Source organism: Akebia trifoliata, chromosome 4, assembly GCF_017979445.1.
Source record: "Akebia trifoliata isolate Shusen 1 chromosome 4, ASM1797944v1, whole genome shotgun sequence".
Lineage (NCBI taxonomy): Eukaryota > Viridiplantae > Streptophyta > Magnoliopsida > Ranunculales > Lardizabalaceae > Akebia > Akebia trifoliata.
Window position 1 is genome coordinate 8932380 of NC_141378.1, and position 144179 is coordinate 9076558.

The following is a 144179-nucleotide window of genomic DNA, read 5'->3' on the forward strand; positions in this document are numbered from 1 at the left end:
AACTCTTTGAGCCAGAACAAATGAGTTATACTATTGCGTCAACTCAAAATTCAATTTTTTGAAGTTGATGATTAATCATTGTTTAATTCAACGGCTAGGAATAAGCATTGATTTTGGATGTGGGAATGATAGGTCATTCGTAGACTCTGAAGTGATGGAAACAGAGAAAAAGTAGATGTGGTGGAATAGAGCATTTTTAGTATAATTTTTTTAGGGAGTTAAAGAATCTCTGCTTTCGTATACAACACTGCACCCCTACTTACAGTAAATTTTACATTCTGGTCTCTGCAGATTTAATTATCGGCCTCTGTACTTTTACCCACTGCCGAAGCAACCTTTTTAAATGGACTATCAGTTCAGTTCTCTCTGATAAAAAAAAAAATTAAAAATTAAAAAAGTCCAAATATGACAAAAGGTTATTTGGTCCTAAGATGTACTGACCCAAATATATCTGATTGGCGGGTCTCGTATTTATCAAGTAGTTCTTTGACATTTGATCAGTTTAAGAGTGTATGATCTTCGTAATATTTTTCTCTTTGTACTGTATATTCTTAATGTGATTTTTGACGATATTAATTAGATATTATAAATAAAAATGTGACGATAGAAGAACATTTGAATTAATCAATTTAAACCCAAAACGATGGTAGGGATAAGTTATTAGGTGCCTTAATTATTAAGTAGATAGATCATCCTGGTTATTTACTAAAAAGGTCAAGAGTCTTACAACTACTTAACAACTAAATCACACTCTTCAGATGAAGGGAAAAATCTCAAAATAAGCAGTCGATTTCAAAATATCGATAGAATCCTCTTCTTTGAATTACCTGTGGCATATCGAAAGAACTATTCCTAAATTTTGATGAAAAGGTAAAGGTCTGAAATAAATATAAAAAATCATGTGTCATGTTCTAAAGACGGTTCTATTGAAATTTTGAAGCAAATTGCCCGCTTTAAAGTTGGACTCTCAAATGTGAGCGAGAAAAAGTATTCATCAAGGCATATTTTCTTGATATGGCCCAAAAATTAACCAATTGTCACGGCATGATTCATAGCATTATGTATTAAAGTCTTGTTGGGAAGCACCTCGTCAGAATTCAGAGAAGTTTAGGAGTATTATATGTCTTGAACTGTTTATCTCAAGGTGATTCCTCACAATCAAATATAATTCTTGAAGGCTTTTGATGGTAATAAAAACACTGAGAACAACAGAAGTGTATTGTCCTCTATAAACCTATTGTTGAGAAAATGAAGAAGAGAAAATACCACGGAATTGAGAATTATTGAAGGGTACAACGAGTAATAATCTGTATGATCTTCGAGAAGAAAAACACCTTCGCTCCACTTAAAAAGATGTAGGTGTTATTGTCTTTCTAATGAATCTTTCTTCAAGTAACAATAGATCAATTTGTCCAACATTGTATGTTCTCTTAAAATCAGCATTCTCTATAAAAAGAACTTATTTTCTATAAGTTTTCTAATACATATTACCTTCTAAATTTAAGTTAGAGGAATGACATTAAAATTAGGGAGTTATTTTATTTGATTAATAATAAATTCACGCAGTAAAACATACACAGTATGTATGTAGCTGACATGAAAAGGTCACATAACCATTGATCTTTTTTCCTTGTGTATCAAAAAAAAAAAAAAAACAAGATCTATGGTTTTGTGACTTTGTTACGTTAGTCGCATATAGACCGCTTATGTTTTGTCGCGTTAATTTGTCACGACTTATTTTATTTTTGTTTGATACTTATTTTTCTTTGAACTAGTTGTTAATCAACCAACTACTCTAAAAGACCGATTTGTTAGAGTAGGGGAGAATTATGAATATAAGAGGGTCGCTAGGTTTAAATGGGGTATGACTCACCCGACAGTGGAAGAAAATATACACTCAACACTCCACCTTACCCATAAGGGTGAAAGATTCGAACCCGTGACCTATACAAACCAACACTCTGATACCATGTTAATCAATATTAATTAGGATATTCTACATTAAAAATATTAATAAAGTGAAATATTTATATATTATACTAGTTTTTATATCTTAGTTGATGTAATATCTATAAATACCCTATTAGGATTCATGTAATATTCATCCAAAAATTCTCAAAAAAATAAAAATAAATAAATAAAATCAGAATTATGTAGGGTATCAGAGCTCAAGCTCCTCTGAGCACATCGATTTTGGAGCGTAGTTCTTCGCGATGGCGCCACCGCCATAGCCGGACCTAAATAATTTTGTTTCTGTTATTAGTATTTAATTTTTTTTTCAATAAAAATATCGCATTTCTCTATATTTCTACAAACTCTATACTTGACAAGTTAAGGCCTCACGATCTCGATTTTCATTTTATTTTAAATATCTTCAGTGGGAGTTCTTGTATTTAAATAACATGATCCTTATTTGTATGCTTATGAGAGAGATCATGACAGACCTGATTTAGTGGGTCATTGATTCTGACAAGCTAAAAAATGAGCAAGATGCGATAGTGATGAACTTTATATACAAACAATGACCATCATCAAGTTTGATCGAACGTTTGTGACTATCCACCATTAAGTATTTCATGAAATTAAGAGAGATTATTCAATTAAACTAGTTACATATTATTTCTTCAAAAAATCATGCAATTGCGGGAGAGTGCAAGAGAATATAATGCATGAGATACATTATATCATTATCAATGTATCTTATCCCAAAAGGAAGGTGGTAATGAAAAATAATTAATGTAACAATATTAATTAAGATATTCTACATTAAGAATATTAATAAAGTAGAATATTATATAGGAAAATGTTCAGCACCCAACAATTTGCCCAACATGTTTTTGTCCTACATGGGTTAGAAGTTTTGGAATGGACTGATTTTTGGTGAAGATGATCTCTATGGTGAGGAGATCATCCTCACAAAAAATCAGCCCATTCCAAAACTTCTAACCCCTTGTTTGCAAGTTAAAAAATCGTGGACCGTCCATTTCTTATAAACCATTTGTGATGGGGTTAGAAGTTTTGGAATGGGCTGATTTTTGATAAGGATGATCTCCTCATCAAAAATCAGCCCATTCCAAAACTTCTAACCCATGGAGGACAAAACATGTTGGGTAAATTGTTGGGCAAAATATTGGGTGTCGAACGGGACCCATTTATATATTATGCTAGTTTTCATATCTTGATTTATATAATTTCTATAAATATTCTATCAGAGTTCATGTAATATTCATCCAAGAATTATCAAAAAAAAAAAACATTCAGAATTCCATTTTAAAATGATTTTGGTAACCAATAATAGCACGAAATCCATTGGAAATATCCTACAAATTAAAATATCCTAATCTATCCGAGTGGGCACCCAAAATCAACCATTTCATATATATATATATATATATATATATACGGCTAAAAGATCACTCAGAATCTAAAGACCTGAAAAAACGAGGACAGCGAAGATTTTGAAAAAACTCTGCAATGATCTGATCGCTCGAAAAAAGAAAAAAAGAAAAAAATAAAAAAGAATCGAAATGACAAAAGTACCCATACTTTTAGAATGTGATATCTTCTCATGCCTATAATCTCTTATGTTAAAGTACGCACATACTCACTCAATCAGCACGCCAGAAGGTACACTATATATAATGCAGTCTAAATGTTTGAAGATTTCTCATGATTCAAGGATCCCTCATCCCAACAATATGCCACGTGCTGCTTATCCCGTGATCTCTAACATAAAAAAAAATGTTCAACTCCTTTTCTTATAAAGTAAAATAAAAATTCTATTGGCATGCCAATTTTTACTCTCAATACACCAATCCTTTTAAAATTGGGTGAATTTCTATTACGTTAGAGCATGAAATTCCAAGTTCCGCATAGTGTTCATTTTAATTCTTAAAACATGTCTTCGTTATTTTTATTACCTACGAATTTGTGAGTTTATCACTTTTAATATTTATAAATTCGTACGTATATCAATAAATTCATTTGAAATACATGTTTTGAGAATTAAAATGAATAATGTACCAAAATCAAAATTTGGATATAAGCTGTGCATGTTTTGAGAAAAATCCCTTTAAAATTAGAGAGATTTTACTGTCACACCAAATTTTGATTATACCATACCAATGCATATGTAAATCACAAAACAATTAACACATATTTGGGGTGGCGTTAGTAAAAGTTGGCCTGGTAATAGAAATTCTCTAAAATGTAAACACTACATATAAATTGGTATGTTGATTGGGAATTCCATGAGGATAGCAGCTCTCTCTCTCTCTTTTTTTTTTTAATAATATATATATATATATATAATAATTAATGTAATCATATGATACATTTTGAAAATTCTTTGATGCTTAAGTGGGCATTATTATATATAAAGAATTAAAATCTAATGAATAAAATATGAAAATATTTCCTCTATTTATGAATGTAATTCTCATCTTATTATTAAGGTCTTTATTATTATTATTTTCCTATTATAATCACGTTAGTCATGATTTTACTTATCTCGCTTTCATTAATTCCAAAAGTATAGTGAGAGATCCATCTCAAAATTACATTACTCAAGACATAGATCAATCTACTATGAGATCAGTATCCTTAAGACATATCCCATGAAGAATGACCCACGAACTAAATAATGTCACTAACTAACCCTTTTAATTGGGTCTATGAGATCTTATTGGGGAGATGAACTTCATCGTAATCCTATTTTATTCAAGATTCTAACTAGAGGTGAAAATTCTTAATATGACTCGAGATAAATCCTAATTCTAATATTGCCAATTTCACATTGTTAAGTTTTCTTTTAAAATAGGTTATGTTTTCTCTAGAAATGACATAAAGATCTTAATAATGTAAAGATAAAAAAAAAAAATAATTTTTTGTCAATCGACATATTCCCCCATACTCTCCTAACGTGACATGTGCATAGAATCATAGATTTTTTTTCTCGTGATACATAATTGTATATATTTATGGGGTTGTGCAATTGTGTATCTCAAGGAAATATCTATGGTTCTATGGGGGAGTAAGTTAGGAGGGGGAGGGGGGGGGGGTCCGATTATAGTGACTAATATTATCTAGTTGTTGAAAAGTATCCTTTATATAAGTATCACCGGGATATGTATAGTTGTGATCTGCATAAAATTTTCTTCTATCATTTCTCGACTCGAGTCAGGGCTGAGCCAGTAAAGAGCTGGTGGGGGCAATTGCCCCCCACAAAACTTTGAGATACCCCTATATTTTCAATTAAATACATGCCCCATTTGTCCCAACTCCCTCACCTCTCTCCCCATTTGCCCTCATAACCCTCATCTTCCTCTAATTTTTGCCCTCACACCCTCACCTCCCTCCATTCAAGTTCTTCAACTATACATCTAATGATAGTTTGCCCCCATTACAAGAAAATCCTCCCTCCATTCAAGTTCTTCAACTATACAGCTAATGATAGTTTACCCCCATTACAAGAAAATCCTGGCTCCGCCCCTGTCTTCAGCTATTTGCAATATAAAGTCGTAAACTCTCTTGAGTTGTTTTGTAGGTCCAAATTAACTCTATAATTTTTTTTTTAATTTCAAGTCCATCTTCAAAATATTGACACTTTACTTGTTAACTTGGATAAGAAATTATAAAAGTCTAAAGGTCAGGGATGCTACTCTAATTTTCTGTTAAATCAAAGGAGGCGTACCTAAAAATAAGTAACATTTATGATCCCTTTGTAAACCAAGAAAACTCAATACTTAAGAACCCATTAATTTCCATATAAAATTATAAATTGAAATAAAATAAAAAACATATTTTCCATTTTCTTCTCTTCATCTTCTTCGAAGATCTTCATCTCAAACAAGTCGATTCAAAGGAGATTTACAGAACAAAACCTCCCAAATCTCTGCAAACGCTTCGACAATTACCCTATGATGGTGACGCGAATTCAGAGACAGAAAACAGTGCAAAAGCTGCTCCAATTCTCTCGCATCGAACATCTGTTTCTCCAAAATCATCTCCAACATCGAACGTTTGAAGTCCTCATATGGGTCTTCAGATTTCTTCACAATCGCGAAACTTTCCTTCACTTTCCCTTCAACCTTACACGGCATCAATCTCTGAAAAACTGACAATCTCGCCGGTGACTCAGATTCCGATAACGAAGGGTACGTCGTCGTTATCTTCCCTCCTTTACTACTCTTCGAAGAACAACGTTTCACCTTTCTGACTCTCTTCAGATTCTTGTTCTTCTTCTTTCGGTTTGAATCGTTAATGGTTGACTCGCGAATCGTCGCTAAGTTGGTACCGAATTCGGAAGAAGAATCAGTAGAGAAGGTTCTAGTAGATGAAACTAGTGTTTCAGTCTCCTCATCATCGCTGCTGAACCAACCTCTATCCGCCGAAGAAGTACTTAATCGAACCCTAGCTTTCGATTTCTTCTTTTTGTTTCCTTGTTTAATCTTCTTCTTCGTCTTCGTCTTGTCAGTCGCCGGATACGGAGATAAATAGCTTTCGGAATCGCCGGAAACTGACGTGTTATATATTTTCCGGCGAGGGGTGGTCTCGTCTTTTACTCTTGCGACGACGTGCCATTTCACGTCTTTCTTCCATTGAAACTCGGGTGGTGATTCAGTGGTGTCGTCGGATGTAAGGTTGTGTCTGACTGATTTTGATCGGCAACCACAGCCAATTGATACGATGGCAGATGACACGTGGCGTTTGAGAGAAGAGTGGTGGGACTTGGGTGGTGGTAGGGCTGGGAAATCGATGTCGATGACTTTGGGGTTTACTGGAGAGAGCTTGAAGAAGGCTGGTAGTGGGTTATCTGGAAGGGTAGAAAGGTCTTTTGACCTACAAGAATGGAAGGTTGGGATCACTCGTGACAGTCGAAACTTGAAACGTTTCCCCATTTCTCTCTTCTTCTTTTCCTCTCTCTCTCTCTATCTCTCTATCTCTCTTGTGTTGTGTGTGTGTGTGTGAAGTCTGAACTCTGAAGAGTGCGTGAGAGAAGAATTTAAAGTGAGAGTTAAATATAAGATTTGAGCCGGCAGTGCCAGGAGAGATAAAGCTGCTTTCAGAGACGACTGGGTCTTTGGGACCTCAACGCAGTCCTTTGACGATTTGAAACAACTCGAAACTCACCGAGTCAAACAAACTAATAAGTAAGAGTGCTGATTTTGTAACTCAACCTGACAGGATAACTCAAAAATTCTCCAACGTGGCAGGTGCAGCAATCATAGATTTTTACCCTCGGGATACTCCACTAAACATGTTTTATGGGGATGTACAGTTGCGTATCCCAAGGGAAAAAATCTTTGAGTTCGAGTTATCCAATCGGGTTGAATTACAAAAGCATTACAAATAGAAAAATCTTGTCCAATTTTTATTTATTTATGTTTAATTGGAAACCTATAGGTTGTCAATGGATACCCATCTAACCAAAATCAAAACCCCCATTCCAGCACCTTTTTAATTGGAAGTGATTAGAGCCGGGTCTCAAATGAAATTGAATCAATAGGAAGTAGGACTGTTAGGTTCTATTCAATGGATACCTAGTCAGAGCTAGTTTATTTTGCCAGTTCTTTTTATACTATAGAGATATTTAAAAAAAATAAATAAATGCACGTCGTATAAATTTTTTCAATTTTTCATATAAATTATCAATTGAAACTTAAAATGACTTTTCTTCTAAAATTTTGAACCTTTTAACTAAGATTATTTTTATTTTTGAAATAAAATTATTAATTTCTATCTTTTGTATGACAAATGATGACTAAGTTAATAATTTTGTTAATGATATATTAATTTTTGAAAGGAAATTTTTTTTTAATGATTTCAAATAATTTTTTTCTCATTCGATTCTTGAGAATCAAAATCGATGAATACTTGTGATTTTTTATGGTTCTGATTCTGATTCCAATTTCATTTATTTTAGAATTCGACCTGGAATCGAACTAAATATAATGGTTATGGTTCTAAGTTCCTTAGGAACCGAACTGAAACCCCTAAGCACCTGTGCTAAACAAACTCAAAAAAAAAAAAAGATTGACTAATTGCACACCACTAATCATTGGTTGTACACCAATTTTAATTTTAATTTTTAAAATTTTTACAACCACTTTTTTGACCTCTTGATTGCACTTCAATACGTAACCTTTAAGGGTTTAAAGCTTATTCATCTTCCTACAATTTTGTATTCTCTACTCATGCTCTATTTTCTCATGATTGACATCACTCATTTCTCTTTTTTTTTGGAACCAAAGTATTTCTTGCAAAATATTTTGATACTTGCAACTTTGTAAATAAGATTTAGAAATGACCAAGTATTCCTTGCAAAAATTATTGAATCGGCAAAAACTTTTACAAATGTGGTTGACGAAGAAGAAAAAAAATAGTGTAACATTTTTTTATAAATTTTGGAATATAATCATTCAAATGGGGGTGCAAATGGGCATTTTTAAGTGATGGATTGTAATTGGTAATGGGTGGTGTGCAACTAGTTAGTTAAAAAAAAATACACAAATACACTAACCTGACGTGGAATGTTCACCTAGCTATAGATTTCCTCGAGATTCACAAGGAAAAATCTATCTTTTTGTGCAGATAACATGTCAGTTTAGTGTATTTTAGTATATTTTTAGTCAATTTAATATTATTGTTACAGAAATACTGAAGTGATTGCAAAGAGTAGCGTTTCACATGTGGATGAGGAGATATGCATAGAATCGTAGATGGTTTTCTCGAGATACGAGTGAGCATCAACGATTATGTGTGCACCTCCATTTCAACACACTGTCTTGCACAATCACTCTTGGACGATTCTTATTCTTAATAGAAAATTCAAAAGAGACGTTCTAAACTAACTTCGTTCAACACTGAGTTGGCTTTATAGTGGGTAGAGAACCATCGATTTTTGAGTCGTCATAAATTGACTCAAAAAAAAAAAAAACAAAAAACTACTCAACTAACGTGGTATGTGTATAGAACCATGTATCTTTTCCTCAGATTTATTCTTTGTGAGAAAAAGAAATCTATGATTTTGTATACATTCAGCCTTGGTTGAGTATCTTTTCTTGAGTAATCAATTTATCATTATTCTAGATTATCTTAGTCCTTGGAGATATTTTTAGTCCCTTGAAATTGTACAATGAGATTCTTGAACCAAAAGCAATGCTCCTCTTATTAAAGAAAGCGGGCAGATTGAATTATTTCATGAATTTTACATATTTTGAGATAATGCTTTAAAATTATTTGAATGATTGAATAATATAAGTTGATTTTTGAAGGAGAGTTGGTTAACTTATGTACCCTCTTTTTGATATTCATTACAATATTTTGGATTCAAATCTTTTCAATTGAACGCGTTTAAGAAGGATTGATCCACACATCTCATATAATTAGTCCATGGAGGTGATAACTCAAGAGTCGAGATCATCTCGACAAAAGAAGATTATACAGTGGAAGTCTCGGCTCCAAGGATTCAAGTTGTTGGCATTGCTTGATTCATATAAGGAGTGCCTTTGTCAATAAGATTACGAGTATGTTTAGATTCATAGTAGAAAATAGCCGTGGAAGAAAGTAGTTCTTACAAAGTAAAAAAGTAATTTTCTTTGATTTAATTCTTTTGTAAATCATGATTTTTTTTTTTTAATTTTTTTTAAAAATTCAAAAAATTATTTTTTAAGCTATCCAAACAAGTTTTGCATATGCTTGGAAAATGTGAGAGAACTTGACGAGGAAAAGGCCCTTTTGTTAAATATTGGATATGATTCTTATTAGATAATAGAGGTGGAAAATGAAAAATACATAAATTGAACATGTGCAATCATAAATTATCGAAAAAAAAGTATCTTTAATAATTAAATAAATAAACATATTATAAAAAGGGCAACGCTAAACCTAGAGTTTGTGTTATCTTATTATTTTATCTTTAGGGTAAACTCATAGGTACATAACTTGATAAAAGAGAAGCATTTGATCTCACTGATTATAAATTAATGTATATAGAGATATCGAAAACATGTTCTCTACCACAATACCACAATAGTTGAAGACCTATTGTTAAAAATTACAAAGACCAATGATAATATGATGTTCTTTTTTTAAAACACTCCTTGACCTGGTAATTATAGAATTATAAATTTTTTTTTTTGATTTATCTCGAAGGAAAGAATATACGATTCTATGATAGGAGCATACAAAGAATGTTAGATTATCTCAACTCAAATATAAAATCATACCATTGCAATTTTTGGATCCATTAATCATGGGAGTTATACAATTGATCAACAAAAAATACTTAAAATCCAACGGCTATGAAGTCAAATTGATTTTGGTTTCTTATGCATCATTGGTGGTGTCCCACATGGGATTTTTCTTTTTGGGTGTAGGGTCAGGAGAGCACGGGCCATTTTGTTAAACATTGGATCACAAGGCTTTGAAATTTTCAAAGAGGCCAAAATCGAAGCCGCCTTCCAAGGGAGAAAATCTTTCAGGAGAGACAGCCCAGGTGTATCCAGCCGTACCCTAATGAGTTCTCACACATAAATACAACTACTATACAACATTACACGTGGAGTATCCCTCCAAAAATATTACTATATTTTTTCTACAATTAAAGTATTATATTAATATTTAATATTTTCATTTAATGCACGAGGTCTAATCACATGGAGGTGACCAATCAATCTCTGACAACAGTACAGATATTTGACCACGTCATCACTTAAGTGGACAAAATTCCAACAAGTAGCAGACAAAATAGGAAATTCCTTACGTGTCCAAAGTCCGCGCGTTTTGCCTTTTTGACGAGTCTTCCAAAGCTGCAGAAATGAGGGAAAAGTGAGTCTTCACTGAAGCCCTTTTTCACACATTTTTATATGGTGTTAGATTCTAAGATATTGTGCACAAGATATCTTCAATAATTGCCACTTTTTTTTTTTTTTTTTTCTGAATAATAATTGTCTCGTGGCTATCAATTTTTCCGCCAGGGACCTGATCTAGTGGATACTAGGGCTGTCAACGGACCGGATCAGACCATCCTTGCGATCCAATAACTTTGGGTTTAGATCGATACTATAGATTCCGACAAGGATCCAATCAGATATCTTATTGGATCAGATCTGGATTGACCATGTCACGATCCGATAAAATGTTAAAAATCATATCATATATATGAGAAGTGTTTGGGTGTCTTTAAGAGAGTCAAACATTTTTTTTTAAAAATAGAAGTTATAAGTTTCGGAATAAATTGATTTTTTGTAAGGATGATCTAAAAAATCAGCTTATTTCGAAACTTCTAACCCTATTTTACAAATTGAAGAATCGTGAACCGACTAATTTTTTTAAACCTATTTTAAATCACATTTACAAAAAATCAACCCAAGCTAAAACTTCTAATCCATACATTGAAAAAATGTTTGACTCTCTTTTAGGGCCTCCGAACGGCACCCCCCCTCTCCCTCTCTCTTTCTCTCTCTCTCTCTCTCTACATATATATGTGTGTGTGTGTATGAAACATTTTTCAAAATATGGGTTAGACGTTTTGAAATAGGTTGATTTTTTGTGAGGATGATCTCTATAGTGAGGAGATCACCCTTACCAAAAATCAGCTTATTCCCAAACTTCTAACCCTAAATTACAAGTTGAAGAATTGTGTATCATTCGATTTTTGTAAATCACTTTTGATGGGGTTAGAAATTTCAAAATGAACTGATTTTTTTATGAGGATGATCTCCTCAACATAGAGATTATCATGAAAAAAATCAGCTAATTCTAAAACTTCTAACCCATATATTGAAAAAATGTTTGACTCTCTTTAGGGCTTCCGAACGCCACCTTATATATATAGTTTAAATATAAGAAGTTTTATTTAGATTTAGCTTGACCTGTACCTGATCCAATTTTTATTGGATTGAGTTTCGATCTTAATATTGAAGTCTAGTAAAGCCTGATCCGATACTTATCGAATTAGTTTTGGATCCGATCCTTATTGGATTAAGTACCAAATCGACCAAAATCCAATTCAAACTTGATCCATGAACAACCCTAGTAGTTGCTAGGCCAATTTAGTTATTGGGGTTGGCTGAACCCGCATTTTTAATATATCTATTAGGCTCTTACAACTTGTTTATTTTATAGAAGAGAAGGTCATCATTTACTCTACACTCAGTATATATATAAAGTCTTTTATATCACTGGTTTTCATGTTTACATGGTCAGAATCATATGTTTTGCCCACAAATCATTCTTCATTAATCACCGTAACCTAACTCTATCTTAAAATAGAGGAAAAAAAAAAAAAAAACTATTCTTTCCGCAAGTTTCCATAGCCACACCTTCTTTTGACCTCTAAAAACATGATTGGACGTCATACCTATAGACCATGACCTCTAAAAGGCCGAGATTTTAATCGTCCATCGTGACAATCAAGGTGGGCCAACTAAGATTCTTTAAAACACCTTTTTGAAAAATTTAGTTACTTAATTTTTGAATAATTTTAAGCTAATAAAATTTAATATTCATTGGGAGATCCCAGGAACTTAATTAGTTTTTATGGTGTTTCTTAAAAGTTGGGCTCCTTTTTCTCATGCAAACATGGGTGCGCATTGTGCACTCTTGAGGAGCTGAGTTATTCTTCTCTCTTTTCCCAGCATGTGAGTTGAGTTCGAAGTTTGAACTTAAAAAAAGAGTCGACATAAGGTCATTTGTGTTGGATTTGAGTACGACGACTCAGGATTGCTAATGTGGACTTGGTGAGCAAACATTGAAGAAACAAGTAGAGTCCACAAATGAGTGATGGAACATAAAAGTGTGGAAAATGGGCGGTCCCCATTTTTTTATGAGGACGATCTCGTTTTGATAGAGTCCATCTTTATACTTTAAAAGGATCAATCCACTCTAAAGCTTCCAACCTAATAAAGTGGGTTGTGGGAGCAAGAAACACCATGCTTGATTTTAAAACATGACAACTAGTCAGTAACGTACTTGGTAAAGTCTATGGGTAATGGTATCCTAAGCCTGAGTTTAATTTTCGTTATCATAAAATTATTGATCTCATTAAAAATAGGTTTACCAGAAAAAAAAAAAAAAAAAAAACACGATATCTGTGTCTAGGATAGAGTTTGCACCAAATCCTGATCCTACATGTGGCAAGAATTAAGAAGGGTTGAAAGGACACGAGAAATTATATTCCAGCACAGTTCAACCCCGGGGTACCTGTGGTCTAGAACAGCTCAGCTTAGCTGAGCTGAGGCGATTACTTTTCAAGTAGAAGAATAGATGGTTGGGACAAGTTCAACTGAAGGCCAGTTGATTTGGAAAAGTATCGCAATAATCTGGGAATGGATGGACGTTTCAATTACGCTCTTTTATAAATGGATAACTTTCTATCATTCAAAGGCTTTCTCTTTAACTTACCTGAAGATCCATAAGAGGATCATTGAGAATCCCCCGAGTAAAGAAAATTGTGACATATCAAGGAAATGGATTAGCATATAAATAGAGGAGGCAATGAAAGGCGGGATTTATTATTTTTATTTTTTGTGAGGGTTAGAGAGGGATGTGGTTCAATTTTACAATCATTATTTTCTACAACTTCGATTCTAAGTGAAGCATTGGAGGGTATTTGACAAGTACCACACCGATGCCCCCAATTCAACAAAAGAAGGTAGATTCACCATTAAAGCTAGTGTTGAAGTGTTTGAGGCACATTTAAGAAAATAACTCTACAAATATCTTAAAGATCCAAGACTCTTGAATCAACCGGCTTAGGATTATGATGCTTCTTTCTTCCCCTTATGTTTCATGAAATGGTAGACATAAGGATACTCCTGATGATAGTCTGGAGATTCTGAACAACATCTTAAATTTGAGGATCCAAATCCTAATAGAATTTGGATAGCGGTTATGTTTGTCGCACTGAAGGCCTTAGTAAGATGTTTACGAATGCTTGTAGTAGTTGGGAAAGCCCTAACAATGGAACAACTTGTGTGAGACACTTGTCAATCAACACGGGGCATAACTAACAAATGAACCCGTTATTTCATTAAAGTTTCTATTGACTTAATCGTTAGAGTGTTATGATAGTTGGATTGGCATTAATTGAAATGAAATTTGAATCAATTGTTTTTTAGGTCTGTACCACGAGGTATAGTGAAGAAATTGGATTCGCATGTGGTATTAAAGTCAACGGTAAAAACAGACCATCTGTTACTTTTCGTGGTGTGGGCATGAAAAGAAGAGAATCAATTATTGACTGATATCCATGTTTCTTCTGTGTTATATGTTTGAAATTGAATATCAAAATTTCAAACATCTATAATCCTATTGAATACCTATGGGCTGGGGTTGGACAAATTCATGTTTATTCTGCCCGACCCAACCATTAGATGGATTGGGCGTGATAACTATTTTGAGGCTCAGTTAACATAGGACCTTCTACAGCCCAACCCAAACCTGACCGGCCCATAGGCAACCCTACTTGGGGAGGTTTCCATTTCAGCCAAAGAGAGGGTGTATGTGTGTGTGTGCGTTTATTAAAGCCTAACACAATTATTTTTTATGGAGATATGTATGGCAATTAATAGACGGAACATTCAGAGATCTTGATGTTGAAAATTGAGTGCAAAGACTAAGAAATATAAAATAAGAAATGAATATTTTCGTGAGAATGTCGGAGTAATTCATGTGAAAAAATCGAAATAGCAAAAATAGCACAATCGCACAAAATACAAGGATTCACATGGTGCGGCAATGTGCCTATGTCCACGGAATAGAACAAGAACAATCACTATTTTTTCATACGTTTTACAGTCCTAGAGATCTCTATTTATATAACTGAGAGTTACTAAAATAGAAACCCCCAAAAATAGAAAATCCCTTAAGAAAATATTACACGATTATCCTTTTCATACATTTAAAAAATCAAATAAGATGGTTTGCACATGTTCAATGAAGATAGATTGATACCCAAGGAATATACAAGTAGAATCTTCAAAAAGTATGACGGAAAACCCAAAAGAATAAGGATTGAAGTAGTGAAAACGGATAATAACTTACTTTCAGTAACTAAAAGACGTAACTCTCGTAATAGTGGAATGGAGAGACAGATTCAATCTCTTGACACGAGTTTTGCTTAAACCAAGTCCATGGATGGATGGACCAATAGACCCTCAGAGATTCATGTCCACGCCATGGCTTTTTTTGAGCGGGTATAAGCCCAATTCACCAAGGTAGGTACTCATTTTTCGGGTGACTTGTTTTTATCTGGGCCTAATGACCCATGATTGTTTGGCCCACTTCGATGGGCTTACATTCCTAGAATCAGCTAAATAAATAAAGTTTTTGAAAATAATACAGGACTGCACGTAATCCCAACCAGATCAACCAATCACACGAAGCCATATGTATTAATCATCCTCAATTTACAAAATTACTCACATTAGGCGTCACGCGATTAATGGGTCGATTGGCATTCTAGCAAATCCCATATCGACTTTCCTCTGAGAAAAAATTTCTCAAAGTTTTCCTCTTAAAGATTGAAGACCATAGATTCTTGGGTGATGAATGGTTTTGGCAAGAGGTTGAAGATGAGCGCATTTTAATTATTTTCCATTAATGTTCCTTAGTAGACTAAATTCAAGGTGTATGTCATCAGTTTGAAACACAGAGTGTTATCCAAGATATTCACGAGGGGGTATGTCTAAATCGACCAAATGAAAAGGCAAATACATATGTTCAATACCGAACGAAATCCTTTATATTGAGAGCTGCTATTTGCACCCCAATTTTTTTACTTATTATACCTCAATTTTTGAAATTATTTTTCATACCCTAATTAAAAATTAAAACACACTATTCCAACATTACAAAGGTTTGGCTCAAATTATTATCTTAACATTACAAAACATTGCAACATATTCAAATCTTAAACCCAAAATAGAAATTAAAAAAAAAAAAATATAAACAATCACCAACAACAACTAGAGAGAGAGAGAGAGAGAGAGAGAGTGTGGTTATATTGGCACACAGCTTTTACTTATGAGTCAAGTATCAGTGACTCGTGAAGTATGACTCAGTAGAAAACACCTGATCTCTACCACGTAAACATAAATCCAATGGCTGGGATTTATACATATTCCCATAATACATATCTCAAAGATACTTATCCCGAGGATAGATCATGTTTTTTTCCATGAGTCATGAATTACCGTATCCTAGCCCTTATTTTCTTTATTTTTAATTGGAGTGTAATGAGTAAGAGTTTGGGTGTCAATAGCAGTTCCCTTTATAATTGAGCTTGAAATCAACCGAGTTGAATTGACTCGTTGAGCAAATATTATATGGTCCAAAATATAAACATGAAGTATGCATTATAAAATCGTGCCCACACGACCGCTATATGCAAGGTCAGCCTTAATCAAGGTGAGACCTCTCATTTCCATGCCTAAGCGCCTACTACGCCCAAGCAAATCTAAAGAGGGAAGGAGAAGAGGAAGGTAGCTTTTTCTAAGGCTACCTGCTCTCCCTTTTCACCCTCTCTTCCATGAGGAAACTTTGCCCTAATTTCGACAGAGAAGACGGTTTGGAGACCGTTCTCGAGGTCCCTATCCCTGACGAAGCGTTCGCTAGCATGGGCAGCAATACAGCCACTCAATGGCAGAACATGCATTCATGGGTTAAAACTCAATCTGTGGCCAAGTTATCACCTTTGGCTCCGCCAGCTGGACATAACGCAGAGCTACAACTCCTACTCAATGTCATGGGATCTCCCCTCATTCCTCTTCAGGTGCAATCGAGTCATGCAATCAATTGCCATATAAAAGATTGTTCAATTGTAAGGATGATTTTCGATCTTTTTTTTTATTTTTAAACTCTGCAGTTAAGCATGATTGGGTGATTTATATAGCTGTCATGCTTAGTCCTCCTTCAGATGTGAGACTAAATTCAAAAAGATTGTCGCCCATGTTCCATGATTTGATGATCCTGGCTGTTTGGTATATGGAGTACTATTGAGATCTAGAGAACAAACTTGTAATAATAGAAGACATGACTGTAGATAGAATTGAATGGAATAAGAGTCGATATAAACACATTGGAATTAATAGAAGACATTACTTTTGATAGAATTAAATGTAGAAACATGAAAAGTCAATTCAGAATTTCACATATGACTAATAGAACCAAGTTTAACAAGTGAAATTTTGTAAATTAGGGATTCCCTTAATACACATGGGCTCTTGTGATTGGTTCGTCCGAGGATTCTGTCAAATCCCAGATGGACTCTTTGTGAACATTTTTTTTTTCAATTCTTTACATCCAAAATATTTTTTAATCATTTGAAGAGTATTGTAGTAGAGAGATACCCTAAATATCTTGGATAAGGCTTTAAACTGATAATAATGATGACTATTGAACTTTTTTTTTTTTTTAATGCAATAGGTTGATGAACATTAAGATCATTCCATTAGGTTAATTTTTCACCTTGACCCTAAGTCACATGAGCGCTGGCACAAACACATTAGAAATTTAGAATTAATAGAAAATATAACTTTATATAAAATTGAATGGAGGAATAGGATTCAATATATCTTTATCTCAAATTTTAGGAATAAGACTTTGACTATGATGTCAACGATATGTCAAGTTTTTTTTTTTATACTAACTCGTAATTATAATTTGTCAATAGGAAGCTTCAACGGCAAAATATATCGTTCAACAATATATAGCAGCAACGGGAGGACAACAAGCATTGAACTCGGTTAACAGCATGTATGCTATGGGAATGGTGAAGATGAGTGCATCTGAATTCCACATGGGCGACGAGTCCATGAGGGTGAGGGGCAATGGTGAGATTGGCGGATTCGTGCTTTGGCAAAAAAATCCAGACTTATGGTACCTTGAGCTTGTTGTTTCCGGGTGCAAGGTTAGCGCTGGGAGTGATGGCAAGGTTGCATGGAAGCAATTAGCCACCCAACAATCACATGCTTCCAAGGGTCCTCCTCGACCCTTAAGACGATTCCTTCAGGTAATTCTATTACTAATGTTTATTTTATTTATTTTGTAATTCTTTTAGATATGAAGAAGATTCGTTTAAATGAAAAAAAAAAAAAACTTCAAATCCTATTTAACCATAAAAATAATTAATATCTGCTCTCACTACCATCAACTTAAACTTTTTTTTTTTTAGGGTGGGTGACCTTTTGGGAAGTCTTCATGCAACACTCTTTTTACCATAGAAAATCTCATACCTGCTTACGTTAACTTCAACTTGCACGTTCTTTTTGGTCTTCCTCTTGCTCTTTTAAAACCTAAATCTTGAATAAAATTACCTTAGTTGTAATAGGTCAATTGCAAAGCATAAACCCTAATTATTATTATTACATTAATGGATGTTCATAGGGTTTGGACCCCAGGTCTACAGCCAACTTATTTTTGGACGCGGTTTGCATAGGAGAAAAGATCATCAACAATGAAGACTGCTTCATATTAAAACTTGAGACGAGTGCAACAATACTTAAAGCGCGAAGCAGCAACAGCGTTGAGAACATTCATCATACCATATGGGGCTACTTCAGCCAAAGAACTGGTCTTTTGATCAAATTCGAGGACTCACATTTACTAAGGATGAATACCAAAGGCAACGAATCCTTTTGGGAGACAAGCATGGAATCAGTGATCGAAGACTATAGATACATTGATGGCATCAATATTGCTCATAGTGGGAAGACCATGGTCACGCTGTTTCGATATGGAGAGGGTTCAGCCAATCATAAAAGGAGGATGGAGGAGACATGGAGGATTGAAGAAGTTGATTTTAATATATGGGGGTTGTCCATGGATTGCTTTTTACCTCCATCAGACCTCAAGAGGGATCAAGACAGTGGTGAGTAAAGTATTTTTTAGAGTGTCAGAGAGAAATCTTTGATTTGGCAAAAAAAAATTGTGTATATTTGAAAAAAAAATTATTTTTTTGTATGATCAAATCTTCTCCTTTAAAATTTTTTTTTTTATTTAATTGGGCAACTTAGATATATCTCCTTTGGCCATTGACTTTTATTGAGTACGTGCAGCAATTTCCTTGACCTTGTTTGGTACGCAGCAAACCATAACCATTGGCTAATATTAATTTTGCAATAAATTTTTTATTTTTTTCATTTGTTCGAGGTATCCGAGTCATTTTAGAGTACTCAACTAATCCTCAGAGCACATAAGGTCTCCCTGTGCAAAATATACCATCGCTTGGTGGCAATGAGGAAATCTCCAATGAAATCAGTTTTAATTATTGGTTGATTTTCTTGCATTGTAAGGATTTTTTGTTAAAATAAAATGTGAGAATTTTTTTAATCTATTCCCCCTTATCTTCAATCTCTTATTTGAAAATTTTGAATTTTTATTTTTTATTTGGAAATCCATTGTCTTTAACTTATCTTATGTTATTTTTGAGCTTTGAAGGTTGAAGGACATAGAATATTGAGGTTGAAGAGAACCACTATAAAAGGAAAAAAAGATGAAAATTTGAATTCCAAGAAAAATATGTAATCACGGATCAAAAAATTGTATTTTCGGCCTTGCTTGGTATGCTACAAATTATTTGCAAATGTAAATGATTTGTTAAAATCAATTTTATCAGTGTCTTGTTACACAAGGAAAATGATTTGCATTGCAAAATTTTTTTTGCATACATCACTTAAATTCTTATGAAATTTCAGCATATGTTTTGTGGCAAAATTGAAAAGTTATTTGACTTCAACCTATGCATATCAGAATTACTAATATATTTTTTATAAAAAACAACTAATTTACAAAAGTACCCTCACTATTTTTATTTATTTTATTTTTTTATGGGTAAGTTGGACTTGAACCTATGACCTCAAGGTTGCTTTGTAATATGTCAAACCAACTGAGCTATGGGTCTAAGCCCCCCTCGCCGAACTTGTTGCTACAATATACACATAAATTTACAAAAATATCCCTCATAAGAGATTCATTCAATTACATATTAATATTATAAAAATATCCCTCATAAAAAAATTAAATTACAAAATATCCCTCAGTACTTATTACAATAACATGCATATGAAAATTACAAAAATCGCATTTAATTTTTAATTATCTTTTTCTCTACGTGAACTTGCATTCATTTTGCATATTTTTATACAATTTTAATGACAAATAAATGGTTCATACTATAATTTTCTCGACTCTTCTTAGGTCTTTAAGATAATTACCCAAAACTTTATTAAAAAATGATCGGGTCATTGGTGGAACCAAACCCGACTAATTAGTTTCGAGTACATTAGTTAATTGGGTAGCCATTGACACCTTAGTAGCAAGTATTGAGGGCACTTTTGAATTTAAATAATTTTTCCAAAAGTCATTTGCACATTTTATTTTAACAATAAATCATTGTAAAATTTTTTGCATTAGAAATATGAAATTATTAACCAAAGAACAACAATGATTTCACAAGAGATTCCTTATAGATATCAAGTAATGGTAAAATTTTCATCACAAAACATTTGCATTCATTTACAAATGCAAATGATTTCTATTTTGTAGTGTATCAAGCAGGGCCAAGAAGGAAAATGATTCCTCGGCCTATTTTCCATGCACAATCGTCCATGATCCTAAAGTGCTCTGTTGGAGAGACCGTGTTTCACATTCAGCTGTTGTGGGGTTGCGTACAAACAAAATCATATATGCTTTTCAATCGTTTCTCGAGGAAAAAGCATCTATGACTCTGTGCACACCTCAACGTCAGTGCAGTGTGAAACGCAGTTTTTTGCCATAAATAAAACATGTAAAAGTCAGAAAAAAAAAAATACTAGAGTTTTCATGTGGGACCAACGAAAGGGAAGAGAGACCATCATGAGAGTGATGGATCCCATTCGACGTTATTGTGCATCACATATTTTCACTGACGTCCATTTCTTTTCTATTTCTGATTGATTTGACTAATACATGTTGACTATACGATGGCATGAGTGGCCTTTTTTGACTTGACTTTGATCCATTATTCTCGATGATGAATCCAGTGGTATAAATTATCAATAAATTTGATTTTCAAATTCAGATTTAAGTCGACGTTAGACATTTTACGTCCGTGGGCCCGAAATTGTGTTCTGGAATTTGGACCAGTCATAACTCATAACAATCCGAAAAGAGTGGGAAAGTACTAATTGATTGTTTTTAAATCAAATTTATTGGTCAGAAATGTTTTTAAATCTTTTTTATCCAATTATATATATACCCTTAATGATGGATTCCAGCCCGTAGCCCGATTCGTAGGAGCGAGACATGCCTTCTTAGAGTATCATATCTCGTCCAAATCCCTCGATTACATACAATATCTCACAAGCCACATATACTAAGTAAGTAAAAATATATCTATGTGGGTGGCTGACAAGGAGTATACATACCTATTTTGTATTTGTATCTTTCTATTAATATGAGTACCCATTGTATATTTATTTTTATGAATTTACTCCATTAGCCTCTTTGTTATGCTAAAATAATACAATTGTATTTTTACAAAATTTTAAAAAGACAATTATATTTAGAATTTAGGGTTTTACTTCAATCTTTTTTCTAAGGATGAATGTTTGGAACCATAGCCTCGACTAACAAGAGTGAGCCAATTAGCCTTTTAGAACACCATATCTTAGGATTGTCAACGGATAGCTATCCGATTGGATAGTACTATATCCGAATTCGAATCCGAAAAAAATAATGATATCCGAATTCGAATTCAAATCCGATCGGATATCACTAACAAACATTTAAATTCGAATTCAAAAAATATATCGGATATCCGATCCGATAAAAAATCCTACAAATGGGGTTTTACCCTATGTGTGAGAGTAAAATTCCACCTATTCGAATCTATAAAAAAAATAAATTAATTTTCTTATTTTTTCAACTCCAAAATTGTAATATTCCACCTATTTCAGTATTAAATTCAAATAAAATGGGATTTTACTCAACGTGTGTGTGTGAGTGAGAGAGAGAGAGAGAGAGAGAGAGAGAGAGAGAGAGAGAGAGAGAGAGAAAAAGAGAAAGAAAGTATATTTTGATGCTCTTCGATCGGAGAAGACGATGGTTATGGAGCTCGCACCGTCGAAAAAATGGGTTTTACCGAGAGAGAGAGAAAAAATACGTACCTGGATGTTCGTTGGCCGGAGAAGAATATGGGTAATGGAGCTCGCAGTCTCACACGATCGAAACTCTCGTTCTGTTTACTTCGATTGGTTCGTGCGAATTAAGTTGAGAGAAGATAAAAACAAGTTAAATTTTTGTTGTAAAACATGAATACATAATATATATATATATATATATATATATATTATATTGGAGCGGATATTATTGAATCGGATTTCGCAATATCTGAATTCGTATTTGAAATTCATTTGAATTTTAAAATAACATCTGAATTTGAATCCGATATCCAAAAATTTCGGATAATATCCAATTTTTCGAATTCGAATTCGAATTCGGATTTCGACTATCCATTGACACCCCTACCATATCTTGCCTAAATCCCCTAGGTACATGTGATACCCCACCAACGACATATATGGAAAGATGGAAAAATTCCAATGGGTAGCCAATGAGGAGGTTTACTCAAAGTTGAAATGAAACAAAGTTATAAATGTAAATTAACCTAAATGGATGCAAGTGGGAACAAGAAAAAAATTACCCCGAGCTTGAGAGTAACACTGATTTACCAATCGCAAATAACAACACTCAACTGAAAGGCATGTTAGACAAACTTATGACTTTAAAATTTACACATGACAAATATTATTGATAGACATAGGAGAAAATAATAATAGACATATATTCTTCTCTATTTTTTTCTCCTTTTCGTGGGTATACCTACCCATTGGGTGAGACTAATCGGACGGTAACACACACAGCCCCCTTGGAAAGTCCTACATGCAATTAGTTGAGTTGAGGGTCAACCGGATCCTGGAGAGTGCCCCCAAGGAATTCATTAGATTGTGGGGTTTTGAACCCTTGACCTACCCTTCCAAAGAAGTTTATCTAATGAAGTATAAACAAATTCAATTAGATATAGGTCGTTAATTATTTTTTGTTGTTGACATATTTAAAAAAAACTATGTATAAAAATTTGAAGTGGACACATGTTAACGTATTCTGATTATGATACAACCAACCATTGTTAAAATCTATACTAGAAATAATTCCATCCAAAGGATACTTGGAGACTAAAAAGCCTAAATGATTTGGTATCCACAGTACCCTTGTGAAAAATTAGTTCATTTGTCTGAATTGACACAACAAATAATTATTTTGCTAAAATAAATAATCGTCAAAAAGGATTATGATCATAATGACCCATTTAGCAAATATTTTAAAAACATGGCTGGATCCATAATTTCGGCCAAATATATGAACATTTTGGTAAACCACCTAATCAATCATTTCTACTAACTACATCCAGGTGCGGAGCCTGATTTTCTTGTAGTGGGGGTAAATTATGGTTAGTTGTATAGTTGAAGAACTTGAAAATGAATGATTTTAATGAGAAATTCAGAGGTTTTTGATAAAAAGATGAAGAAAAGGATGTTTAGATAATTTTCAATTAGTATATGAGAAGACCCGGTCAAGAGGCAATGTCATCAACAAAAAATTGAAGGGAGGGGGGCAAAAATTGGCGGTAGGTGAGGGTGTGGGGGCAAATGGGGAGAGAGATGAGGGAGTGGGAACAAATAGGACATGTAATTAGTTGAAAATATAGCGGTGTCTCAAAGTTACGTGGGGGCAATTGCCCCCCACTAGATCCGCCCCTGACTACATGTCTACATCCAGTACTCTCTCTCTCTCAAAACAAAGAGAAATGGATGAAGTAGAAAATGAAAACAAGGCAGTCCTCCATGGAGAATCTAACAATCCTTTGGCGGGGTTTGAATCATCAAAGAATAAGCTGGTATTTGCTTGTGCAATTCTAGCTTCCATACCTTCTCTTATATTTGGTTATGGTAAGTGAGTTTTCTTTGTTTTTCATCTCTAAATAATATTAATTTTTCAAGAATCCATCAATGGGTATTTTAATTTCTTTATCTTAGTAACGTTTTATAACAGTAAAACTATGCAAAAATTAATTTCTCTAATCTTTGATTGTTTCTTGATCATCAGATACTGGAGTGATGAGTGGATCATTAACATTCATCCAAGACGATCTACACCTAAGTGACACACAATGCATGTATATAATTATGATCCCTATCTTTCACTTATTTGGATCAATAGCTGCAGGAAGAACATCCGATTGGATCGGTCGTCGATCTACGATTTTCTTCGCTTGTATCACTTTCTTCATAGGTTCACTACTAATGGTGGGTCTCACCTCAACTTATACATCTTTCATGGTGAGTCAAATCGTCACCAGTATTAGTATCAGCTATGCTCTTGTGATCGGTCCACTCTACATCTCCGAGATCTCACCCGCATCATCTCGAGGATTCTTCACATGTTTCCCTGAAATCTTCATCAATTTTGGTATCTTACTTGGCTATATTTCCTATCACATCTTCTCTAAACTCCAAGTCCAACAACACATCTCTTGGCGACTCATGTTAGTACTTGAAACCATTCCTTCAGCGTTCTTAGCTTTTGGTGTAATACTCATCATGCCCGAGTCACCTCATTGGCTCGTCATGCAAGGAAGACTCGGTGAGTCAAAACGGGTACTCGTTAAAATCACACATACTGCAGAGGGGCCGAGTTACGACTTGATCAAATCAAAGTAGCTGCAGGTATACCAGATAACTGTACTGACGATGATGTTGTTCCGGCACCGAAAAATGTCGGTTTTGTAACAAAATGGAAAGAGCTTCTCATCCGTCCTTCACCAGATGTTAAGAGAGCTTTAATCTCAGCCGTTGGTTTATATCTCTTTCAGCAAGCCACAGGAATAGATGCTGTGGTGCATTACAGCAAAATAGTTTTTAAAATGGCCCGAATAAAACTTGACACTTTTGGTGCAATGATGACCGTTGGATCCATCAAAACTTGTTGGACCCTGGTTGTATCATTTTTACTAGACAAAGTCGGTCGCCGCCCGATGCTTCTAACCAGTGTTGGAGGAATGATATTGTGCCTCGCGGGACTAGGGTTCGGGTTAACTATCATAAAGCATTCGGAAGATAAGTTATTGTGGGCCATAGATTTGTGCGTTGTGATGGTAGTTTTGTGCGTCGTGTTCTACTCGACAGGGCTGGGGCCCATCACGTGGGTCTATGGCTCGGAAATATTCCCTTTGAGGCTTCGATCAGCGGGTGTGAGTTTGGGTGTTGGAGTAAATCGTGTGACACGTAGCGTTGTGTCGTTTACGTTTATACAACTCTGTGGAGCCATTAATGTTGGAGGGTGTTTTTTTCTGTTCTCGGGATTAGCAGCATTTGCGTGGGTGTTCTTTTATATGTTGCTACCAGAAACACAGGGTAAATCCCTCGAAGAGATGGGCACGTTGTTTGGTGAGTTCAAGTGGTGGTCGTTGGTCAAGAAAAGACAAATAGAAGAGAGGAAAAATGGTGGGGATCAGATTGAGAGAACTGGACAACCTTAGTGTGTCACTAGATTAGTCCCAAAATGCAACGGGCTGATCTTTTAATTCTAAGCCCAACAATGGGTGGGCCGTGGGACAAACTGTTGTCGTAGAATATGTCAGAATCCATTCGAAGCTTAACTATGTCAAGTTGACTTGGTTAAACCAACTTGGTTCAACTCAATGATGTTATAAGTGTTAATTAAATTAATGTCATTTTTCGAATATATATATATATATATATATATATTGTGGCGACTTGTTTTGGTTTTGTACTCCTCGAGATGCTTATTGTTAGAAAATGCTTGATAGATCAAAAGGATTCTCATGTCATTATGTTCCTCCCTCTTATAAGAAACGGAGAGCAAGAAGCAGAAATGGGCAGATAATGGTACTGATGGACTGACTTTGAAATTCACTCCATTTCACACTTTGCTGGTGTGGAGATGCGCCAGAACCATGTATGCTTTTCTCTTGTATCTCGATGAAAAGCATATTTGATTCCTTACACACATCCATGTCAGCTAAGTGTGAAACAGAGTGAATTTCAACGTTTTTCCAACCAACAATTCATTTCTTTAGAATTTCCATGCGAGTGAGTGTCCCGTTCCCTTTATCTATGGGTTGGGACTGACTAATCTATTTTAGGCCCATTTTGGGCTTCAATAGTGATTTAACAATCGAGTTAGAAGTTCTAAAAGAATGAACAATAGGAGGTAAAAATGTAAATTGGGGTAGGTGTAAATATTAGGATTGTAAATGGGCCGAGCTGGGTCATAAATTGCCCGATAATATTTGGGCACCAAAACCCAGTCCCTCTAATGTTATGACTTGGAAAAATAAAATTCATCTATGTTATGTCCGGCCCACAAACATTTGGTCTTTGTTTAATTAAATTTGTAGTATATAAAATATCGGATGGATTCATCCAAATCGCCGATCCTGGACTGGTCCACTTATCCAGCTGACCTTGTAAAATTACCTAACCCAGCCCAATTATTCAGCAGGCCTCGTGAAATTACTTAATCTAACCCATCAAATGGGGACTGTTAAGATCTCCAAAATTGAGAGCGAGAACAAGACCATCATTGGAGCACATCTTTTATGCTGACCATATGTGTATTACAAACCAAGTAGGATCAGAAATGCGGTGTAAAATGAGTGGGATTTTATCGGAATTTAGCTAATTTGGGCCCTTGGAGTATATCAAAATCAAAAGATGGGTCAAAATTATTTGATGCCCTTGATCTGAGTAGTTTTTTTTTTTATTTTCTTATTGTGGGTATCCCCACCCTTCGGTTGAGACTAATCCTATGGCCATCACGGCCATGCGTATTGTCCCCTCAAAAAGTCCTACATGCAATTGGTTGAGTCAAGGGTCAAACGGACCCTAAAGGGTGGCCCCAAGGAGTTCTTGGGGTTTTGAACACTTTTAACCTATCCATCCTGAATACAAAATGAATTCTTATAAAATAAAAGAATTATAATGATAAAATAGAATTATATAGCAATTAGCAAACAAATATAGCCAACAAAATAAAATTTAAAACCATCTCTAAAATTATCCAACCCGAATGTAAACAAAATGATTTTATAGTAGGATTTGAGTCCGATTAGGATACAGAAAAAACCCGGACCTGAATATGGATATACTCTGTTCCAGTCTGGGTCCGACCCGTTTTAAGCCCTAACCGCAAAAAGGTTTTAGGGTTTTGTCGAGAACTCTATTTAAACACATTACGCTCTTCCCCTATTCTACCAGTTCTCCTTCCAAGCTCTGCTTTTCAAAGTTGCGATTTTGAGCTACTTTTTTTCATAGATGTTCTTCTACATCTCTACTTCTCGATTGAAGTTCAAATTTTCTCTTAGATTAGATGGTTATATTTTATCTTATTTCCATTTTTTTTTCCGATTATTAGCTCATATCTGCTATTTTTGAATAATCAAATGTGTTCTTTGTTTCTCTTAATTAGATCTTGTTTATTACAAATGGGTCTGTCAACAATATCCAGATTGATTTGTAGTTTATCAACATCCACAGTGGAGAATCATCGGTACCCATTTGAGATAAATGGATTTGATGAAATGGGTAAAATTTATTTTTGCAAAAGATTGCATCTGTTTACCCTCTCCTCTTGCTTGTTTGTTCCATGGCTGAGGAGTTATAACGGATGCACAAAGCGTTAGGTGGGCTTACCAACCCATTGCAGACTTTCTCTTGCCTTGGTGTCAAATGGTCTCATCGAAATCTAACATTTTTGTTTAGTTTTATAATTTTTAAATCTTATTTTGTTTTGTAAATTGGCAAATGATGAAAAAAAATCTTATCCTACACACTGAATCTCTGTGTGGACTACAAACTCCGCTTATTATCTGATGCCATTGTTCCCTCAATATTTTTTTATCATTTGAACTTCAAATAAAAAGATTTGGTTCAAAATTTTGACTCTTACTTGAGTTTCTTTATAACCTATTTAGCTTGTTTGATTATAATTAGAATTTCTTGTTCTCACATGTTTCTTTTTGAGTTTCAATTGTTATTGTTGATTTGTTACATCTGATTTTTATTACTATAACATAAGATTTGAAGGGTTATGACAGGGGAGGCAAATGATGATATAATCTTATCCTACACACTGAATTGTAAATGTAGACTAAAACTCCGCTTATTATCTGATGCCTTTTGTCCTATTTTAGATTTAAATATTTTTGTACTTTGTGTTCAAGAAACTTGGGATTATGTTTAATTTTTTGTAAATGTTGTGTAATTGAGATTGACTCAAGGTTCTCATAATGTTGTAAATTTTATGAATTCTAGTGCTTAATAAGAAATTTGGCAATTTTGAGAGCTTGACCTATTAAACTCGGTGATGAGAAAAAGCGGACGGGCGGTCAGAACCTGATGCCGTGTTGAATGTCTGCCAATTTCCCTTTGTGGAATATCTCTGAGGGTTTTAAGAACAATTTCTTAGTTACAAAGAAAGTTCTGTAAAATTTGAATCTTTGTGAGGGTATTAACAGATTACTCATACAAGTTCCATGGACAACTTTTCTGGCAAGGTCTTTGGTTTTTATTTATAATTTAGTTAATTATGAACAATTGAATATTTTTGTGTTTAATGTAATTATTTGAGTTTTTAGTGGTAATATATTATCAATGTAAACGATTGTTTTAGTGATCCTCTATAGGATATATAGATAAAATTTATTATTTAGGTTTTTATTTGATCATTAGTAACATTAAATTCCTTTACATTAGCTCTCTGTTGTGATTCTTCTGCTATGATGAAGTAGCTAATTTATGTCTGGACATCTGAGATTTGTCTATGATTTAATATGCTTCTCCTGAGCAGAGCCATACTTAGCCTTTTTTTTTTAATTTATTTTAGTTCCTTTATTACATTTGTTTTTTCTTATTTACTTCTTGTTTTGTAGTATTAACTTCTCAGTCTAGCAGCATCAACACAATATATATATATATATATATATATATTATATATATATATATATATATTTTCATCTTAGGCCCTGTTTGGTACCATTCAAAACATTTGTAATGCAAATGATTTGAAGTACTTTTTGGGCTGCAAACTATTTACTAAAATTTATCAAGGGTTTAAGAGGTTCATGCCACAAAAAAATTTCAGAATGTTACAAGCATATGCAAATGCAAATGAGATTCAAACCAATCACATTTGCAATTGTAAATGATTTGCTTCTACCAAACAGTTTTATAAAATGTTGACGTACGGCGTATAGTAGCTCATTGGACCTACCGATGTTTTACATTGTATTTTAAATGAAACGATTGTCTTATATGTATGATTTTGTAATAAAAAATAACTAAAGAGACATAATAAAATTATATAGAAATTGAATTTTATAAATTGCGTTCTTTATTTTTCCATAAAGATAAGAAAAAGGCGTGCATTTGCAAATAATTTCCACTACAAATGTTTTGCAGTAATTATTTTTAAGCATAAAAGCCACCAAGAAATCTTTGAGTCGAGTTGTATCATAATACCATTTTTGTGTGCAAAGTCACGCCAAAAATCTTTCTTGAAATGCAAGAAAGAGGAATTTACTAGTGAACTTGCCATGCAATAGATTAAAAGTTACGAAAAATATGTATCTAATGATAGTTCATAAAATCAAGTTATTATTATCAAATCTCTTATTTTTACTTTTATGAATCAATTCTATTATATGTCAAATGCCCCTTTCTTAAAAATATGAAAGTGTTCGATTACTTTTTTCAGTGAAACTGATTGTAAAATGGGTTTTTTTTTTAACAAATTCAGTTTAGAATTGCCTGTGTTTTGTTATTATCGATTACCCGTTTGCATTTGTGGTGACTCAGTCACCGTATTCAATGAAACCCACTCCACTAGCTAAATAATGAGTCGGCTCAACAATACATATGTTGATGATACTTATGTTGTGAGTAATTGTCAACCATTGGATTTTGTGTTTACAAGGTTAATCATATTCCTTAAGTCAATGGAGCCTATCCCACATGGGTTTCTTGAGAGGGATCGGCTTGAAAAATGCACTAATCGAGGATGAAAACGCAACCATGATTGTTGTTGTGACTTGTGAATAAGAAAACGTTTTAAATTCTATTTATTTGACTCATTTGAGTCAACTTACAAGTTATTGACATGATTCAACTCAATGTTCATTTCTTGAGATTTAAAACTATGGGTACCCTTGTTTGTTTGAATTCGATAAATATTTAGTGGATTAAATTATTCTGGAATTTTCAAGAGTGTTTAGTAAAAAAAAAGGGAGGGGGGGGAGGGGAATTAAGAAATTAAAAAAAAAAAAAAGTTAATTCGTAAAAAAAATTATTTTGACCTTTAAAGGTTTAAAAGTTTGAATATTTTATTTAATTTTTATTTTTAAATCATATTTTTGGCCTTAAAAGGTCAAAATTGATTCATATTGATAATTTTATAAAAATTATATTTTTTTGTGAATTAATTTTTTTTTAAAGGTTTTTTTAATAATTTCCCTAAAAAAAATATCAAAATATTTTCATGAAATTTACCAAATCATATATGATCTTTGATATTTGAATTTTTAAAAATAAAAGAAAAATTAAAGATGAAGGTTAATTTTTTTTCTTTCATATTTCACAATTGACTGATAAGTCGTTGATTTAATTGGCAATGCCTTATTTGGAGAATTTTATAAGTTTTTGCAAAAATTCAAAGAATTTGATGGCCATGGTTGAAAGTTTTTTGTTTGAACACAATCATTGTGTTTAGGGTTAAATTGGTTAAAATAGGGTATTTATTATCTAAACAAATATTTATTATGTAAAAAAATAATAGACTTTATCATTCCCATATATACAGATATTTAATGGGGTGTGTAAACACAAAATCCAGTGGTAGAGATTTTATGCATATTTCAATAATTCTTGTGATGAAACTTATCTTGTGAGTAATTTTCAACCATTGGATTTTGTAAGGACAAGGTCCACAATGTGCATCCTTCTCCTCTTGTAGATTCTTCTATGGCATGTTTTGTGGAGTCCCAATCACTTAATTTCCAAGAGTTAATTATGGTTTAAAAAGTCATTATTTCTTTCAATAATTAATATTTTAATTTTATTGGGTTAGTTATTTTTTAAAAATATTTAAGTTATTAAGAATTATTATTATTTTTATTTCAAATTCCAAAAAACATACAAAACTAGACAATATCATGGATCATTCACATTGAATATCTTGCAGATTAACTTACCATGATACTCGGGAATAAGGATAAATGGTTCCCAAGCTTTTTTTTTTTTTTTTTTTTTTTATCTTAAAGAATTTTCAACTTGATTATTTCTTCTAATTGAGATTGTAACTGACTTTCATGGAATATATTTATATGTTGGAACAATACTTACATTTTCTCGAATGTGTTCATTTCTAATATTATTTTTCATCTATGGTAATATTTATCTTTAATAATCACTTAACATTTAACTTCATAAAGTAGAGAACGCATGGTGTGCAAAATGAAAATTTACCCTCACATCTTTATAGTCCTTTAATAAGGGTGTTGCAATAAAAGTTCTCCATCAGATTTTCTCAATTGACCAAAAGTGAGAGTAAGGGAGCGTAAGTTTGACAGACAACATTTATCCTAGTTATATGACTTCATAGTTTTGTATTGGAGTGATTTTTCTGAGGATGATATCTATGGTGAGAAAATTATCCTCACAAAAAATCAGCTCAAGCAAAAACTTCTAACCCCATCAAAAGTGATTTAGAATTGTGAATCGTTGAATTTTGTTATTAACTTGTAAATCACTTTTAATGGGGTTAGAAGTTTAGATTGAATTTTTTTTTTTTTTTTTTTTTTTTTGTGAGGATAAAATCATCCTCACAAAAAATCAGTCCTATCCAAAACTTTTAAAACATATAGGACAAATTTTGTTTTTCAATGTTACATTATTTATGGAAAGTGATCCTGAGAAAATATAAAAGAAAATGAAAAAATTATGGAAATATGTCCTCCAAAATAAGGATACAAGTCAAATCACCAGTCTAAGAAGAATTTTAGTCTTATATGATGAAATTGATAAGAAATCACAATTTCAATAGTATTCTACAATTATTCCCAATACAATGCGCTTTTGTGAAGCATTCCTAAAAGGGGGAATAAATAAAAACACTTACAAGGAAATAAAGAAATAAGTAGGATTGAAAATATTTCTATTTGTGAGACTTCAAAAGACAAACAAAACAAATAATATTGGAGAGATATATATTAATCCATAATTAATTTAAATAAAATAAGGTGTAAATTATCATTTCTTGAGCTGAATATGACGATTCATTTTAATTTCCAAGACATGAATAGTGAGATCGTAAGTATTTCGAAATGATGATCTTGTTGATATAAAATAGCAAGATTGTTGATATTTATTTTAAAAGGTCAATCTCATTAATTTATAACATGACAATCTCAATAAAAAGTAGCAAATTTGCAGATTGTCACATTTCAAATAAATATCAATGATCTCGCAACTTTATATTAATTCAATGAGTTGAGATTTTTGACAAAAGTTTATTTGAAAAAGAACAATCTCATTGGCTTATAAACTGACAATTTTACTAAAAAGTAGCAAACTTGTAAGATTGTCACTTATCAATGATTTTGCATATCAATTTAATGAGTTAAAATGGGATTTTCGACAAGCAGCTTTGGTAATATGTTGGGGTATGCGGGGCATAAGAAAAATATGTGTGGTTTTGTGCCCTTGCCACATCAGTCACGTACCCAAGTCAAATCATAAGAATCCTATAGTATATGATAGAGTTTATTATATTTGACCAAGTCAAATCATGTATATCTCAATGATTGGTCAAGCTGCCAAGATCAAATCTGAAAGAAAAAAAGACAATTGCCATTACATAAGAAACTATGTAGAACGCAATTGACATTACATACGAAACTATGAAGAAAAACTGCAACTTTCCTTGTTAAACTGCAACATCACATAAGAAACTAATAAAAATATATAATCATTTTTTAAAAATAACTTTATTTATATTCATGAAAGGATATTACTTAAAAAAAAAAAACTAACAACCAATGGTCAACAGTTGAATCAATTTTATTACAAAAATGACAAAAGGAAAAAGAGGTCTGGTTTTAACCCGGTCGGACCACCGGTTCGATTCCATCACTCATCAGCGTTGGACACGCTTAAGTATACAACATCGTTGGACTTCATCAAAACCCTTATTCGTTCTCTAACTGAAATCGGAGTTCTAATGCGAAAATAACTAGGTCTCCGCCCACCTCTCTCTCTCACTCTATTTTTCTCTCCCTTGTGTACGTGAGTAAGACTCTTTCTTAATCTTCCTCCTTCTAACCTCATCTTTCAACAATGTTCCCAATAGAAGATGAAAGACTCCGTACAGAATATAGAGAACATATAGAATCAATTGAAACTTACAAGATTCTGGATCCAATACGAAGTCAAAATAGGTTAAGTGTCTACGTGTAGTTGATGTTTAAAACACTTGGGCTCCTAATCAAGCCATACAAATCTCAATTAGAGATGATGAAAACTAACAAAAATCATGATATTTAGGTTTTCTTTGAAAGATGAAATAGCACTAAATAGAAAGAAAGAAAAAAATAATAGTAATAACTAACTAAATCAAATCTCAAGAAGATTCAAAAAGAGAAGACAATCCCTTCGATGCAACAAAATGTAGAAACATTATTCCAATGATTGACTCACTGACAATAATGGAAAACAAGACTATAATAATAATAAAAAGACAAAAAAAACCTAATTCGATCCAAATCAAGAAAAGATTGATAGCTCCTTAATTCAATCCACAGCCCTCCTACCATTGCCATTTAACATTGGATGATCAAACGGTCCTGTGCTATCGAGTTGTTTGCATAAATTAAGATACGTTAGATAAAGGACTCGATCTTTTGCGCCCGTTCGATGAATTTCCATTTTCCCACAGAAATATTTCAACTGTTCAAGAGTACAACACCCAAGCATCTGACCTAAAAGCAAAAACAACCAATTGATCAATTGTTTATCAGTCGGAATCACAGGCCTCAAACTGTTAGGCTCATTACAACCCTCTTGTGTACAAGTTGGGAGTTTCGGAGACCTCCAACAATACGGTGCCCGTTGGTGCATCTTGCTTTTATTCCCCAATATGAATAAAGCAATCTCTGTGAACTTGGTTTCCAAATCAAACTCAATGGTGCAAGTATGATTGCACTTCTTGCATTTGACTTCACCCTCAATGGTTTTTATGTTTTTCGATAAGAGGTATTTGAGATCGTGAATCTTTCCGTGTTGGTTAGTAGCCCATTGATATGGAGGCTTAGTGTCGTCAATATTTTCGTTGCAGGGAGATTGGATACGGATATGGGTAGGTGAAGAATTATGTTCTTGACGTGCTAGGTCTGCGTCGAAAGGTTGATGAAGATCGGAAAGTTGTTGTGGCGGTGATGGTGGTGGTGTGGGTATTGTTGACGGAGATGATGGTGGTGTGGGTATTGTTGAAGGAGGAGGACCAAGTGTAAGAGCAAGTCTGTCCTCATTGAAAATTTCTTCAAAGTTTGAGGAAAGATTTGAATATTCTTCAATTCTTTGTCTCTTTGTCTCTCTGTCTAATTCTTCTTCCATGATGACTTTGAAATTGAAAACTATATGTGGGGGAGATGGAAAGAAACTTACAAATACAATGTTCTCTCTCGATATGCAAGAAAAAGGAGTTAAAGAAGTCGAAGACAATTATGAAACGGAACTGATATTTATCGGATCTTAGAAAGAAAAATTAAAACTAAAAGAGTTTTAAAATTCCATGACTCTTATCTAAAACTAAAAGAGTTTAAAATTCCATGACTCTTATCTAAATATATAGCTTATATTAACACACCAACTTTTAATTATTATAGACTTTATCTATTTGTATAACTATAGTCTTATGTACGTTTAATTTCACAACGATTGGTGCGTTGAAAATAATAGTTGGCGTGCCAATAAAATTTTTCTATTAAAATTTGAAAAAAAAAAATAAATAAATAAATACCGTTCGTTTGTTAAGATATGGCAAATCTCAAAAATGACTTAAATGCCCACATATTCGATCTTAATTTTCGTGGGGTTCAAGGTTGATTTGAAGGAGACAGATACCTGTTTCAATAAAACGTTAACTGGGCCCTAAAATTTGGATCAGTTTTTTGAAAATGAATCTGCAAAGGTACGGCCGATTCAAATTTTCCCAACCTCAAAGCCGGTTGTACCATAGTGTTCAACCCGGTCTGTCTTATCAAAAAATATATAGCATATTATAAATAATTAAATATATGATTTTGTAATAAAAATATAATTAAAAGATATACGATGGGACCAAACCCATTCTTAAATGAAAACTTCCATATCTCTAGTGTCTATGCAAATTACAAGTCTTCGAAATCTCACGAAGCAATGAATTCCTTGTGACCATCCTCCGACTTTCAATTGACTTTTGACTCAACCAATTGCACATAAGACTTTCCAAGTGGGTGGTGAGTGTGATAGTGGGATTATTTCACCCAAAGGGTGGAGATACCTACAATAAATAGGAAATAACTTCAGTTATAGAAATCAGAATCAATAGATCTTGTCTTACTTCTAGGACTAAGTACTATCTATTTTTAAACTTATTTTGTGGATTCTAGATTTTCTCCTTGAGACTTTTCTTATGCATTAATAATCAAGGATAATGCTAAGTGATTTCAGATGAGACCAACTACCATCTGGATGGCCTCCAGATTGTTATCCAGTACAACAAGTTGATCTTAAAGGCAATTTAAATCATATGTTTCAAACAAAAACACATTGAACTAGGATGAGTTCCTTTCAACCTAGGAGAATGATGGTAGTGCAACAACCCAAGTAGGCCCACGGCCCTGAACAAACAACGGAGTCAGAATCATTCGAGGAGACTCATTTTTGAATGGAAACATTATGACCTTCAAGATCCATAGAAAGTTATGAAATTTTCATTTCTTGATTTTTTTTTTAATCTTTTTTTTTAGACAATTTTGTTATTTTAGAAAATTTTTGTTTTGTTAATAACTTTAGTTATAAAAGTCAAAATCATGTATTGATTCTCTCTTACTTGTAAGGTTAAATAGTATCAATTTTATGCTTAGATCGTTTTACTATTTTTAGTATTTTTTTTCATGTTTTCTTGAAATAAAACTCTTTTCTATAAATAGTATTGTAACTTCAATACAAAAATAAAATTTTGATTATTAAAATTTATATATTCCTAAAGAATTTATTTTTCGGGATCAATGTTGTGGGAGATGGTTCATGGTTGTTTTAGTTCTGGTGGATATGGTGCTAATTGTGGTGGTGCAATGAGGGCGAGGACAGGAGCAGGAACATGTGAGTGAAAGATTCAAAAGTATCTTAGGGTTTTGAATCCATCTAGAGCATTATGCGCTCATTGGCATCAAATTGGACAAACAGAAAGAAAGAAAAAACCAACTAATCACAGATCAAGATCCAAAGAGAAAACCCAACTGAAGACAATCCCTTAAAGCAATAAAATATAGAAACATTCCAATAAAGAGCGATTGACATTGACTGATCACTTACGACGTTAATGGACACTCAAGACTATAATAATAACCTAATTCAATCCAAATCAAGAAGACTGATTGTCCCTTAATTCAATCCAGATCATCCCTCCTACTACTACTACTTTACATTAAATGGTCCTCTTTCATCGAGTTGTTTGCACAAATTAAGGTAAGTACGATAAAGGACTCGATCTTTTGCGCCCGATTGAAGATTATTTGTGTGCCCACAGAAATATTTCAACTGTTTAAGAGTACAACACCCAAGCATCTGACCTAAAAGCAAAAACAACCAATTGATTGATTGATTATCGGTCGGAATCACAGGCTTCAAACTGTTAGGCTCATTACAGTCCTCTTGTGTACAATTTGGGAGTTTCGGATACATCCAACACTGCGGTGCCCGATAGTTCATCCTCCACTTATTCTTGAAGATGAACAAAACAATATCCCTGAACTTGTTTTCCAAATCGAACCCAATGGTGCATGTATGATTGCACTTCTTGCATTTGACTTCGCCTTGAATGGTTTTTATGTTTTTCGATAAGAGGTATTCGAGGTCGTGAATTTTCGCATGGTGGTTAGTAGCCCATTGATATGGAGGTTCGATGATGTCGGTATTTTCGTTGGATTGCAAAGGGTTATGTTCTTGATGCGGTGGGTCTGCATCGAAAGGTTGATGAAGATAGGGAGGATGTGGTGGGGGTGGGGATGGTTGTAATGGTGGGTCTGGTGATGGTGGTGGTGTGGGTATTGTTGAAGGAGGACCAAGTGTAAGAGCAAGTCTGTCGTCATTGAAAAATTCTTCAAATCTTGAAGAAAGATTTGAACATTCTCTAATTCTCTTAAAAGGTTGATGAAGAAGATAGGGAGGATCTGCGTCTGCATTGAAAGGTTGATGAAGATAGGAAGGATGTGATGGTGGTGTGGGTATTGTTGACGGAGGAGGACGAAGTGTAAGAGCAAGTCTGTCGTCATCGAAAATTTCTTCAAAGTTTGAGGAAAGATTTGAACATTCTTGAATTCTTTTTCTCTTTGTCTCTCTGTCTGATGCTTCTTCCATGATTACTTTGAAATTAAAAACTATATGTGGGGGAGATGGAAAGAAAATTACATAAATAAATATAACGCTCTCTCGAAATGCAAGAAAACGGAGTGAAGCGTAGAACTTTGTTTAGCACATCGACTTTTACTTAAAATACACCAGTCTATATGTATCGAGTAATTACAAAATGATTGTTGTGTTGTAACTTGTAAGTAAAAGTTGGTATGCCCACAGAAATATTTCAACTGATCAAGAGTACAACACCCAAGCATCTGACCTAAAAGCAAAAACAACCAATTGATCAATCGTTTGTTGGTTGGAATCACGGGCTTCAAACTGTTAGGCTATCATTACAATCCTTTTGTGTACAAGTTGGGAGTACCGGAGACATTCAACACTTCGGTGCCTGATCGTGCATCTTGCACTTATTCTTGATGATGAAAGAAGCAATCTCCTCGAACTAGATTTCCAAATCGAACCCAATGGTGCAAGTATGATTACACTTCTTGCATTTGACTTCACCATGAATGATTTTTATGTTTTTCGCTAAATCGATTTTGAGGTCGTGAGTTTTTGCTTGTTGGTTAGTAGCCCATTGATATAGAGGTTCGATGATGTCGGTATTTTCATTGTGGGGAGATTGGGTATGGGTATGGGTAGTTGAAAAATTATATTCTTGATGTGGTGGGTCTGCATCAAAAGGTTGATGAAGATAGGAAAGATATTGTGCTCGTGATTGTGATGGTGATGGTAAGAGCAAGTCTGTCTTCGTAGTAGATTTCTTCAAATGTTGAGGAATGATTTGAACGCTCTTGAATTTTATTTCTCTTTCTCTCTCTCTCATTCATCTTCCATGATGATTTTGAAATTGAAAATCTATATGTTGGGGAGATGGAAAGAAAATTACATATTAATAATAATCTTTCGAAATGCAAGAAAAAGAGTAAAGAGTAGAAGACAGTTATGAAATGGAACTTGGATATTTATCGAAAGTATATTAAAAGAGTTTTAAAGCTACATAACTCTTCACTAATATAAATAGACAGCTTTTACTAACACACCAACTTTTTTACTTATATTATCACACACCAATCTAAATGTATAATTATATTTATAAATTATACATACTTTTAATTTCAAAAGGGATTTGTATGTTGTAAATAAATCTCGGGAGATATTCAGGGTAAATTCAAATTTTGAAATATGATTTTCAAGACATGTCATTTGACGTCTTCTTTAACAAATTAAGTGAAAATGACTTAAATGCCCACATCTTCAACTTTAACCCTTTTTTATTTTTATTTTTATTTTTATTTTTTATATCCGTTTCAATAAAAGTATAAAACTATTAATTTCAAAGTTTTACAACCTTAAAGAGCATGGCTTACCAATTTTCGAGGCTTGACAGTGTTACCGGCGTGTCTTATTAGTTATATGATATTATAAAAGAGAACTGATATTGCCACACCAACTGTTACTAATACCACACTAATTCCTATGTAAATCAACAATGAATTGCACACGGTTGGTGTGGCAATAGTAAGTCTCTTATAAAATTAGATGGTCGGACGAGTGAGAATGATGCCACCAAACTCATTTTTGAATGAAAATTTCAAAGCCTTCATAATCGATTTTTGTAGATGCAATTTTAGGCATTCACCTCGAGATCTCAATCCAAATCAATATGTCACATCATAAAGAAATAAATTAAAATAGAGAAGACAATAAATTTTTAACATGATTCGACAAATGTGATTACATTCACGAGTTCGGGAAGCTATTCCATTATTATCAATCTTCATATTACATGATCTCTTTTTCCTCTTTTTTTTTTTTTCTCTCCTCTATTTTCTCATTTACAATGACCTTTAGTCTTTTAAATAAAGAAATCCTAATCATACGTTAGATTATAACATTCACATTTATCCCTATCCAAATTTAGAAGTTAGATTACAACTTCCACTTTTATCCCTATCCAAATTTGATAATTATCTAAAGTGGAATGATCATCTGGAATTAGGATTCTTTTCTAATTAGATAAGAGTTTCTCCCAAACGTTATCACCTACCTTCCTCAAGATTCCCATAAATTGATGCAAAATGAATTGTCCTAATGGGAGATGATTTTATCCCTCCACAATGTTTTTGACTTTTTTTTTTTTTTTTTTTGTAATTTATTAAGATTATAACTCTTTTCTATCAAAAGTTGTCAATGCAATGATCTTATAACTTTTTTTATTATTATTTCTTAAAATGTTGTAATTGCAATACAGAGATCATCTTCAATTTAGTTATTAAATAAAATTCCTCTTTTGAGAGTTATCTTTCCTAGTGGATTCTAGCATTTCTCTTTGAGAATTGGATTCTAGATTTTCTTATGCCTTCCTTGTTTCACGTTGTCTTAGTAACTAAGGATAATCTCAGCCGGACTACGACGAACAAATTGAGACCCTTCTAAAATACTAATACAAAAATTATGTTACTACACATATTTATAGCATGCATAGGAAAATTCATTTAATATAATCATCTCACTCATGTTTTTCATCTTGTGAATTTTTTCTTATAAATCTTCTAGGCATTATAAAGACTATTTTTTCTTATCGTGACGGGTATCCACACCGTTTGGGTGAGACTAATACCACAATCACACGCACCATCCCTTGCTAGATTAATACAAAAAATAATTTTACACTTCATGTCTTAGATCCATCATTTTCAACTTAATTTTAACAAAAATCTTTCAAAACCGATAATCTTCAAGCACCTCATTTTCAATCCAAATTATTGATTTTTCTTCAAAATTATTAGGTTTGAATGTTTAAGTCAATTGGTAAAATTAGAACCAGAATCAGGTAAGGTATTTGGCACACAGCCAAATGTATTTATTTTCCAATAAAAGCATGCCACTTAGATCGTTGTAAAATTATTAGCAAAATGTAATGATTTTCTAACTCAACTTGACATAGTAACTCAAAAACTCAACAACATGGCATGTGCAAGAACCGTAGATTTTTTCCATCGGGATACACAATCGCACATCGATATAAATATGTGCAGTTGTGTATCTCGAGGGAAAAAATCTACGGTTCTTGCACATGTCACGTCAGTGTGTTTTTGAGTTATTTTGTCAGATTGAGTTAGAAAATCAGCACTCATTAGCAAAATACTTAAAATGGCTGATTTTGATAAATAAAAAAATTAAAATAACAGTCATGATTTTCTAACTCAAATATTTTCACTCGATCTATATGCGACTGACGTGAAAAGGGCACAAAATCATAGATCTTTTTCTTCGGGATACACGGAAAACAATCAAAGGTTATGTGCCCTTGCCATGTCAGCCAAGTTCAAACCAAGTGAAATTTTTTTAGTCGGAAAATCATTAGCTATAAAAAATATATATTAATAATTGATAATGACGGTATTTAGTTCATTTTCTAGTCAATAAAAAAAATTCAAAAAAACTTATATAATGTTTTCACAACATAGAAACTATCTCAAACACTCACCAAAACGTGTCCTCACCGTACCTATGCCTAAATCTTAAAAATCTAACTGATTACACATTAGGAAAAAAAATGATTTAGTAAATATTTTTTCTAAATAATAATATTTATTATTTATTTAATCGAATAGTTTGGTCCTGAATTTTCCAAGACTCAAGGATTCAGCGGAGTTAGAAAATTACAGATTAGACTAAGGGTGCGACTTGGTTAGGTTTGAGGTCAAATTGGAACCAAATCAAATTCCATTGGAACCAAACTGAATTAAAGTCTGTTTGGTTCGCTTCGGTTCAACGGATTGCTAATATTTTATAAATTGTAAGTAATATTTTTTAATGAAAAAACAAACATAAAATAAACTTAAAATTTCATACAATAAATCACAAAACTATCCATAAAAAGTCGTTAGTTTATTCATAAAAAATCACTAATCTATGTCCTAACTCTTAAAATAATTCATAATAATTATTATATACATATATATTATATATTTATTTATTGCATAAGGGTTCGGTTCTAATACAAGTTTGATCCGAAAATCGAGCCAAATTGACCGATTCTCCATTTTTGTAACTCAGAACTGAACTGCAACTTGTTCCAAACTAAACCAAATCACCCCAAAGCTATCGGTTTGGTTTGATTCTCGATTTTAACCGGATCAAGTTGCAGCCCTAGATCAGACTAAATCTATTGGAATTAGAATTCTCACGAACAATCTTTTTACATAAATTTTGACACTTTTAAAATATGAACCATGTAATTTTGTACTTCTTTCTTGATATTCTTTAACACGATAAATTTCAAATAGGGTGAGATTTAGGATTGTCGATTTTAACACAACAGCCAACAAGACTACAAAATGACACAAAATTAGTAGGGTCATAAGAGAAATTAGTGGGTTTGGGTCATAATAGTGTCTACTAGTCTAACACGATTATTAAACAGTTAGGGATGTCAATCAGCTTAACCTATTTTGACACATGTAGTTATTATGTCATTAACATGTTTTAAATCATGAAACACAGTTATCTCAAATAAATATAAGGAATGTAAAATCAAAATCATCGAAGCAAAGCCCTTTGATCAAGTCTTGTAAATCCAAATTTTCTTTATAACTATGTTTTATTGAATTTGTTCCAGCTTTATTTTCTTCAAATTGCATTTCTATTTTTTTAATATTCTCTAATGATTTTGATTTTCTTCTATTATGCAGATGCTCTTCTCAAACTTCGCTCCTTCAGTTGCTCGTGAGTGGTCTAGCAATACTCTCTCCCTCCTTTTCCTACCATGTCCTACACTTCCCATGGATACAAAAGGTGCCCAAAATTCTCCAACATCCCACCGATTGTAAATCAGCGTAAAACAAAACTTTGCATATGTTGAATGTTTAGTTTTCAACAAATCTCTATAAAAAATTTGTCGGTTTTTTTTTCATCAATGCACTGCATGTATCTTGAATTCCCTTAGAAGTTTTGGAAAACTGTGGAGCCCCAAAAAAAAATAACTGCAAAAGACCAAAAAAAATTGTAGTTTTGAAATTCAAAGGTTCACAGCAGATTTATGGTGATTTGTGGATTACCAATCATGGTCTAATGGTAACTAGTCTATAAGCATGATAGTATGACACATTGTTCATCTCCACCATTGAAAGATGTTATTTTGTAGAAAAAATTAAGTGAATTCTGGTTTTATTCGAATGGGGTTTGAAAATTGATTTTTAAGGAGGTCTGTGTGACTCTCCAACATTTACCATGTTGTCTAAATGATATGGATTTTGAAGGTTTAGGATTGTGCTTAGATTACCATCGAATTCAATCTAATGGTACAGGAAGAGCGCTGCGTCCATTTCCGTGGACACCCACCACGCCATATCAAATCATAAGTTTATTTTTATTTTTATTTTTATTTATTTCATCCAAAAATATTTTATTGGAAAAAAATAAATAGCCAATGTGTGATTAAGGTTTTACGAAACAGTTGTGTTTCTAGTCTAATATGTTGTACAATTCATTTCAAATTTTCTTTTCAAAACTTTGGAAACATAAAATTAATTAAAGTAACAATTTGACTAAGATCAAACTAATGAGATACTCATGGACTGAGATCTTCAATAAAAGACTCGTACAAATTTTTGTTAATACCCTTTCTCAATCTCTTTCCAAAAAAGATCTTTCCCAAAAAACTGAATGACAGAGGTTGAAGGTGAAAGATTTTTGGAAATAAAATCACAAGTTTTCAGCAATTCAAGAAGAGGTTGATTGGGGAAAAAATTACTCTCTTACTTTAAATAGGTTGATGAAGGGGTCCGATAATAATCTTTTGGCAAGGGGTTGAATATGAGGGCACTTCAGTCATTTTCTGCAAGTCTCTCACAAAAGACTCCAAGGAATTTGCCATCCAAAGTCATTATAATTGGCAAATACAAACATTCACTAAAATCATCTTACATGGTAAAATAAATAATCATTAGGGGAAAAGTTACTCTATACTTTGGATAGGCTGATGAAAATGTGTAATTTTTTATAGCAAAAAACAAAAAACATATTTGGGTCACTTCAGCAAGTCTCTCTCAAGGAAGACTTCAAGGAATAGGCCATGCAAAATCATTTTAAATGAAAAATTATACTACCATATGCTTTCATTGAGATTCGAACTCAAGACCTCCCGCTTACTAAACGGGTGCTCTAACCAACTGAGCTATGAAAGCTTTTTTGTAACCAGTGTAACCTTAAATAATATAAATTAAATAAAAAGTGTGCTACAAACACAACAAATTAACCCTCGTACGTATTTGCTAAAAAGAGAGCATTACAACTTTTAAGCTTCACCGATTTTCAGGTCAGATATTTCAAGCTCATATGGATAGATTTAAAATAGTAATTCTTTATTTCCAAAAGTTGAAAATTTTGCTTGAATTAATTTTAAAAAGCTACTTTCTTCTAGAGTTGTTTTCTACCTTAAAAAAATAATTTTTTTTACTTTTGAAATTTAAAAGTTTTGTTTGAAATAATTTTAAAAAATAAAAGATAACTATTTTCTTTCATAATTACTTTTTGACTAATGATAATCTGACGTAATTATGTGATACGAGTGTCAGATTATCACCCCTCTTATTTTTCACTTTCAATTCAAATTAGGCCCTCTCAAAGGAGTAAATATAAATTTTTGTTAAACTTATGCTACAATTCAGAACCACATTTTCATTCTCATTTTACAAATTATTTTTATTTTAATTTCAGGTGATCTATTTTGATATAGAATCCATCCAGTGTGGATGAGAATCAATTCTCAACCTCATAATGAATTTGATTAGACCCAAAATCCAATCCTTATTGAGTTCCAATAAAAAAAAAATCTGATCGACAAGGGCCCAATTCAATCATCGAATTGGTCCTTGACCAAAACCAATCCGATCCTTACTGGATTGGTCCCATATCCAGACCCGAGATTGGCAGCCCTAAACGGGGATATATTACTGCAACAAAAGAGAGAGAGAGTGTGTGTGTGTCATTAAGTACCTCTGCAAGAGAATGAAAAGCTAAGGAAATATGAAACATCTTTGATCAAGTGAGAAATGGAAAATAAAAAAAAAAACACAACACTGTTTGTCAGCTTAATCACAACAAATAGCCAAATTATTCCAACAAATACCACTGCATTGAAAGGAATGTCTCATCCCACGTATCTTCTAAATAATATAACTACTGCCAAATGGAGTACATTTACCAAAATTTAGAGGCTGGAGTATATCTGGCCAAACTACACCCTTGTGAGCCCTAGACTACACCCCATATTTGTATAATTAAATGTTAAATATTTTGAATCAAATTTTACAAGCAGAGATTGAGATCATTCTTGAGAACTTCCAGTTCAAACTTATAAGTCACAGATGTTGATGTTAAGAGATTATCATATCATCACAAACACAATCTGCATTGATGCAGTTTAGAAGCCGAAAATCGTCTCCTCGTCCATCGAAGCCTCTGAATTTAGTATTCAGTTTCCAATACACCATCAATTAGACCAAACTCCAAAGCCTGTGAATGCAGCACCAGGGGTGAGATTCTATTTAGTGGAACTCATAAAAATAGATTTCAGAGATGACCACTCATCCAATTTGGTCAACTTTTGATCTAACAGATTGCCTCGGTGTGACCCATCAAATGGTGTACAACTATGCAGCAAATAGATTGTCATTGTGGTCTATCCTAAGGGTACCTTATATTTTCTTTGGAGAAGAAAATGAAAAGACATTCTGATCAATTGAAATGCAGCATTACCTCTGAAGAAGAGAAGAAGCGATCCCTTTCAGTGTATTGTTGCACTTTCTCAAGAGGTTGACCAGTAAAAGCAGCATACATCTTGTCAAGTTTCTGCATCAAGGATAAGGAAGCTTAGAAGATCGATAAAATTGAACATTGGGAAATTTTTTAAATAAGCTGGGACTCAAATAAGAATTGCGTTTCATTTCTGAGTTTAATTCAGCTAACTCAAAAAGAGACCCAGAAAAAATTTGAAAGGTGAAGTTTTAACTTAGAACTTAGAGCCCTACCAAAACCAATTGTCTAGACTGAATTTTAATCTGATTAATGAGTCTAACCTTGATTTTTAGAGCCAAAAAATAAATAAAGTATGAGAATTCATGACCAACTAAAAGTTAAAAACTCAAAAGCAACATAACTCAGACATCAATTTTTTCAAAGCATGTAATTAGGTTTTCAAAGGATGTGAATCTGACATGACGAGATTGAACAGCTTCATTGACTTGGCGTCTCACATCCTCCACGTGACCCTGCAATGATAAAAGATAAATTTATTTTGATTTATTTTCTTTGGATTGTTATAAACAAGCACAGATGTATGTCTATGTTCATGCATATAAATTTCTTTTTTCTATTGGTTCATGCACATTAGCACATAGAAATATACAATTATATGTAAATGTATTTTAATGAATCATTAGGTATTACAGAAATACAACATACAAGTTGATTAGCAAGGTAGGAGATATGGTCTATTTTTGAGAATTTGGATTTTCAATCTTCTGTGTACATCCTACACACTGCGTATTTTAAGGGAAATTTACTGTTCAATGTATTACACCTAGAACTCTTAGGGTATGTTTGATTGCACATGGAAAATAGGGTGGAAAATCAATTTCTATGGAAAATGACATTTTTCAAGTGTTTGATTGCACATGAAAATGGAAATTCATTTTCCACCCCATTCAAAAAGTCCATTAAATCATGGATTTCACTTTCCCACCCATATGGGTGGGAAAATGAAATCCAACCATATTTTTCATCCTCAATTCTTCTCTACTACCACCACTACCACCACTACCACTACCACCACTACCACTACCACTATCACCACCACCACCACCACCACCACCACCATTACACTAACCTCGCCGTCGTCTTCATCGCCGTCGTCACCATCACCGTTGCCGTCGGCCCCGTCTCCGACCACCTTCTCTCTCTCTCTTCTTCTTTTTCTTCTTCTACTTCTTCTCCATCCCTCACCTCCTCCGCCACCACCACTACGTTCTCCCCCCATCTTCCTCACTTACCTCCGTCGCCGCCATCGTCGCTGTCGTTGCCACCACCGTTGCTGTAGCCGCCGTCACCTTCGTCACCACTGTCGCCACATCCTCCCCCCTCCCTCTTCCTCATCATCTTCTTCTTCCTCTCCCCCTTCTCTCATCTTCTTCCTCCTTCTCCTCTTCTTCTTTTTTCTCATATTTTTCCATGATTTTATCCAAGTGAAATCAAACAATGGAATTTGATTTTCCAACCCTACCGATTTTCCACAACCAATTTTCCATGGATTTCAAATTCCATGGAAAGTGACTTTCCATGCAATCAAACATACCCTTAGGTCAATGTTCCAAAAAGTATATAAACATTGGATACCAATGATTATCGAGTAGGCTACCTAATCTGTGACTATGAGATCAACTCTATTTTTTCTATTCTGCTAGGAACAAAATTTACTTGTTGAAACCCACGTAATTTGGTTGTTCCCAAATCCATGGTACATAATCCTAGCAAATAGGAGAAGATGTAGGGAAGATGGAAGCCCTGCCCCTCTAGGAGTGCCAATTTACATCACTAAGAGGTTAAAAGATGGTCAACTCAGAGATACCCCAAAACAACAATTAAGCAAATAACTTACATTGATAATAAGGAAGCATCAACTAAGTTTACAGGCAAGGTGCTAAAGATGATATAAGATGCATGCTGTCATCAATCAAAAGCATCCAATTTGAGGGTTGAATCAATAACCAACTTTCTTTTTAGGACAGCCAGAGATTCAAGACCAACAATTTGGGAAGAAAAACATTTGGTTATTAGATGGTTACATCATACATCGAAGCTCATTTTCAGGAAACCCCTAAGGTGAGACCCATCCGTGTCTCAAACCACTTTGCATGAGTGTATAGCAGGAGGACAAGAATCCAGTCTCACACCCTGATACGTGTATTCCTATTTGTTGTGAGATGTCTAGTATTTTTATTGGTCTTGGACTTCAAGACTTAAAACAGTATCAAAGGGGATCTTTTCCGAAGTGGATTCAGGCAGAGTCCCGGAGCGAATTTTTTTGGATATATATACATATATATGTATGTAGGTATTTTTCCAGGTAGGGTGTTTAATATTTTTTGCTCGGTTAGGTTCCTTGTGGCTGAGAGAGTTTTAGTGGACAAAGAGAGTGTAATCTTTATCATTGATAGTGGATTTTCCTCTCCTCCATAGACGTAGGCAATTTGCCAAACCAAGTAAATCTGTGTTCTTTGTTTTTTGCTATTGTTAGGCTTCCACACAACACTATTCCATTTAATGCAATGAACAACACACAAAAAAAATTTCATTCCATACCCCACATCCACTCTGTGGTTGATGTATCATAATGCGAGCATTTGGCATTGCATAGCGCATTCCCTTTTCTCCTCCAGCAAGAAGCAGCGCTCCTTGGCTTGCAGCTACCCCAAAACAAACTGTTCCCACCTTTGGCTTTATCTGAACATTTAAGGAGCAAAGAAGTGTTCAGACATATATTAGATAGACATACAACTTAAAACTCTGGTAATAATCGATTTGAAGGTCAACGTATATAATTTAGTGATATAATTCCATGATTAAAAGAAGCTGCTTCTCAAAATTGCAGATCAAAAAATAATAAAATCTTTTACAAAAGAAGAAATCTTAAGTCCTCACCTGATAGGTCATAAAAATGTTTAAAGCACACATAGATGTATCAGTGTTGCATATGTAATTGGTAAGAACCTACCTAGGAGTTCTGCTCTGACATTTAGATCTATCTAGAGCTACATTAGGAGGAAGTACTCGACGCTCTTAAAGATCTTGAAGGATACAAGGCTCTGGTCTGGATAATTTTTTTCTTGAATACTACAATGAGTATTGGGACTAGGTACCGGCAAAAAAAAACGTTCTTGGGGGTGATGGCAGAACTAATGCAACTTTTCAAGTATCAAATTGAATAAAAGCCTCACTGCAACTTTTACATCCTCTATGGCTACGAAGATGAAAAGTTTTTAGAGGACTAATTAGTAAGTCCCTGATATATTTTAGACCTCAATCATAAAAATTAAGGTAATAAAAGTGGAACCATAATGTTGTTAACTCTAGCTCTTCTTAAACATAGAGAAAGCTCATTGAATCCCCTTTAATAAAGTCTCAACAGGATTTGTAAAAGCCAAATTATGCATATTATCCTCACCAAAAGATTAAAAAACACTTTTTTTATGGGTATCCCTAAATTATAGGTAACCTCAAAAAAAAAAGGAAGTTGAATTTCAAACCCTTCGATCTTATCTTTTATCTGCTCGTGCTGATTCTGCATTTCTTTTAATAAATCTATTCAAATACAAGTGAAAAACTAAGGGAAGATCAATTGAGATGGTTTGGTCATTTGCAACAACCGATACCAGCAGGGGCGGAGCTAGTAAGGAGCTGGGGCCTCTGGTGCCTCAGCCACTGGGGCTACTGGAACGATAGGAGCATTTCTAAATGCTCTTAAGAAGCTTCTGCAGCAAGAAGCTGAAGCCGCTGCTGGACCTTCCTGGTCAAGATGGTGGTGCTGCTTCTGGTTCTCGAGATGGAAAGGATGCTTCGCCGGGTGGCCCTTCAACTCAATTACATCGACCCTGGGACTGGATCTTACTCAGTTTGGTAAGCATCTCGATCTGGGTATGCAATAAGCTATGCTCCGACCTACCTTGCCCAGAATTTTGAGACACCTCTATATTTTCAACTATTTACATGCCCCATTTGTCCCCACTCCCTCACCTCTCTCCCCATTTGACCCCACACCCTCACCTCCCTCCAATTCCCCCCCTTTCAATTTTTTGCTGATGACATTGCCTCTTGACCATGCCTTCTCATATACTAATTGGAAATGACCTAAATATCCTTTTCTTCGACTTCGAACGAAAAATCTCTGAATTTCACCCTAAAACCGTTCATCTTCAAGTTCTTCAACTATACAACTAACCATAGTTTGCCCCCACTACAAGAAAATCCTGGCTCCGCCCCTGTATACTAGCACAGATTAGGTGCAAGTTTAAGGTTATGAAAGAACGAGAGGAATACCAAAAAGAACATGGTTTGCCATTGTGAGGGCAGATTTGAAGACACTTAAACTAACAAAAAGACACAATTTTATATAGAATTGAATGAAGGAACAAAATTCATTCAACCGACCCCAGATTTTTGGGATAAGGCTTTGTTGATGGATGATGATGATGAATTGTAAATGGAGCTTTCTTTCTGTTAACCAGTCAAATACTTTAAAAGAGCGATCTATTGGATAGAGGGAGAATTACAAATATAAGAGGGGGTCACAGGACTTAATTGGGGTATGACACACCTAAGAGTGGAGGAAAATACTCACTCGACATTCCCCCTCACCCATAAGGATGGAAAGAATCGAACCCGTGACCTATACGAACCCAGTGTTGTGATACCATGTTAACCAATTATTACTCCAAAAGAGCAGTCTATTGGAGATGGGGAGAACTATGAATATAAGAGGGTCACATGGGTTAACTGGATAGACACACCCGAGAGTGGAGGAAATATACACTCAAACACTTTCATGTACAAAAAATGGAAGTGTAGAACCTAAAAGGTATTTTGTGCCTCAAACTAATGCAAGCCATCCACATCTGCATATGTTCAAACATTTGTGCACCAGTGTAAATGCTCGGTCATTGCATATTCATAATAGGTTACTATGAAAATTTATAATGAGATTAAGAAAGAACACCGACATCTAAAAGAAATGTAGTCATGAAAGAGAGGGGGGGGGGGGGGGGGGGTTAACTACATGGATCCTAAGCTTTGTTAAGACTATGTAATGATATACAATAATGAAATAAAGCCAAGAATGATATACAATAATGAAATAAAGCCAAGTTAATATATTGTATTATTATATACATATTAAGACAGATTAGGTGACCTTACCCATGACATGCAGTCATAAATTGCCAAGACAGAATAGGTGCTTCCACCAGGGCAATTCAGGTAAACCTGAAAAGGGAAAGCGTATAGCCATAAGTTACATAAGTAAACCAAAAGGAAATATGCAAGAGTAAAATAACAATATAACATGGTTTAAAAAAATACTAATAACCACACCAGAATATCCGCATTTTCATCAACACTCGCTAGTGTCACAAGTTGTGATATAACCCGTTGGGCCACTTGTGAATTGATCGGCTGCCCAATGAAGATTATACGATTCCTAAATAGTACAGATGAAAGATCCAAAGGTCCTCCTGGAGTCATCACAGCTGGCATCATGGGTGGGTTCCCCTTCTTGGCTTCTATTGCACCGTTACTACATCCACAATTATATGTTACAAATCAATATAATTGTGATACTCAAATACAAAATTGAGAAAAACTAGTTCAATATCAAATAAAACTAAAAAATCATGAAGAATAAAATTTTGCTTTCTGAAACAAAAACAATAAGAAAAAGGAGAAATCTATCACTAAGATGGATGAAATTAATAATAGAACAATATCTCAAAGCATCTAAATTGGACATTTTAGAATATTTGTTCCAACATCATCCTCCTAAAAATCCATATTGTCCCAAAGATTTGGGGTTGGATAAATGAATCCTATTCCTCCATTCCACTATCCAAAACCACATCTTCAGTTATTGAAGAGTGTTCATATCTGATCTCAAAATCTCCATTCACATTCCCTTTGGGTGTTCCACTTGCTCTTTTAGAACCATCAAATTGAACATTTACTCTTATTGGTGTTGTAATCGGTCTTCGTTGAACAAGCCCAAAACCATCCCAAACGACTTTCTCTTGGGTTATATAGTCTATTGGAGCTACTCTTCCATTTTCCCAGAAAAAAAATTTATTTCTAATTTATTCTTTCCACACATCCATCCCAATATCCTCATCTCCAATAGTACAATTTGTTCCACCAAATTAAATTCCGGTCTCATTCGTTATTAGTTCCCATTAAATACCTAGATGGATCTTCTTCTTCTTGTACTACTTCTTCTTCTTCTTTTCTTTTTCTCTGAATTATCCAACAATATGAGAAATAACTCCTTCAATGTTAAGATTTCAGTCTACTAAACAAGTAATGTCATCATGTACAAAGTTGTAGAACATCATCCAACAAAGACCATCCGCAAAAGCTGAAAATAAAACAGCTAAGAATAACAAGTGTGCCGCAAAAATTTACAAGCTTTGAATTATAACAATTAAGAGGAAATTATAATTAAAAATTAGAGAACGTTGTACAATCATCTTTGTAGTGGCCGAAGACTTCAATAACCATTTAAAAATGCAATTTTAACAAATCTTTCAACAAATATACAAGTAATGCAATGTAATTTAACCAATAAATAAAGAAAAAATTACAATCTATCAAAAACGATACCTTGGATCAAAGGAACGGTGAACCCCCTCATTAATCTTTAAAGGTAATCCATTGGTTCCACTAGATAATCCTGCAACAAGTTAACAGTTTGTGATGGGTGTTCACATATATACATACATACATACATACATGTATAATTGAATAATATAGGTAACATACATACCGCGGGGATTTGCCAATGAAGAAACAACTAATCTGGTTGACTGTCTATGAGAAATCAAACAAAAATTACAGAAATTATAATTATAAAGAAAAAAAAAAGAATTTAAGTAGAATAGAAGAACAGTAGAGAGAGAGAGAGAGAGAGAGAGACCTGTGGGCATAAAATGAGACGGAATTCGATTTTCGAGAAGAGATTGAGAAACTTATAGGTGCCGATATGGCCATCAACGCTGCCATTACCGCTGTTCGGCAAAAATTGAGAGAGAGAGAGAGAGAGAGAGAGGTACTCTTTTGGGAGTTGGGGAAGACGAAACTGGAACTCTGGAACTGGAAGTAGAGTTTGTTGGCTTATTGCTCTGTATCTCCTTTATTTTTCTTGATATGACGAAAACGACCTCACTTATTTTTATTAATTCCTCATAGAATTATTTAGCTAATTACAATTTACAATACCTTTATTATGTAATTTTGTACTACTGCCCCCTCTGGATTTACGTAATTACAACACCCACATTTTCCAACTCTTTTCATATCCCTCGACGTTTTTGTGTATATTTGAGTTACTCCCCTATTTCTTTCACACTGATTAGATGCCCCTTGAATGCATTCTTCTCTCATAGACTAATGAAAATTATTTAAATGTCCTCATCTTCAACTAATTCTATCTCTTCTCTTCCATCATTCCATTTATATCTATATTTACACTAATTACTCAAAATGATTACCACATTGGCAAACCAACACCATACCCTTCTCGATTTCATAGAAAAACTCATATCCAAAAAAATAGTTCTTTTAGACTAGACCCAAAGTTTTGAAAATGAACAATTTCTGAAGTTTCACTTAACTCCTAAATTTAAAACTAAAATTATGTGTTGAAAAATAATTTTTTTCAAAATTCTCATTTTCAAAGTTCATAAAATTTTATCCTCTTCAACTTTGAAGCATCGGATCATGGTTTTAGATGCCACAAGTTGAGCCCAAGGATCCTTAGTAAGTGTGAACTCCTTACTAACTTAGTCAGACTAGTCTAACTCATATATTTAATTTTATTCTAGAATAAGGGAAACGGGGCAAAAGATCTTCATTAAATTTCATTTATATCTTATATTTTTTACATGTCCATATCACCGTATTTTTTGTCAGTATTTGCAATACCTCCTTATTCCTTTATTATCAAATCGGTGACATGCCCCTCCATCAGGGTGTCACTTAATTTTTTAACGTGTCCATCCCTTTAATGTCATTTTACTCAAATTATTACCACATTAACAATCCAAAACAACCAACCCCTACATTTCATGGAAAAACTCATATAAATATATATATATATATATATATATATATATATATATATATATATATATATATATATATATTAACTAGATCCAAGGTTTTGAAAATTTATAATAACCAAACTTCCACGTAACTCCTAATTTTAAATTAAAATTTAATGGTGAAACATAACTTTTGAAGTTCATAAAACTTTTTTTCTACAACCCTGAAGCATTGGATCATGTTTTTGGATACCACAAGATCAGCCCAAGCAACCTTATTAAGGGTGGACTTCATACTAACTTAGTAAGGATAGACGTACTCTTTTCAAAAAATTGATTACACATCTTCTATACTTTTGTCTTTTATCAAATTTCATCTCTCTCACTCCCACCCTGTTGGTCACTTGATTTTTGTTTTTGCCCTTTTATGTTTTCAAAAAACTGATTACACCATTTTTTGTCTTTTATTGCTTATGTTTACATACCCCCCTTGACCTTAGTCTTCTTTTATATACTATGAACAATAGAAAAATGACCCCAACATCCTCCTCATCTCTTCGTCACCCTCGTGATTTTCATTAATGAAAATTACTTACTAGACTCCATGGGAGGGATATCTTTCTAAATAATCCTAGATTTTGGTTGGTATCTTGATAGTCCATTTAATAAAAAAGTCCTACTTAATTGTCTTTTTTTTCGCATACATGGATTTTTCAATGGTGATTGCGATCCATTCCGATGATTTTTTAAGGTGAATGATGAAAGGAAAATGATATACTCCTCATTTTGAACATTTAGATATATTTTCAATCTATTTCAACGATTTGTAATAAAAAATGACGAACAAATTTGGCATTCTAACATTTTTGAAGATCTAGTTGCAGCGATTGATCCAAGTGCGTGTTTTCGAACTATAATATATGCATTTAAGGTATTTCGAGAACGTTTATCCAGTGTTAAGGTCGAAAAAAATGAAAAAGAAATTTTTTTCAAGATCAACATTTTTATCATTGAGATTGAACATTTAAAACCATTATTACATCATCATTAGCATCAATCCATCAACAGTATCATACCCTTCTTATTTTTCAAACTAATGATATGCCCCTTGAACCTTGGTATCCCCTTATCATCGTCATCCATGATTTTAAAATTCAGCCTTTTGTCTCATCCATGGTTTTTAAACTCGTTCGAGACCGAGACGTATCGTTCGAGTTAACTCGGTATCAGAGCTGAATGAGACTAACTCACAAAGTCATTTTTTGATCGAGTTTTACGTCTCATAGTGTAATTTTTTGAGTTATCTCATTAGACATCTCAAACGTATCGAAAAACTCGTCCGAGACGACTCGGTATCGGAGCTGAACGAGACGAGACACGATACCGAGTATAAAAACCATGGTCTCATCTCATCCTCCACTGATACCGAGTTGATTATGCTTGACTCATCTCGTCTCTAATGAAATAAATCATTTAACTCGATTTGTAATTAGAAGATCTTTATTGATTCCACTGGAATTGGAGTAATCATCTCGGTTGCCAAACTAGGCAACATTTAGCAAGTATGAACGCGGTTGCACCAAGGACAATGGTGCATGAGTCACAGGTGATGGCTCCGCCAGAAATGATGGAGGACTTGCACGTGCTGGTTGAGAAATACATCAATTTGGAAAAGATGTCCTGCAAAGTATGACCGTCGATAGGTCGGCAAATGTGAACACTGTGCTCCATGAGAACGTAGTGGCGAAGGCCAGGGGCAAATAAGAGGAGTAAAAAAATTAAGGAAAAAAGAGAGAAACAGACGTACAAGTTCGAAGTGCTTGGAGGACGAGAAGTGTCTTAACACCTTTGAACAAGCACCTATCATAAATATTGAAACACATAGAAGGGGACCCAAGCTTCCAGCCTCCATTAGCAAACTATAGAAGTAGGCCATGCTAGTGGAGGAACAGGACAAAGGGCTTCTTGGTGCGTGAGGGGCTTCCCATTTGTTTTTCATTTTCTACTTCTTCTCATTCTTAGACCCTTAATCGTTGGAAGATAGAGGATTGGGAGTTTGAAGAGTCTAGGGTGGAGTCAGGGGTAGGTCTAAGCCCAATACTGGAACTAGATTCAGAAGAGAATGAACAAGAAAGGGATGTAGAGATAGGCTTCTTTAGTCAAATGGGGTGGAAGAATTTGGGGGAAAAAAATGAAGTGACATGTTTCTTCAAAGCCTTGTTTGTAGGATGGCTTCAAGGACGAGGACCAGTGGAAGATTCTTGTCCTTGGGATAACCTGGAAAGCTGAGGTGGGGGTGTGTTTGAGGTGAAATTGGGCACGGATGTCCATAAGCATAAGTTGTTGGTAAGTGAGAGTGTATCAGTTCGATCATGCGCTTAACTTGTCCTAGTCAACCTCAAAATTTTATTTTCTTCAACATTCAAATCTAAAAATACAAAATAGGGATTTGAGGTTGGAAATTATATGTTTTGTTAAGAGATCCAAAAATTTCATTTGTGTGTATATTTTTTATACAAACCCATTTTTAAATGAAACTTTTTCGAATTTATCCAAATTGAACCCTTATTGAATAATTACCAAATATGAACATTGCTACTAGGACTCATGGAAAATGACTTAAAGGGGTCCCGTTCAGCAACAAACATTTTGACAAAACATTTTTCAAAACATGAGTTAGAGGTTTTGAAATGGGCTGATTTTTGATGAGGATGATCTCTACGGTGAGGAGATCATCCTCACCAAAAATCAGCCCATTCCAAAACTTCTAACACCAATTTACAAGTTGAAAAATTGTGGACCATCCATTTTTTGTAAATCATTTTTGATGGGGTTAGAAGTTTTTGAATGGGCTGATTTTTAGTGATGATGATCTCCTCACCGTAGAGATCATCCTCACCAAAAATCAGCCCATTCCAAAACCTCTAACCCATGTTTTGAAAAATTTTGCTAAAATATTTGTTATTGAACATTTCCCGACTTAAAGACCCTCATCTTCAACTTTTATCTAACTTTTTTTTTTTAATTTGATAATTCCCCCTATACTTTGATTGATATTAGCAATGATCCTGTGTTTGCATCCTTACGGGGACTTCGTTGAACTTCAAAAATAAGATAGTGATTTAACCTCTCACATTTTGACCAACCTCCCCAAATTAATGAAAAATTACTTAAGAGCCTTCACTTTTAACTACTATTCACTATCAAGAAACATAGTAACAAAGTTTGGATTTTGTAAATATTCGAAAGAGATTTAATTCGGATAAATTCAAAAATGTGTCATAAAAATTCATTAACATTTTGGGGAGTAAAAAAATGATATTTTTAAGCTTCTTGAAAAATCCACTCACTCCCTAAAACTCTTTTCTTACTATTGAAACTTTAATGTTGAAGAAAATAATTTTTTGGTACATTGAGTCTAAGACAAGGTTTTTTTTTACAAGCCCTAATATCTATGGTTTCAATGAGAATCTTTTGTCACTATGATGAAAATTATTGGTCAACCATCAATTATCATAACAAATTCAAAATTTGCATAGAAGGAAATCAAGTTTATTGATCAACTGTCATTAGCATTTAGTATCCACTGGCTAAAAATCTTGGCGCCGCTTGTATCCAACATTTTAGTAACTCATTGAACAATCTAGAGTTTCATGTAATATTTTAAATAAAAACAACGAAACCACCTCTCTACCTAATAAGGGCTGGACATTTTCGTTATGCAAATTTATAAAATAAATTTCAATGCTGTTGTTTTTTTAATTTTTTAATTTTATTATATTTTGATAATTAATTATAAATTTAATCATTTCTTAAATCTAATGTTAGTATGAATGTCATAGGATTAATGGGACCTATTTTAATGTGCTACTGCTAGAAGGAATTTTAAGGAGAGAGCATCAAACGTTATTGTCTTCGAATAGTAAATTAGCGCCTTGGATGACGTGTCGAATTCTGCGCGGTAGGGGCATATCAGTTATTATGACAAAAACTCGAGGTATTTCGGTAACCTATCGTGGCCATAATGATCAGATAAATCATAAATGGAGATTCTCTTCCAATCCCCGTCTTTATCCAAAAACAAACACAACCAAATCAAATCTGAACCGTTAATGTTTCCACGTCATCAATCCGAGTCTCGTTAATCTAACCGTTGGGAATGCTCAGAAGAAAGACAAACGCCAAATTTGAAATGCGGTTCGATAGTCGAACCGGAGTCCGTGCGGTTCAACTCGCCCCACCAAAGACCGAGAGAGAGAGAGGATTTTTTAGTTTTTGTTTTTCTCTTCTTCGTTTCTGGAATTACAAAATCGATCCTCACCTGAAAATTAGGGTTTAATGGCGGTTTTTAGGGGTTGTTTTTGAATCTAGGTTAAGATTAGGTTCTATTGGTTCGATTGTTTTTGAAATCTAGGGTTTCGATTTCAATGGATGAGATTTGGGAGAGAGCAGTAGAAATGGCTCTCGAAGGCCAAACCAATTACGCTTCTGTTCGAACCCTAACCCTAGATGGAGCTGTAAAGTTTGTTCATGGCCGTTTCCCTCCACCAAATCTGCTAGAGAAATTTCAGAATCTTGAGCACCTCTCGATCGCTAATGTTGGATTATCGTCTCTCGAGAATTTCCCCAATCTTCCAAATCTTCAGAAACTTATCCTCTCAGACAATCGAATTGCTGGTGGTCTTGAATTTCTTGTCGAAGCAGGGTTAGATTCGTTGCGGGACCTCGATCTCTCGAACAATCGGATCCAATATCTGGAAGAACTTGTACCATTAGCGCAACTCAAGCTTGTTTCGTTGGATCTATATGAATGCCCGGTTACACGGATCAAAGATTATCGATCTAGGGTTTTTGGTTTGATTACATCTCTTAAGTACTTGGATAAGATGGACGTTGATGAGAATGAGAGGCCAGAATCGGATGAAGAAGACGAAGACGAAGATGAAGACAACGTTGAAGAGGATGATCCTGGAAGTGGAGAGGTTGATGGTGAAGAACGGTTAGGGAAGCTGAGTAATGGAAGGAATCGTGATTTCGATGGCGTCCATGATGTTGATGAGGACGAGGAGAGCGATGCAGATGAGGAGATAGAAATTGCAAGAGTTGAACATGGATCGAATTCGCATCACCATTCGAATGGGTTTCGGATGGACGCTACGGTGGATGGAGACGAGGATGAGGAGAGCGATGCGGATGAGGAGGAGACAGAGATTGCGAGAGTAGAAAATGGATCCAATTCGAAACACCATTTGAATGGGTTTCGGATGGATGGTTCGGCAGATGGAGATGAGGATGAGGAGAATGTGGAAGAAGAAGATGATGATGATGGTGATTTGGGGGAAGAGATTGATGAAGAAGATGGTGAAGATGAAGATGAAGATGTTGTCGAGGTTCATGAGATAGAGGATAGTGATTGTGAGGAAGATGGGATTGAAGAAGCTGATGGGGATGAAGAAGTAGAGCGTTCGATGGCCACTGAAGGGGATATTGATGGGCATGAGCAAGGAGAAGAAGAAGACGAGAACGGGGAGATTGGAGAGGATGAAGAACAGGGCATCGGAGAAGATGGGGAATGCGAAGAGGATGACGGTGAGGATGAGGTATTGTTTCCCTATTTCTTCAGAAAATCTTAGGTTTGCATTGTTTCTTTAGTTTAATAGTAATCGCCATTGTGGTTTTGCATTTGGGAATTATCGTTTTCTAGTTGGTGATAATCACTCTCAATAGCTGAAGACTTGGCTTTGGAGTACAAAAATCGTGATTAAATCACGATTTTAAATGCTGTCCATTAAATCACATTTTTCCCAAGAAGTTGGTATTTGAATAAAATCACAGATTATTTTTATTTGTAGTGTTTTTTTAGTGTTATTTTTTCATTTAGTATATGAAATATTTAAATATTTTTAAACTTGGATTTTATCAATCTTTTGTTTACTTTTTCCAGAGCTTTCTATTACCGAATTATTCCCGAACCCCGACTTTGTCATTATATGTTGGACAAAGTGGAATGTAGCAAATGATTTGTTTAGCCAATCCCAAATATTTGGAATAAAGTTTTGTATTTGGGTAATCACACTTATTTTCATTGGATGAATAACTATTTGGAAAATATGTGTTTTGTTTATGAAAATAATGTAAATCTATAACGTGCTTAATTGGAGATAATGCATGCTTGTAATGTTGTTGAACCCATCTAGATGTTTTGACCCATTAGTATTGTGTTTATGGTCATTTCTTGTCTTATATGTGCAAGTATTTCATGAATGCAAGTTTTTTAATTAATCATGAACCAGGAATTCATTTGGTGTCTTAATACTTAGCTACTAATGTCAATGCATATTCTAAGTTATATTAAATATTAAAAATAATATATTTTTAGTTATCAAATTAAATATATCTCAGAACATAGATCAATACTGATTTTCCTAAACAAAAGTTGGATATGATGCTCCCTTTTGTTTTTAGTGATCAATTGCTAAGCTTGAATTTATATGGCTTGCGCATATTGGTTCTTACACTGTACTTAGCTCTATTGTGATCCCAGTCTTTCCGATGACTTTATCTGATGGAGTTGAGCTTGTTTTTAGGAGTGAGTATATTATGCATAACTTTGATGTATTTATTGTGACAATCTTGGGCCCAGTGGAATTAGTAATTGATGAGAGCTGCTTCAGTTGAACCCTACATGATTAAGTCTTTGATTCTTCTAGTGAAAGCAACATAAATGCCCAATAATCTGGCTAATTTTGGAGTTGAGCTTTTTCTATTGGTACCTTAATTATCAGGTTGTCTTTTATGTTTTTGGGGCAAGATTCTGACTTTTTAGGGCAAGCATAAAATATGGAAGGTGAACTTCAAGGGTGGCCTACAAGTGTCGGTAGAACTTTTTGGTCAAAATTGTCATTATCCCTTAGATGATAGGAAAACACAAACATGAGAATGTAGAGGGATTCAAGTCCTATTCCTATTGGTCCATCCTACAAATATAAAGACAATGTTAGAATCTTTTTTCTCTTTGTTTCTCTTGTTTTAATTTTCTGATTTTGTGTTTCGTGTCATCTTGTTTTTTGTATCTGTGTATGTGGATTATGAAAGTTACTCTGTATTTAGTTATTGTACTTGGGAGGTATTTCTTGGACCTTTGGATGATTATGACCACCATTCTATCTGAAAAACTTTTAATAGTAATCAAGACAAGATCAAGCTAGCTACTAATTTTTATTTTTATTTTCCTATTGCTTTATAATAATGTCTTCACTTCATCGTATTAGAATTTTGATTTATAGTTTCATGTCAATTCCAGGATGACGATAATGGGACGGAGTTCTTGATCCAACCCATTGGGCAGGTTGAAGAAGGTGATGATGATGCTGGAGGCAGTGATTTGGACCCAGGCATCGAAGAAGATGATGCCGTTGAGGAAGTCAAAGATGATGACGAGGAGGACCGGAATGGCAAAGTCGAGCCAGAACCGGGGCCATCTTCTTCTCAGCCCAAAAGGAGGAGAGACAACAATGACAAGTGTGTTGTGGATGCCAAATTGGCCAAGTTGCATTGACAGCTTCTCCATGTGTATATATGGATATTTTGTGGTCCAACAAATGAGATGATGAGAGAGGTGGTGAGGGAAAGAAGAATATGGGGGGTTTATACTTGAGAGATTGTTAGTAGACTTTATATTGAAGTGGTACAGTACCTTTTTTCAAAAAAATCTTTTTTTAATTATTTGTATCCACATGCTTCCCCCATCCCCTTCATGGACGGTGGTTTTCGAAGGAAAAAAACTTTCAGGAATACAATATTCGGTGGGGGTTGGTTCCTGATTCGTCTCTCTGGCTGTTGTGCATGGTCAAGGGAATGAGACCTGTTCATGGGTCCACCCTGACCGGTCCAACAATTCGACTTAAACCGCCCCTTCTCATCCTGGTAGGGACCGTGTTCTAAAAAAAATAAAATATTATTCACCTCTTTGGCTCTTCCTCTTCCTTTACAAAAGAAGCCTACACCCAACACATTGATTGCAATGATCATAGCCATCAACAGATGGGCCATTTCCGGTTGTAGAAGCAAATTTCAAAATCCCAAGGCGCAATTGGAGAAGATGAGAGCCCCAAGTGGCTGAATCCCAAGAGAAAAGAGATCGTCCATTGAGGGCTCACACTTGTGTCCATTCTCTACCATGTCCACTCGTCTCCTTATGTCTCCCCTTCACATGCACAAGCACATACAGTTTCATTAAATAGAAGAAAAAAAAGTTATTCTCCATCATTTTCTACTTGATGAAAGTTGAAAGTTTTTTATTGGATGTAACTGCAATCTTGTTCCTTCTTTCGCTGTAAAGTTAAACGAATAAACTTTCATTCATGTATACTCTTGTACCAGAGCATTACAATGGTACCACTTTTTTTTTCTTTGTTTTTGTAATTGTAGGATATTTTGCCTGGTCGATCACCATTATTAGTTGAATGGGTCCTATAACCTACAAGAGTTGGGAGGAGGGGGAGGGGGAGGGAACAAAACAGATAATTGATTGGTTGATGGCAGCCTCCTTATTCGTTTGTTTGTATTAATTGTATTGATAGTTACTGAGACCACACCAATTCATATGATAGTAACAAAGAATTGGCGGACGTGTTGGGGACGCCCCATAGTAAAAGTTGATGTAAAAATAGAGTTCTCTAAATTTCGTGTTGGTGGCCTCTGGTTCCAAGGCTTTCTACTTGATATAGAAAATCAAAGTTGTTTACTATCGAGTAGTTGAAGATTCCTCTCCATAATTAAGGCACTTAGTTGGTGATGGCAGGAATTTAACCAGGAAGGTACCTGCATCCGGAGATCTTCATTTCACCTACACTAAGCTCTCAAGTAAAGAATGACTTGTACAGTTGATATTTGTCACAAAAAGAGGATGACAAATAAAGGCAGCTCTGTTTTACCTCCAGAGGCAAACAAACTAAATTTGGGCCGACAGCAAGCGTACGCCAAACCAAGAAATGTGATTTCACAGAAACTAAAATTGTTTGGCAGTGAGTAACAAACATGAATGCATTATCGGATCAAAGCTTGGACTTGTACCACTGCCATGAATTAATTAGTCATATACAACAAAACAGCAAATGTGAAGATTAACTTAAAATCCAAACTACCATATATATAAGTAAAAAGAACATGGTTAGCTTCATTTGAATAACTTCTCTAAGCTTTTCTATAAATATTCATCCAACAAGCACAAGAGCCCCCCTACCATTTAAATATTAATCCACAAAACTGCTTGAGCTAATAACTCAGTTAGTAAGATGCTGCTCTACTCTATTAGATAGTCTGGAAAATCCCAAAATTAACATTTACATATGTTTCTTCAGACATTGTATTTACAAATGCCTTGGAACCACTCCTAATCTTCGATGGTCTGAATCTCACCCATCATGATGCGGTTACTGACAACGTTAAACCCTAAAACTAATGGACTCACTTTCTTCCCTTTCTTCCCTCCTTTCTTCTTCCCCCCTCCCTTGATGGACTCATTGGAGTCCCCCACCACATCTGGGTCAAGGTCTCCAATGCCTGCACTGTTAGTATTTACATCTCCAACACACGAAGCATTTGCTTTCCTGTCATTTGGAGCCTGAAAAGCAATGTCAAGTACATCGGCAGATAACAGCTCTTTGTAGTTCAGAAACTTGTCGATGAACTCATGATCAGGATCGAATGAGCCAAGGTTCTCTATCAGAAGAATCTCAGCTTCTGAAGTTGATTGCTTCAAACAAAATTCCAGGAAACTTGTATCTGGACCATGTGCATTAGGAAAAATAAATTAATGTCAAAATCAAGTAACATTGATTTAAAAGCCAGTCAGTTATTATGTAGAAGAAAATCAGAAATTTCTTGGAAATGTAAGTCGATATTGTGGCATACTGCAAGGGGATGGGGCCCACCGTTTTAATGGTCCTACATAAGAGATCTAGACCAAGAAATCATCTGAAGTGGACAATTCAAATGATCAGACACCCTGATTTTTCCCAAAAAAGATTCTAGTCGTCCAAAATCACTCTTTTTTTTAATGGGTAAGCTGGACTAGAACTCATGACCTCAAAGTTGCTTTGCGATGTGCCAAACCAACTGAGCTATGGGTATCGGGTTAATATAAGCTATGAAATCTTCCCATCTTCCATGAATTTCATCTGTATCTTTGTCATAGGTGAAGCATAGGTACAGTCCAACCTAGACTTTCAGTCGTGAAGTTTGTGGCAAAAAACTTGTAGTGCAGAACAACTTTGGGATGGACCCAACTCATCAAGCCAGATAGAGGCAAATAAAACGTTGATAAAACCTCATTCAGTTCAGTTCTGTATTGGTCAGACATCCTAAAGATGTTTTTGTATTGGTCACCAACAAGGATGAGAACTAGTATTTACAACTTAAGAGTTTCCTTTTTGTACTCGCTGGGCCCAGCAGAATTCAATGAAAATGCAAATATTTAAATGTAAAATGCAAGGTAGAGCAGGGGAGAGTTATAAATTACCCTTTGAACCAGTAAGCCTGGCAGTTTCACTCTCACACCAGTCTCTGAAGTCCATGGCCTCTGAAAAAATAAAGAAAACACAAGATATCAATAACATCCTAAAATGAGATGATCCCCAAACAAAAAATGGGTTTACCTGAATGTTTTTTCAATGCATCTCTCCTCCCTTTTAGTGATGACTGAGCAGCCGTAGCAGCAGGTGGGGATGAAAGAGAATAGTCGGCAGGTCTACCACCCGTGGACTTCTGTCGACCAGACAGTCCTCCAAGAGTTCCCTTTGCAGGAGTGTTTTTGTGTCCCCAACTGCTAGGGTTTGCTTGGGATGAGAGATCTGATGACCTTAAAATAAATAAAACCAAATCTAATTATACTGAGGATGGTAGTAATGTAAGCAGTCATAAGATTAGGGACAAAAACAAACAAAAGCTTCAAAATAGTGTTGGTGGACAAAGTTGGAACCCACAACGTAATAAAGAAAGAAGCAGTGCATTATTTGATCGCATGCACACACAGACAACGCTCATAATAGTTGTACACATTTGGACCAGTTAAAAACAACCATTAACGGAATCATCCAACAAGATCCTCAGAATTGTAGTTAAGCCAGCTGGATGGAAATAACCAACCAATCAATCAAACTTTTTTTTAAAACAGCGATTTAAGAGAAAGGAGTGAGGGTCCCTTGATAGTAGATCATTACTCCAAGAGAACACCATGCAAGGGATAACTGAAAAGGGAAACATTTCTATGAAAAGTTAAATAAATGTGGAAAAATAAAATTTCTAAGGAAATGATGGAAATAATGAGATAGTTTTCATCAACATGAAGATCAAATTATAATAAACAACCGTGTATGGTGTGAAAATGAAGAGCAACAATTGGCATAGGTATCACAGAGCCCAACACCCAAAAACAATTATATTCTGTATGGAAATGAAAATAATAATGTCACATTGATTGCATGCAACTCACTGTTGCGTAAATGACTAATTATTAAGTACTATTTTCACACATAAGCCACGTGAATATCATATATTTAGTGTTGATGCCACCATCTATTGACAAGACATTCAGTTTAACCAGGTAAGACTCTTAGTCTCCTCTCTAGTAATGACTGTTGCTCAAAGTAAGTTGAATATGCTATGCACAAATAAAATGCAAAGATGGATGGTGTTGAAACATTGTCCAATTATTTCAAGTACCTAAATGTATTAAAATAGTAGTGTACAAGATTCTTGAGGTATCTCGGAGAGAAAATAATACGCATAAGGAAACATGTCGTAGCTCTGTTGTCAAAAGCTGGGCCTAGGCCCCACTTTGCCTGCCTAGACCATCCAAGCGCCTAGGCCTTAAAGCGGGGTTTCAAAAATTGCTGTTAAAATGACACTTTCATGGTATAATTTTGTATACATTGTGTTCCAAAGGGTATTTAATCAATTTTAGGAAATTGTGTCTCTAATACTTAGCTAAGCTTGTGACGTGCATCAAAGATTTAAAAAAACCTAGTAGTTTGCATATGCATTATTTCAAAACTTAGGATTTTGATTAAAATTACTTCAAAAAATTATTTAAAATTTCGAATGAATAATCTTATATTTTCATATTTTATCATTTAATATATTGTACATGTCTTTTTGTAATTTGAAATATTAATTAAAGCTATTTTGAAGGATAACATAATAAAATGATATTTCTATTACTTTAGGAAACCAAAAACTAACTAAGGTGGTTATAGGATTGAGGGATTGTAATTTTATTTATCTTGACAAAGATGGCCTTGATAATAATAAGTTAGATGTAACGATGGAGGCATTTTTGGTCTTTCAAATTTTGGTGTCAGCAAACAGCTAGTTAACCTTCTCTTATTATGACAAAAAAGATATGAGGAGCATCAAATTAATTTAATATTTGCAGTTACATGGTTTTCATTTTTCTTATATATTAGTCGAGTTGACTTATAAGTTTGTTCGGTAGTTGGTAACTTGCTATGATCTTGGTAATGGCATTTACAATTTTTTTTTTCTTTTTTGCACGACCTTTAATACATATATAATAATTGAAACATTAATTATTTTTTGTCGCTTAGGCCCCGCCTAGCGCTTTTAACAACCTTGCGTAGCAGGTAACCAGGGATTATCTATATAACAAGATGAGAACCAAAGAGGTTAAGAAAGATGCCTACAAACTAGCACAAATGGTGAGTGAGCCTTGGTTAAAGATGAAGAGATAAAAGAAAGTCATAAGGATTATTTCCATAAATTGTTAGATGAAGACTTAGGACTAGAAGGAGACATGATTGGTAACCAAAAAGCACACGTAGTTCCATAGAATTAGGGTAGCAAAAGTAAAAATAAATAATAATAATAATAATGGCTATAGCAAAGATGACTGGTAGAACTTTAGGACTAGTAGACAGCATTCAAATAAAAGTTAAAGACTGATGGAACTTTAATTTAGACTAAAATCTGAATTCTTGCCAGGAAGATCAACCATTGAGGCAAACTTTCTCTTAAGACAAATGATTGAGAAGTTACGGGGAAAAGGAAGAATACCACATCCTTTTTATAAATTTAGAAAAATACCTAAGACAAAGTCCCCAAAGATTTAATTTGGTGCGTATAGGGGAAGAAAGGAGTCTCAAGTGGATCAACAACAACTAAGCCTTATCCAAATTCCAGAGCCAAATATTTGGTTATTGAAAGCAAATTCATATCAGCCTTCACCATCTCCATTCTCGTTCATTTGGGTCTCCCTCTTGCTCTTTTAGGACCTTACAACATAAATATTTCTTCTAAGGCTGTAATCGGCCTTCATTGAATATGCCCAAACTATTTCAGTTGACCTTCTCTTAGTTTGTCACCTATTGGAGGTAGTCTAACCTTTTTCCGAATGCCTTCTTTTCTAATTTTATTTTTCTAGTCTTTCCACTCATTCGTCTCAACTCTCACATCCTCATCTCTGTTACGCTCAAAATTTATTAACATGACGCATCTTGACAGCTCAGCATTCAGCTCTGTCATAAAGCCTAGCTGGTCTTTACTAACATCTGACAAAATTTTCCTTTTAATTTGATTGGTACGTCTGTAACATAGCATTCTAGAACATACCAAAACACATCGATACATTAAGAAAAAACACCAAAACTTTGCATACTAAGAACATACAGCAGTATTTCGTCCGAATATAAACCAGAATTTTTTGGCACAAACATCCGTAAAGGAACAGAACTTTGAACCTCGGTTTTGTGCATCTCTTCCACAGTTCCACATGCTTCTCATAGAAAACAGAGCTCAAATATAGGCATTTGTAACATAATGGAAGGTGGAGATAACCGTGGCTTCTCATCTTCAAATCTATTTAACCTTGCACTATGGATGAGTTCATTTCATGACCTTAGTTCCAGTAATTATTTTAGGCATTAAAGGAAACACAAAAGTAATAATACAGAAGATTAAATATAATCAAATGAAAGATGTTTCTTCTAAGATGCATGCATCTGCCAAAGGATATGAGTGTGAGTGCATAACAGTCAAAGGTGAACCATTACCAGATGTGACATAATTATGAACCAGTATTCCACAAAAAGCAGGAATAAAATGCATAAAAAGCTATTACATTGAATGGCAGAACAAGAATCATTTTGCCGAGGGACAAGACCCCTCATTGATAAAGAAGATGAAAAAATATTCAAATTATTTTTCTTTTAAAAAGCTCAAGAAAAATAACTAATATAACATAATATTTAATATAAAATTAAAATGAAAGAACTTTGAAATAAGTGCAATAACTAATATAACATAGAATCGTTCTAAACTGACTTTCTTCAACAATGCACTGACGTGGCAGTGTACAGAGAACCATATATTTTTTCCTCGGGATACAAGGAAGAAAATCAATGGTTCTCTGCATACTGCCACGTCAGCACAGTGTTGAGCGCAGTGTCGAAGGAAGTCAATTCAGCATTTTCCTATGACATAATATTTAATATAAAATTAAAATGAAAAATGAACTATGAAATTAGGGTGTATTGCACATACTGCTTGGCTTGTTGTTTTGATTGATCAAGAGGGCCCCAGAATAAATCATCTTCTGCCTTAGCTTTTGACTGAGCAAAACCAGCAGAGTTGATCTGGATAGGAGATGCAGCCTTAGATGGAGATGATCCAGAAAGTGGCCATGAAGTATTACTTCCACGGGTGCCTCGAGTTGGCTGGGCTTTCTGAGGAGTTGACATCTGAGTTTGTTGCTGAACATAAGGTACCTTCTTTTCTTGTTCCTTTTGTATATCCCTCAATGATGTGGGTTTAGGATGCTTTCCTGAGTTAGTTGACCATGCTGGAGCAGGTGAATGGTTTACCTGTTCGCCCTTCCAGAGAACAAAATCTCCTAAAGAAGGACCTGATGGTGGAGCAGGCAATACTTCCTTCTCCTGTTGTACCTGACGAGAACTTTTGCCTTTCTCAATAGGACTTGATGCAACGGAAGTATCAGCTGAAGGAATGGGAGTTGAGGCCTTAACTCCCACACCACCTTTGCTCTTTGCAGTCTTTTTCCGACTCTTTTTAGTATCTTTAGCCTGAATAAAATCATCTTCATCAATAATTGGATCCATCTGTGTGGCAATAAAATCACCTTCATTGGACTTTGCCAGAACTTCTTCTGCCAATAAATCGTGTAACTGACTCTTTTTGTTCTTTGGATTTAATGCATTATCAGATTTGTCTTGAAAATTATCTCCAACAGTTTTAGGCTCCAAATTGGTAACAATCCCAGCCCAAGGCATCAAGGAACTCATGACATTAGTAGATGTAGAAATATCAGTAATAACAGCCATTTCAGTTTGTGCAGTCAGCTTTTCTTCCTGTTGAATTTCCAAGAGTGACATAGCCTTGAGAGAAGGAGCAGGTTTCCAGGCTCGATGTGTCAAATGTGTTTGTGGGTTTTGCAGCGATGAGGAATCAATTTCTTTTGATCCATCCTTTCCTTCGTCAATTTCAACTTTATTACTGGACATGCTTCTAGATAACGAGCTTTCAACTGGTTGAGAACCCATAGCTTCTACAGCAGATGTCCTGTATTTGGTATCGCCAGTTTGCACTAGAGGTGTCTCATAAATAGCTTCTCCAGCGGAGTTAGAATCCGCAAAATTTGCCCCCTCAACATTAGATTGTTTTGATTGCCGTGAAGGGGATGTATTCTCTATTTTCTTTACAGGATCTGAAGAGGATTGTGCCTTTGAATTCTTTTGCTTTCTGGACTTCTTCTCAGAAGCTTTTTTTACCTCGCGCGGTTCAACACTTTTTTCTTCTTTAACTGAGGGCGAGTCACCATAACTTTGTTCCTTCTGAACTTTCAGTTCATCAAGGATGCTAGAAAATGGAGCTTTCGCATTATTGATCTGTTCAGGTGTGTTGATTTCATTTTTGTCAGTCCCCAACGAAGGTATAGAATCAAGAATTCCTGGCTTCTCTGAAGGACTTTGAGATATCTGCTCTTGAGCTACAGCAGCACAGATGTCTGGAACAGAATGCTCATGTGAAGAGTTCTCCATCATCTCTGGCGAGGTTGCGCCACCTGTCATCACTGGCTCATGATGAGTGGTATTCTCAAAAATTTGATGTGGCAAGAATAGTGGAGCCGTTTCGGAACTAACAGAGTAACCAACATCCTGTGAAACCTGTGAAGCCGAAGGTCCAATGCCAGATTTAAGTCCATCTTGTAAGTTGGACATTGGTATCTGTGAATTAATGTGAAACAATTCATGTGGTAACAGAGGCCCAATGTGCCCATAGGGTTCACTGAAAAGCTGATGAGACCGTTGTTCAGAGAGAACCTGAGAAAGCAATTGCTGCTCTTGTTGCCGTAATAACTGTTGTTGTTGCTCCTGTTTCTGTTGCTGCTTAAGCAACAATAGTTTATCCAGCAGTGATGGCTGCGAGGGAACAGGTGTCTGGGAATGTAACTGAAGTTGGGACAACAAATACTGCTGTTGCAGTAAACCTAACATCCGTGGGTCTTGAGTGAGACCAGAAGAAAGTAGATTCTCTTGGGATACAACATTGAAGGGGTGATCCACAGCCTGGGGGATTATATTTGTTAAAGATGGCTGATTCTGTTGTTCAACCCCATATGCAGCTTGGGGAGGGAAACGCTGATTATGATGCATGTCCAAGCCACCTTGAACAGTGAAATTTGACCAATTATTAACTCCATTGTTGACAGCAGAGGAAGAAGAATTGTCAGGTACACCTTGAAGGATCGACATCAAGTCTACATTCGAAGGATTTGGTACAATCTCCACCTTTGGAGCCATAGAAGCTGCATCTCTTCCTGGCCAATGTTGAGGATTTGGTAGGGACCTCTCCCTTTCCATTGACATTCTCTGGGCCCGTAAGTAACTCAAGTCATTTACACTTTCTGCTTCAATCGGATGCATACCACCAGAACTATTGCCAATATATCCTTGCAAGCCTACAAATCAGAATTGAATCAACTAAGATAAAGCCACTATTAAATCATGAATTGCATAGAAACATCAACAAAATAGAAGTAAGGAGCAACCAACCTTCAGAGAGAGAGAACTTCCCTAAAGAAGAGCTGCCCATATTACCAGACATCAATGACTCCAAAAATCTGTTCTCAGCTCCAGTCATTGACTCATGTCTATTCCTTGACTCATTCTTTATATTATCAAACTCATTTGAACTTGCATGAAGCTTACCAAGACTACCGAACTTTGGTTTAATTGTCTCTGAAATTTCACCATGTTTTGGTGCACCAAAACCAGGAGGGGCCCTTGCTTTTGCTCGCAAGTGCGGCATAACATCCCCAAGCAATGAGAAAGGAGTCTCAGGGGAAGTATTTGCTACGCGAACTTGCAAGTCAATACCAAAATATCCAGCCTCAAACCATCCTATAAGATCGCTTCCAGAGAAAGGACCTTGAATTTCACCTTGGGGATCTTTATAATGGAGAGATAAGTCCTCTGGAGAAGGCTGTGGCAAAAAATTTCTGGTTTCTCTTTCCCTGCCCATGACTTCAGATAGTTGCCTTTTAAGAATGGGATCTTGGGTGATTTCTGAATGAAAACCCTCCCCAACATGCCAGTTCTCATCTTTATAATAAGATGAAACAACTGCCGAACTATTCTCTCGTGTTGTATTCCGATCCTTCTGTGAATGTGAATAGCCCATGTCAGAATTTCTTGACCTAACATCAGTGGGAAGATCTCTCCAATCATTTGACGGAACATGTGTGCGTTCTTCCAGTGAATCAGATCTCCATGGAATGCCTGGATGAGAACTTCCCTGCATGCTTACTTCCCTACTGATTGCCACCTCATCATCCCTCTTATGATGAGCGGCATCTGACCTCAAAGCTGCACAAATATAACCAAGGAATCACCTTCACCGATAACAACAAAACCTTAACCCAAAAACATCTGGGGTCAGCTAAAGAATATGTCCATTAAATTTATCTACATGAAAGGATCAGGATGCACCAATCAATGGACCTCAGCTGGGAGTTCCTATATCATAAAGCAACTGAACTAGATAATCATAACCATTCAATCTTCTTATTTCTGGAGTATTCTTTTTTTCTTTTTTTTGGGGGTGTGGGGGAGCATCCAAAAGCATGTGATGTATGAGATGGCCGTGATCACCACTGTGGATGCCCCTTTTTAACAAAATGAAAAAAGACAACGTCACAAGGGGAAGGGAAAAAGAAAGAAAACAAATGGTCGATGAATCAATCTTCCCTTCTGTCCAACTGTTCTATTTTTTTTTTCTACAGCAAAGTGGGAAAATAAACATAGAGGGGAAAAAAGAAATCAATCTCTATTTTCCTACTTTTGTCTTGTTATGTCACCCACAATGAATAATGATCAACGAATAAAAAAATATTCAATTGCTGAATTAATGTTTTATATCTATCTGTGATTTTGAAGAAAAGTATTTTTCCCAACAGTTTTATTTTTCCTTTGTTCCAACAAAGTAGAAATAAAATAGAGTAATAGTAAGAAGAAGAGAAGGGAGGAGACACACACACACACTTAGACAAGGTGTTAAATTTCGATTTTGGTGCACATTTTGACTAGTGTGGAAACCAAAAACAACTATATTCTCTACATGGAAATGATAATAATGTCACAATAGCTGCAAATACCTTAATATATAAAACACTTTGTTAAATGAACCAACCATTAAGTATCACATTCAAGAATTATTATTATATCCTTTTTTTATGTATAAAATAAGTGAATAAAGATTATAATATATTCAACTAATCAGAACATTGATGACTATGTATGAGTGTTAAAAAAGAACGCTAACATGCTTAATTTGTTTATAATATTTATTTTTACGAATATTTTTTCAATAATGAATATTTCAACAATTTATTGAAGCATCAATGTAGCATTTTTTAGATCTGAAATTTTTTTATTTCAGTAGGAATTTACAGTTCACAGAAATAGTTTGTGAAATGAGCAACGATTTTCTTATAAATATATACAAAAAGAAAGTGTCGATTAGATGTTGTGTCAAACCTTGTGCAAATAGAAATATTTCGTGGAAATATGTCAAAATTTAATAATATATATACATATATATATATAAAGGAATAAGACATCCACCTCCACTTAATTATCTCAATTTTTTGAATTTCTTGGTTGGCAAGAAGTTATGAAGCGGGATATTATGAGCTGAAAAAGTAATACATTAATGCACTGCATCTCCTCGATAAAAAATAACAAGTTTAAGTCTTACAAAACAATTTCAGATCATATGGTTCACAATTTCATGATACCATTCAAATATGAATCCTCTGATATTTACACATATAAATACCTAAATACAATTCATGCATCGGATTCAATTCAGGGTTTCTACAACTTTGAATCCTGAATTCTACACTTTCAATAGCAGTGGCCTCAACAACCTGCTTCGTATAACAAAAATGCATTTCTAGGTAAAAGATCACAACATCTAAATGAAGTACCTTCTACACTAAAAAAGTCAGATCCATATGAGTGCATGTACTTTATATAAGGATTCTTAGATTAATTTAAATGGTCACCTTTTGAGTCATTGGCACTTTCACCCTTATAATAATCAAGGACAGACGGTAAATCTTCTCTACTACCTGACCATCCAAAAGGTTGACCACCAAAATGTTAATAAACATAACCAGATCTTTGGAATAGATAACATGTCACGCAAATGCACATAAATACGCATATGTACTCAAATGGCTGTGTCATTGATAGATGCAGTACCAAGAGCAGCTCGTCCCGATTGCACATCAGTAGAATTCCTCCCAATAGATCCCTCTTTAGAAATCTGAGGCATGCCACTACTAACGATATCCCCCTTGTCAATTCCCCTTAGAATAACCTACTCAAGCAGTAACACAATTAAATCAACCGCAAGTAAAAAGACAATTTTTCCCATTAAGATGTAAATCAGATTACCAATTCTTCAGGGGTAGGTGCAGAAAGTGCTAGAGGCTCTAATGATTCGCCTTCCATCAGAGAAGATGGAACTTCTACAAACCCTTTTAATGGCCTCATATAGGATCTCATGTCAGTCATCCTGTATATATCAAGCAATTTTGTCCTGCTATATTTAAAAGCAGAATCGTCTCGACGAGCACTTTCACCTTTGTCCAACACAGTACCTAAAGAATGAGCATGAGAGGAAACACTATTTATAGCGCTTCCACCAAAGCTGACCCTTCCACGACCAACAGAAATGGTCGGAGGGGAATTTTCCCATCGCCCTCTACCATAGCTAAATGTAGGAGTTCGTTTGTTTGGTATTGGAGTTTGGTTATGAGGAAGCTCTCCCCTTCCACGACTTTGGGAGGAGTTAGGTCGCCATGGTCGATATTGGTCCCCCTCCTTGTCCTCCTTTCCATGATTGGTTAGATGAGACAATAATCTATCACGCGGCATCTCATCGTTTCTACTGGAATCCAACCACTTCTCATGCCAACTTTCTGATTCCTTCTCATCTGGCCCCCAGCGCGTGTTCCATTTGCTCTCACGACGCTGATCGAAATTACCATCCCTGTTACTTGAATCAGTCCAACGATCGGGTGGGGCACGACGTGCTTCTCCCGAGTGTCTAATGGAGTTGTCCATCCACCGACCCGTCTTGCGTGCATCCCCAAGCTCCTTATCCCCCTCCCTCCAATGATCTTTGCGGAGAGTGGAGTTGTTGTGTCTTTCTTCTTCATGCCAACGGTCACGCCGACCATATTCCATATCATGCAAGGGCGGCCTGAAAACATCCCCTTTCTTTTCAATATCAAGGATTTCCTCGTCATTTCTTGATGATTTTGAGATATTTGAATAGCCTGGATATGGGCTGAGATGGGATTCCTGCATAACAGAAAAACAAAAAGATTAAAATTAAAGTTGTATTAAAAGGTATTTCTAGACAATATAGGAATGGTTATATTGAAGTGATATAAACATCCCAATGTCCGAAAAATACATCATTTGAAATCCAACAACACTTGACTACGCTAAGATAAGGCAAAGGACGTGTAGGATAACTCACTCCAGCTACCACACCATGCTTATTCTCCCCAGACTTTGCTTGAAGCCACTGTGGTGAAAGAGGGGGAGGATTATCAGGCCCTTGCATGTCTACACATCACACAAGAGAATGAATATTAAGTTAATGAAGAAGTGAACAATTTGGTGTTAAAGCAAATAAAGAAAAACTAACAGATAGGCAAAAGCAAGTATGCAACAAGATTTACCACAAGCAGTACATACATTAGGTTTGTTCCATCTAAACCAGGGCATTGTTGGCAAGTCTACAAAACAAAACATATATACAGCCAGTCTTTCAAAGATTAGATTAAATTAAAACTTTTTTGGCTTTACATCTAATTCATAGAAATGTCAATCATGATTTAATCGACAAGTTTTTGAAAAATATCACAGGTTATTTTTAGTATTTTTTGTGTTATTTTATAATTTAACATATGCAATATATGTTTTTTATATATTTTGTATACTTAAAAAATTATTTTTATTTTTTTAATTTGTCCAATGTTTTCCCAATTTTATAGACTTTTGCGGAATTATTCCCAAACCCCAACTTCATCATTATGATTATAATAGAAAAAGTTAGGGATCAATACCAATTGTAGTGTATAAGCATGAAATGATCAACTTTGCCCAATAGAACAAGTTTCAGAACTCATGAAGACATACGGACTCCAATTTCAAAACCAATAAATTAACAAATAAAAGTAGAATTATTACAAATCATCAAAGATTGGAGCTTCTGTTGCATGTTAGTAGAAGGAACAAACCAAGCAAAGGCAGTATTAGTTAAACAAGCGAATTTAGAAGAATAAAATGTGTAAAACATCATTAAATATTAGTTTCTTAGCATAAAAAAAAAAAAAAACCTAATAATGAAATTTCGGTCGCACATGCAAGTAGCACTCGTTTACAACCCTACACTGCCACCAAATCAGCAATCTAGGTCTTAAAGAAACAAAATAAACAAAATCGGCAAAAAAAAATCTCACAATGCTAGGGTTTCTATCTGAAACTTAATAGAAGAAGAAAAGAATCGAAGATAGATTACAGCTCTGAAGAGTGAGGAAAATTGAGATAAAGAGAACAAATTTGAAGACGAAGTACCTTTGGAGACCTGCTGAAGGGTTTCCACAGAGAGGTGATTGCGAGAATCAGCATTGTTTCGGTCCGCCATGGATGACTAAGGAAAGTTGCAGAGCTCGAGAAGTCAAGAAGAAAACCTAAGTTGGAGGTGAGGGCGAGAGCGAGCAGGGCGAAATGCAAGTTAAGGAAATGTACGACAACTGAGTTAAGATATTCTACTTCCGTAACTTGGATTATGATTCGACTTCGTATCTATTCTAGACCGTTTAAATTCGGTGGACCCGAAACAGTTTGTTGTGATCAAAACCACTGTTGTAATTAATTGTTCTGATTAGGGAAAATTATTAAAATAATAATATATTAATTTATAATTATTTATAAACGAATTTAGCACCCCAAAATAAATAAAAAAATCACAATTTGATGGTCAGTTCTACGTGTTAAATATATAAATTGATCCAAATTTGACGGTCTAACTATCGATATTCATAGGAACCTACTTCCCAACTTTCAACCACTTAATTTTAATGAAAATCGACAATTCAAATATCAATTTTCATTCTATACAAAGTAACCCCACGATCCCCCACTCACTCACTCTTATTTTGACAAAAGGTCATCACTCACTCACTTTCAATTGCTACAAAATCGAGTTAGAAATATGTTTTTAATTTAGTTATATTCTTCAAATTTCTTTAAAATTATTGATTATTTAATAATTATAAAATATTATATTATTTTTAAAATAATTTTTCCTTATTTTTAAGAAAAATTACGAAATAATAATAATTTTTATTATTTGTAAGTATTAATTATAAAAAATTTAATATAACAATTATAATTACTAAAAATCACAAATTATAATTACTAAATTTTAGGGTATGTTTGATTGCATGGAAAGTCACTTTCCATGGAATTTGAAATCCATTGAAAATTAGTAGTGAAAAATAGATAGGGTTGGAAAATCAAATTCCATTGTTTGATTTCACTTGGATAAAATCATAGAAAAAACATGAAAAAAAAGAAGAAGAGGAGAAGGAGGAAGAAGATGAGAGGAGGGGGAGAAGAAGAAGAAGATGACAAGGAAGAGGAAAGGGGGAGGATGTGGCGGCGGTGGTGACGATGGTGGTGGTGACGACGGAGGTAAGTGAGGAAGATGGGGGGAAAATGTGGTGGTAGTGGTGGCAGAGGAGGTGAGAGATGAGAAGAAGAAGAGAGAGAGAAGGTGGTCGGAGACAGAATCGAGGCGACGGTGACAGTGACGGTGACGGCGATGGTGACGACGACAACGTCGAGGTTAGTGTAATAGTGGTGGTGGTGGTGGTAGTGGTGGTGGTAGAGAAGAATTGAGGATGGAAAAAATGGGTGAATTTCATTTTCCCACCCATATGGATGGGAAAGTGAAATCTATGATTTAGTGGACTTTTTAAATGGGGTGGAAAATGAATTTTCATTTTTATGTGCAATCAAACACTTGAAAAATGTCATTTTCCATGGAAATTGATTTTTCACCCTATTTTCCATGTGCAATCAAACATACCCTTAATAAATTTCTCTTTTGTTTAGTGTCTCTATTTTTCTTCACTCAGGTAGTGTGCATTAGGACGTATACAACTCATGTTAAAGGTGACGATACGGTTCCTGTACAGGTTGGTTCTATTTTACGCGTAGCGCATATCTTGTTGTACGGGCGTAAAAGTGCGCCGGATCTTGGTTACCGTTTCCCTGGGAGCTAATTTGCCAGTTGAAAATGACGATATTGACCTCAACTAACTCTGATTTTGCCGTTTTACTTTGGAAAAACACTTTCCTTACTGACTTGATAAGATTTCAAATCCTACCAAGTATTGTTGAGCTGAAATGGATTACCACATGGGAAAACCAACATCACAGTCATTTAGATTTCGTGGAAAAACTCAAATCTATGAAACAAATTTCAAAAAAACTATTCTTTTGGACTTGATCATTTGATTCAAGGTTTTGAAAATGGATGACTACTGAACTTCCATCGAACTCCCAAACTTAAAATTAAATTTCAATATTGAAAATTAAGATTTTTTCAGAAATTTTTAGTATAAGTTTATAGAATTTCGTTTTCTACGTTCCTATGGCATCGGATCGTGTTTTTAGATGCCACGAGGTGAGCTACATGTCCCTTAGTAAGATTTCAAATCTTACTAAGTAAGTAAGGTTAGTGAGGAACTTTTACTTTGGGATTAACGGTCCATCACCCTTGCTTAGAGTTCAAGCTTGAATCCTCTTTTTGAGACATCTGAGTTCTTTATTTACTAAAATCAAAGTCATGAACTGGGGATCATATGGAATGTGCTCCTAGGGATTCATATGACATGAGAATCGTATCTCTAGGAAATCATATCATCCTATATCAATCAGTCCATTTGTTGCTGTACCTTAACACTTTTTCATTTATAGGGATTGGGATCCCTTGATTCATGAAAAAACCCAAACAAAAAAAATTCATTAATGTATGGACATAAATGGGGATCTCAGGATGACTGTCACATTCCTCTCGAACCTGATCATCTCGAGGATTATCCTCATGAGATTAGGACACAATCTCTAGCATCAAAGGAAAAAAGCGTGGGATGTTGTGCTCTTGGTCAGGAACCCTAGCGATCGTTAATCTAAGATAAATATAGATCCCTAAAAGCATGATGGAAATCGAAGGGTTTTTTACACCACAATTAAACTAGGAAATCTTATCCAACTTTATTAGCAATAGATATCATGTTTTATACCCCGTATTTTAATTATAAGGATTCTGTGCTTTTTTTTGAGTCACAATCTAGACCTTTATTTGATACATGAGTAGATTGTACGAAACAAAGACTTAAATCTGGACTGGGAGGAATGAAGGAACAAGATTCATTTAGTCCTCAAAATCTTTGGGATACGACTCTGATGGGATAATATGCAATTTATTTACTTTAATACATGAATTTCAACGCATGTTACTCAAGAAAAATATTTTGCTTCTTATGGGTCACTTTGAGCTGGGAAAAATCATTCAAATAAAAAAACAAAATCCTATTGTCATGACATTTCATCTGTCCCTAGAAAAAATTATGACTATTGGATATTTGTTTTAATGATCAGGAATGCGTATTTTTAGACATTTTTTACGAGTCCATGGATCCCAAATCATTTTTATATAAGATTTTTTTTTCCCGAGCATTTCATCTACATCTATATTTCCAATATTAAAAACAAGGTTTTTAATGCATAAACATTTTCAAAGGTTGTGCCACTCATGATTGCGATACCACATTTTCATGAGACGTGTATATACAAAAATCTTCTCATACCACAAATTTTGTTATGGATTGTGATACTCATGAAAAAAATGTATTATTTTGTGTTTAAAAATCCCACCCATTTAAACACAAAATCCAATGACCAAAATCTACAACATGTCTTGATGATGCACGTCATCGATATTTTTCAAAGGTTGAATTTGGTACAATAGGCTGTCCTTTCCGATCCACCCATACCCAACATGGAGCCAAGATTTACTGAACAACAAATACAATTGTTAGTACAAAGCAAGGAATTTATATTTGCTACATAATTAGAACTATTGATTCTGATAAACATGTCAATCCATTTGTTATAAAAGTTGGAGCAATTTACCAGGCCACCGCTTTTTCGATCTCATGATAATTGTACTTTTCTGTTACTTGTGAACACACGTCTAATGTTCGTCCTTATCGATATCCTCACTTTTATAGAAAATGAGAAATTGATTCGTGAAATGTGATATTCAAATATCATTCACTCTAGCACAAAGTCCATTCCCCTCCACTCATTTTTGTTGATTATTACCAAAAATTTATGAAAGATTGGTAAAATGGCGACACCATTAACTGATATGCTCTGCAAGGGTTCTTTTCTATGAACCCTTGAAAATTGTCTCTACCCTTCTTGAAAAATACTATAACAACAACTCATGCATTAACTTTTCCTAATTTATCTCAAGAATTCACCTCAAAGTGTGACACCTCTAGCTCCAACATTGGGGTCATGTTGATCCAACATGGGTGGCCACTAGGATATCATAGTAGGGCTTCACTCGGGTAACATCTTTATTTTTTTTAATTATTATTTTTTTTTGGTAGATGATAAAAAAATGTGGGAAATTATCTTCGCCATTAACAAGTGATGGCTTTATTTATTGGTGCGTCATTTAAAAACTCTCACAAATCGTTGGCACTCAAATATCAAAGACTCACCATGTTGGACCAAGGGTATGATTACGAAATAGTCTACCATAAAAGAAAGGAAAACATCGTAGCTAACGCCCTCTCTCGTCTACTCGAGATGGCTAGACTCCACACCTTATCCACCTAAATATTTTTGGCAATTACAGATATCACTAAGGGATGTTTTATTGATCCAGATCATCACCTACTTATAATTAAGCTTCAAGAGGATCTCTCATCCTAAACTCATTACACTTTGGACAATGGTGTATTAAATACAAAGGTAAAGTGGCATTGCCATCTTTCTCCGCATGGTGCAGTAAAATTTTGTACAAATTTAATTATTCACCAATTAGTGGCCAATCTGAATTTTTTACCAACATATAATAAGATATTCATTAATTTTTACCGTCGTGGAATATCAATGCAATCAATATGAAGTTTTAGCTCCTCCAAGATTGTTGCAAGCACTCCCAATTCCAACAAAGGTGTGGACTAATGTCGTCATGGATTTAATTGATGGCATTCTTCCCACTTATCATAAAACTTTAATAATGATTAATTTAGCAAATATGTGCACTTTTTTGTATTTGAGCATTATTATATGATTTCTACAATTGCTAGATTATTTGTTTATGATGTTTCAAATTGCACAACATATTTAGATCTATTGTTAGTAATCGTGATCCAGTGTTCATTAACCAAATTTTTTTAAATATATTTCGTTTTTCAAGAAACATAACTATGTAGAAGCGCTTATCATCTATGAATTGAAGACCAAGATGAAGTTGTCAATAGATGCCTTGAGCAATATTTGCGATGCTTTACTGGCTACCATCCTCACCATTGAACAAAATACCTTCCCTATGTCGAATTTTGGTACAATACCTCCTATCACAATTAATCCATCGACTTGTCACCCTTTTAGGTAGTCTATGGAAGACCCCCTTCTCGAATTGAATCTGACCTTATTGGTTCCACTAGTGTTCATGTAGTGGATTCAGCACCTCAATATCGTGTTAAATGTCTTAAATCCCTTAAGAACAACTAGCATCCAACTTAAGAACTTAAATCCCTTAAGAACAACTTGCATTCAACTTAAGAACTCATGTACTACCACCAGGGTTTAATTTGCACCTTGTTTTTCATGTTTATTTGTTGAAAAAAAAAAGACTAGTGAGTTGGCATTATCCTCACCTACACTACCTTTGGTATCCAATATCAACTCTAGACATGGAACATCATTTCAGATTTTGGATCGTGAAATCTTCAAGCACAATAACCAAGAAAGAGACATTGTTACGATCAAGCCAATCTATTAGTTGTTTAGGTTCCTATCTTGTAGGGGTTTGTTTCAAGTTGCTTAGCAAATAATTATCTCACCATATAGAATGACTAGAGTTTGTCCTTGCTCATGACATGGTCATCCACTTTGGGGTGAAGAGGGTAAAAGAGGAAGGATAATAAAATTGTAGAAATATTATTGCAAGAGGGATAAAAGGGTATAGATAATAAAATTAGGAGGGTATTGTTGGAAAAAGGTGGAGAAAAAGGAAAGAGAAAAATAATAGATTGAGGATAGAAGAGAAAATACAACAAAGTTAAAGGAGAGGAGAGCAAAGGAATAAAGTTGAAACTTTCATCGAGATGCATGTTAGATTGAATTTGAATTGCTCTTTATAGGAGATAATTATTGGGGGAAGACAACCTGTGTATTTATTATATGGATGTGTTGGGCATCTTTAGATAAGTCATAGTTTTTGTTAGTCACTTGGATTGCGTCGACTTAATGCGAGGATTAATAAAAGGGCCGAGGTTCACCTTCGAGGCAGCTTGGACTTCGATAAGAGCATCCTCAAGCAAGCGCTCTCTCAAGTTGAGAGTTAGGTTCGCCTTACTTACATCATTGGTAAGGGGAAGACCCATCATAATAAACATGTCTTTTAACACAACAATAAGCTTGCCCCAAGAGAAGATAAAAATGTGGGTGTCGCTACACCACCTATTAATCAAACCCACTAAGCTGGCAACTTACGGAGGCGTGTCGAAACACAAATGACATCATCAATATGGAAACTTTCAACTTGCTTACGGTAGAGACATCAACCATTGTTTCCCTCACCCACTCAACCCAGGCATTTGATGGCGAAGTATGACTATCGAACTTAACAGGTGAAGACACCGCTACTCCTCTTGCCGAAACGTATAAGAAGTTTTGCATCTTCATTTAGTTTGTTAGAATTCTATATAAGAACGTATCTTCAATGAGATTAATACCAAGAACTAAGAAGCATATTCCTCACAAGCTAAATTAGTTATAGTTTTATTTAAATTTTTTTAAAGTTGGATTATAACACCCAGCCTCATTTTTTTTATCTACAAAAATAGTAGTTAGACCTGGTTTCTCGTTCGTTTTTCCCATGGATACCATGTTAACTAGCCAACTCATTTGATTAAAATCGGGTGATTACATTTTTATTTTAATCAACCATTAATATATATATTTTTTTTACAAATTGGATTAATAAATTTTGAATCATAAAAATATCATTTCATAATTATTAAAAAGTAGAGGTTCAAAGCAATATAGATACAAAATGTACGATGGATTAAAAGTAATTTACGAGGTTGAAGATGACTAATCCGGTGGAAAGAAAAATCCAAGGATTCTCTTGGTACAAGACTACAAGTTGAAGGAGAGGGCATTTAGACCATACTAGATTAGGCCGTTACAGAATACCTAGGTCAAGGGATTTGTGATCAGTTTGAAGGCAAGGGGTATCTCAAATATTCACCTGAACAGGGAGGGGTACGTCAAAATCACCTAACAAGTAACAACTCACCCACCCATGCACCTGCCTTTGTGCCTCATAGTAGCAGTTTCGAATTCGAGGGCATTTTGGTAAATTCGAACAATCCAATTGTACACAAGTCACGAGGTGACTCGTTTAAGAACATCCTTCGTCTTCCGAACCTCCACTTCAGTTGCAGAGAGGTTCGTTAGCTCTCGTGTTGTCTCCATCCGACTCAGTCAGATCTCTCTATTTCTCTTATGGCCATGGCTCAACCTCTCGTAAAGAAAGATGACGATCGAGACGATGAAGGTAAGACTCGAATACCTAATTGTTTGAACAGATTTCAATCGCATTTTCAGTTTCATCGATCGATCCGTTATATAGCGTGATCTACAGAGAATTTTTAATTTATGTTTACGTTCAAATTTTAATTGTAGATTGGAATGCTTAGATCATTGATTCTGGTTGTAGATCTGAGCCAATTTAGTTTCTGACTCGTTTATGGCTGTAGTGCCGAAGCATTAGATCTATTTCTACAGATGTCTATTGCAGATCTGATACGTAATTAAAAAAATTCCAGACAATTTGAGATTTTTTTATTATTTCGTGTTGTTTCTCTCGCACAATATGTTGTTTTAAGTGTTTATAAATGAATATATCTGTGAAAAAACAGTTGGAGTACCCAATAGGTGATGATTTAAAGGACAGTTGATTGAGATGGTTTGATGATGTTCAGCAAAACCAATTACAGCTTCAGTTAGAAGATATGTGCAAGTTGTAGATTCTAAGAGAGTGAGAGGAAAATAAAAACGATGATTGAGTTAATGAGATTTAATTCAATGGAGGAACCATGGTTTTAAATCTCGTATGAAACAGAGATGACTCAGACGACTGATGTCAGTCTCAAAGGCATCTAAGCGAGATTTCCAATGCGATTCGCCTGGCTCAATAACTCATCTGTGATCCAAGTAATTTCTCTTGAGGTCTTGAAAATATAGTCCGAATTACAACTATTTTTTATCAAAATTCCTCAAGTTTTGATTAGAATGCAAACAAGGATACAATTCTTTCATTTTTGGAGCATGATTTGTAAAAGAGCAACACTGGTTCTCTCAATCTGAAAGTTAAATTGATTTCACTTATGATTCTTGTGATTCAAAGCAGTATTCATCAATTTCAGCCTCTTAAGCTCTCGATCCTCTTTGCCAAAATTTCAAGCTCTGAATCCTTTGATGAAATCTCATTCTCCAAAAAGCAGAACAATAACAAGAGATGTCTTGGTTGAAATTTCATAAAGAAAGATCAAGGGATGAGTGGAAGAGAGTTTTGATGACTCGATTTCCTTCCAAAGTCGCAATTTCAGATGCCATCCCTTTTACTTGAAATATCAGGTTTTGACATGTACGAGTCATCCAAGTCTCGGTAAACATCAAGAAGAGACGAAAACCGAGTTAAAAACTATTTATGGAGTAAGACACACCCAACCGACCAAAATTTTAGGGCCAAATCTTCGATGAAGATGTTTCTATCTGTTTTTGTGCCTGTTTAAGACTTTTTGCTGTGCAGTGGAATAATTACAGGTGAATCTCATTTATCTGGAAGTAATTTATAATTGTGATCTGCTTTTGGCTGTTTTGCAGCAGAATACTCTCCATTTCTCGGGATTGAGAAGGGTGCAGTCCTACAAGAAGCTAGGGTTTTCAATGATCCCCAGCTTGATCCCAGGAGATGCTCTCAGGTTTTTCTTTACGCTATGTAATTTTGTAATTGCATTTTGTTCATTTGTTTCTTCTTCTTCTTATTTTTTCCCCCCTTTTTTTGAGGATTGAACTTTTTAGTTTTGTTCTTGTTATTCTTATTAATAGGTCATCACAAAACTCCTGTATTTACTCAATCAAGGAGAAACATTCACGAAGGTCAGGTTTCCGGATATGTTTCACTTTTTATTTCTTTAGTGCTTGCCATTTTCTCTTGTTTCAATTATAACATTTCTCTTTTTTGACTGTTCCATGAATTTTCCATTTAATTTTATAGGTCGAAGCCACAGAAGTGTTCTTTTCTGTAACTAAGCTTTTCCAGTCCAAGGATATAGGATTGAGGAGAATGGTTTATTTGATGATTAAAGAGCTTTCTCCATCTGCAGATGAGGTTATATATTTCGTTCTTTTTTTCCTTCGTTTAATTTCCTTTTCTCTTTAATTCAAGCATTGACTCAAAATACTTTTCATCAAAGGTTATCATTGTCACAAGTTCATTGATGAAGGATATGAATAGCAAGACCGACATGTATAGGGCCAATGCTATACGTGTTCTTTGTAGAATTACTGATGGGACTCTTCTCACTCAAATAGAAAGATACTTGAAGCAAGCAATTGTTGACAAGAATCCTGTTGTTGCCAGTGCTGCTCTTATTAGTGGAAGCCACTTGCTTCAGGTACTATTCATGTCCCCTTGCTTTTATGTAACTTATTACATAGGCGATGGATTTGTCCCCTTAGATTTGTTCCTATTTTCTAGACAAACCCAGAGATTGTGAAAAGGTGGAGTAATGAGGTACAAGAAGCTGTTCAGTCAAGGGCTGCTCTTGTACAATTCCATGCTCTGGCTCTCCTCCACCAGGTATGTCAGAAATTGGTTTCTCTCTCTTTTTCTATCCATATTACTTTGTTCAGAATTTGAAGTAGGTCATGTCTTTGCAAATCCAATGTGGATTCAAATTTGGGAATACCAAAACACTTTAATCTATGTGTTATATGCCTTTGCTGATAGTTCTCTATGTCAGACACAAATGCTTCTCGTTACAATCGTAAACTCATGTAGAAGACTAGATAACAAAGCACAAATCAGCTGGATCCCTAAAAGAGGAGTTAGTTCTCTTAAATGCTCGATACGTAGCGGTTCTCTTAGATTCTTTGAGGATAAAAATAAAACCATACTCAACCCTTTCATTGGAGTAGGATCCATCTATTTTCAAGCACAAAATTCCATCAGTGGTTGCTATGGACACCAAATAATAGGCATTTTGATCAATTTTTTTTTGCCTCCTGAATAAATAAATAATAACTTCTAGCTTAGAATCCAAAATCTGAGGTCTGATGAACATGATTCTATCTGGACCATCCTTAACGATTTTATTAAAGATCTCCTCACAAAGAATACTCTCGTCTCTATTAGAGGTTTTGTTTATATACGTGGATCTCCGAACATCGTTTAGGATATCAACCTCTTCGGCTTGCTCCAGGTCTCAATAAGACAAGTTGAAAAGCAAGCAGATATGTTCCAATCCCTATTGTCAATTGAACTCTAAACCTTTGCCAACTGGTTGGACCTAGAATCACAAGAGAACAATAGTCGTTTACTTGGACTAGAAAAATTAACTGACAGCTTGTCGACATCCTTCTATATAATAGGCCAGTCAGACCCGAAGAAATGAGCCGAGAAGCCATCATTTGTGGGAAAAAAAAAATCCCTTGATTTCCTCATAATTAACTTTCTCTTCAGGCTTGAACCAATAATGGTGCTGGACTGCTGGGTTTTGCTGTAAGATAAAACCTCGTGTCTCTTCTTGATCGCATAAAGTAGGAACCAGCAAGTTGGTAAAGAAATTATTGGCTTCTGACTTTTGCTATTAAGGATTGAAGTTATCTTGTTTTTGTTACTTAGCTTTCTGTAGAAAAACTCGTTACTATCTCCAAGATTCAACCTAGAAATTCTAGTTTTGGGGTGGAGAGTGGCTAATTCAATTGAAAGAATATGAGACAGCTCATCTGTTGCCTTTCTCCTCCTCCGCTTAATGAATTGCACAGTATCTAGGTCGTAGCAAAGGCCACTGAGAACAAACTCTAGATATAATCTCACATGAACTTGACCCAAATTATTTCAAAAAGTACTCTTACTACTATCAGGTGCATTAGTTGTTCTTTTCCATTTGCAGTGGAGGTGGTGGCCTTTCTAGTTGTATTCTCCACATTCACTGATTTTAGATTTGTTAATTTGTAATGCCAATACATTTGTACACTTAGAATTACCAAAGGGCTTTTGGTATAAAATTTATGCACACTGATGTTTGATCACAACACGCTCTTAACATATGAATTTGATGACCTCTTCATTTGTTTCAGGACCACCACTCAGCAGGCTCTTATTAGTTATTACTCATAATTTTTCCTCTTACCTTCAACAGTTATTGTATTCCATTGAAGCCTTTGCACTTGCCTATGAATAAGTCAGTGCACCTTGTAGAAAATGTATCTGAAGCTTATATTTTTAAATGCACTGGTCTCATAATTACCCAAATTTTTGAGATATGTTGCTCTAATGATTATGAGTTTCATAATTAGATGGGAGAGAAATGATGGAGTTATTACATGAGAAAGAGTATCTCGTAGCATGAATAGCTAACATTAAATTTAAATAAAGATTACATGGGAATCTAAAATTGTTGAAAAGTTGATGATGTTAGCGGATTTTCTACTTGCAGATACGACAGAATGACCGATTAGCTGTTAGCAAGCTAGTTACCAGCTTAACTAGAGGAACAGTCCGTTCGCCATTGGCCCAATGCCTCTTGATTCGATACACTAGTCAGGTACATTTCGTCCGAACATTTATGTGAAATGAAGTGACCATATTTTAAATTAGCGACAACAGAATCAAGTGGTGAAATTATCTTCCATGCAGGTTACACGCGAATCAGGCCATAATACACAAACAGGAGATCGCCCTTTTTATGATTATCTTGAGGGTTGTCTGCGACACAAAGCAGAAATGGTGATATTTGAAGCTGCGAGAGCAATAACAGAGCTGAGCAGTGTGACTAATCGAGAATTGACTCCTGCTATCACTGTTCTACAGCTCTTTTTGAGTTCATCAAAACCAGTGCTACGTTTTGCTGCTATCCGTACTCTAAATAAGGTTTGTTCACTTCTCTTTAAATTCAGACAATTCTTTTTTGTACTTATTGATCTTAATTATTTGCATGGTATATCTACACTATGTTTTAATTTGTATTCCCTTCGGTCTTTTTGGAGGTGTTAGATGTCCTCAATTTGAGGGCATTAAGTTTTGCAAGTGTGGGTCCTTTTTTATGAATCAATGATGTCGCAGCAGAGAGAAGTCCTGAGAGTGTCATCTCAATTCTCAACTCTTTTGTGCTTTTGCTGCGTTAGTAAATAAATGCGATTTCATACACTGCATTTTGACGAGCTTCATCTGTGAGCTTGAATTGGAGCAGGTGTTGATGCTATTATTGGGGGTGGAACAGAATGAAGAGACAAAACAAGCCATTCTTTTTCATAATCATTTAGAGTTATACGAATTAAAATAACCTTTTTTGGAATCTTAAAATCTTTATCTTTCAATTTTCATTAGGAATGTGAGATTTTGTGAATTCTCTATTGGACTGTACCAAGGAATTTTGATTATTTCTTTCTCTTTAATTCTATTATAATTTTTTTGTAGGTTGCAATGACGCACCCCATGGCAGTTACAAATTGCAATATAGATATGGAGAGCTTAATTTCAGATCAAAACAGGAGCATTGCTACACTTGCCATCACCACACTCTTGAAGACTGGAAATGAGTCAAGCGTAGATCGCCTAATGAAACAGATAACCAATTTTATGTCTGATATTGCTGATGAATTCAAGATTGTTGTTGTGGAAGCTATTCGATCTCTATGCCTAAAGTTCCCCCTCAAATATCGATCATTGTGAGGAGGCTCTTTTTTTTTTACTTCCAATTTTATTTTATTTTTCAGATTTATTTCTTTCTATTTTGAAGTTTTCATTCTTATGCATCTTGTTTTGGATCGGATTAATTCGCTTACTTTATATTTATTTTCCAGGATGAACTTTTTAAGCAATATTCTTAGAGAAGAAGGGGGTTTTGAGTATAAGAAGGCCATTGTTGACTCCATTGTCATCCTTATAAGAGATATACCAGATGCCAAAGAAAATGGCTTGTTTCATCTCTGTGAATTTATTGAGGATTGTGAATTTACGTATCTTTCCTCTCAGGTGGGTGTTTTCTCCCTGAAAGTTGTTGTGGCAATAGCAGCTCTCTTTATTTAATTTCATGATTTTATTTGCTTAACTACTCCTTTATTTTAATTTATTTTATTTTCTTGTTATTTTTTTAGATACTACATTTTCTGGGAAATGAAGGGCCAAAGACATCAGATCCCAGTAAATATATACGTTATATCTATAATAGGGTAATTCTTGAGAATGCAACTGTTCGGGCTAGTGCTGTAAGTACCTTGGCAAAGTTTGGTGCTATGGTTGATTCTTTGAAGGTACTGTCACATTCTTATTTTCTATCAACACGATTTGTTCAGCTAATGATTGGTTACTCAATTGTGCTTGGACTTTTTGTTGCAGCCTCGTATATTTGTTTTGTTGAGACGTTGCCTATTTGACAGTGATGATGAGGTTAGTTTTGCTATAACACTCTGAGATTTTTAAAATTTGATTTTGGTGTGGTTACTACAGCTAATATGACCATTTGGGGTAAGAAAAGTAAGAGCAATTGCATGTTGGACATGCTGGCACAAATATCCAAAGTCCCTAAGAGCCAAAAATAGCTGGACATAACACATTGAGATGTACATGATCTGCCAGTTCAGTACATAAAAGCAAAATATTGGTGCTGTGGAAACACGGGGTTATGCATATACACATGCATTTGTTGTTCAATGGGTTTAAAATAATTGACCTGGGGAAAGTAATTTGAGGTGGTTCGACATGTACTATTGATTCCATTCTTTTATTTATTCTTCTTTGTGGTAGTTAGAGCAGATTCATCTTTTGTCGTTGTATTTGCTGAATATATTTATCTTCTAATATCGTCCACAGGTTCGTGATAGGGCAACCCTCTATCTGAATACACTACTTGGGGCTGATGGCTCAGTTATTGAAACTGACCAGGATGTGAAGGATTTCCTCTTTGGATCACTTGACGTCCCATTAGTCAACCTGGAGACAAGTTTGAAGAACTATGTAGGTGTTCTTTGAGCATCTTTATTTGTTTTCCTCATTAATTCATCACTTAATCTGTATGATATGGATACAGGAGCCTTCAGAAGAACCTTTTAATATTGATTCTGTACCTATGGAGGCCAAGTCTCAACCTCTTGCCGAGAAGAAAGCCCCGGGTAAAAAGCCAACTGGTTTGGGTGCTCCTCCGAGTGGTCCAACATCTACCATTGATGCATATGAGAAAATGCTTTCCTCCATCCCCGAGTTTTCGAACTTTGGGAAAATTTTCAAGGTTCTTTTGCTTGATCTTACCTTCATGTTTTAGTGCATTTGTAATATTATGCTTACTTGCTACTTATTTCTTCTTATTTTTCAGTCTTCGGCACCTGTGGAGCTGACAGAAGCTGAAACCGAATATGCAGTTAATGTTATAAAGCACATCTATGATCGGCATGTTGTATTCCAGTACAACTGCACAAACACTATTCCTGAACAACTGCTCGAAAATGTAAATTTACGACTAATGCGTGTATTTTTTTTGTCCTCTCAATCGAACCCTTTCTTTACAGCCCCCCTGGTTTTTTGCTTGTTACCAGGTTGCTGTCGTTGTGGATGCTTCTGAAGCAGAAGATTTCTCTGAAGTAGCATCCAAGCCTCTAAGATCCCTACCCTATGATTCACCAGGTCAGACTTTTGTGGCATTTGAGAAGCCAGAAGGAATGGTTCTTGGGAAATTTTCTAACATGCTAAGGTTCATCGTTAAAGAGGTATATTTGTCACTATTTATCCTCCTCGATGGTTCCTACCATCTTTGCTTCTTTACGGGTCACAATGTTTTTTATTTTTATTTTATTTTATTTTAAAAGTTTCTTATTAACTTATCAGAATTGAGAAATCCTACGGTGCTGTGTTTAAATTTTCGTATATCGATGCTTATTTATGTTGGCGTCCTACAGGTTGATACAACAACCAGCGAAGCAGAAGAAGATGGTGTGGAGGATGAGTATCAGCTGGAGGACTTTGATGTTGTTGCAGCAGATTATATGTTGAAATTTGGGGTCTCAAATTTCAGGAATGCATGGGAAAGTATGGGACCAGACTGTGAGCGGGTTGATGAGTATGGCCTTGGTGTAAGGGAAAGCTTGGCGGAGGCCGTGAGTGCAGTCATCAACATTCTTGGCATGCAGCCCTGTGAGGTTAGTTTCTGTTACATGGACCAGGTTATTCTGCAGCATACTGCACCATGGTTTAAAATCTCAATCTGAGACAATTATTTTGGTTAGGCCTTGGCCAAAACCGGACGGAAATGGTATTAAACTTACCCTGTTTCTCTGAATAATTAAGAGAACTGCTACCAATAAAAATAAATAAATCAATGGTTGAAAATAAGTAAAAGTTGGGGTGCCAATAGAAATTCTCTCTCTCTCTCTCTGATTTAGGATTTGAATAATGCTGAAGTGACCTCGGGCTGGAACCTCATATCGCACTTCTTGACGTGGAAGTATGGGAACCATAGATGCTTTTCATCAAGATACGAGTGAAAAAGCATCTATGGTTCCTATCCACTTTCATGTCAAGAAGTGCGATATGCGGTTCCAGCTTGAGGTCACTCCAGCATGACTCTTAGGATTTTATATGAGCCTCTAATCCTAATTGTAAACAACTGCTGAAGTTGTTTGAATGTGTTATATAATGCAACTTTTGTAATGCTGGAATGGCGTGTTTAAAATTTTAATTAGAGTGCTAAATAATTTGAGAAATTGGGGTGTAATAAGAAAAAGTTGGGGTTGCAATAGCAGCTCTCATAATTAATATATATATAATCTGAACTTATTATGCTGAAATTTTTACCGACAATGATATTGAATTAAGTCCTTTTGACTACTGAAATCTTTTGGCTTTTTCTGTTATACAGGGCACAGAAGTTGTCCCAAACAATTCCAGGTCGCATGCGTGCCTTTTATCTGGTGTGTTCATTGGCAATATCAAAGTGCTCGTTCGACTTTCATTCGGGATTGACGGGCCCAAACAGGTAGCCATGAAGCTGGCCGTTAGATCTGAAGATCAACTAGTCAGTGATTACATACACGAGATTGTTGCCAGCGGCTGATTGTGTTGGAATCTGTTTGACGGCACTATAATTTTTTTAATTTTTTTTGGTCCTACCATTATTTTCTTGAGTGAGATCACAGATGAGGTGAATGAAGACAGACTGGGTTCTGTAATTATTTGATTAGCTTCAAACAATCACTTAAAAGTAGTGGAAGAAACAGAGCTCATTTTCAGATTGGGAATAAAGGTTTCTCAATGAAGGTATATATAGAGACTATTCTTTTGGTTTAGGTTCTATTCATACTTAAGACAATTACTTTAAGAGGAGTTGTGCTTTAAAATTTTAGGTTTCTTCATGTAAAATTTTGTTCTGGATTTTGCTTATGCAATCTACTGGGTGTAATAAATAAGATTTTTGGCTGATTGTTTCCCGTAATTTGTATTGTTCGTTCTTTATTATAATTTTCAAGGGAAAAGCTTAAGAGGGGGAGTTTGATACTCGCTCCTCACATAAGAAAACTTAGGGGAAGGGTGTGGAGGAGGGTTGTTCCTTTTTTTTTTTGAGTAATAAAAAATGGACAAATCAATGTTTAAGCCGAACTAGTAACTTCCAAAGAGATGGTAAGAAGCCATTGGGTTTGCTCCTCAGGTTGTGACTTTGAGTCTCTATATGCCCCTCCACAGAAATGTGGCTACTTGCCTGTCGTAACACTTAACTGGGTGGGAAGGTGCATGCAGCCCCTGGGAGTCTCCACAGAAATGTGGCTACTTGCCTGTCGTAACACTTAACTGGGTGGGAAGGTGCATGCAGCCCCTGGGAGTCTCCACAGAAATGTGGCTACTTGCCTGTCGTAACACTTAACTGGGTGGGAAGGTGCATGCGGCCCCTGGGAGATTAGTCTCACTGAAGGTTGGGTTTCCAACAAAAAAATAAAAAAATATTCTGGAGAGACAATAGCTGCTTGGAAGAGATCAATTTAATTCCAATGTATCTTAAGAGCTATTCTGGCTGGTTCAATTATTGGAAAATAATGGCATGTATTTGTTACAAATCTAATCAATGGTGAGAAAGCATCCATGCTTAGCTATTTGGGAGCGTGATACACCATTCAATAGTCATTTTCTCTTTGGTACTTTCTTGGGACCTGGAATTGGAACCTTGTACTGTATTTTATAAGAGGACTATTTCCACACCAATATTTTCTTATAGTTTCCCAATTCATATGACACACCAATAAAGAAATAACATACCCATCCTTTCAATTTTCTTATAAGATTTCTTCAAATAAATGTAAAAACAGGCGAGAGAGATGGAAGAATGAATGATTATGTTAAGGACTTCGTCAAGGTAAGGATTTTAGTTCTTGCATCTCTAATCCTTATTTCATCTCTATGGTTTGTCTCCTTGTCAAGCTCACAAGGAAAACATCTCTCCTACTTTAAAAAAAAACAAAAAAAAAAAAACAATCACCTCTGAATCTAATTATAAAAGATGTATTTTACAAAAAAATACCATTTCGTGTGCTGAATATAATGAAATTCTTAATCCGATACACTAAGCAATTTTAATTCCTAAAACATATTTTCAAGCAAGTTCATTGGTTGGTATTCTAATTTAAAGTGACGACCTTGTGATAAAAAAAGCGATGATGTCATTGATAATTATCAATGATTACGCCATTAAAAATAATGATATTTATTTTTAAATTTATCAACAAAATTGTTACTTTAAAATTAATGATTTTTATTCTTTAAATTTAGCTGCGAGATGGTCACTTTAAATTAAAATACCCACCAACAAATTCACTTGAAACATGTTTTGGGGATTAAAATGAACAGGAATTCATCTACGAATCAAACACCAGATCCATCCAAAGGTACTGTTAGTCTAACATTTCCGCTATTTGGAGAGAGAGAGAGAGAGATGAAAGGAGAGGTTGGGGTACAGTAAATAAAATAGGAAAATGGATATATGCACACTTAACTATTTTTTTTAAGACATTTCCCAAAGCCTAAAACCAGGCGCATTTTGTTCTTTCCGTCTTCGAACCAGAGATTCAAGGGATCGGTGGATGCGTTTTCTCTTCTTCGAATAAAGGAGAGTAGATATTCCAGAAACCCTAGTTTCGGTCTCTGAAAGATGGGAGATATGAACGATGCTTTCATGCGGAACCAAAACGCGGCAGTGCAGGCTCGCACCAAAGCCCAGAATCGCGCTACTGTTCTTCAATTGAAACTGGTTTGTTTGATTTTTTTTTTTCTTCTTCTCGATTTTGTACTTTTTTTTGCGTGTGCAATTATTATTTATTGATGTTTGAATTTCTTTGATAGTCTATTAGATCCACCTTTGAATGATTAACTAGGTCTCCGGTTCTTCCATTAATCCACTAAAGATCGAAGTAGTTTGTTCCTAGTCTTTCTTGATGAGATCGAGGAGAACTATCTTATTTAGAATTAGATGATGATCTGTTTATCGTTTTTCCATTTCTTAATTGTTGTGGTGAAGATTAATATGATCTTCTTCGGTTTTTGTAATAGTTTTGCCATCTCTTACTAGCTGGAATTGTTAGAGATTTTATGACCCTAGTTTATATTCAAGTATTAAATCCTGTTTGAAACACCATTTTCGGATCAAATACATTTTTTTTCTCAAAAATACTTGTTAAAATATCAAATCTTTATTCTTTTAAGTGGTCGACCGGTGAAAGCTTTGATCATGGTTTTTGGGTGGTTATATATGCAGATTGGGCAGAGTCATCCAACTGGTCTTACCTCCAACCTTCTAAAGCTGTTCGAGCCCCGACCTGCATTGGAATATAAACCACCTCCCGAGAAAAGAAAATGCCCATCTTATACAGGTGTTCATAATTTAATGGTTTCATCTTTATTTTGGTATTATTAAGGGATTGATTATAGTTCTAAGGTTGATATCTTTGTCTTTGAAGGAATGGCACAATTTGTTAGCAATTTTGCAGAGCCGGGAGAGCCTGAATATGCTCCACCTGTCAAAGAGGCTGAAACTTCGGTGAGTAAACTTGCGTAAGCCTTTATTCTATTATTTTCTTATTTTAAATGCTTAATTTCAGAAATTCATCATCGCTTCTGTTTTGTATGGGCATGATCTTCTTGATTGTTTACTTCATCTTGCGCACCCCCCCCCCCCCCTCCCAATTATTTCTTTTGATTAATGGCTGTTCCATAACATGGCCATGATGATCTGCATCATGGATGTTATTTCATTCAACAAGGCTGAAAATACCTAAGATTAGAGTGCATATACTTACAAAGTGAAGAAAAATTTCAAACCATGAGCTGCCTTGGATGTCCTCACCCTTGTACATTTATAGGTGATCATAATAATAAAAAAAATTAAGCGAAAGAAAAACTTTCCTCGTAGAACATACAAGATAATAAAGCCTTTTTGGAATATAATAATAGGTATTTCTAATATCCCAAATCATCGAGTTTGAAAATTGAAATATTCTTTTTTTACTTATAAAAAAAAAGTATTCTCTTTGGGGATTAAGAACCAAGCAAGTAATAAAAACCTTAATATGAACTTTCAATGCCTTTTTTATCATCTCGAAAGTTTTAGATTAGTGCTTCTTCTGTTTTTTTGTTTTGGATAAATGAATACTTTATTAAACAACGGACGAGTGACCTCCAAGAAGAAGAACAAATTAGGCTTAGCTACTGCCACTATAAACCAAAGCCCATTTAAAGAGGAAATCCTTGAATGGAACACCTCTAAACTCTTTAAAGTTTAAATAATTTACTCCAGAAAAACCCAAAAATACTTATGATAACCTCTTGCAGATAATGCCTATTATTCCCTTCAAAATCCCTCTCAAACCTCCTCTTTCAAAGGTCCTTGCAAATTGCAAAGATCATTTGCTCCCATAGAATCCTCTCCCTAACAAATACAATTGTGGACCTCTAGCTTTGGAATAGATGAGTCATTGATCTAGGAAAACACTAGGAAAGATTGGAAAAGAGAGAGAAAGTGCACCTAGACCATACCGACTAAAGAACAAGGGATAAGTAGATGATATACACTTTCTCCACTGGATTTTCCCTTGAAACAGGGTCAACAGAAGTAATGCTTTTGGGTCTAAGATGATCAGAGTATATAAGTAATGCTTTTGTCTTTCCAAAGTTTATTTTATGAGTTTCACATTTAGTTCCTCCTTTTCCCTTGATTACCTTCTTTGGTAACTACATATTGTTTATTTTCCATGTTACTAAGCCAGAATTTATTGGTTCTGCTAGATAGTTGTCCATTGTTTTGCTCTTAAGTAAAAGCCCAATGCCATTTGCCTCCTGTACCGTTGTATCTGGACTTGTAACATATTTCAAGCTATAAAACATCAGAGTATTAACAATATCTTGAGATTGTTGTAGATTTCATAAATAGCTTTACTACATTTGATGGCTTCTACACTCATTTGATTGGGGTATTCGTATCTGTACTTGTGTCAAATTGTGGTAAATGAAGGGTCATATCTGCTTTTCCTGATCGAGTATTTGTATCTTTATTTGTGTTTGGGCATCTTGGCTAATATCTACTGTGTTAGGCTTGGTGTATTCTTTCCAACTTATGTTTACATGATTCCTTGTAAGGAATTTGATGAAATAACTCTCAGTGAGCTATAGTTCTAAAATATCTCCATTCAGCTAATCCTAATTATCAAATTATGAATTTTTGTATAATATAAAAACATTAGAAATGAAGTAGCTTATGAAAGTGTTAGGATCATCCAATCTCTATCATTCGTGGGCCTTGATCCACTGACTTATCACTTGAATGGGATGGATCAAAGGCACAAGTAGCAGCAGTTGTATGGTAGCTGCTGACTGTATGCTTTCACTGTTTATGTAGGCTGTCTCCAAACCTTTTATGTGTTATTTTCCTTTTAGCAGTTTTGTTTCACCTTGCTAAGATGCTTTATGCCATGCTTGCTCAAAGTTCATTATATAACCTGACGCTGTGATATTGGCGCTTGCCTTGTTGTTATTGAATTCTTAGCCACTGCCCCTGTTTGACGCCTCTCATTCTCTTTTTAAAATGGGTGGATATCCCATGTTAATTGTTTTTATTGTTTATCAAGTAACCCAGGTCTGATCTCATTGCTTTTTTTCCTATACTTGTTGATGTTGATAGGCGCAAAGAAGGGCTCGAATTCACAAGCTAAGACTGGAAAAGGGAGCAAAAAAGGCTCCTGAGGAGCTTGAGAAATGTCACTTCTTCATCTTTGCTCCTAATTGTTATAATTTGAATGGTTTTGATGCATGTTGTTCTAAGCAATCTGTGGTGGCTTTGAACACATTTCAATGTTTTATGCAGATGATCCTTCTAGTGACCCAAATGTATCGGGAGATCCATACAAGACATTGTTTGTGGCAAGGCTTGTGAGTAATTTCATATTGGCTTTCATCAGGCTCGTATCATTTTATCACAAAACAAAAGTTTTGCTTCAGATGAACTTACAGGGTGATGGTCTACTGCAGAACTATGAGTCAACAGAGCACAGAATCAAAAGGGAGTTTGAAGCTTATGGTCCAATCAAGAGGGTAGGTACTTTTAGAGCATCCCCAGAGGGGCTCAGGTTATTGTCTTTTGACTTCGGTAAGAGGTTCAGTTATGTTTCATCTCTATTTATTTATTTATTTTTTTTGTCGTGGTCCCAACTCCCTCCCAAAAAAAAAGTCTCAAAATTTTGAACTCTTGAAAAATCTATTTTCTTTCATATCCTTTTTTTTTAATGCTTCCGAGTTTTCAATAAAGAAATGTGGGTATTAGCCAGTTCTTTGCAATAAAATACATATTCTCTATTGGGTAGGCTCTTACATCTAACATGGACAATGGATTAGTCTGTTTTAGTAACGGTTCTCTTTCTCACAAGTAAAAGCAATCTCAATATCCCCTTTAAATTGATCAATGAAAAAAAAAGTCCCCCATATATATTTATATCTGCTGTGTTAATATTGCAAGAACCTTGTTAGGGGATGGCCAACCGAGCGCCTTGCCTCTTGCCTAAGCGTCTAAGCGTCTGAAAACATTGGCATGGACAATATGATAATCTTTAACTTTAGAACATTCAAAGGGTCCCTATATATTGGTATGTGTTTTATTAATCTTGTAAGAACTTTGGTAACAAGGTGTTTTAAGCTGTTCTCCAGCTGATAAGTGGGTTGTAAATAAATGATCCATCACAGGAAGGGACTACATCTTAATGTGTGCCTTAGTGTGAGCACAGCCAGTGATGCACAACCCCACCTTTTCTAGCCTTTATTTCAACTTTTAAAAGGAGACTTCCGAGTATTTCCCTCTTATTGTCACAGGTGGTGGGTCAAAATGAATTGGTACATGTTTTGTCTATCTAGCAAGAATTTGGGTGAGCTGGTGTTTTTTAAGCTGTTTTCCAACTGAAAAGTCGGTTGTAAACTGATGCATCACCGGCAATAAGGTCCTTCACCTTAATGTGGGTGTTAGTGTGTGCGCTGCTAGTGATGCATGGTCCGACTTTTCTTGCCTTCATTTCAACTTTTAAAGGTAGAATGCCGAGTATTTTCCTCTTATTATCACTGGTGGTGAGATAACTGGTGTCTTTGTCGGTATTGGCAGTATGGTTTGTTTCATCTATCCTTCCTCTGATAACTCTCTGATATTGATTGCCAGAAGTTCTCCTAGGGACTTTTAGGTATTATCCTAGGCTTTTTTTGTTTTTGATAGTTTTACATTGATCAATATCCTGGGTAAGAGGAGGGTTATTCTGTTATACAATTGGTGTCTTGGCCATGTACCTTCTGCCAACCAATTGCAATGGTCGTGCTGCATCCAACATCGTAAATCGGTAAACTTTAGTGAGCAGGATAGTGATGTGTATTGCCTTTTGGCCTTCATTTTCAAGCCATATGAAAGGAGAGGGCATCAGCTTCCCTTGTTTTCTTGCGCTAGGTAAAACACAATTGGGAGTATTACCACCACCCTTTCCTGTTATTTGAATTCTGGGTACTTGAATTTATGTTTCTACTGAAAATTTTATTTTGACTTCAAAGGTCAATCGAAAATCTATCAGCAGTTCAGAGGATATCCTGGTATTTCCTATGTTATTTATAATTAATTTGCTATTTTAAGTTATTCCCTGGTAAGGGGATGGTAAATCTGTTTCACAACTGGTAAATCGGCTACATACATCTGTTTGCTGCCAAGTCTAGCTATGGTGGTGATGCATCCTGCGTGGCAAAGCTATATACACCTTAAAAGGTGAGCACGGCTAGTGAGGCATAGTGCCTGTCTGCCGTGCCATTTTAGGATCTAATATTTTGAAATTTTCTTAGGGCATACGTTAGAGTAACATCTGACAGGCTTAATCTACTAGGCTTTCATTTCATTTTTGTGTGCTGTTTAAGTTGAAGTTTCTGTTGGTAACAATAGTTATTTTTCTTCTGTCTCAGGTTCGTATGATTACAGATAAAGAAACAAATAAGCCTAGAGGCTATGCCTTCATAGAGTACTTGCACACACGAGATATGAAAGGTTCGCTACTGGATGGCTTACACATGTATCGTCTTCATTATCAATAATACTTTTTTTTTTAAAATTCTGATTATGGTTGCTGCTATGTGTTTGCAGCTGCATATAAACAAGCTGATGGAAGGAAACTGGATAATAGAAGGGTGCTTGTGGACGTTGAACGTGGTAGAACTGTTCCAAATTGGCGGCCTCGGAGACTGGGCGGTGGACTTGGATCAACCAGGGTTGGAGGTGAGGAAGTCAACCAGAAGTATTCTGGCAGGTAATTTGCTATCTTCGCCTCATTTTAATTCATAACATTTGAAAATTTTGAAGTTCAGTTGGATGAGGGGCATCCGCAACATCTTTTTTGTATGCAAAGCACAGATCGTAAGTTATATGGTAGGTATTTTAGACTGTGCAAGACTGTTCAACCAAAATTTTGAAATATATATTATGCTGAATTGCTGATGAATTTGTACTAGTAAACTTCAATGTAGCATGTAAACATTCTCAATTGTCCATATGCAACATTATAAAGCATACTTGTCTTATTCTTTTGTAATTTTTCTTTATTTGGTTTGATTTGATATATGCTTCTCTTTGGGGTATTTCCCACCCAACAATTTCAGCTGTAGGTGTCTCTGCAGCTCAGTTTAGTAGACTTGCATGTCTGACACCAATTTGCACTCGTACATTTAATGTTTTTTTTTTCTAAGTATTTAATAATAATACTTAACTGACTTGCCTTCTTTAACTGCTTAGAGAACCACAACAGATAGGTTCAGGAGGACCACCTCGATCTGAGGAGCCAAGGGCTAGAGAGGATCGTCATGTAGACCGGTAAGATCAAACGTGCTTTTATTTTTAGGTCCAGTTGATCATTGATATGTCTTCGTATCAAGTTTTTGTTATTAGTTACTTGCATTGAAATTTGTCTTGATTTAATAAAGTTAATTGGGAAAAGAAACAAATGATACAAAATCACATTGGGTTGGTCAAAACACCACTGTTATAAAAACAAATGATACATAGAATATGTGATTCTATATAAAAACTATGTTACAGGGAGAGAGAGAAATCCCGTGAAAGGGGAAGAGATAGAGATTTGGAACGTGAGAAGTCTCATGAGCGCTCACATGACAGGTCTCATGATCGTGATCTGAAAGAGGATCGACACCACAGGGATCGAGATAGGGACAGAGACAGGGACAGGGAGAGGGATCGTGGACGTGATCATGATCGAACACGGGACCGAGATCGAGGTCGTGACCATGATCGAGGCAGAGAGCGGGACCGTGAACGTGATCGTGGTCGTGACCGTGACCGTCCTCGAGAAAGAGACAGGGATCATGAACGAGGAGAACCCGATCGCAGTCGTGGGCGTTCCCGTGACAAGGAACTAGACTATGATCATGCTGAATCAAGGCACGGACGGGACCGGCATGTTGAAAGGGACAGGGATTATGATCTTGTGGAGCCTGATCATGGGTATGGGTATGAGATTCCGGAGACCGACTACAAGCATAACATAGATCAGGGCCTGTATGATCATCTTGAGCCTCAGGGTGGTGATCACGACTCCGAGATGGACCATGACCGCTATGATCATGTGGAGCCTGAGGGTCTCCGATACAGCCGTGCAATTTCTGATTCACGTGAAAGGGAGAAAACTCAAGATCGTGAATGGGATTACCAGCGCTCTGAGAGGTCCATTTCGCGTGAATACGAGCACTAGGAGGAAAATAACTCTATTTGGTAAGTTTTTATTTTTATTTTTAGGCTACGAACTCATGTTTAATCCTTAAGAACCAACAGATTGATGTTTCAGCTCTGATAACATCAATTTTATGGATGCATTTAGCAGGGGTTTTGCTGGATTGAAACCAGAGAGATTATGTAATTAATCTCACAACTGCTATCAACCTGGGTATGGAGCCTTAATCCCTTCGTTTAATTAAATAAACTGATTGGGGGTAATTTGATGGACAGCCTTTTCTGAGAATCTGTTCATCTTTGTAATTGAAGGAGCTACTAAGTTTGTGCTGGGTTTTTTTATTTTTTCTGGGACGTCTTATTTTTATTTTTTTTAAACCTTCGACTGTGGGTGAGAAGGTGGTTTTGGTTGATATTTCTTTTGTTTTGTTTTGCACTTGTTAGCTATACAACAACCCTTGGAAGGAAGGGATTGTTTTGTCACGAAGGCATCTGTTTTCCTGACAAATTTAAATTTGAGTGGCTGAAATGACTTGACTTGACTTGACTTGATGGTTGTCAAACGCACCCTCTAATTTGAATGGTTGATGTATGTCAATGGTTTGTAGTTTTAGGTAGTAGATGTAAAAATATGAAAAACAATTGGTTCCGAGAGGATCCAGTATTTGTTTGACGTGTCTACTGGATCTTGTCAATACTAATTCTAAATACATAACTTCTGGCTCTGACAGTCTCAAGTCTTACATCATAAATTGGGGGCAGACTTGGAGCCTGTCAAAGTAGTATTGTAGAAAGTAATCGGATGGAGCAAACTCACCCTATATTTCCATCCTTCATATACAAGATTGGATAAAAAACAAAATAAGAAAGACAACACAAATGGTCTTGTATACTGCATGATTTATTCTTAAATCCTTCGGGAATTTTAATGAATAAGATTATATTCTATTGAGTCAACTAGCCTTTTTAAGCCCTTGAGCTCACCTTGTGGCATCCACAAACATGATCCTATTCTTCAGGAGAGTGTAGAGGGCAAAGTTCAATGAATTTTGAATTTAAAAAAAAAAAAAAAAAATACTATTCACTGTTGAATTTCAATTTTAAGTTTGGGAATTATGTGGAAGTTTGGTTAGCCATCCTTCAAAACCTTTGATCAAGCTGTGAAATTGTTTTTTGAATTTTTTCCAGTATCAGTGAAATTTAGGGCAGGGGTGTTGGATTGCTGATGTGGTAATCTTACCATGTTAATTATTCTATTTGCATTAGATTCATCCATTTTACTCTTAAATCCTGAAAAACTATGACTTATTTGTTCTGTGGTTTATATTTCTCAGTAAAACTATGGTTACCAACTTCAGCTTTGGCAACTGTTGGGTGGATGTTCAATTCAGTTAATTCCATAATGTCATGCATAAAAATCAAGAATTTAGAAATGCTGTTTTCGGGCTTCTATCCAAAACTCACCATCTTGGTCCTTGGGATTTAAATGTTGAAGAAAATAAAATTTTTAAGGGTAAACATGTTACCATATTCACTGATTAATCAATTTACCAAATTAATTGGTTTAAGTATTCAGAGAATTTTATATATTTTTGAAAAAATTCAGATAATTTTCTGATTGTTCACAACCCAATTGTTCAATTTGAGATGGCTTGCATAATTATAATTTACTATTTTTTTTTTTTGGGTGCTAATAATCGCCTTTTTTTTCTTGCATAGAAAGAAGCTACAAATTTGCAAAAACGTAAAAAGAACATAAAACGTAAACAACAGCTTCTTTAAGATCCATAACAGAAAGTTAAACCCCAGTAGATCCAAACCCTCCAAATCCTCTCACAGTCGAATCCAAATCCTCAACCTCCAAAACCTCTGGCGTAATTATCTTCTCAATGATCAATTGAGCAATTCTATCACCAGTCTTCACCTCAAAATCAACATCAGAGTGATTGAACAATATAACCCCAACTGGTCCTCTGTAATCAGCATCGATCACACCAGCACCCACGTCTATCGAATGCTTCCATGCCAAACCCGATCGCGGCGCTACAAATTAAGACACCCATTTCAGAAAATATGATTAAAGGTTAGTGAGGGGGAGTGTAATCGATAATTTTTACAAATTTTACCAATGCGAGCATAGGTTCCTTCAGGTATGGCGATGCTTAGATCGGTAGGGATCAGAGCTTTTCCTCTAGCGGGAACTTTAGTCTCAGTCGCACTGAATTAAAATAAGGGGGGGAAAGATATAATTTTTAAACAAATTTATGAAGAAAAATAGCGAGAATTTGAACAAATGGTGGTATTGTTACCTGGAGAGATCATAACCTGCTGAAAGAGCTGAAGCCCTTGAAGGCAAAACGGCTTTTTCTGAGAGTTTTTTCACTTTCAAGAGAGGAAGGTGAAGGTTGGGAGATTCTTCTGAGATGACATTTTGTTGCGTTTTCTGAATCTTTAGTGAGGGTTCTTTGACCTCTGGGCTGTTGTTTTGGGGATCTACTTGCGCCATCTTCAGTGTTGGAGAGACAGACAGATTACAAAATTGGATTCTTGTGAGGGGAATGACTGAGGAATGATAAGGAGCTCGATCGAGTTTAAATAGAGAAAAACCCGCGAATTTGGAAATATTGGCGGTAAAATTTCGCGCCATATTGGAAATTGGAGGGAATTTAGAGAACTGAATACAGTCTTTCCATCTTCCTCAATAGGCAGTTGAGGCCTTGTTGAGGGTTAGGATTCGGATCGGGTCAATTATCAGAACTAATATCTTGAGCCGAATCGGATACAGCAAGAATGAGAATGTGCAAAATATACAAGAGGGGGTAAAAACAATGGTTTTCCAAAATATGTGAGAATGGTCTCGATGACGAGAAGATACCATCTTCACAAAAAATCAGTTCAATCTGAAATTTGTAAGTCCATCAAAAGTGATTTACAAATTATTGACAAAAATTTGACGGTCCACATTCTAAATTACTTTTGATAGAGTTAGAAGTTTCAGTTTGAACTGATTTTTTTGTAGGATGATCTTCTCATCATAGAGATCATCTTCACAAAAAATCAGTTTAATCCAAATCCTCTAACCCATATTTTGAAATTTTATTATTATTACATTGGTTTTACATATGTGGGTAATTTGGATATATCCCCCCATATGTCCCATGATCCGCTGCCAATATAAAATGGGTAATTTGGATATATCCCCCAGTTTCGATGCATATTTGATTTCCGCCCTTGGATTTTGAAATTGATGATAAAATCCTTATCCCTGTACCACATTATATCCTAAGCTGACTTACACTTATTTTAATTAAAATGATTTTACATCTTAATATATAATACAATATTTTATTTTAAAAAAAATTACTCGCTCTCTCTTTTAGGATTTTATCTATTTCTTTTTATCGAGTCAAGTTGACTCAACAAGTTTCAAGATGACTCAACAAGCTTTAAAACATAGGTTCAAAATAAATGAGTGTCTGTGATTGAAATAGCTAAACTGATTTTACAATTTATTACGAATCTCGAGTCCTTATGGTGATTGCAATTGTTTGTTTGTTTTTTTTTTTTTTTTTTTTTGTGTACTCCCATTATTGTAAAATTCGTCCGAGTCGTCTCGATATTGGAATCACCACAACGGGATATCCACTCCTCCAACTCCAATATCTACTAGTTCAGTTTATAATATTAAAAGTGACTAATATATATATTACGACCCCATTACGACTCCCTTTGCGACACACCATTTTGTCTTATATGGGTAAAAATGATTGGAATGGGCTGATTTTTTGTGAGGATGATCTCTATGGTGAGGAGATCATCCTTGCCAAAAATCAGCTCATTATGAAACTTCTAGCCCCATGTTTACAAGTTAAAAAAATTTTGACCGTACAATTTTTGTAAATCAATTTTGATGGGGTTAGAAGTTTTGGAATGGGATGATTTTTTGCCAGGATGATCCCCTCATCACAGAGATCATCCTCACAAAAAATCAGCCCATTCCAAACATTTTTACCCATATAAGACAAAATGGTGTGTCGCAAAGGGGGTCGTAATATCCTATATATATATATATTCAAAATTCATTTTAAATCAATTTAAAAGAGTTTTTCTCGTAGTTTGACCAGATGACTTGAACAAGTCAACTTGACCTTAGGACGAGTAAATAAGGTTAAAAAACCATGCCTACAACTAAAACTATCAATGGGCTGCATTGGATTTGGGCCACGTAGGGATAAATAAAAAATCAACCAAACCCCAACAATGAAACGGGGCAACCCCCATTTATAAGAAAAGAAATTGGTGAGAAGGAATGCAGCGCTGCCATGTGGTGAAAGCTCAACAATTATCCCAAAAATTGATAATCCATGAGATAGTTCGTACAAGGAAATGGTCAAATTACAATCTAATGAAACTAAACTCATAAATAGATGAGCGATATGTTTGTCATGCATGATTGATTTCTATTGTTTTCATAAAAAATATATATATTAATAATTATAATTAATTTAAGGGTATTAGAGACTCTTTGATAAGTGCTACACTAGTGCCCAATCATGGTGAAATGGACACAAGACTTTGCATGTTGTTCACCATCTCAAGCTTCATTGACAATAAAAATTAATTCATAAAATAAAAACGTAGTGAAAATAATTTTATCTTAAGTACAAAATTTAGGGTTGTCATTGGGCTACTTAAAATTGGGCTTGGTTCAACCCTAACCTGACCCTAAAGATGTGGGTTCTACCTAGACCAGCCCTATACCTCTATCAATCCTAATGGGCTTGGGTTGGAGTTGGGCCAAATAAAATGACTAGACTTCTACATTATTAATATATAATATAAAAAAAAAATGTACATCTTAATTTTTTATTTTATTTTTGTGTGTTTGATGATTATCCAATCAAATTTAAATGTATATCTTATTTAGCCTATAATGAGTACAGATGAGAGTTAAATTGTAATTATGTAATATATTTTACTTTTATTAGAAAAAATATTATCTAAGCTAAATATATTATGATTATATCTACAACATATAGTGTCAGATCAGATCGGGCTGAAATGACACCTTTAATTCCTTGGCTCAATTCGGATTTGACGAGCTGAATATAATTAAGCATGCCCCCACCTTTTGTTGGCTCAATACAAAGGGAATTGGACTAATAGGGTAATAGGCTCAATTGTTACTTATTATTATAATAGAAAAAATGATTTGATTTATTATTGCACCTATTGTTTCTATATAACACTAGGTGGCATGTGCAAAGAGACATGTATAGAAGAACTTATTTTAAATTTGAAATATTAATTAAAGGGTACAAATGCAATTGTCGGGTTGTGGGTTCGTTTTGATCAAGATTAGGTCTAAGAGTGGTGATGATCTTACGCACTTTTTTCATATGCCTCCTATACACCCCAATTATAAAATCGTAGATCCTTTGCTTTAAGACACACAAGAAAAAGATTTATGATTCTGTAATTGTCAGGTCAGGGAACGTTCGTAGAAAAAGTGTCAGATTATCTTTAGTCTAAGTCTAAATGTAAAGGTAACGACATTTTTGAGATCCAAATTTTAATGTTAAAGCTCTTGTAAGATGAACAAGCCAACAACTCCCTCTACCTTACTTGGGATAGCATCATGTATATGTGTATCTATGGGTTAGGATCCGTAAACACATAAAGCTACTCATAAAACTACAATGTGTTTTGTCTGATATGGGCAAAAAGATTCAGAATGGGCTGATTTTTTGTGAGAATGATATCTATGGTGAGGAGATCATCCTTGCAAAAAATCAGTCCATTCTAAAACTTCAATTCCCATGTTTACAAGTTGAAGAATTCTTGCAAGTCCAATTTTTTGTAAATCACTTTTGATGGGGTTAGAAGTTTTGGAATGGATTGATTTTTTGCAAGGATTATCCCCTCACCACAAAGATCATCCTCACAAAAAAATCAGTCCCATGGAGGATATTTTTTGGACAAGTAACACGTGGCAATCTCAAGGAATTTTAGCCGAAGGATCGAATTACATGATGACCTAATCGATCATCCGACCTACTAGTGAATCGGTTTGCCAAGATTCAAAGGTGTGGAGCTCAGAACAAATCCCGTAAATTAGGGAATATGAAATTACTTTCAAGGAAATCAAGGTAAATCCCTAAACGGGCGTAACCGCTCAGATGGGAACCATGGAGAAAGTTTAGAAAGTTCTAAGAGAAGAAACCCCTATAAAGTCAAAAGTGCAACACACTAAAAAGGTATGCAATTTTTTATCTAAAAACACTCTAGAATATTTGTACTAGAAATTCTAATTTGTGGCGTCAGAGTGGTGTTCTTGCAGGGTCTCCCAGAAGTATAGGAAAAAATGAGAATTCTTTTCTAAAGAGGATCACGAGGTAGAGCAAATTTCTACATCTACAAGTTCATTCTGAATCTTTTTCCCCATATAAGACAAAATACATTGTAACTTTATGAGTAGCTTTATGTGTCTACGGAGGATCTGACCATATATATATATATATATATATGGGGGCGGTTCAAAGGACGTATGTAAAAACAATGGTTTTTCAAAACATGGGTTAGAGGTTTTGGATTGAATTGATTTTTTGCGAAGATGATCACTATGATGAGAAGATCATCCTCACAAAAAATCAGTTCAATTTGAAATTTCTAAATCCATTAAAATTGATTTACAAATTATTGATAAAAATTAGTAAAAAATCGACGGTCCACATTCAAAATCACTTTTAATGGGGTTAGAAGTTTCAGATTGGACTGATTTTTTTTTTCGGATGATCTTCCCAATATAGAGATCATCCTCATAAAAAATCAGCTCAATCCAAAACTTCTAACCTATATTTTAAAATTTTATTAATGTTACATTGTTTTTACATATGTTTTTTCATATGTCCCTTGATCTTGACCCTATATATATATATATATATATATATATATATATATATATATATATATATATATATATATAGGGTAGTGTTCAATGGCCAACAGTTTGGCAAACACATTTTTCAAAACATGGGTTAGAGGTCTTGGAATGGGCTGATTTTTGGTGAGGATGATCTCTACGGTGAGGAGATCATCATCACCAAAAATCAGCCCATTCCAAAACTTCTAACCCCATCAAAAATGGTTTACAAAAAATGGACAGTTCACGATTTTTCAACTTGTAAACTGGGGCTAGAAGTTTTGGAATGAGCTGATTTTTGGTGAGGATGATCTCCTCATCGTAGAGATCATCCTCACTAAAAATCAGCCCATTCGAAGACCTCTAACACATGTTTTGAAAAAGTGTTTGCCAAAATGTTGGCCATTGAACGGGACCCATATATATATATATATATAGGATCAAGATTCATATACACATATATCTACTCATATATCTACAATGTGTTTTGTCTTATGTGGGTTAAATTTTTTGGATTTAACTGATATTTGGTAAGGATGATCTCTATGATATATATATATATGGGTCCCGTTCAACACCAAACATTTTGGCCAACATTTTAGCCAATCATTTTTGTTATCTCTACGGTGAGGAGATCATCATCACTAAAAATCAGCCTATTCCAAAATGTCTAACCCCATCAAAAATGATTTACAAAAAATGGACGGTCCACGATTTTTCAACTTGTAAACATGGGCTAGAAGTTTTGATGAGGATGATCTCTACGGTGAGGAGATCATCCTCACCAAAAATCAGCCCATTCCAAAACTTCTAGCCCCATGTTTACAAGTTGAAAAATCGTGGATCGTCCATTTTTTGTAAACCATTTTTGATGGGGTTAGAAGTTTTGGAATGGGCTGATTTTTAGTGATGATGATCTCCTCACCGTAGAGATCATCCTTACCAAAAATCAGTTAATTCCAAAACTTCTAACTCATGTTTTGAAAAATGTTTTGCCAAAATGTTTGATGCTAAACATTTTCATATATATATATATATGGGTCCCTTTCAGCAACAAACATTTTGGCAAAACATTTTGGCAAAACATTTTTCAAAACATAGGTTAGAGGTTTTGGAATGGGCTGATTTTTGGTGAGGATGATCTCTATGGTGAGGAGATCATCCTCATCAAAAATCAGCCCATTCCAAAACTTCTAGCCCCATGTTTACAAGTTGGGAAATCGTGGACCGTCCATTTTTTGTAAGCCATTTTTGATGGGTAAGAGGTTTTGGAATGGGCTGATTTTTGGTGATGATGATCTCCTCACCGTAGAGATCATCCTCACCGTAGAGATCATCCTCACCAAAAATCAGCCCATTCCAAAACCTCTAACCCATATTTTGAAAAATGTTTTGCCAAAATGTTTGTCAAAATGTTTGTTGCTGAATATTTCCCTATATATATATATATATATATATATAGGGTCCCGTTCAACAACAAACATTTTGACAAACATTTTGGCAAAACATTTTTCAAAACATGGGTTAGAGGTTTTGGAACGGGTTGATTTTTTGTGAGGATGATTTCTACGGTGAGGAGATCATCCTCACCAAAAATAGCCCATTCCAAAACTTCTAGCCCCAGTTTACAAGTTGAAATATCGTGGATCGTCCATTTTTTGTAAATCATTTTTGATGGGGTTAGAAGTTTTGAAATGACCTGATTTTTGGTGATGATGATCTCTTTACCGTAGAGATCATCCTCACCAAAAATCAGCCCATTCCAAAACCTAACCCATGTTTTGAAAAATGTTTTGCCAAAATATTTGTTGCTGAACATTTCCCATATATATATAGGGTAGCGTTCAATGGCCAATTTTTTGGCAAAACATTTTTCAAAACATGAGTTAGAAGTTTTGGAATGAGCTGATTTTTTGTGAGGATGATCTCTACAGTGAGGAGATTATCCTCACCAAAAACTTCTAACCCATGTTTATAAGTTGAAAAATCATGGACCGTCCATTTTTTGTAAACTATTTTTGATGGGGTTAGAAGTTTTGGAATGGACTGATTTTTGGTGATGATGATCTCCTCACCGTAGAGATCATCTTCATCAAAAATCAACCTATTCCAAAACTTCTAACTCACGTTTTGTCAAAAAGTTTGCTAAAAAGTTTGCCATTAAACGTGATCCATATATATATATATATATATATATATGTTTGTTGGTTTTTGTCAACTTGTGTCTTAAGGTAACACGTTAATGGGCAATATAAATACACTTTAGAAAATAGAATCTAAAGGTAATTTGATAAAAAATAATATTTTTAAGGGTATTTTCGAAATAAAATTCATTTTTTAAAGTGCGCCATCTTAAGAAAGACCCATCATTGTCAATATAAATGCTTAATCTTTCGTGACAAACGCTGGGATGTCAGATCATTTTGCTACAACTTTTATACTTTTGTGACTGTTGCTCATTCGTCGTCTTAAAAACATTTTTTTCCACGAAGCTTCAAAAAGCGAGACTCAAATTCCATTGGAGAGAAAACTACTCTCTATGAGATGGCTTGAACGAACGAGTCAAATCGGATTTGAAAACCTAATGAGTTTGTTAAGCTGTTAAATCCACATAACGACCATGCGTCCAAATAAAAACAACTTAACATAACTGCTTATATCGTGGGCCCGTGGTAGATTTCTTTAAGAATAAGTTTAGAATAATCCTGAAGTGACCTCGAGATTTTAACTCATATCTAACTTTCCTACACATCTATGCTTCGTACACACTTCCACGTCATGTAAGTGAAATATGACATATGAGGAACAATCTTGAGACAGTGTTAATCTATACTACGTGACGCTCATCCACGTCATCATATGTAAGTTCATCCGTACGTTTAAACGTACAGTAACTTACGAACGAACTTTTCAATTGCACGTACTTTTGCACAAGCATTTGACGCTTAGCTTTAGAAAATTCCAATTGCAAGGTGGGACATCTTAGTCGGCCCTTTTTTTACTCAATTCGATTTTGACTTATATTTACATGACCATACATTGAGAGAGAGAAAGAGTACATGAGCTTGATAAGAGATGTGGTTAAAAAAAATTGTGTTGGAGTAACATTGGGATTTATTGTAATTCTCACATTTCTGATGTGGGGTGTGCACATAATCGTATATGTGTTTTCTTGAGATATGAGTAAAAACATCTACAATTATGTGTGTACGTTCACGTTAGAAATGCGATAATCATAATAAATCCAATGTCATCCTAGCATTAGTGGGTTAAAAATTACTCTTAGATATGTAAATTATTATGCTATCTCATTAAAAAATTGACATAAAAATGAAGGTGAATTAAAGTTCTTAACATATCTTTCTTTAGGTTAAACATGGACCAAATTTTATTTATTTTTTATTTTTTCAGAAGTTTATATTCTCTCAAAATATGCACTATATTTTAAAGAAAAATTGTTGCATGAGTACATTGATAAACATTGTCTACTAAAATTCTTAGATTATAAGAAATATTATAATTAAATATTTATCTATAGAAGTATTATCTCAAGGAGTATATCTATTAAAAATGGATGAGAAATCAAACTCTTTGGAAGCATCCTTCAAATTGAAAACTTGTTGGGACGACAATGATTGATGTTGCCAAGCGTTATTGAGAGAGAAACTACATCATAAATAAGGCTATCTGTACGTTTCAATTATGTAACATTGAGTCATGCTGGGGTGACATTAGATTTACTGTGATTTTTTACATTTATGATGTGGAGGTGAGCACATAACCGTATATGTGTTTACTCTTATAAATCCAATGTCATTCCAGCATTAGTGTGTAACATTAGGTACTTCTTCTACCACATATGTATTTCCAAAAAGAATGATTCAATGAACATTGGATACTTTGCCATGGAGATTACAAGGTGGGACATCTAAGTCGAATATCTTCTACTCACTCAAGTAGGCATATATTTGTGTGGTCATGGATTACATCATGATTATAAAGAATTACAGGAACATATATATATATATATATATATATATATATATATATATATGGGGAACAACCCTACCACGTGACATGGAAGTAAGATATCAAGATACTTGGAGGTGAATGTCCTCAGACATTGAGAACAATAAATCCTCTTTGGTGCTTTACTATTAAATGTCTTCACGAGAGAAGGATATTTTTGTCCTTTTAAGCTACTATATAGTTTTGATTTACATCCAACTTTGGTTAAAAGACATTTCTATGCTTCCACATTGGATATATTCATAAATATGAGATTAGGTCATGTGTTACATGCGGTATCATACGATTGGACAATGCAAAAAATTTTAATTCCCAAATGACTATTTTATGTGTAAAATTTTTCTCATGAATCTTCTTAGCTGTTAATTATAGACAAACTCTACCCAATAGAATTGTGGATTGCAACTTATACCCAAGTAATGCCATTTCAAAAACTTTTGTTTGGATCTATTAACTCATGCATGAATGCCACATATGTATATATAAAAATCAGTCTCATAGGTAATTTCTAACCAATGATTTGTGCATCTCTTACCTTGGGATTTGAGAATAATGAATAAGCCCATCAATTGGTTGCAAGTTCATGATAGAAATGATTTGCTTAACGTTATGCATGATTACATATGGAAAATTCGATTTTCATATGAGTCGTGATAATCTAATGCTCTTTTTTTCAGATAAGCCCCGTACGCTTCCATCAAAGAACCGTAGATCCTTTGCTTTGGGATACATAAAAAAAAGATTTATGATTCTATAATTGCCATATCAAGGAGTGTAAGGGGGCGTCTGGAAAAAAAAAGTGTCAAATTATCATTAATCTTTTTGTCAGAAAAAAAAATCATTCTACACATAATGATTCCACTTGGTGAAAATTATTTTCCAACCCCCAAATTAAATTAAAAGGTTGGGATCCATTGACTCGTCTAAAACATGAAACTCTGACCATTAAAATATGAAATTCAATGATTGAAATTTATCCTAGGGATACACACCATATTATTGCAATGTATGTTTTATAATGATGGCTGGGATTTCGTGTTTTTCAAATGAGACATTTTTCATGATTCATATAATCTGATTCGACTCTCGAACTAATCCTTTGTCATCATATAGAACCTATCATATCTAATAAGAAGAGAAACTTATCTCTAAAACTATCTAATGAATCGCCATGTAAGTGCTGATAAAAAGTCAAAAAGGCAGAAGCAGCCATGAAGGTTCAATAATGAGGAATTTTAAGAGAGATACGACAAATCGGTACGTTACCTTCACATGCTTGATAGTAAGTAGTAACCGATAAAAAGTGATAAATGACGTTGTAGAAAATTTATCTCGATTACAAGCTAAGAATCATAGCAGGTAAGATTCCCCACAAATCTCGCATGTCTTGTTATTCAAATTAAGCTTGATAATTAGTTTTTTCTTTTTTTCCTTTTATGTTTTATGTTTTTGGATTTTGTTGTTGTTATTTTTTTGTCTTGGAGATGTAGTGTGCTTATCCTTGGCTTTGGTTTACAGTCGACATGTACATCATGTGTCTTGATGAAAAGCATTTATGATTCTTACACACATCCATGATAGAAATGTCAACCACAATGTTATTTCAGCATTATCCTTTGATTTATCTGTAAAATGACAAATACTCTTACCATCAAACTCTAGGAAAAAAAAAAAAAATCTTGATTCCCAATATTATGATTCATGTGGATCATAAGATTTGAAATCTTACCAAGTTATTCAGCAACTCTCACTCATTTGAAAACAACTACTTACCAAAAGGGGAAAGGTAAATCAAAATCATTTTGTTTTTCCTTTTTACCATCTCTAACTCATTATCTGTCAAACTTTTAATGTTAAAATGTGTTGGATTTTGTAGAGTTAGAGTTCTCGAATTGAGAAATTTGTACTAATTTAATGATGCAGGCCAAAAAATAGGACGAGTCCAACTAGCCTTACTTAAGTTAGTATGGATTTTGCACTCACTAAGGGTTTGGGTTCACTTTGTAGCATCCAAAAACATGATCTGATGTTTCAAGGGTTGTTGAGGATAAAATTCTACAAATTTTGATAAAAAAAACAAATTCCAAAAATAGTTATTTTTTACCGTTGAATTTTAATTTTTAGTTCGAGAGTTATGTTGGTAACCGTTCGTTTTCAAAACCTTGGATGAAACTCAAAAGAAATTGTTTTTAAAATTTTTATTTTTGTTTTTGGATCCAAAGGTACATTTGATTGCACGGAAAATCAGGTGAAAATTGCAATTTCATGGAAAATTCTTATTTATAAGTGTTTGGTGCGTCAAAAATTAGAAAATTGCAGGAAAAATGATTTGCCACCACATGTGATTTTCGTTCGTTAGCGGCAAATCATTTTCTTATGCCTCCCCCTTAGGACGGCAAATCATTTTCTTATGCCTCCCCCTTAGGAAAATGATTTGCCATCACAGGAAACATTAAAATAATAAAATAATGAATATTTTAAATTCTTAAAAGTTAGGATTTATTTGTAAAATAAAATTTTAAATTGTTAAAAATTAATCATTTTTATAAATTTTTTTTTAAAATTAGCTTTGTCAATCATTTCTTAATTTTTGATTAAATAATTAATTTTAAATTATTTCAATTTTTTTTTATAAATAAAAATAGAGAGCTATGGTTGGCACCCCAACTTTTATTGATTACACCCCATAAAAATCAGAAATAAAAGTTGTGATGCCAATAGAAACTCTCTCAATTTTTTGCTAGATTGTTATCTATATATATATTTTTAAAGAATTTTATATGAGTTTAATCATAATTGTAAACAACTACTAAAATTGTTTGAACGAGTGTTATAATATTAAGATTATAATTTGTGCCAAACCTTTGTAATTTTTGAACAGTGTGTTTTAATATTTAATTTGGGTTTGATAAATAATTTAAAAAATATGATGTAATAGTTAAAATTTGGGGTGCCAATAGTATCTCTCTAATGATTTAAGAAATTGGGATATAATAATTCAAAAGTTAACAAAGAAGTTAAAGTAAAATAATAATTTTTTTGTTATTTTTATGCAACTCTAACAACAAAAATAATTTTTTCGCAAAATTTTTCATGATTTGTTCAAATTGTAGAAAAGGGTTTGCCTTACAAATCAATTGCTTGGCAAATGATTTGCCAAGTAATATTTTCTCGGCAATCAAACATGCCGTAAATTTTTTGAAGAAATTTAAAGGAATGTGATGTTGAATTGCGGATATGGTAATCTATTTGGACAAAACAACCCTTGGAAAGACTTCAAATCTTACTAAGTTAGTATGAAAAATGTTTCTCAAATCTGCCCACGTGTCCGTGACATAGTCTCTCTTCTAGGGAAACGAAATTCACAACAAATTTGCAATGATCAGGCCTGAAAAACTGTCATATTGGTGGGATCACTGTTTGATCCTTAATTCAATTTGGTTGGAGGATTTACATGTTTTAAAACTCTATAAAATGTACATTTTTCCTAAATTATTTTCATAAAAGGATACCATTAAAAAAAAAATCAATGATTCATCAATCAAACTGATTTTACTGTAAAGTTTGGTTCGATCTGGTCGAACCAAGAATTTGATTTAATTTTTAAAACATTAGGTAGTCTAGTTGACGAGATTAGACATGAAATCAACGCAAAACTAGAATTATGGATAAGCAAATTAGAAACCAAGGACTTTATGATAAGTGTAATGGTGATGATAACACCACACTATTATAATATGAATTCGCACCATAAGTGATTTTATTAAAAAATTACACCATAAGTCAATGAATGCTCCAATTTCTGTAGTGTGTTTCTAGCATAAAATCACTTAGGGTGTGAATTCATATTACAATGAAATGATAATATCACAATTCTAGGTACAATAAAGATTACGTTTGTGGAGTATAAATTTAGCGATGAACCTTGGGAAGAAATATATACAGTTAAAATTAACGGTCTAGAAATACTTCAAAACAATCGATTTCGTTAACTTGAGTTTATCATACATAAGGACAAGAGATTGAGAGAGATTTTACCATATAATTAGAGTATGGAGGTTAAAATAGACATACGCTTTTGGAGTACTATGCGATAGATACATACCGGCCAATAACACTAGAAGTAAAATGAAGAGGACAATCTAAAAATAACTACACTTCAAAGAGCTGAATGTTGGGTAATTAATTGGTAATTATGTTAATAATATAAGTGTGGCATAGTCGAGGATGTTGAGATGGATGAGTGGAGAGATTGGGAATTATAAAAATGCAGGAATAGGTTGAATAGGTGATGAACTGGAAAGCTGATTGAGATAGTTTCAACATGTTCAACCAAGGTCGATTAGGACACCAATATAATTAGAAAAAAATATTAAAGTTGAAAGGATTAAAATAATGAGAGAAATACCTAAATGAAAATGGATAGATATGGTGAAAGAGCATGTATGAACTAACTCTAACTCTAAAGAGTATTATTAGTTTAATTTGATTGGTATGATCAGTTATCTATCTTTTTAGAAATTCAGATCTATTTTAATTATTTAGTTCTTATTCTTTGATCCATATCTTTCCTAGTTTTTTAATTAGAATAATGCTGAAGATTGGATCTCACATTGCACTTCTTGACGTGAAAATGTAAGGAACCATAGACGATTTTCTGGAGATACGAGTGAAAAATCATTTATAGGTCCTGTACACTTTCATGTCAAGATGTGTGATGTGAGATCCAATCTTGAGGTCACTCCAGTGTGACTCTTTTAATTATAATATACTTGAGATAATAAAAAAAATGATAACTTCCAAAAAAAATTCTACACCATAAATTTTTATCACCGTTTTTTCTAAACCCTACCAATTTAGGAACATAGTAAAAAAGTCGGGGTTTGAGAATAATTTGGCAAGAAAAAGTTTTGGAAAAAAAATCGGCAAAAGATTGATAAAGTCAGAAAAATATTGAATAAATTAATTTTTTTTAAAGTAATGAAAATGCGTGGGTGATGGACCCAGAAGCCACTCACTAGTCCCACAAATTTTAAGATGGCAAATATTGGTAGGACCATTTTCCTTACCCAATATAAACTCTCTAATTATCCTTTAACCTAGTTTTCTAAATTATATTATTAGAGACCTAACATAAGGATGTGCATAAAAAAGTAGAGATTAATTATTCTAATTAATTATACAAACTAAAATATCTGGGGTATTTTAGATATTTTAATCCTAAGTTTTGGTAAATATTTGAGATCCTTATGTGTTTTGAAACTATTGACACACCCCTTGACTGAGATCTTCTAAGAGACTAACACAGAATGACCTAAATACCAGATGTTCACAAATTGTACTTAATCCATCATCTCGAACTTCTTTGTCAAAAACCCCTTTATTTTTCTTTCCAAAAACTCATTATCTTGAAATTTGATTCTTGACATTCTAAGCCTAAAAGAGAGAATCTTGTGGTTGAAAACAAGAGGGCAAAATATAGAGGTTCGGTTTTTGGAGATCAACAAAGGGTTTTTGGCAAGTTAACTTGAATATCTCAAGTTAACTTCTGAGTCATTGAGTTGACTCAACTCGGTAGACACCTGAATTGAGTCAAGTTTTCCAATTTGATTACTATGGTTGGTTAGAAACCCATCTTCTTTACTCTACTTGGCTGCTTACTAAAAGTTAAAATACCTCCACCACCAACAACAAAGTCTTATTCCAAATATTTGGGATCAGTTAATCCAGCGACGCTCCTCCATTCAAGCTAGTCTAAGAGTAACTTCAATTGGTCTCTATATCTCTATATTTAGAGATAGAGACCTCCGAACCAAGCTCCTATAAGTCTCTTAATTTCTGATCCACCCTCTAAATCACTATTCATATATCTAGAATTGGAGATGAAGAAAAAAGATAGCGAGGGCCTCTATTTCACTATTCATCTTGTACAAATACCAATTGTGTACCTATTATTTCACATTAATGCCATTCTTAATTTTCTTTTTAACTAAAAATATATTTTAAATATAATTTTGTCTTTTATTTATTTTTAATTATTATTATTTAGTATTTTAATTTTTTATTATTAAATGTTTATAAAAATATTTTAAACTCAAATTTAATCAATTGTTCGACCAAATTCGACAAAAAAATTGTAATAAAAAATTAATTTAATCATGCACATTCATTTTTTTTTTAAATAAATGACATTAATTTAAATGTATATATTTATATTTTTCTACTAAACATGATCAGACCAAATTTGATTTCTCATACATTTGGTGGATTTTTTTTTTTTATATATATTTAAATTGGGGTCTAACAAGTAAAGTTGGGTTGACAATAGCAATTTTTTTTTATATATTTTTAATATTTAACTTGGGTGTAACAAGTAAAGTTGGGTTGCCAATAACAATTTTTCCTTTTTTTTAATATTTAACTTGGGGTGTAACAAATAAAGTTGGGTTGCCAATAACAAACTTTACACGTTTAACTTGAGGTGTAATAAGTAAAATCGGGTAGCCAATAACAAATTTATTGTTTTCTATTATGTGAATACTGAATTAGAGACGTGAATAGTAATTTAGAGGATGTGATCCGTTGGAGTTCGTTTAAGTTTGGAGGAGACAATCATCTCTAAAATGTGAGCATATGCTAAAATAGAGATACCCATTGGAATTGCTCTAATTTCAAGATTTCTGATATTGAGAGTTTTATATTTGAGAAATGCTAAATTGATGTCGTTTTTTGCCAACACCCTATGACATGTTAGCTCACAACCCAACAAACGTTTGACATGTGGCGCAATGACATCAACAATAGAGAGAGCTTCTCTGTTGCCCGCTGGCCACATATTTATTTTTTTAGATTTCAAATCTTAAAAAGAGTCTTTGGACTCATATTGATTATCACATTGACAATCTAACAACACAGCCTTTTAGATTTCATGAAAATATTCATATTAAAAAAAAAAATTAAAAAAATATTATTTTTTGAGCTTGTTCCAAGGTGTTGAAAATGGACAGCCACCGAATACCCAAATTTAAAAATAAAATTTAACAGTGAAAAATATTTATTTAATTTTTTTTTAAAAGTTCATATAATTTTATCCTATACAACTCCATTGCATTAGATCATATTTTTGAATGTCACAAAATGATCAAATCAGAAATTTTGCTTTTTTTTTACTATGGGCAAGAGAGAGAAAAGGGTGTCTGGGGCATTGGCAAAAAACAACATGCGTTTAACATCATTCTTTATATGGTTAAAATCAACGTTCAAGTTCTTTTAAAAATTATCACTTATTTTTGTAGAACCTTCAACAATTCAAGTTTTTTACTTTTATATATTGTTTATCAAACTTATTTCTACATTTTTTTGAATGCATTTATTTCTAATTTTATTGTTTCTATGATAGTTTTTAATGTCAAACATTAAGTATATGAAACATAATTGATTTGGCTAAATTTTATATTTTATTTTAATTAATGCATGTATTTAGATAACTCTACAACATTGTTTCCTCTCTTTACCAATTCAACAAACTCACATTAAGGGTGTTGGTGTTGAAACCTAAATTAAATCATCCATATATTCATGGGAATCAAAGTTTACCGCTCAAATCCTTAGCAAACACCATGTGGAATTGAAACCATTTTGTGGAGAATCTAACTTTGAAGCGGGTAGACCACTTCAAAACTTTGAAGGATTCTCTCCTTATAAGACATGTGGTATCTTAAATATATTTCATGCGGCTACATTTCTACTAAAATTTGAAATACCTTCTTGAAAATGCCATGTGTAGTCCAATGAGCTGTTATGTTGTCTTAGAGTTCAAATTGAGAAGGTATCTTGAGAATCTGGAGTGATTGACCGTATCAATCACATTCTTTTGTAAAGAAATCACGAGGAATTTTTCATTAAAAAACCCTAGGATTTAAGAGATGATAAGTTTCAATCCCCTTGAATTAGGAAAATGTGTGACATGAATAAATGAGCAATTAAGAAAAGGGGTTGACCTATAAATAAGAAGGGAGACCTTAGAAGAAAGAACTCTTGAAAGGTAATTAACCTTATTAGTTATTATTTTTTTGTAACTTAGACGTTGGAGGGTGTTTGGCAACTATTACATCATTGTCCCATCGTGTTCGTGGAGAAAGAGTTGCATTGGAAATATTTGAGTTGTTCGAGGTAAATCTATTAAAACAAGTGTTTTTTGTTTAGAAATCGAAGATAAGGGTATTTAGGTCATTTTCAATAATTTATAACAGTATACCGAGGTCAAGATGGCATGTCAGTTTGAAAATTGGAAAACACAGATACTCGTAAAACGTAAAGTAGAGGATATGTTTAAATCAGCAGAAAAAATTGAACGAAAATTGAGAATTATAGTTATAAATACCCATATTAAGCAAAGAGAGAAAACAAGTTGAAGTGGGGGAATTCTCTCTCTCTCTCTCTCTCTCTCTCTCTCTCTCTCTCTAGTCTCTCTCCCTCCCTCTCTCTAGTCTCTCTCTCTCTCTGTACATGGTTCTAATGGAGGTGAAGCTGAGAGTGGTAGGAAGATGGTTGGTGTGTCTGGGCATTGTGATGGTGAGTGAGATGGTTAGGGCAGAGAGGCCCCTCAGATCTTTTGATGAACAAAGTTCTGTACACAAACAAATAGGAGAAGAAGGGCTTGTGGTTAGGATTGTTAATTTCTTATGGAAGACTGGAGAATCTTCTTATCACCATGTTTGGCCTGTTAGTCTCTCTCTCTCTCTCTCTCTCTAGTCTCGTGTCATCCATTATGAATCATGCATTTCAGCTAACCGTCCCGGTTGACTCGCACGAGATTTTCAAGCTCTTCGAGTCAACCGATTTTGGTATATTTTATATAAAAAAAATATGCAATTAAGTCATCCCCACTTTATTAAATTTATTTTCATGTAAATATTATTATAGTTTTGATTTGGTTTTGGTTGACAGGATATGGTGTTTTCCTGGAGAATTGTGGTGGGAACGATAGTAGGATTCTTCGGGGCAGCGTTGGGGAGTGTTGGAGGTGTTGGTGGTGGTGGTATCTTCGTCCCAATGCTTAGCTTGATCATTGGCTTCGATCCCAAGTCCTCTACTGCTATTTCCAAATGTTTGCAGCTCACTTAATTTCTTAACTTCTTATTTTTAAGATTTTCTAAAATGGATATTTTACGTTAAAATAAAAATAAATTATTATTAAGGACTATTAACTTGATTTTGATGTTCTTTCTAGATGAAAATCATTATCAAATTTTAAGATACATTGTGAAAAGTTAGATTGTCCAGAGATCTTTAGTGGGGGTATTTAGTGTATATTAATTATATAAAGTGTGCATGAGAAATGGGTGATATTCAATATTTCATTACTAATTGTCTTTTATTTTAAAAAGAATTATTGTTATTTACAAATATGAAACTTTTATAATTCATATATACAGGTATGATCATGGGTGCGGCAGGATCATCAGTGTACTACAATCTAAGACTTCGTCACCCGACATTGAACTTACCCATCATAGATTACGACCTTGCGCTCCTCTTCCAGCCCATGCTCATGTTAGGTATTAGTATCGGAGTCGCCTTCAACGTCATGTTTGCTGATTGGATGGTTACAGTTCTGCTCATCATCCTCTTCTTGGGTAACGAGTTATTATTACCAAGTTTTATAGGAAAGCTTAGAAATATTTTCCTAAAAATTTAGAGCTCTGTTATTGGTACTCTAAATTTTACTTATTACATCCTAATTTTTTAAATTATTTATCAATCCCTAATTAAAGATTAAAACTTTACAAAGTTCGGTTCAAGTTATTATTTCAACATTTTAAAGTGTTATAACACTGAAGCTAACTTCAACAGTGATTTACAATTAAGATTATACGCATAAAAAATCCTAAATCTTATATAAAGAAACCTAAAAAGAGAGTCTATTAGCACCCGAACTTTTACTTATTCTCAACCATTAACATATATATATATTTTTTAAGGTAGTGTTAAAGGCACCCCAATTTGTATCAAAGGTGCCCCATCCCATATTGTTTTTGTCTTATATAAGTTAAAAGTTTTGGATTTGTTGATTTTTGGGGAGGATGGTCTCTAAGGTGAGGAGATCATTTTCACCAAAGACATCCATTTTTTTTTTGAAAATCATTTTGATAAGGTTGGAAGTTTCAGAATAACTTGATTTTTGGTGAGATGATTTCCTCACCATAGAGATTGTCCTCACAAAAAAATCAAATCACTCAAATTTTTTTAACTCATATAAGACAAAAAATAAAATAAAAATGGCTATGATGTGGGGCGCCCTTGATAATAATTGGGGTGCCTTCAACATTACGTTTTTTCTAATTTTAATTCAGGTGTAATTGGTAAGAGTTGGGGTGCCACTAGCAACTCTCTAAATTTTACATTTTGCAATTCTTAAACAAAATAATTTTTAGAGGAATCAAGCATAGATACCGACAAGAGCAAGGTTTTCAACGTGGGAAAGTTGATTTGATGCCTTACCGTGCAAAACAAGCACAACCACATTCAACTCTCTACCAAACTAAAGAAGGGGGATTTAGACTAACCCTTCCACGTTCTCAAAATGATGCCATAACCCTTTGACCTTTGACCTTTGTCTACAATGGAAGACTAGTAAATGACCTCACCTTTAACCTCTAGCAAACACTTGATTTTTCTCCCAAAAATCTACAATCTTCGAGCTCCTTTACCTTGTAAATTATTTTTAATCCTTTCAACCTTATCATCAATCTTCTAGAATTCTATCATCTTATAGTTGAAGGTGTGAAAAATAAAAATTTATCCAAGGTCACTGTCTTTAAAGAGAAAAAACAAGGATTTTTAGAAACCTTGCCGAGTCAACTAGTTTAGATCAGTCATTAATATTATTTTTTCTTAGAACTATCTCATGTATATATAAAATAATTTTAATGATTTTTTAAAATAAAATATTTATAATTGATTTTTTTATATATTTAATTATAGCATCTCATAATTCAATTTATAATATTGAAAAATAAATATATATATTATTGAAATGGAAATTTATATTTATGAATTAATAATAATGAACCAGTTTGAAAACAAGGAAGCGGGTACAGCCCCGATCCAAATATTAAAACCAAGGGTCAAAAGCTAATGCACTAATCTAGTTTGGTCTAATGGAGACAGGCACCTCAATTAAGGCACTATTTAAAGGCATAGACACATGGAAGAAAGAAACATTAATGAAGGTAAGGTTCATCCTTATTGTTTCTAATTTCTCTCTCTATTGAAATCCATTAATAGAGTATTTTGGATTGTAATTGATTCCAGGAAGTAACCGAGCTGTTGAACTCTGACTCTAAACCAGCTGGTGAGTCTCCCATACTCCCCTCCAACCAAAACTTTCTTGTGAATTCTGACACTGTTCAGGCTTGTCGAGACTTTTGGATTATTTAGGGTAAGGATAATGCTGAAGTAACGTTAAAACGTACATCGTGGAAAATATTTCTAACGTGTATGTGTGTCATCCACCAAAGAGTGTCGTACTGAGTTAAAATTTAATCTGAAGAATGCATACGAAAACAAGGACAAATAATCATTTTCCTTTGTTTGATTTTTTTTTTTTTTTCGTGTTTCAGATGGTCCGGGTTCAGATTACAAACCACTACCTAGTGGTCCAGCTGCTTTAAAAGATGAAGAGGTAATTCCAATTTCAAACTACTTTTATATATATATATATATCTATCTGTAAAGTTGTCGTCTTGCAAGCATTCTCACTTGTACTTGTCTTCATCATATTATCTAAAACATTCAGGTTCCCATACTAGATAACATCTACTGGAAAGAGTTTGGGTTGCTTATGTTTGTGTGGGTGGCCTTCCTTGTAGTGCAGATAGTTAAGGTGAGTCATTGGTGAATGGTCCAAGATTTGATGGTTGAATCTTAGATCTAATGTTGCAGACCAACATCTCAGGTTTTTATTTTAAAAAATATTAATTCTGATTGATTGTGCAGACTTACAGTGCTACTTGTTCTACCAAATACTGGATTCTGAACTCATTACAGGTAAAGCCTCCGACCTGAAAAAAATCATGTTTATTTTCAGATAAACTACCGAAATACACACGTCAGTTATAAAAAAAATAAATATATCATCTTGATATAGAATATAAGCTCACATACCAAGTTGATTTAGATAAGAAGCGATGATATCAAGTTGTTGATGTAACCCAGTTACCAATTTGAACCAGATATAAACTGGTAGGAGTAGAGTTCAATATGTGTTAGAATTCAAGCATAAACATCAAATAAACATAAAATGGCTGATGGCTTCTATTAATCTTCCCAATTTCAATATAAGCCAATCAACCCAACAATAACTCATCTTTCAATATTATACCAAAAATTCCAATGTGAAAACTAAAACAACACCTTGAGAAAGGTATCATTAATCTTAGAACCTCGTTGGTCTTGGTACCCAATATCCATTCTAGCTAAAGCTATAATTTGGATTCCTCTTTGAAGATCGAAGAAAGTAAACATTGTTGGCCCCGTGATACTACGATTTTGGAAAAGCTATAGACTTTTGGAAGAGTCTAGAAAGTTTTAGGATGTTTTGAGCAATATATAATAATCTATGATAGTGTGGAATGATCTAGAACATTCTAGATTTCAGTATTACATAATAGTTGTACATAGTCTTTTACACCGTGAGAATATTCTAGAGTAGACGAATTTTATAATAGTTATAGGGTAGTTCTAGATGTGTATTAGGAAGATTCTTAAAAAAATTTAATTAATAATAAAATTTTCTAGATATTCCTCTCTAAGAATATATATATACACATATAAAAGTGGGGAAGGAAAATGCTGAAATGACAAAAAGTATTTACTGCGATTCTCACAAGTTTGACGTGGGATGTGCATATAACCGTAGCTTTGTTTCCTTCTGTACAAGTAAAAACCGTCTACGATTATCTATGCATGTCCACGTCAGAATTGTGAGAATCAAAGTAAATACTGTGTCAGCCAGCACTACTCAAGGGGGAAATGCCAAATCATTTCTACCCCCATACGGTTGGGATAATCCAAATCGATAAACAACCTCATTTGTCAGTTCTGTTGCACATAGTCCATTAACATCTTTCTTCCTCAATAACTCTGTCTTAAAGGATAATAAAACCAAGATAACAAAAATGATCACTTCATTGTATTTCTTCACCACCAATTTTCACTAGCTTATCCTCTTTCTAAAGTTGCTCCACATATTGAAGGTACCAATCGCGGTCACCATATCACTCTACGAAGCCATCTGCTTATACAGAGGGAAGAGGGTGATTGCGTCCAAGGGAAAAGATGTCACGAGCTGGAAAGTGCACCAGCTTTTCCTCTATTGTTGTTGTGGGATACTGGCTGGTATAGTTGGGGGATTGCTTGGGCTTGGAGGAGGCTTCATCTTGGGACCACTTTTTCTTGAATTGGGTATTCCTCCTCAGGTACTTCTAAGTTCTAACCCATTACTATGCATCCGTTAATGATAAACATTTACATATTGGCTTGTAAAAGATCGTGATGAAACTGGTCATAAGGAGAGTCAAACATGGGGCATGGATTCTCTTATTCAATAAGAAATGAAGATTAAAAGTTTTATTTTCAATTATAACAAAACTTTTTGTTGGGGATTTCTCAGAAGATATTACAACTCTACTTTCTAATGAATTCTTACCGAAAAAATAATGTATATAAGAATATAATGAGATATAGAATGAAATATCTAACACAAATCTATTCAAATCTTTAGAGAAATAAGAAACGAAGATCTTGTAACTCAGTACAGAAGTTTCATTTTATAATTTGAACATTCTTTTTTGGAAAAAAGTAATTTCTTGGAAGAAACTATATCAACTCTTTTGGGAAATAATTAATTTCTTAGAAGAAAGTACATTTTACATATTTAGACATCTTGTGAAAATGGTTAAGCTCTGAAAATATTAGAAATATTTGTGACAGGGACACGTTGCCTAAATTTTGAAGGACCTTTATTAGTTCATAGACATATAGTAGAGTGGTTTCATAAAGTTGTTCTCTCTTGCAGGTCACAAGTGCAACATCAACCTTTGCGATGGCGTTCTCGTCCTCCATGTCAGTGATACAATATTACCTTCTCAATCGTTTCCCAGTCCCATATGGTGGGTAGCAACTATCAAATTCCTCTAAATTATAAGAGTAGAGAGAAACAAAGAAAACACACCTTTAGTTTGAAGAAAAGAAAGGAGGGATAAAAAAGGCTGTTTCTTATGTGGGCTGTTTGGAGATCGGTTGCGACTCCTTTCCCCCCATTGTTTCTCTGTTTTCCCAGGATAAAAGAGGCTTGCTCTTCCTGCGTTTGTAGCTGGTCTAAGTCTGCCTTGACTTTGTTGACCTTTCAAAAAAAAAAAAAAAAAAAAAGAAGAAGAAGAAGAGAAGAAGAAGAAAAAGAGAGATAAAAAATGAAGTAACGAAAACTGAGATTGAATAGTTGATCTTGGTTCTAAGTATTTATTTCTTGCTTGGCAAGTAAGGGGTTAGTGGTTAATGTGGAAGTGGGTTCAACAGGTTTTGAACCTTGGTCATGGGATCAACACTCCACACGTCTTACCAACTTAACTAAGTTGGAATCTTCATCTTATTTCAAAGTTGACTAAGTATACTTGTACCTAAATCAAATCTCAACAATTTGATTTGAGTAAACTATGGAAGATTTTAAATGAAAGAACCCATGTTAACTACTCACATGGTTTTAAAACTCAGTTTCATGTCTCGTCTCGTCCATGCCTGATACCGAGTCATCTCGGACAAGTTTTCCGATATGTTTGAGACGTCTTGTCCAAAATTTTCAAAAATGAACGTAAGGTATGAAATCTCGTTCTAAAAATTGACTTATGCGTCCGTCTCGTTCATGCCTGATACCGAGATGACTCGGACGATACGTCTCGGTCGAGTTTTGAAACCATGACTACTCATCACTACCTAAATATAACATGAAATTAACTCTAATTACTATTGGAATATAACATTGAAAGGAAAAATCCACCTTTTTTGCTGCAGCTTCCTATTTTGTTTTGGTAGCCATGATTGCTGCTTTCATTGGTCAGCACGTAGTGAGGAAGTTAATATTGTTACTTGGCCGGGTATCTTTGATCATCTTCATCCTGGCTCTGACCATCTTTGTGAGCGCAATTAGTTTGGGTAAATATCCTTCTTTTTTATGTGGTTTAAATTTTAAGGTTTCAACCTCAAGTCAATCAAATGCTCAAAATTCTATTGTACACTGCAGGTGGAGTGGGAATATCAAACATGGTTGAGAAGCTGGAGCACAACGAGTATATGGGATTTGAAAGTCTGTGTCACGAATCTTAGCCATTTGTTTTATTTAACTATTATGCCAGTTATCAGTGAGCAACAACTATATCAACACTTTATTTCTCAAAGTCAGTAAGTCATTCGTATTCTTAGCTTGTTGTATGTTAATGGTGTCGCTGTGTTCTACCACCCCTCATCAGTTGGTTTCATTTGCCTAACATCTTCTTTACTTTATGAAGAACTGGATCATGTGTGCCATATGCAGTTAAGCATGCATATAGTGCAGACTTAGTACAAAAAAATAAAGGGGGGAAAACCCTGAATGAATAATCCTAATTAGTAGGACAAAAGGAAGTCAACCTTCCTGCCTTAATTTTACTGATGGGACACATGCAAGGGAGCTAGAATACTATTGTAGAATCATGGAATTTTTGTGTGTGGATGTGTCTCTATTTCGATTTGCAATGATGTGGTTTCAAGGTCCTAGGTTGCTGGATAGCAAAGAAGAGAGGAGGAAGACCTAGTTTTGTTGTACAAAAAACATGGAGACTCGTGGAGAGATTGAAGGAGTAGGATGGACTCTCCTTTGAGCAAGATAGCTTCCGTTAACAGAAAGGAAGAAGTGGAGACCCTTTTAAATGGAAGAATCTCGAAGAAGAGTGGAAGCAACGATGAAACTGCTTAGATTAGCTAAATGGGAGGAGATTAGTTCGAACTTGGAAGTAGAAATCCAAAGTAATATGGTTTAAAGAAGATGAAAATAATATCAGCTTCTTCCACTTTATTGCAATTTCTAGGAGGTGATAATAATATCTCTAAGCTTTTAGTTTATGGGAACTTAGTGGAGGAGGATGAACAAATCAAATCATACCTTTATGCCTATTCTTGATGGCATTGAATCTTTTTTTTTTTTTTTTGATAAATAGTATTGTATTCATAAAATAAAAAAATCAAGTCGGTCGAGATGATCAACCTGGTGAAACCTTACAAAATAGGACTATTCGCACGTAGAACAACAAATCCCATCCCACCTATACAAAAAGTCCTCGAAGTATAATCCCTAAACTCCTTATATACTTTTAACCAGCAAAAGATAAGACCAAAAATAGACATAATCGTGTCTGAACCATCTTTACATTTTCCCTCGAAAATATGCCTATTTCTTTCGAACCACACCCCCCAACAAATTGCAAAATGTGTAATACTTCACAACGTCCTCTTTGAACCGCTAAACGAGTAACTAATTGATGACCAACTATTGAAGACATCATTGACTGATTGTGGCAAACATGTTGAAACCCCATATAACCTAAAGAAATGAGCCCAAATGTCATGTGAGAACTTACAATGAATTAAAAGGTGGTCCGATGTAAGAGACCCTGTGATGAGGAGATCGATGTTGAGGGCCTTTGGAGTCCAAGGGGAAATTAGGCCCCGGTGTCACGTAGTAGAATTTCACCAGGAAGAGAATATGCGACGCATTAGCTGAATTGGGCTAACACAATCCTGAAAGGCCAAAACCATCCAATTACACCTACTCCTTGGAATCATATGCATTGATGCTCATATGGACCTCACACATAGTGTTGAAGACTCCCCTTTTCTACAACAAAATCCTTGGGACATGAACCGAGTATAAAGAGGCAACCAACATCATACACACCATACACTCAACCAAAACATTGTGCCAAGCATTATAATTCAGAGCATACACACACAATGCTGCCACATAATTGTGCAATCACACTACATGAGGATGGAGAAATCTACCTAAGAGCACCAAGTTTCCCATAATGAGGCACACCCAATCCATGATGTTCTGGATATTCAATCTGTCTATTAAGACCCAACACCGACAATAGATACGACTTGAGCTTATGCATGTGACATAAGTGCGTTTTTTAACCACACCGTGAGCCAATAAAACAACAATGCCACTCTCCTACCTTTGCACATAACATACCATACGCCATAAGGAACTCATGATGGTCCCCTCCAAGGTTGGCTCTAGCTTGCGCCAAGAACTACGCAAGGAATGGCTATTATGATGGTCATGAAAAGGGCTAGGAAGCATCCCTCCTTAAAAGGGTTGTAGTGTTGCAGGCTTGCATCCCTGTTGGTTCGTTATATCCCTTTTATTCGATGAATCTATATGATTTTTAACGTTATTGAGTTCTACATTCCTAAAATTGATATGGGATTTATTCCTATTTTACTTATTTGAAGGTTTTCTTCTTTGTTCCATTTTTAATCTGGAGTCTTGAGCTTTGCTAGTGGTGGTTGTTGCTAGAAAAAAAAAATTGATTTTTCTGGGGTTGTAGTTCTTGGAATTGTGGGTGGGTGAGTATATTTCTTGAAGAATCTTTGTTCCATAAGGAGTTTTTGATCTTGGAGGAGCAATTTTTGCTATTATAGTTGGTATAGCTGCTCCTTTTACTCAAATTAGTTGGTGTGCCGAGAGAGAATGATTGGTGTTCTCAATAGGAAGAAAACCATTCTTTTTGAATCCTTACTTATCGATATAGGATGGAAGATTGTGTGATCTTCTGCACTAACCAAACAAAATCTAAGCATAACTTATGATTAAGGATCATCATACTAAAGACCCAACATCAATCCCATCAAATATTTGTGACTTCTTCGTTTCCCATAGCAACAATTACAGAGAGTTTGGATTAGGAAGAAGAGAGAGAGAGTTTGGCTTAGGATGAGAAACAGAAGGCGGAGAAAGTGGAGGGACGTGACAAACTGAGATCGGCTCGGCTTGAGATATATCAGCTTGAGCTGATATGATTTTCTTTATATTTGTTGCCGCATCATCATCATTTAATAACGGTTGGATTAGAGAGTATCAACGGTTGGTAAAATGCGTGAACATATGAGTTTCGTTCAAATCGGTTTGGGGCAAATTGAAACCAAACCGACCAGAAGCAGAATTGTTCCAGTAAATCGTCCCGAGTTTACTCGTCCTGCGTTGTATTTTTGTAAGTTTTGAAAGGGAATTCGTAGTGGATATTTAGTCATAATTTTTATATTTTACAATAAAATAAGATACGTGTTCCAAAAAAACAATGTAATTTTACTATCATTCAAAGTGTTTTTTTTTTATATAATCATTTTAATAATTGAGAAGATCTAGAATCGGAATCCATGAGTACCTGTAGTTCTTGAACAATACAATATCAGTTCCACTCATATTATAATTGAAAATCCAAAAGCACTAACACATATTTATGATTTATCAAAAGCTTAAACTTTTCGTTACATTGCCAATTCCAAGCTTGAATGAGGGAGGAGTTTGCTTCAACTTAGCAACCAACATAGAAATCTACCCTCTCACCCCCTCTAACATGCATTATGATCAAACATTTTGTTCCCTTTGTGCTAAGACATTAGACATGGATTTGGAGGGAATTGCATGGAGGGATAGGATTCGTTTAGCCAATTTAGATAATCGAAAATGTGTTAGCTCGAGATTAACATGTAAATAGAGAGCGCATGAATTAAAAACTTGAGATAGACTTGAGGTGGATAATTGAGCTAAAGAAAGTTAAGGGCTCAGTACAAGTTGAGGTGTAAGGCGAAAATCCAAATGAAGTATTTATTTCATTTCTATTTTTAATATAAATAAAAATAATCATGACCTTTTTCTTTTTGAGAACTCCCATATGAGTGGGGTCAAGGTGCCTTCCCACAACCAGGGGGATTAAGTAACAGCCTAAATTGCCTTAGCATGGAATAGGCCTTGGTCAGAGTTTTAAGGTGATGCACACGGAACCATCTTTGAATCGAGGTAAATTTTTTAAAAACAATTGACATCAAATGAGAATAAATGAGATTTTTTTTTCCGCGTGTTTTACAAAATCTGAATTGATCAATCACAGGAAACCATGTCCATAAATTAATTGATCAATCACAGGAAACCATGTCCATAAATTATTGACGTTTCCCTAATGTGAATAATTTTGTAAATTGTGGATGTCTTAATACACATGACATCTTACGATTAGTCAATTTGGAATTGATTTTTTACGTGTATAAAAATTTATTAGAATAAATTAGCATCTCTTAGAGATTAACATAATTATATAAGATTAATGGAGATAATCCCCACCACGAAAGGGAACTTGTCAACTAAAGATGTGCTAATGAAATTGAATAGAAAAAGAAAGAAAACAATGCTAAAGTGACTACGCAGGTCATTGAGTTGACGTGGAGATGTGCTCAAAACTAGATATAATTTTCACTTGTATCTCAAGAAAAAGACATTAATGATTCTGAGCACACCTCCACGTCAGTTAATTGTCGAACGTAGTAGAAAGTCACAAAGAATTTTTTTTGAAAAATGCTAAAGTGATTACGCAGGACACTGCGTTTGACACTGAATTGACATGGAAGTTTGCATTGAACCATAGATGATTTCCTCAAGATATGAGTGAAAAGCATCAATTGTGTATATTCACCCCTCCAGAGCAACTCAATGTCAAATGCAGTGTCCTATGTTGTCACTGTAGGACGACTCAAAACCTTTTAAAGAGAGAATAAACTACAAATTAATCAATAATTAAGGAGTCCTTCTAAACTGACTTCTTTCGAAGCTGCACTCGACACTGTGCTGATGTGGCAGTGTATAAATAATCATAGATTTTTTTCTCGAGATATAAGGAAGAAAAAAAAAAAAAAAAAGGCACACCACCACATCAACAGTGTTAGGCTCAGTGTTGAAGGAAGTCAGTTCAGCATTTTACATATATTTGGGATGATTAAATTTATAAGTATTGAGCCAACAAGGAAAAACAAAATATTCTCACAAAACATACCTAAAAAAAAAAAAACTCAAAACATGAGCGTTCTTCGTGAAAAAAAAAGAAAGTATCGAAATTTACAATTTAATCTCTCTCGGTAGATAAACTTTCCTACAAATCGGACAAGTATGCCACGAACTAATGCCTTTACAGTCCAACCATTGCTTGATGCACGCTTCATGAAACACGTGTTTACAACGAGGAAGAACCAATATCGGCTTCGAATCTTCAAATTCGTCCAAACATATCGAGCAACCAGACGATAAATCTTCTTTGTACTTGGCAGTTGGAGCTCTCTGCATATTATTCTCTAAAATATCAACTATTCGCCCAGGAACATTACTTCTTTGACTTCTACTTCCTCCAACTTCTCTTCCTGCCTCGGGATTCACATTTGTTGATCTGTAGGGTCTCTGTGGGGTATTGGAGGGAATTCGAAGAGGTAATAAATCGGATTCACGACGATGACGAGCTTGACTTCGACGACGAGGAGGAGCTCGAGTTCCAAGACTATCCACTCTACGTGAAATTAAGAAAAAAATGCTAAAGAAGACGATTGCAGAAGTAATATATAAGACGAGGTCAGATCCAACTGTTGATGATAAAAGATTTGACAAAGGATTTGAAACTGAGGGGAGTGAAAGAGAAGAGAGAGGAGGAGACGAGATAGGAGGGACCATTGTTCAAAGATAAGGTTAGAAAGAGGAGATAATATTATAGAAAAATTAAGAAAGAGTCTTACTCTCGTACGTATAGGGAGAGAAAAACAGAGTGAAAGAGAGAGATACGTGAGCGGAGACCTAGTTATTTTCGCATTAGAACTCCGATTTCAGTTAGAGAACGAAGAAGAGTTTTGATAAAGTCCAACGATGTTGTACACTTAAGCGTGTGTCGAACGCTGATGCGTGATGGAATCGAACCGGTGGCCCGACCGGCTTTAACCAGATCTTTTTTTTTTTTTTAAATATATAGTAATATCCTTTCATGAATATAAATAAAGTTATTTTAGAAAAAAAGATTATATATTTTTAATAAACATAGAATCGATCCAACCGAATTGGTTGAAACAGGGCTCGATTTGTGGTCGGACCAATGAGTCAAGATCTGATACGTTGGGCAGCGTAAACGGCTTGGTTAGGAGCCAAGGTGTTTTAAACACAATTAAAGTGTACCTCTCGTAGACACCTAACCTATTTGATAGGAACGGGACTCCGTATTGGATCCTGGGTCTAAATATTCAGTCCACCTCAGCCCATTTATTTTGGGATATTGACATGAAATGACTGAAATACGCCTGACTTCAAGCCATAACCTTTCATTGCACCTTACGAAAAAAACAAACAACTGGTTCAATGCACCCAAAATATAGGAAGAATACCCATAATTTTCGAGGGCAACTTAATAAACCAGTTTGTAGATTTTTCTTTCCCTCCACCCTTGTCCATTACGATCACACTTGAACAAAAGGGTAATTTTGTAAATACTTTTGTAAATTAGGAATGCCATTCCATACACATGGTTGGAGGATCCAGATTTTCGTGAGCAAGCAATTTTTTTTGCTTGTAACGACTAACAACAAATTATGATTAACATTCTGGTCATTTTTTAAGATTCACATTATTCCACAAAGATCTATTCTGTGAATTAGCTCAAGCCTATATTACCATATTCTTTCCTATTAGATTGAACCACAACCTGGTACAAAGCAAATCGATTCACCATATTTGATTATTTGATTTGTGAAGTTCAACAAACCCGTAGTAACCAAGCAATTCTGGTTAGCTGAATTTTAAAATAAAGACTTTCAAGGGACAAAATAGTGAAGATACGAAATGTATTTTTGAAAAATTACAACAATGCCTATTAACATTTCTTCCACACACTTGGGCTCAGAATGCACAAAAATAAAGTTTCAAATTCAACCAAGAGATTCAACTGATAGAGTTGGTCTAATTAAACAAATGTTAGATAGAAATGATGAGAGGAAACATGAATCATTCAGCTGATGGAAAAATAAAAAATAAAACAAATACTAATATTACATACACAAACAGTAGACCAGTGAACAACAACTTCACTTTCAAGCTCTTCAAGGATGATTTCTTCGTTGAAAAGGAAATTTCTTTTCCTTTGCAAAGCTTCCAATTTTTAAGATTTTAAAGGATTACCAGAGAAACCACTAAAAATTTCCCATTAAACAAGAACAAGGCATTGGAAAGATAATGAAAACAATGAGTTGGAAACATTGAGAAACAAATTCATACCGCCGTGTAATTGGAAGATTGAAGTTTTTTTTTGTTTGGGAAATGAAATTCAGATCACCCTCCTGTGCCCTCCAAAAGCCCAAATCTGCAAACAGACAATTCCAGACTTTATTTGCTTGCAATTAAAAACCACAAAACATTCTCGTCCACAAAATATAACAAAAAGATGACTATTTACACATGAGATCCCACCTAAATAAAAAGTCCTCAAAAAATAAACCTTTCAACTCCTCACAAGGCTTAGGAATAACAGTTAGGACCTAAAATGAACACATACAATGGGAAGCACGAAAGACTTGGGAGAAAGAGGGATGTTGTGAGTCGAGGAGTACGAAAGACTTAAAGCATTAAATTGGAGTCCTTTTTATTTATTTATTAATATTAAAGCATTAAAATGAAAAAGCAAGGTAAGGCTTATGATCGATCTTACCTTCAAGTTTTTATCCCAACTTCCTGTACATAAGGCACTCCCATCAGCTGACAAACCCAAGCAAGTGATCCGTTCAGTGTGCGAGTTATGCAGAGATCCCAAGTTCAGAACTACCTAAAATGATGAAAGCAAGTGATTAGTGCCAATTTACTTCTGCTAAACCAACTGAAATTCAGCACAATAACATGAGAGAATGAAAAAGAAATCAACTTTTGAGAGAAAATCACAACTACTTTTTTCCTTCACATATTTGAAACTACTTGTACGTTCCCTGTAGGAATAACCGTTTGACAGGGACACAAGTGAGATTAAGGAGACAGACATGTCTCCACGTCAGATACGGCCAAATCCTTAAAATTTAATATAAACATGGCATGTGTTTCATCTAGATAACCATGACATGTGAAAAAAAGAAACTCCAGAAAGCCTGACAAGCCAATACATTCATACCATATGGCATATGCAATGGGTACTAGAAGATAAATAAATTAATTAAGACCAACGATTTTCTGGACATATAATTTCAGGCCTCCTTCCCTGCTCATACAAAGATATTCTAATAATTGGGGTAGAATTCCAAATCAATCTAGAAAAACAAGCAAATGTTCCACAAGTGAAAAATCCGGCACATGGAAGAACAAAACCTGGACATTTGGTCCAGGAGACTGGGCCTGTATTTGACAAACATCAGTATATCGAAGCAAATGGATGAACATGATTCAGTTAGCCGGCCCTAAATCTTTTGGATAAGGCTTTGAGGGTGAGGATGACTATGTTGGAGTAAAAAATGTGTCAGACCACCTCAAGATGTAGAAAAATGCATTAAAATTGTACTGTTGTACTATAAATACAGAGTTAAAAAAAACAAAGAAAAAAAAGAGGATAGATTAAATTAGAGAGCTGCTATTGGCACCCCAATTAAAATTAAGAAAAAAAAAACTAGTCAATGTCTCAGAATAAGTAAAAGTTGGGGTGCCTCTCTCTCTCGTTTTGATATATTTTTGTTAGATTTAGGATTTTCTACGAGCCTAATCCTTATTGTAAACAACTGTTGAAGTCATTTGAATGTGTTATAATGCTTTGTAATGTTGAGGTAATAACTTGAACCAAGCTTCTGCAGCGTTTGAATGGTTGTTTTAATCTTTAATTAGGGTGTACTAAATAATTCAAGAAATTGGGGTGTCAATAGTAGCTATTTTAAATTAAGGTTTCATCTTAATAGCCTTGCCACCTAGTGTCCGACATATGTATCCAATGGAAATGTATAACACACCAGTTTTCTAACAAAATTGATTGTCCTTGTCACATATGAATAGAAGAGTATACAAATCTGAAATTGGAGAATCATATACCTCTGCCACTAAGGTGTCCCATACATAGCAGTCGCCATTCGAGTATCCAACAAACATAAGCCTGCCTGATATTGAAAAGGCAATGGAAGTCACCGTAGGGACATCATCGTCGCCATGCTGTTGATAGTAGACTTGGAGTTGGTGCCCAGTCCTCGTGTCAAATAACCTACATGTGCCATCATCTGAGCCGGACCCGAAACGCTGTCCATCTGGGAAGAACTTTACAGTATTCACATCTCCCTCGTGACCATGATATGTGTGGACTGCTCGACTAGCTATTCGAGTGTCCCATAATCGAGCAGTTGCATCACATGAACCAGAGACAAACATCCTTGGGTTTGATCCATTGATCGAGACACTGAAAAAAAAAAATATATATATATATATATATATATATATATATATATATATATATATAAAGAAGCCAACCTATTAGGTACAGGAGTAATAGAAGACACACTCACAAACACATAATCAAATATTTAAGAACCTCCGTCATCCTCCTTCGGTTATAAAAATCTTCCTAACAAGAACTTCTATAACTTAATAGGATGCATTAACACTAGCAGATATAAGAGTCTAGCTATGCACAAATAATACTATGCTCACAAGAAGAAAAACTGCATTTCTAAAGCCACCTATGTGGCACAGTAGAATTATTAGTGCTTGGAGACCAAGACGATACTGATGCTGGACTACCAGGACTCCCAAAAGAAGGAATTTATGGCTTCGACATGGTACCTAATGTTAATTTTGTTTTTTTTAAAATGCTAATCCTCAGGGACTGCGCATGCCCCAAGGATTAGTCGGGTGCTCTACGAGGTCCAAATACGTTGGTTCCAAAAAAAAAAAAAAATAAAGGTTATATTGGTCCGTTAATTGAATGCATAGTGGATATTGCACATTAATGACAAGAACATGTATCTTTTCCGCATATATTTTTTTGTTAAAAAGGATAGAGTTCACAATCTACGGTGACAATTAGAAATAACACAATACCAACACAAAACGTTAACCTGTTTAAAGAATTTATTTACCATCGCTTGCCAAATTAAAAACAAAAAACTATATACTTAAATATAAGAAAGAACCAAACAAAAATACATTTAAAAATAGAAAAATAATAAGTTTGATTCCAATTAACACATACCTCAATACATCAGAAGTATGGCCTGCAGGAAATTCACCTCCAAAGACAGAAACTTTCAGTCCTGTAGTAACATCCCACAAAAAGCATGTTTGGTCCCCTGAGCTGGTTATTAAATGGGTGTCGTCATCTGGAACAAACTGACAAGAGGATACATAACCCTTGTGCCCGATAAGCATTCTAGATATTGATAGATTCCCATCATTGTCGATTGGAGAATTCAGATTGAAAATAGAGCATGCACTATCAAGGCCACCACAAGCAACAGACTGACCGCTTGGAGAGAAAGCGCATGTCATCACCCACGCACAAGGTAACTTAATAGCATGTGTCTTCTGACTTGTTAAAGCATTCCACACAATTAGCCTCCCGTCTTGAGATGCACTGACAATTCGATTCTTTTCAGGACTCCAATCTAATGAATATACCTGGTAATTTATTTTTTTTTAAAGACAAAATTGAGATTCTAATTAAGCTCAACATATAGTTCAGCATTATGGCTGGTTCCAATAGAGAAACATCTATGGCCTAAGAGTAACTCCAATGGCAATGCTATATTTGTCTCTCTCAATTTCGTTTTTGAGACAATAAAGTGCAAAAATGCTATATTTGGCTCTTGCCTTTCTAATGCTTCATCTCAAAAAAATGTCATTCGTATGCTTTGGGTGATAATTTGGTAACAAAAAAAAAAAAAAAATCCAAAATATACCTTTTTTTTTCCTAACCTAAAAAACACTTTAGCAAATTCTGAGATATTCCAAAACCAACACCAAATATAACATCAGTTTTAGCATATTCCATCTTTGAGAGGGCAATTGGCACTTGCATTGGAGAGCATTTATGGGAGGTTGTTCCAAATTTTGGAATTGCCACCGAAATTTACAAACAAACAAAAAACCAATTACTTAGAAGATTATTAAGATTGTGCACCTAGACACCAACTAGTTTAACCAAGCATCATGAGGTAGAAGGCCCTACTCAAACAAATATGTGGTAACACTATGACCTAATTGGGGTGTGGTCAATACCAAGAGAGTACTTGACCCTTTAGCACAAAACATCATCAGTCGGAAGAATATAAAAGCATCATTAGCCATAATACTCAGTAACAAATCCCATTTTTTGAGTTAGGGTTTTATTGGTACTCCAATGCAGAAGACGGTCCCAGTCCCAAAGATCTTCTCCAACGAACTTCTATTATGGGACAAACATAGACAATTGAATAACCTCAAAACATGCCAGCACCAATACTTCTCTTTGGAATGATACTTAGCATTCCAATGGCTTCCTTAGGGTTTGGACTAAATGCAAACGTTTCAGCTATTATTGCTAATGGCCAGTGGGACCTACTGATTCATTGGAGCTTCATGAAATTTGGGGAAGGCTAATTGAGATTGAGATTTTCCTCCCCCAACAAACTGATAAATGTGGATTCCCTTTACTTTAGGAAAGTTTTGGTATAAAGGCAATTGATAATCGTGTTACCGGGTAATTCTTCTTTCTCCCCTTACCAACTCCTTGCGAATGAAATCATCCTAGATAAGGAGAATAGAAGCTCAATACATATGGCTTTAATTGAGGGAACATTGCAGGTATTGGGGGCATTATTAGAGACCATAACGCTACACTGGTGCTTTGTCAAGTTTTAGTTCTTCAAAATCCCTGATATCTCTTCTTGACTATGAACTAGAAGCTATTGATGATGCCCTTATGCATGATTTATCCAGAAACTTAATTAGTGATTGAATTTGATACCCCCCTTTCTATCCATTTAGTGATCAATATAGATAATGCTTCATGGCCCTCTAAAAATATAACCAGATCAACTGCTTCTTGGGCTTTCGTTTAAATAAGCCCCCCTCACCATCCCCCCTCTGTTGGTTCTAACCTCTTTTCCTTCTAGCTATTGATTGCAATTGCATCCCTTCTTCTCTGGATGGAAAGAGAAGATCGCACAGAAGGCCGATTATCTTCACGAAAAACCACTTTAATGTGGTTTCATAGGTCAGCTTTCCTCAGGATTAGGCTGGGGTCACTAGCTTTTTGTTCTAAAACATCCGCAGAGAAGCTACTAGTGTGGCTATTTTTTTTTTGCTTCTATTGCAAATGATGCAAATGGGTCTCTTGTTTTCTCTAGATGAGTTTCCGCATGGAGTATCTATCACTCTTTTCGATGGTGTTAGAGCAAATTTCTAATCTCCACCATCAACTTACAATTATCAGATAAGCGATCTATTATTCTAAATAACCCCAATCTTATCAGAAAATATAATATAACCTAAAAGCATAAAGGAGAAAATAATTGATATATTCTAACAAATACATGAAAGTGAAGTCTTCCAAGAAACACTGATTTGTGTCGCCATTAAAGCCTTGTTGGAACTATCTTGTGACTGGTTACTAAATTTGTGACTTAAGTCATGTGCCATATGAATAAATTAGAAAGTGTCCAAATAGCACGTCTAAATTAACAATTCGCCAAAAAAAAAAAAAACGTGAACTAATGAACCCTAACTATAATTCACATACATAATGAATTGAGCAAATAATCCTCAAGAAGAAGAAGAAAAAAAAACCCGCGGACCTCGACATTTATTTCTTCATCAATTGTCATTCTCCAGTATTTCAATTTTTTTTTGTCAATCGTGGTTCTTTGTCACCCCTTCATTGCTCACAAGTTAGTCATTTTGTACCTTTTTCGCGAATATGATAACACTTAGGATCATCCACCATCCATCATCATTGGAGAATGGTCATGATACATGGCTACCAGTCCTTGAAAATTAGGTACCAATTGGCATGTCTCTCTCCCAAAGCCGATACAGTTTTCCAATTCATATGCTTTATGCTACAGCCCGTCCAATAGGCTGTTCTTCGTAGAGGTAAATTTGTGTGTGCATTTGAAATGGAATTCAAAACTTTCCTAAAATAGCAAAATTGTCCAGAAAAAATGTGTAAACAAAGGAATCGGGCCTAAAAGTGAAAAGTCCTAGGCAAAACTATGGATCCTACATATCTCAACGATTCCAATCAAGAATGGGTCTTTTCGCATGATTCCAACTCCAGGTCCCTGTTTTCTACTAATGCACTTAGGCCTTCTATTACTTATCCAATCACTACATGAAATCTTCTGCCACTTGTCCTACATCAGATTTTGTCAACTTAAATCCAAATTGTACTAAAATTATTCCTGAATTTCACTTTTTTCCATACACCATTTGGTTCTTAAATGTTCATTCTGAACTAAACCTACACTATTCCCACATCAAATATTTCCTAAGCTTGAAATTGCTAACTATGTCTAGATATAAGAACCAATCAAATCACTCTAAAAGATAAAATTTCCTAAATCAAAAAAATGCAAAGTAGATGAAACAAGAATATGCAGAAACTCTACCTTCCCCGCGTGTCCCTGCAATGTCCTACAACAGACCAGATCTGTTGGGCCAAAGTTGACTGCTGTTCGTCCCTGCGAACTCGAGTGTTCCGCAACTACAAAATCAGAGAAAGAAAAGAGATCTAAGAACAGAAAACGAAGAAAAAATGGAAAATTTTCAACTCGAATGTATGAAATTTCAACATAACTACCGTCTGTGTCGAGGAGAAGAAGCCGTTTCTGCTTCAAGCGTTCTTTGAGAGCATTTACAGTCTCTGTAGCAGCTAAATGTTGCTCCTTTAACTCTGAAACAGACATATTAAACCCTAAAACTTCCCAGCGAAGGAAATTAACAGTTAAATCGCCATTAAAGCTTCGGTTCGTCCTCGATCAGACCGAATTTCCATTTCTCTTTAAAAATCTGAAACCAGATTAGAAATCCAAGCGTGAAATTATATATAATTGTTTAGAATAATCAATGAAGGTGAAGATTATAAAAAAAACAAAAAACAAAAAAAGAAAAAGAAAAAAAGAAAGCGGGAGGAGATGAGAAATAGATGGACAACGAACGACTACATGGAGGTGCAGGAAGTTCTGACTTTTCAGTGAAAAACAGAACGAGTGATTTTTAATGGAAAGATTCTATTGGAACACCAAATTTTAGTTATAACACACCATTCCCTTTCGAAATTAAACCAAATTCAAGTACTGATTGGTGCCAAACTGCCGATAGAATCTCTCCGGCGAATTCATTTCATCCGCTATATATGACGGAATTCCAATTTCGGTACACTGTCCATTTTAACTCCGAAAACATGGTTTTACTGTGAATAATCTATGAAATAATTGATAAAATAACAATGATTTTGCCTTGTGAACGATCTAATTAGTAATTTATCAACGAATTCATTGATTATAAAGTGACAAATTCACTGAAAAAACGGATTTTAAAAATTAAAATGAATAATGCACCAAAACCGGAATTTGGACATAAGTTACACATGATTTGAGAAAAGTCTTTTTAATGTATTCCTCCAGATTTTGATGAAATTCAAGACCACACACCCCCTTGTTTTCATACTAATGGCATACTTCTTGACTGCAATCTTCTTTGAATGGCTAATAAAATGGTTTAAATGAGCTCATCTTCAACAAAATGGCTTAAATGACTAATAAAATGGCTTATTGTATTGATTCGGTTGTAATAGAGTTGACACTTAATTTTATATTTAAACATTGAAAAAATAACATGAGAAAAAAGATTAACTTAAGATTTATAATGAAAGATACTAGATTGAGAATCTCCATAAAGTGGACATATGGGCTTTGAGAAGGATACCTATGTAAAAATCAATGCAGAATCATAGCAATTCTTTTTGGGAGCAAGAAAGATTGGTAATAAGGCAAAAATCATCGTTGAGTAAGATATGCAAACGTTTGGACATCATGATATGTCACAATTTTGAAAAAAACTTACCTTTCTAAATCATTATTGCCTAAGTAATTTTGGTGTATTGTTTAGGATAATATTAATAGGTTTTTATTACGAAGTTACATACTAAATTGAGGAGATGGATTAAAGTCAAGAATATTAGTAAACAAAAATGCACACCAGAAATTGATGTGTTTGAATACCATGGTCCATGGATTGTTGAGAGAAAAATCTAGGATTTATAACAGTGATTAGAGATGAAGGCATTTAGGTCATTTTACTTTAGTCTCCACTTGGTCAAGACCTACCTTTTGTGAATAAAGGGATAACTCTAATATTCTCCAAACAGGGTATCTCAAAAGGGATGTGTTCAAGGCACCCCCAAACAATTGACTATTTTTGTTTTTTTTTCCTTAAAATTTTTGAAAAAAATAATCTATTCCAAAAATTTTAACCCAATCAAAACATGATGAAGAATTGTTAATCGTTCAAATTTGTTTTCCCTTAATCACTTTTGATGGGATTAAAAGTTTCGGTAAGGGCTGATCTCCTCGTAAAAAAAAAAAAAATCAATCTATTATAATTCATATAAGACGAAAACTTTGGCTGCCCTAGGTAATAATTGGGGTGCTTTCAACACTTCCATCTCAAAATTACCGAAAATAAAGCGTAAAAGCCTGGTCACGAGAAGGATACTGGCGCCGCCGGGTCCATACAAGTCTTTTGACTCCTTTCGAGTGGGTCGCACATGCATAATGGTGTTTTTCTTTGAAGTAAACATCAAAAGATAACGCCGTTATCTGATAACAGATAATCCGTAACGTGGCGGACAACTCACCCTATGTTTGAAGCCGTTGGATTCTTTCAATACCCATATCGAGAAAATCTCCACATTTAATGTTCAAAGAGAAACTCTAGCTTGACTACGTTAGTCAGGATAGAAGCCTCATAAAGGCTTTTGGGACTCACTTGGAGGGAAATCAACTATAGCAAATAATCCCACTATAATCGGCTATATATGATATATCACATTTTCTCACGACTTGAGCACCTCTAAAGCCCTCAACCAAAATCTTAGAGTCGGATTCAATGACTAGATAAGAAAATTTACTTTGTAATTAGATTGACTTCTTGATCGTAAATTCAACCTACATATTGGTAGAGAATCCAAGGAAAGTTAGAAACCTACTATAAAACACATTGTATATTGAAGTTGTTCCTATCGTGGTTTTAAAACTTGGTTTCATGTCTCATCTCGTCTATGTCAGATATTGAGTCTTTTCGGACAAATATTCCGATGCGTTTGAGATGTCTTGTTCAATAATGAGAAAAATGAATATGGAATTTTAAATCTTGTCTGATACATTGACTTGTTCGTCTATCTCATCCATGCCTGATACCTAGACAACTCAGGCAATACATCTCGACCTCAGATGAGTTTTAAAATTATAGTTCTTAATACCCTTAAAAGCATACGAGAGTGTATGAGTGTGTTCACACCCACAAATGTGGGTCTTTGAGAAAATCTAAAGGTTTCATATGGGATTTGGACCCAAATCTCTAAAAATCATTCGTTATGCTACGCTTGACATACACGCATCGGGGTGGGGTGAGGCTTTGGCCATAATTGCATGCCATTCTTATTCAATTTTGTTTTTGAAATCCAACTGTTCTATCCATTGATTTATTTAAAAGATACATGTGTTTCATATCTACAAATCCTTAGTGTGTGTGCACTAGCATCACATATCCTGCGCAAAACACACACACACACACACACAGGGCTTAGGCTTTGGCCTTAATTCCTTATTGTTCTTATTCAATTTTGTTTTTGAAAATCTAATTGTTGGCCATCTGTTGCTTTCTTTATAAGACACGTTTGTGTCTTTATTCGATTCCTTTTATTTGTCTCTTCTGAACCAGTGTTCCAAAGAGACATAAACTTGATTTTGGAGATTGTTCAACCAACCACATATTCTCCTATTAAATTCTCTTGAATCGTTTGTCTCAAGTACTCGATCTTCATCATTTTAACGGTTTTATT

General features: G+C 34.7%; 10 protein-coding genes and 3 non-coding genes across 18 annotated transcripts; 7 read left to right on the forward strand and 6 right to left on the reverse strand.

Moving 5' to 3' along the window:
• Positions 1-5741: 5741 nt before the first annotated feature.
• OFP7 (ovate family protein 7) lies at positions 5742-7059 on the reverse strand. Its single transcript, XM_086439191.1, has one exon. It carries the CDS (start codon positions 6897-6899, stop codon positions 5844-5846), a length of 1056 nt encoding a protein of 351 aa, XP_086295317.1. The 5' UTR covers positions 6900-7059; the 3' UTR covers positions 5742-5843.
• A 9368-nt stretch (positions 7060-16427) lies between these two features.
• Positions 16428-19145, forward strand: LOC147403571 (uncharacterized). The gene is made up of 3 exons (XM_086437668.1): positions 16428-16825; positions 17678-18016; positions 18391-19145. Exons 1-3 carry the CDS (start codon positions 16535-16537, stop codon positions 18880-18882), a joined length of 1122 nt encoding a protein of 373 aa, XP_086293794.1. The 5' UTR covers positions 16428-16534; the 3' UTR covers positions 18883-19145.
• Positions 19146-27861: 8716 nt separating this feature from the next.
• LOC147403572 (small nucleolar RNA R16) lies at positions 27862-27945 on the forward strand. The gene has a single exon (XR_015178191.1). It is a non-coding gene; the product is annotated as a small nucleolar RNA R16 (small nucleolar RNA).
• Positions 27946-28163: 218 nt separating this feature from the next.
• Positions 28164-28245, forward strand: LOC147403573 (small nucleolar RNA R16). The gene has a single exon (XR_015178192.1). It is a non-coding gene; the product is annotated as a small nucleolar RNA R16 (small nucleolar RNA).
• Positions 28246-43859: 15614 nt separating this feature from the next.
• Positions 43860-43933, reverse strand: TRNAT-AGU (transfer RNA threonine (anticodon AGU)). Its single transcript has one exon. It is a non-coding gene; the product is annotated as a tRNA-Thr (tRNA).
• Positions 43934-44861: 928 nt separating this feature from the next.
• CLPP6 (CLP protease proteolytic subunit 6) lies at positions 44862-52660 on the reverse strand. Its single transcript, XM_086439192.1, has 9 exons — positions 52480-52660; positions 52330-52373; positions 52167-52236; positions 50892-51093; positions 50718-50783; positions 48108-48248; positions 45965-46018; positions 45507-45599; positions 44862-45263 (listed from the first exon to the last, which is right to left on the reverse strand). The coding sequence occupies exons 1-9, from the start codon at positions 52563-52565 to the stop codon at positions 45216-45218; spliced, it is 804 nt and encodes a 267-aa protein (XP_086295318.1). The 5' UTR covers positions 52566-52660; the 3' UTR covers positions 44862-45215.
• A 5179-nt stretch (positions 52661-57839) lies between these two features.
• Positions 57840-61336, forward strand: LOC147403576 (acidic leucine-rich nuclear phosphoprotein 32-related protein-like). Its single transcript, XM_086439197.1, has 2 exons — positions 57840-59205; positions 60909-61336. The coding sequence occupies exons 1-2, from the start codon at positions 58033-58035 to the stop codon at positions 61161-61163; spliced, it is 1428 nt and encodes a 475-aa protein (XP_086295323.1). The 5' UTR covers positions 57840-58032; the 3' UTR covers positions 61164-61336.
• A 1388-nt stretch (positions 61337-62724) lies between these two features.
• On the reverse strand, positions 62725-75955 carry LOC147403577 (protein ESSENTIAL FOR POTEXVIRUS ACCUMULATION 1-like). Of its 3 annotated transcripts, XM_086439196.1 has the most exons (11): positions 75796-75906; positions 74914-74954; positions 74693-74781; positions 73600-74511; positions 73405-73522; positions 73206-73271; positions 70693-71505; positions 68165-70598; positions 64264-64466; positions 64128-64187; positions 62725-63391 (listed from the first exon to the last, which is right to left on the reverse strand). In XM_086439196.1, exons 3-11 carry the CDS (start codon positions 74777-74779, stop codon positions 63000-63002), a joined length of 5085 nt encoding a protein of 1694 aa, XP_086295322.1. In that variant the 5' UTR covers positions 74780-74781; positions 74914-74954; positions 75796-75906; the 3' UTR covers positions 62725-62999. The 3 variants fall into 3 exon arrangements, with proteins under 3 accessions (XP_086295322.1, XP_086295319.1, XP_086295320.1); XM_086439193.1 differs by lacking the exon at positions 74914-74954 and having other exon boundaries at positions 75796-75955; XM_086439194.1 differs by lacking the exons at positions 73206-73271; positions 74914-74954 and having other exon boundaries at positions 75796-75955.
• A 6927-nt stretch (positions 75956-82882) lies between these two features.
• On the forward strand, positions 82883-92255 carry LOC147403578 (coatomer subunit gamma-2). Of its 2 annotated transcripts, none has more exons than XM_086439199.1 (18): positions 82883-83098; positions 84433-84527; positions 84655-84705; positions 84824-84937; positions 85023-85223; positions 85307-85408; positions 87270-87377; positions 87470-87703; positions 88250-88500; positions 88636-88807; positions 88930-89085; positions 89171-89221; positions 89645-89788; positions 89862-90059; positions 90144-90275; positions 90364-90534; positions 90724-90963; positions 91683-92255. In XM_086439199.1, exons 1-18 carry the CDS (start codon positions 83047-83049, stop codon positions 91875-91877), a joined length of 2667 nt encoding a protein of 888 aa, XP_086295325.1. In that variant the 5' UTR covers positions 82883-83046; the 3' UTR covers positions 91878-92255. The 2 variants fall into 2 exon arrangements, with proteins under 2 accessions (XP_086295325.1, XP_086295324.1); XM_086439198.1 differs by having other exon boundaries at positions 82885-83098; positions 84430-84527.
• Positions 92256-93693: 1438 nt separating this feature from the next.
• On the forward strand, positions 93694-101603 carry LOC147403579 (U1 small nuclear ribonucleoprotein 70 kDa-like). Of its 3 annotated transcripts, none has more exons than XM_086439202.1 (11): positions 93694-94058; positions 94563-94677; positions 94765-94844; positions 96981-97056; positions 97164-97228; positions 97328-97390; positions 99278-99359; positions 99456-99618; positions 100101-100178; positions 100482-101093; positions 101203-101603. In XM_086439202.1, the coding sequence occupies exons 1-10, from the start codon at positions 93960-93962 to the stop codon at positions 101071-101073; spliced, it is 1413 nt and encodes a 470-aa protein (XP_086295328.1). In that variant the 5' UTR covers positions 93694-93959; the 3' UTR covers positions 101074-101093; positions 101203-101603. The 3 variants fall into 3 exon arrangements, with proteins under 3 accessions (XP_086295328.1, XP_086295327.1, XP_086295326.1); XM_086439201.1 differs by having other exon boundaries at positions 93699-94058; positions 100404-101093; positions 101200-101603; XM_086439200.1 differs by having other exon boundaries at positions 93701-94058; positions 100404-101093.
• Positions 101604-102809: 1206 nt separating this feature from the next.
• Positions 102810-103681, reverse strand: DUT1 (DUTP-PYROPHOSPHATASE-LIKE 1). The gene is made up of 3 exons (XM_086439203.1): positions 103361-103681; positions 103178-103269; positions 102810-103094 (listed from the first exon to the last, which is right to left on the reverse strand). The coding sequence occupies exons 1-3, from the start codon at positions 103555-103557 to the stop codon at positions 102850-102852; spliced, it is 534 nt and encodes a 177-aa protein (XP_086295329.1). The 5' UTR covers positions 103558-103681; the 3' UTR covers positions 102810-102849.
• Positions 103682-120426: 16745 nt separating this feature from the next.
• LOC147403581 (sulfite exporter TauE/SafE family protein 3-like) lies at positions 120427-127491 on the forward strand. The gene is made up of 12 exons (XM_086439205.1): positions 120427-120726; positions 120952-121111; positions 121440-121640; positions 123175-123236; positions 123319-123358; positions 123627-123688; positions 123803-123889; positions 124003-124053; positions 125262-125483; positions 126083-126176; positions 127075-127215; positions 127304-127491. The coding sequence occupies exons 1-12, from the start codon at positions 120511-120513 to the stop codon at positions 127384-127386; spliced, it is 1419 nt and encodes a 472-aa protein (XP_086295331.1). The 5' UTR covers positions 120427-120510; the 3' UTR covers positions 127387-127491.
• Positions 127492-134029: 6538 nt separating this feature from the next.
• Positions 134030-141292, reverse strand: LOC147403582 (guanine nucleotide-binding protein subunit beta-2-like). Its single transcript, XM_086439206.1, has 6 exons — positions 140916-141292; positions 140725-140819; positions 137331-137755; positions 136181-136538; positions 134829-134942; positions 134030-134483 (listed from the first exon to the last, which is right to left on the reverse strand). The coding sequence occupies exons 1-6, from the start codon at positions 141019-141021 to the stop codon at positions 134448-134450; spliced, it is 1134 nt and encodes a 377-aa protein (XP_086295332.1). The 5' UTR covers positions 141022-141292; the 3' UTR covers positions 134030-134447.
• Between the last annotated feature and the right edge of the window lie 2887 nt (positions 141293-144179).

Coding starts and splice junctions, on each gene's coding strand:
- LOC147403581 (XM_086439205.1), top strand. CDS start 120,511: ATGGTTCTAATGGAGGTGAAGCTGAGAGTGGTAGGAAGATGGTTGGTG. Junction 121,641..123,174: donor GCTCATCATCCTCTTCTTGG/GTAACGAGTTAT, acceptor TAATGGAGACAG/GCACCTCAATTAAGGCACTA. Junction 123,359..123,626: donor CTCTGACTCTAAACCAGCTG/GTGAGTCTCCCA, acceptor TTCGTGTTTCAG/ATGGTCCGGGTTCAGATTAC.
- LOC147403577 (XM_086439193.1), bottom strand. CDS start 75,865: ATGGCGGACCGAAACAATGCTGATTCTCGCAATCACCTCTCTGTGGAA. Junction 74,782..75,795: donor CCTTCAGCAGGTCTCCAAAG/GTACTTCGTCTT, acceptor TGTGATGTGTAG/ACATGCAAGGGCCTGATAAT. Junction 64,467..68,164: donor TCAAAACAACAAGCCAAGCA/GTATGTGCAATA, acceptor ATTTATTTTAAG/GTCATCAGATCTCTCATCCC.
- LOC147403579 (XM_086439201.1), top strand. CDS start 93,960: ATGGGAGATATGAACGATGCTTTCATGCGGAACCAAAACGCGGCAGTG. Junction 97,391..99,277: donor CTTATGGTCCAATCAAGAGG/GTAGGTACTTTT, acceptor CTTCTGTCTCAG/GTTCGTATGATTACAGATAA. Junction 99,619..100,100: donor AACCAGAAGTATTCTGGCAG/GTAATTTGCTAT, acceptor TTAACTGCTTAG/AGAACCACAACAGATAGGTT.
- CLPP6 (XM_086439192.1), bottom strand. CDS start 52,565: ATGGCAGCGTTGATGGCCATATCGGCACCTATAAGTTTCTCAATCTCT. Junction 52,374..52,479: donor GTCTCATTTTATGCCCACAG/GTCTCTCTCTCT, acceptor GATTTCTCATAG/ACAGTCAACCAGATTAGTTG. Junction 48,249..50,717: donor TTTATGACTGCATGTCATGG/GTAAGGTCACCT, acceptor TTAAATGTTCAG/ATAAAGCCAAAGGTGGGAAC.
- LOC147403576 (XM_086439197.1), top strand. CDS start 58,033: ATGGATGAGATTTGGGAGAGAGCAGTAGAAATGGCTCTCGAAGGCCAA. Junction 59,206..60,908: donor AGGATGACGGTGAGGATGAG/GTATTGTTTCCC, acceptor TGTCAATTCCAG/GATGACGATAATGGGACGGA.
- DUT1 (XM_086439203.1), bottom strand. CDS start 103,557: ATGGCGCAAGTAGATCCCCAAAACAACAGCCCAGAGGTCAAAGAACCC. Junction 103,270..103,360: donor GCAGGTTATGATCTCTCCAG/GTAACAATACCA, acceptor ATTTTAATTCAG/TGCGACTGAGACTAAAGTTC. Junction 103,095..103,177: donor AGGAACCTATGCTCGCATTG/GTAAAATTTGTA, acceptor CTTAATTTGTAG/CGCCGCGATCGGGTTTGGCA.
- LOC147403582 (XM_086439206.1), bottom strand. CDS start 141,021: ATGTCTGTTTCAGAGTTAAAGGAGCAACATTTAGCTGCTACAGAGACT. Junction 137,756..140,724: donor TGCAGGGACACGCGGGGAAG/GTAGAGTTTCTG, acceptor ATAAATTACCAG/GTATATTCATTAGATTGGAG. Junction 134,484..134,828: donor GTTGGGATAAAAACTTGAAG/GTAAGATCGATC, acceptor GTCTGTTTGCAG/ATTTGGGCTTTTGGAGGGCA.
- LOC147403571 (XM_086437668.1), top strand. CDS start 16,535: ATGAGGAAACTTTGCCCTAATTTCGACAGAGAAGACGGTTTGGAGACC. Junction 16,826..17,677: donor ATATAAAAGATTGTTCAATT/GTAAGGATGATT, acceptor ATTTGTCAATAG/GAAGCTTCAACGGCAAAATA. Junction 18,017..18,390: donor CCTTAAGACGATTCCTTCAG/GTAATTCTATTA, acceptor GGATGTTCATAG/GGTTTGGACCCCAGGTCTAC.
- LOC147403578 (XM_086439198.1), top strand. CDS start 83,047: ATGGCCATGGCTCAACCTCTCGTAAAGAAAGATGACGATCGAGACGAT. Junction 84,706..84,823: donor AAGGAGAAACATTCACGAAG/GTCAGGTTTCCG, acceptor TTAATTTTATAG/GTCGAAGCCACAGAAGTGTT. Junction 90,060..90,143: donor ACTTTGGGAAAATTTTCAAG/GTTCTTTTGCTT, acceptor CTTATTTTTCAG/TCTTCGGCACCTGTGGAGCT.
- OFP7 (XM_086439191.1), bottom strand. CDS start 6,899: ATGGGGAAACGTTTCAAGTTTCGACTGTCACGAGTGATCCCAACCTTC.